General features: G+C 41.5%; 1 protein-coding gene and 1 pseudogene across 1 annotated transcript; one reads left to right on the top strand and one right to left on the bottom strand.

Annotated features, from left to right (window-relative positions):
- Positions 1–6,973: 6,973 nt before the first annotated feature.
- On the bottom strand, positions 6,974–7,493 carry LOC122223776 (annotated as a pseudogene).
- Positions 7,494–27,315: 19,822 nt separating this feature from the next.
- PRTFDC1 (phosphoribosyl transferase domain containing 1) lies at positions 27,316–126,395 on the top strand. Its single transcript, XM_042945132.1, has 9 exons — positions 27,316–27,401; positions 36,827–36,933; positions 43,178–43,361; positions 106,713–106,778; positions 118,326–118,343; positions 119,710–119,792; positions 120,265–120,311; positions 123,509–123,585; positions 124,647–126,395. The coding sequence occupies exons 1-9, from the start codon at positions 27,354–27,356 to the stop codon at positions 124,692–124,694; spliced, it is 678 nt and encodes a 225-aa protein (XP_042801066.1). The 5' UTR covers positions 27,316–27,353; the 3' UTR covers positions 124,695–126,395.
- Positions 126,396–128,260: the final 1,865 nt, after the last annotated feature.

Here is a 128,260-nt window from a genome sequence, read left to right as displayed (position 1 = left end):
TTCTATCCAGAGTTGGGAGACTCATGGACAGGCCAAGCCTAGAAAAGATACACACCATTTCTGTTTGCATTTTCTAAGCCAGTTACACTAATTGCACCAACTACCTCCAAATCTTATTTGCCTGATAAAAATTTCTCATTTACATTATTGTCCTATGTTAATGAGGAGGGTATGTCCTCTGTTTTCATGCAGTCAGTTAGGGACTCAAGTCTCCTTTTGTCTAGTGGCTCTGCTCAGTACAGCCATCCTTCTCCGTGACACTTAAGGATAAGATGTAGAATTTTATTTGTGAGATGATTCCTATACATACTAAATTTTAAATAATTCAAAGTCAGTAGCAATGCAAAAAAACCCGAATTATTTCAGCCTTATCATGGTTATGTTTTGGGGCCATGAATGAGAGTTGCCTTAAGTGATATCCCTGTGGTTCTAATGAATGATTTTTCTCTCGATTTCTGTAAATTTCTACTAAAGAATACAGACTTTTCCCCAGGCCCACAATGTTGTGGTAGATTGACTTTATTGCCTTTCTCACTCACAGGCTTCCTAGGGAAAACTTCCTATCCATTGTTCCTGAGACATTATCCTAAACCACCCTACCATGGGATCCCAAACTTGAAAACCTCCAGTGCAAGCTTCCCATATCCACATCCAAACACACACACACACACACACACACACACACACACACACACACACATCTGGGTCATCCTACCAGGCAAGGGAGGGACAGACACCTGACTCAGGCGTTTGGTCAGTGACTGATCAGATTCTCTTTCTTGAGAACGTGAATTAAGAGACACAAGACCACAGGCATTTGGGAGAAGGCACTGGAGCCTAAAAGGTCAAACTTCATGCCTGCAGCTAGTTTGACTTGGTTTCTATTCCTATTCAAAAGAGCTCTGAATAGAATAAACATCTGATATGGTCTGGCCCCTTGCCTGTGATTTCTTCCAATTGGCTCCTTGAAATGCTACCCCCACCCCACTGTGACAGGCGTTCCTTTAATATTGAAGTATAGAAGCCTCCCAAAATTTTGCACAGTGTTTTTCTCTACCCTTTTGTTTCTCCTCCTGCCTATCTGCCTGGAAGATCTCTGCTCTTCAAGAGTTGGATCACATTACATTTCTGTGACATCCCTTTTTGATGCCTCAGACTCTGTCCTCCTATTCTAGCATTGCTCATATCGTATTGTGCATATGTGGTTATCTGCTGCTTCCCACAAAACGGCAAGCTTCTGGGGGAGAAGGGACTGTATCTCATCATCTGCATTCCTTAGAATCTACATAATAACTGGTAGATAGAAGGTGCTCAGAAAAGTCTTTGTTGAATAAATTAATGATGCCCAAGCATATATATTAATGACCCTTTGGTATTATTAATTATCATGACAAAAATCAGACTTAGAAGATAGGGATTACTAAACAAAGCAGTTAATACAACAGCAGCTTGCTGCATGATCAAGTCAGGGGAAGGCAATTTCATGTAGTGCTTATGAACTTAAGCATTGGAGTTGGGTGGATTCAGGTTCACATCCCAGCTCAACGCTTACTAACTGTGCTAAAATCTTTTTAAGCTATGTTTTCCTGGGGCACCTGGGTGGCTCAGAGAGTTGAGCACCCAACTCTTGATCTCAGCTCAGGTCATGATCTCACAGTTCATGAGATGGGGCCCTGTGCTGGGCTTCGCACTGACAATGTGGAGCCTGCATGGGATTCTCTCTCTCCTCCTCTCTCTTCCCATCTCCCCTTCTCTCTCAAAATAAATAAATAAACTTAAAGAAAAAGATACGTTTTCCTAATCTGTACGATGGGGTCGATAACCCATAGCCATGCTTTGCGGAGTTGTGATGAGAACAGAATGAAACAATACGTGTATAAAAACATAGTCCCTGGGGCGCCTGGGTGGCGCAGTCGGTTAAGCGTCCGACTTCAGCCAGGTCACGATCTCGCGGCCCGTGAGTTCGAGCCCCGCGTCAGGCTCTGGGCTGATGGCTCGGAGCCTGGAGCCTGTTTCCGATTCTGTGTCTCCCTCTCTCTCTGCCCCTCCCCCATTCATGCTCTGTCTCTCTCTGTCCCAAAAATAAATTAAAAAAAAAAACAAAAAAAAAAAAAACATAGTCCCTGGCATGTAGAAGGATAATACATTCATTGCTAAGATTTATTATTAAGAATCCTTCAATTCTGTAGTACTTCTGTCCAATTGGTTCTGGGTCCATTAGTATACTGTCAATAGCACTTCCCAAGCTTATAAAATCCAGTTGCTGGGAAGGACCTAACTGAACATTTTAGAAGTCCTGAAATTAGCCTAGTCTGGCTAATCTCTTTAGTGGCTCATGCAGATGATAACTGTATTTGGAAACTGCTATCTTTAATAACTGGCAAAAATTTGGCAATACTTCCTGAATTACTCAGCACAGATATTCCCCCTCAAAAAGATAAGCTTAAATCATAAGGCTGCCAAGCATCACTAAGGAAAAAGGTTTGCAAGGCTATCTCTAACAAAGCCTCATGGGTTATATTTATTAGTGAATTAATGTGACCCAGGGCCTGACCCCAAGTCTGAGGGCCCACAGGTTCACTGTTCTCAGGACCTCAGAGACTGATACACATGAATGAAAAGGTACATGAGTCTGAGTTGTCCTCTGAAAATCATTTTTTTTACTGTAATCAAACACATAACAAAATTCATCATCTTAACCATTTTGAAGCATACAGTTCAGTTGTATTAAGTACCTTCAATATGTTGTACAACCATCACCATCATCCTTCTCCATTAATATTGTCATCTTATGAAACAAACTCTATAGCCATTAAAGAAGAACTCCCCATTCAGTCCCTTCCCCCCACCCCCTGACAACTGCCATTCTACTTTCTGTGTCTATGACACTTAAAAATAGTCTGAAGAATTAATAGAAGTTGGGAGAGGTGGGGAAGAGAAAGGTTGTGGGAGGAAAAGAATTCCAAGCAGAGAGAATAAAATGTGTAAAGAATCTGGGGCAGGAAACCCTCAACCCTTAGGAGGAAGGCAGCCATTGGAGCTGGAGTGTACAGAGAAGGGAGAAAGATTCAAGCTGAAGATGAAGAGGGAAGTGATGGGCATTAGTGTGTTCTAAGCAGGGAAGTGGCATGATCCAGTCCATTTTTAAATGATCACTTGCTACATGGATTAAAGTAGAATGAATGAATGAATGAATGAATGAGGGAGACTAGGAGATTATCCTAATCCTGCAGGTAAAGAAAATTGTGGTATAAAATCAGTGCTGTGGTAGTGAAGACAAAGCGTAGCTGTTGGCTTCAAAGAAATATATAACAAATAAAAATATAACTTTGTGATGGGTTGAAAGAGGTGGAAGAGGGAGATTTCAAGGACGACCACCAAATTTATGGTTTTAGCAGCCAGTCAGTGGAGGTGCCATTTTCTGAATTGGGGAAATGCAAAGGTGAACCGGATTGGGGAGGATAGGTAAAGAGATCATGAATACAATTTTAGACCTCTTGTATTTATGACAATCTTGTGATTTCTAGTTGGAGATAAATGATGACAATGGTGATGATAGACAGAATTTTACACATGTATTTGTGACAATCCTGTGACATCTAGTTGGAGATAGATGAGATAGATAGATAGATAGATAGATAGATAGATAGATAGATAATTTGAGTCAGAAAAGAGATCTGGGACAGAACTATAAATCTGGGGATTCATCAGCATGAATGAAATCACCCTGGGACAAAGTATTGAGTGAGAAGACAAATACATGTCAATGACTCTACCATGTAGAAGTCAGATGGGAGAGCAGGAAGGAGCAAGTAGAAGACAGAATGAGTGGCCTGTGAGGTTAGAAGAAAACCAGGAAGCCAAGAAAATTCAAAAAAGGAGCACCCTTTTAGTAAGGGAGAGCCTTGACAATGGGAATGAAATTCTCAACATCCCAGCTGAGAGGCTTCCCTCTCCTCTGCTCTGAGCAGGATACTGGTCAACTCCTACATTGGCTCCTCTCTTCCTCTTTAATATTTGCAGTTCAAGCTCTTATGCTGAAGTCCTTTTATCTCTCTAGATATGTTAATGTCATTGGCCAATGTCACAACATTAGCAGGTGACTTACATGTCTATTAATACAGCCCACATTAATAGTTTGACCACCAAAGCAAAGGATACTTTCCAACAGCTCAAGGAAATTTTTCAGTAGGTAAGAAGGCCAATGCTAGTTAATATCATAATCAACTCTCAAGAGGGCAATCTAACTTCTCTCATTTCCACATTCCTAGGAACCCATAGAATATGATTTGTTCATAAACACTGGTGATTCCAAGCAGAAGACAAGCATAGAAGGGACAAAAAAAGGGCAAGATAATTTTTCTGGAAGGTTTGTTTCTTCCTGACTGAGATGTGTTATGGTGAAAAAAAAAATCAAGTTTGGCTCTGACAGTAAGTTATGCAATCTTTGGGAAATCACTTAGTGTCCCTCAACCTTAGTCTTCTCATCTGTAAAGCAATGAAACTGAAGTAGATTTTGTTCAACCCTCCCTCTGGTTCTAATGGTCTGTCATTCTAAAAATACATGACGATTAAAAAAAAAGTAAATGACCGTTTTCAATTTAGCTTAAGCAGAAGTTTGGTCTCTAAATTTGTCAGGACACAAAAAAGCACTAGAAGACCCAGAGCCAATGATTTGCAACAACACTTATCAGCCCAATCTGCCATTTGCCATACTGGAAAGAGTGTTAAGTAAAGCAAAACTCTCACTAGTTTTTTGGTCTTTTTAGATGTAAGCTTTCTTAATAATAGTCATTTGAGGTTTTCAACCACAGGGTGTTCATTCCTCTAAGGATTTTAAATAGATGGTCTCTCTAGGACACTAGTGCAGCAAGAAAGAAGGAAAGGAGGGGAGAACAAAAAGAAGGAGGGAGGGGAACAGGGACAGAAGGAGAAAATTTTTAAAAGAAATGGAGTAGGTCCTATTAACTAGAAAGAGTGGTTCCCATTAGAAAAGAACATTCTCTTTGACTGTATCACCGACTCTGTGCTCTTAGAACAATGTGGCAAAAAAATTTTAAAAAGAGGAATTTTGTCTTCATGATAAAAGATTGATTGATTCATTCATTGGTGAGTGACATCAAAGGTGGCAGCATTTTTTCTTCATAATGTACTTGGTGAGAAATAACTGAAATTAGCAACAGACTAAGTTAATGCTAATTATCCCTAGAAACTGAGCATACTTTTAACAAGATTGGTGTAAAAAAGCCATGAGCATATTAATTTTTTTAAGTTGCATATGCAGATATGGCCTTTAGAATCAGACTTATTATTCCACAGGATGCTGCCTATATAAAGAAATGAGGATGGATGGGTGATATATATATGATACATATATTTCATATATATATATGATATATATCCACACATATGCAAACACACACACACACATAGACTTTTTAAATGCCTTAAATTTAGGCACTCAAATGTAGTCTATGAAGCAAGCATATACACTTACCTAAATGTTGTTATTGATATGGAAATGTTACTATCTATGGAATTCTTTTTTTTAATTTTTCCAATGTTTATTTATTTTTGAAAGACAGAGAAAGAGTGTGAGTGGGTGAGGGGCAGAGAGAGAAAGAGACACAGAATCTGAAGCAGGATCCAGGCTCTGAGGTGTCAGCACAGGGCCCGATGTGGGGTTTGAACTCACGAACCATGAGCTCATGACCTGAGCCAAAGTCGGACACCCAACTGACTGACACACCCAGGCGCCCCTCTATGGAATTCTTTTGGAGTAAAAACTATCTATCCCACCCATGAACCTCTGCCACCAAATTCTCTTTTCCTGAAACAGCCAATGTTATCAATTTTTATGTACCTTTCAGAAATATTTTATAAAGAGAAGTGAATATATGTATGTATATGTATACATAAGACATAACTGTACATACATATAGACATATGTGTATATATGTATAAATATATATATATATTTATATGTATAAATATATATATATATATATTCCTATTTCTTTCATTTTGTTACCTTTCATTTTGTTTTCTTTCATATGTTATACATATGTGTATATATGTATAAATATATATATATATTTATATGTATAAATATATATATATATATATATATATTCCTATTTCTTTCATTTTGTTACCTCAAAGGAGAGGATGAAATACTTACCCTCTTCAGTTAGTAATATTGTAGAGCTCATTTTTTATCAATACATAATGTTTTTCATTTCTTTTTTGTGGATGTGTGGTATTAAATTGTATGGGTCTGTATAATTTGTTTTATCAGGGCTCTATTGACAGACATTTAATATTTCACTTAAGTTGTTTTCAATATTTGCTATTAAAAGCAGCGCTGCAGTGAATGACTTTGAACATATATCATTTCACACATTTGGCTATATTTGTAGGGAATCATTCCCAGGAGAGAAATAAGGAGGTCAAAAGGTATGTGCACTTGTAATTTTATTACGAACTATTTTCTACTTTGCTGTGTGTGTGTGTGTGTGTGTGTGTGTGTGTGTGTGAATAAGTGATGTATATACAAGGACCAATGATTTACCCAAATGGAAGTTGGGGAAAGTAAGTCTCCCACATACCTATTTCTCACAGTCACTGAATCCCCCACTGAATCCCCCAGAAGAAACCATTGTGACCAGTGTCTTGTGTAAGTTTCCAAATAATATTCTATGCAGATATGCATCTATAATATAAAAACAATCATATATGTATCTATAGGAGAATTATGACAATTTGACAGATGTGCACTTTTCTTCTGTTAGTTTGTGGGGATCAGAAGACTCTTGCCAAGAGAGGTTTTTGTTTTTGTTTTTGTTTTTTAAAGTCACAGACAGTTAATCTTTCTACAATGAGATTAGGAGGGAAAAAAAAAATGAAGAACCCACTGGTAGCAGTAGGAAGCAAGAGCCTTCTAGGGTCTGGCATTTGATGAGATAGATATCAGTTATTGTGCATTTCCGTTGATTTTACATGGCAGAACATATGGCAGAGATTTGGGAACATGCATGCCTGAAACCAGGTTACTGTTACACTCCCTAACTATGTTGCTTGCAGGGCTGTTGTTGCCACAGTAGTTGGCTGTGCCCACGAAAAATGGGGTGCTGGTCTGTTCCCACAGATTGTTATCCTACTCCTCATGGTAAGGAGGGCACTGCCATGTGTTCTCAGCCAGAGTCTCTTGTCCAAGGTTTCTGGTTTGGTTGACAACATCCTCCTGTTCAATACAACTTTTATCATCACAGTTTGAGATATGGTGGCCAATTTCAGCCTGAGCAACAAGCATTGAAGGGAGAAGTGGCCAATTTGTTTGCGACATCAGGTTATTTCTTTCTGCACTTGATGAGATGATAAGGAAACCTGCAGGCCCTGATCTGGCGGTTTTTGTCATAGGGACATTGTAATAGCTTTTCAGGGTCCAGGGAATCGATGTAAGTTTCTTCCATGTTGGAAATGAAGGAGCGAAATCCAAGTGCTTTTCCCTAGAACTAGACCGCGATGAAATGGACAAATTACATGAAGCAGTCAAGTTTGGGGGCTGGATGTATCTCCTAAAGCAACCGGTTAAACACTTAACAGAGCTGAGGTATCCATAAAACAATTGTTTTTCTTCCTCCGTGGAGACGCGCTCTCCTTACAGTCGCTTTCTCCGCCCACTGGCGCCCCAGCTACCCTTGCTTCTGGCTTCAGACATTAAGGGGGCGGAGACACCCCACTTCCTGTGACGCTGGTCTTGGCTCTGCGGGAGCTTGGGCCTCCTGGAGCCTCCTTCCCCTTCGAGGGGCACACCACCCTAGGCCCTTCCCACTCTTTAGGTTCCTGTTTGTTTGTTTGTTTAATGTTTATTTATTCATTTTAGAGAAGGGGGGGGCGGGCACAGTGAATCCCAAGCAGGCTCCATGCTATCAGCACAGAGCCCGACCTGGGGCTTGAACTCAGTAAGCATTAAATCACCTGAGCCGAGATCAAGAGTCGATGCTTAATGGACTGAGCCACCCAGGTGCTCCAGGAATAACTTTTTTGTTGTCTTGTCATTCTTTATCAGCCCACACACCAACAACATTGTGGATTCCATCAGGAAAGCTATGGTTCTACTGACCTTTACTATGCCTATATGTACATTCTGGATGGAAGAGGGCCCATGGATAAGGGTTGAATTTTCTAATCTGTATTCGCTGCAAACATCTGAGATCTTTCATCTTCCCAGTGGTAGAGGCTGTGATGGGTCTACTGCTCCCTTTGTTTTGTGTTTTTCTCTTTCTTTACTGGGTTTTTTTTTAAACACTAGAAGGCTACACATTTGGATTTTAAATTGCAAGCTGCATTCGAAGAATCTCTCCTTAACACAACTCTGTTCACTTCCATCTCTCTGTGCAAACTGCATGGCCCTTGCCGGAGCTCTTTTCTCCCATTATATCTTGCTAAAAGCAACAAAGAGCAGTCAACCCACTGTAATATTCTCAGTTTATCCAAACAGTTCCCTTCGAGGGGGTAGATAAGCAGATGATTTCTTCTCTATGACAGATCAAGTGACAATTTTACCAAATACTTTAGCCATGGAATAACAAGGTCAACAGCTTTCCAGTCTGCCCAAGAATCTTGCCTATCATCTGTATATCATAAAGTTCAATCCCTATTAAGAGGAATCAGACCTTTGTAAGGTACAGAAAGCCTGTCAAGTCTTATCTTTCATAGAATTCTGTTCCAATGATGTGGCTGTATCACCTAAGTGCCCATAAGCACCAGAGTTTGCTATCACATGCTCAAGGACCCCTGTTCACCAATAGAGTTAATCAAGACAAAGGTAATTGTCCAAAGCTTCTCATAAGCAAGGAAACCAACAAAACAGAGGCACTTAGCAGCTGTCTCCTTTCTATTCCCTGGCTTTTGTGAGGCCAATACAGAGGACAAACCCTAATCTTGTGCAATTCCCACACATGAACTGTGCTGGTTTGGACTAATGCAGGTTTCTTTTATCTTTCCTGGCTTTGAGGAGACATCAAATTTTCTTCTGGATGAGCTCTGTGGCTCTGCATAGCCAGCAGGCTTAGGCGTCAGGCCCAGAGCACCCTGGAGGCCACATGTGGCTTCATCTGGACAAATACTTTAAAACAAATTCCCTGGCTTTTCTTCAGAGTTATAGAGATGACAGGCAAGTGCCACCCACGTAGTAAGACGGTGTCCAGCACTAACCTGAGGGCCTTCTAGGGTATGGGTAGTATAAACAAGTGAGATGGGTGAGTTAAGCCTGAAATTATAACATTATCTTAGAATTTGGATCACCATCTTACTATAGCATTAAACTGCTGTAGTTCTTTTGTAACGCATCTGAAGTTTTTTGTTTTTTTTTTTTTTTATCACTTTGACACACCCTTTGGAGAATTAAAATACGGTAGTAAAGCCTAAAAGACTCCCTTTCTTCTAAGTATATTTTATAAAATAAAAAGTAAAATAAAGAATGTGCCAAGATTCTAAGTGTTCAAAATTTCTAATTACTTTAGTATGAGCCAGGAAATTGATGGAAACTGACCCTTATGCTTTTAAAACTTTAAATAAAATGGAGAATTCTAAAAAAGTAAAATGTAAGCCAAGGGCTTTAAGCAGAATATGCTCTTTGTAAAAGACGCATTATTCTATCAGCATTTACTCTTATGTTTCTAGTATTATCTCATAAGTTTAAGTGTATTTTAAGTAATAACCTGGCATTGATTCATCATCTGGTATTTGAGGATTATTTTTAGACTTTAAATGTCATGTAAATTCAATTCAGTTATAATGAGTCTTTAGATTGATACTTTATTATTACAATCATTTTAATACACACATTGAGATCAATTTTCTGAAAAATGTTAGATTTTAAAACTTTTAATTTGTTAGATTCTTTCACAGCTCACATCAGAATTCATGTGTGCTAGATAGTTTATTCAAATGTTTAAGAGAAAACTAAATCTAAAATTATTATATTTTCTAACTAGTATTTTTCTGGGGGTTTTACGTTGTATGATCTTTCACTCCACCCCCACCTCACATATTGAACTTCTGCTTTTTTTTAATGTTTATTTATTTATTTATTTATTTAGAGAGAGCCAGACTGCATGGGGAAGGGTTAAAGAGAGAGGGAGAGAGAGAATCCCAGTGCAGAGCCTGATGTGGGGCCCAATCCCACAAACCATGAGATCAGGTTATCATGATCTGAGCTGAACTGAAGAGTCAGATGCCTAACCAACGGCCACCCAGGTGCCCCTGAACTTCTGCTTTTCTACTGCGTATTCTCAAGATCAGATTTTCCTTATTCATCCTTCTCCCATGCCCATATCTCATTAAATCTATCATCATAGATATATCATTTTACATACCATTAAGAAAAAAAACCTTAACATACTGTCACAATGCTTTCTTATCACTCAGAATTTTTGTTTTATAGGAAAAGAACCCTTTTCAACTTACGATGCATATTTCTCCACATAGTCTTATGTGAAATAGAAAGATCAAGGTTAAGGTAACCCTAAAATGTCTTTGCATTCAGAGCTGCACTCCAATCCAGCTCATTTTGGAAGCATCCAGAACTGTAACCCCATTGGACACTTCCCATTGCTCACGGAACCCTATGAAGCTGCTTACGTGGTGCTATTACATTTGCCCTCTTTTTCAGGATAAATTCTTATGAACCATGCTGTAAGAATCCTCTCTGATATTGGTTAGCACAGCTTCCAGCTGAGAGTTGGGGCGATGTCCTTCTGGGAAATTAGAGCAGAATATAAAAGCGATGGGCACTAAGGTGCCTATTTTGATGGTCTGTTTATCAAACCTGGTTTGATCATTGGATGTGCAAAAATTTTTCCTTATATTACAGTTCGTATCCTTTCCCTCTAACGTCAGTCTAGTAAATCCACAATCTGTTGGATTTGACTCCCAACTGATGCTCAATTGATGTAGCTCAGACATTTGTGTGGAAATTTACTACAGTGACTACTCTTCCATCTAATAGGGAAAAAGTTTTGTTCCTATGGTAACTGTTTCAGAGCAACGCATACTTACTATACTTCTAAAATATGCAGCCCATCCTTATGGGAGTACACATCATCCTGAAAGATTTTTTACCCCTTCAATAAACATTGATTTTTTTTTTCCTTTTCACCTGATTTCAGAATAACATAAAGCTTTGTTTGTAAGAACTGCTGAGGAAGAGCTTCGGGAAATAAGAACTATGGATGAGACTGGCCCCTGGCAGCTGTCGTGTGAGAGCAGAAACATAGTCCTCAAGTGATTTCTGGGAACCCATGACCAGTCCCTCCATAGCTGTATTTCTACCAGACTCTTTCTATTTTCCATGCATCATCATGTTTGCTGTGTTTGGGATGTTGCTATGCAAAACGATATAAAAGAGTGGATTTTTTTTCCTGAGGCAATTAAGTTTAGCAAATGCTACTTTAGCATGATGCAAAAGTTCCTTAGAAAAATTTTAGAACTCCTTGGGGAATGATCTAAGAATGTTCATGATAAGAAAGGATAAATTTCAATAATGGCCTAAAATGTCATTCTGCATGATAAAATCCATCAGTTCCAGGGGCTTTGTGACAACTGACATCACTTAAGCCACAGTTTTCGAAAGGGTTCTTATTTGTATTTTGCAAACAAAAGGCCCTTGCCATCTTTTTATTCAAATTCATTGGCCTCTATCAATTTTTCCCTTTAAAAATTATATACTACAATCCTGTTATAGCCAAAAAATAAAAAAAAGAAGGGAAGAAAGAAAGAAAGAAAGAAAGAAAGAAAGAAAACACCAAAACTAGAACTTACAGCATTTGTTAGAAAAGTTTGCATCATGGGGTGCCTGGGTGGCTTCAGTCAAACTGACTCTTGGTTTCGGCTCAGGTCATGATCTCACGGTTTGTGAGTTCGAGCTCCACATCAGGCTTTGTGCTTACAGCACAGAGCTTGCTTGGGATTCTCTTTCTCCCTCTCTCTCCGACTCTCTCTCTCTCTCTCAAAATAAATAAACATTAAAGAAAAACTTTTAAAAAAGTGTGCATCATGGTCTCCTTTTCATTTTATCTTTCTTTTGTGGGTGTGTGTGTGAATCGTTTTCAGAGCTCACTCACAGAAAGAGGGGTGTGGATTCTGTAGTTCTGTGATAGAACATGAAGAAGAGGAATCATAAAGCATGTTCATAGTATCTTAAGCCTGTAACCCCCCATACTCAACAAACATGGTGTATGGACTCTAAAATAGTGAGTCTTCATAACTAAAGGGGCAGCATGAACTTACCCAAGGTTTGGCAGCATCATCTTGCTGCTTATAAAGAAGCCAAAATACAAGGGTTGGGAGAGTAGAGAGTGAGTGCTTCTATATGATCCAACTTTGGGGCCTCCATAGACAGCAGTGCCTATGTGCAGGTCAACCCAGAGTAAGATACAGAATTCCTAGGCAGATTCTATAGGTTTCCAGACATCCTGCCTGCCCTCATCGACATGCTACAGTACTGGAAAAGTCTTATCAGGTCCTCTGGAATTAGATTATCCAAATAGGTAGAAAGGCCCCAATGGAAGGAGTCAGAGGGCACGTAAGGGAGTAGGGGCAGTGCAGGGACCAAAAAAAAAAGCCATGGGCATGCAGTAATATTGTCAAGGCAGGTCTAGGGGGCAGGACCCTGGGGGAGCTTGAACAGCAAAGGATATTGTGAAGGACAGTGGCTGCTTGATGAGTGAGGGCGTGTCAACACCTGTAAGAGGAGATTGCTGAAAGACCTAGAAGCCTTTTCTTCTTGCTAAGTTTGCCTTGCAAGACACTAAATTGGTGTCATCTCATACCTCGTGGGCAGGAGTGCCTCAGCATGACTAGGCTTACATTTTTTTTTTTTTTTTTGCCTTGTTCATCAGCCCTGGAAAGGATTGTTGTTAGGGAGAAAGCAAACAGAATTCTTCCTCTTGGGCATAGGGAAACCTCACTTCCTGTATCGGGATCAGAAGGAAGAAACAATGGTACAGGGCAACATCTTACTTGCTGATAGGCTTTTAAAAAATCTACCAGGTAATGACATTTCCTACCATTATTTTCCAGTCCTTTGGTGTCCCAATGATGATTTTGTTGATAACCAGAAACACCAGAAGCCTAGACTGTGGAAATCTGTTAAAATGTTCTTTAAAAATTATGCATTGCGTTACTACATTTCCTTTTATTTTTAAGATGAGTAACTTCTTAAAAAAATTTTTTTAATGCTTATTTATTTTTAGAGAGAGAGAGGGAGAGGGTAAGTGGGGGAGGGGAAGAGAGAGAGAGAGAGAGAGAGAGAGAAAGATACAGAATCTGCAGCAGGCTCCAGGCTCTGAGCTGTCAGTGCAGAGCCTGATGTGGAGCTCGAACCCACAAACAGTGAGATCATGACCTGAGCTGAAATCGAGAGTTGGACACCTAACTGACTGAGCCACCCAGGCACCCCGAAGATGACCAATTTCTTTCAGTGTTGGGTGTGTTAGGCCAAAACCATTTGGTCAAAATAAATATATATCTATACTTTTTACACACATATATACATATAGGTGTCACCATTGTCCAAGTAAGGGCATAAAGAAAGGTCAGGATCATGGTGAGACTACTGGAAAGTCTCTTGTAGAATTTCTATTCAAGGATATAAATATTGAATTAAGCAAAGAATCATGCAATGAGAAATACTAGGGCTTAACTGAATGAGAAAAAAAAATACAATTTGTCAGCTTTCCTGCCCTACCTCCATCGTGAGTATTCAGCTCATTTGGGGGGACATTCTCATTTGTGAGAGCCAAAGCTTTTCATCATTTCTGGGCATGGCATCCATTAAAAGCAGGCCAGGCGGTGCCAGCTGCGTGTGCTGAAAGAAATCACACGGTTTCATTATGTAGAGTAATGACAGAAGAAAGGACAGTCTGGACCAGCTGGATCCATCTCTGCCACTCTCTCAGTGTGTGTGAGCACACACACATGCTCACACATGCACATACTACAGAAAAAGAAGGCTCTGAAGCTCTGAATTTGTGGAGGCAGAAATTGAACCTGGTACTCATGGAGTCTAAAATCTTGTGATCTTGGGGCGTCTGGGTGGCTTAGTGGGTTATGCCTCCGGCTTCGGGTCAGGTCATGATTTCACAGTTGGTGAGCTCAAGCCCCATGCAGGGCTCGCTGCTATTAGCATGGACCCTGCTTTGGATCCTCTCTCTCTGCCCCTCCCCTGCTCCTGTGATCTCTCTCTCTCAAAGATAAACATTAAAATAATAAAAAATACAATCTTGTGGTCTGTTATGATGAGCAAAGCAGTGGGTCTTGCTCATAGTGGGGACTAAATCTGTTTACTAAATTAAATAAAAAATAACTGAATTGTTATATAACTTTTTGAAGCCACAAATAGCCAATAATATGATAAACAGAGACATTGCCACATTTTCTTCTCCGTGACAGTAATAATATCAAACATCTACAGTAGTTACAGCATCTGTATTGTTCTAAGTGCTTGACTTAAATAAACTCACTTAGCCTTCATAAAAACCTTACGATGTAAGTTTGCTTATCACCCTCTCTTACCAACAGGGAAACTGAGGCATAGATAGATGGTTAGGTAATTGTCCAAGATCCCACCATTAATGGTTGGTTCCGGAAGTGTTGATACGAGAGTGTGGATGTCCATAAATAAAGGTATATATTCGAGCAACTGAAGGAGGCTAACTGAAGGACATCTTACAAAGCTTTCACTTCATCTCGAGCATTCTTCCCGTACCATATTCCATTGACTTCAATGCCTACGGATGCAGAGTGGCACGTTCTAACAGAGCGAGATTGCAGAATGGAAAAGGCATTCGGGAACCGGGCTGGCAGCACGGGCTGCTCGATTGACACTGGAAAGTGACTCAGAGGAAGATGTTTTGGGTGTCTAGAAAAACCCTAGAACACTGGGTGAAAGGATGAAAGGAAACCGGCCAGGGGATTGGGGGGAGGCGGCAGGCATGGGATCAGGAAGGGGTGTTATGGTCCCAGAGAATGTCAGCACTGCTTTCAAATTCAGTGAGAACGTTGCACACACTTCATGTAATGGGGTCTTTCCTTGATTAGCCGCGTTACTGTTAAGGTCTTTTCACATACTTTATTTTTTAAAAAATGTTTTTATTTGAATATAGTTCACACACAACGTTACGTTAGTTTCAGGTGTACAACACAGTGATTCGATGTCTCCATGCATTATGCGATGCTCACTACAACTGCAGCTACTGTGTGTCACCCTTACGGTCTCATTGCAATATCATTGGTTATGTTTGCACATATTTCATTTTTCTTCTCCAATTACAAGGGTGACATACATGCAAATTGCATAAAAGACACGTTCAAGTTTCTTTTGCTATTTTCTAGACATCCCTGGGGGGGGGGGGTGGTTTCATTCATACTCCCTCGGGAGTGTGTTTGAAACTTATTCTGGAGAAAGAACAGTGAATCTGCATGTATTCTGTAAACCGTTTATCTGAAGGTTCCGATCACTAGGAGTTCGGGCACCTTCCAGTTGATACAATTCCCACTAAATGCAAGAAAGGAGACTAGGTTTCAGATGGTCGGGTGGCTGAGGAATTAGTTTCTTTGTTTTGTATCTGATATGTTCACATATAAAGCCATTAAATGCAGCAAACGTATACACCCATGACTTGCCAGTGGGCACGCAGCTCATTAGTGAAGGAGGAAGAAGATGAGGAAGATTCATTAGTGAATGAGGAAGAAGGGTTGTTCCAGAAGAAAACCCAAAATGTACAAGGTAGGGCAGTAGCAATAATTAGAACTTATCTAGACGGGTCTGAGCACCTCTCAGTGGAAGTATCCTGACCACCTGTCAGGAACCTGCCCCATCCTAGATTAATTTCACAGAGAACTTAATTGTTTATATGCGTAGACATCTAAGCACTTGGCAATTTAATGAAACCACTTCAAGTAGTGATAAATTGAAAGACCACTCTTTTAATTTTTTGGAAACATGTGAACTTGGTTTTCTACAAACCTGCAAGGTGGTGGTGATCTTTCCATAGTGCTGGGACTCAGCATTGGGGCTAAGCAAGTATGCGAGGGCTATGGCTCCAAAGAGCCTGGGCGTGTACAAGGAATAGACACAGCAGAGGGAAAGGAAAGGGAGGGAGGAAAATGAGAGTAACATGAATGACAGTGATCACGATGCTAATGTAATCATAACAACAATCCCATCAGTAAATCATGGTAATTCTCATTTTTCACTGGGAGGAACGGAGTCTTGGGCTCATGAGTCCCAAAGTCAACGTAAATTGGCAGAGGCAGGGCAAGGCTTCAGAGCTGTGACTCCTGATTCCAGGTTTGCCTGTGAGAACAGGTGGGCTCACCCATGCAGGGGCTTGTTCAGCATAGCCTGCACAGCTCTATATTAAAGACAGGGGTAAGAAAAGAAGATCACTTCCAGATTCTGCTGTAAGCCTTGCGAATTCAAAGTATTAGTACTTTGGGAGTGTCTGGTGGCTCAGTTGGTTAAGCCTCTGGCTCTTGGTTTTGGCTCAGGTCACGATCTTGCAGTTCATGAGTTTGAGCCCCGCATTGGGCTCTGCACTGACAGCCCAGAGCCTACTTAGGATTCTCTCTCTCCCTCTCTCTCTTCCCCTACTCTGCTTGCTCTCTCTCAAAATAAATACATGAATTTTAAAAAGTTAAAATATTAGTACTTTGGGGGCACCTGGGTGGCTCAGTTAGTTAAGCATCTGACTCCTGATTTCTGCTCAGGTCGTGATCCCGAGGTTCGTGAGATCGAGTCCCGCGTTGGGCTCTGCGCTGGTGGTGTGGAGCCTGCTTGGGATTCTCTCTCTCCCTCTCCTTCTGCCCCTCTCCTGCTTGTGCATGCAGGCTTTCTTGTTCTCTCTTTCTCAAAAATAAATAAATAAGCTTAAAAACATTAATACTTTGGACGGTCTTGAGTGTATGGGTCATCCTCCCCCTGAGACTCATCTTTCTTTATATTAAATGGAAAGAATTTTTTTAAACTCTTTTAATGTTTATTTTTGAGAGACAGAGACAGAGAGAGAGAGACAGAGTTCAAGAAGCACAAACTGCAAGATCATGACCTGAGCCGAAGTTGGATGCTTAACCAACTGAGCCACCCAGGTGCCCCTCAAGTGGAAAGCATCTTAATGAACCTTAGGGCTCTATTAATATTATAAACTCAAATTCCTATTTTGAAGGACTAGGAGAAAATGAAAACTGATCGAGTCAATGAGAAAAATTGTAGAAACCAAGTTTTGGTTTTGCTTTTTGGCCCAAACTTTGATGTGTTTCTCTGTGTTGGAGACATAGTCAGTGTTTTCTTGATGTCTGGTTATGTTTCTCTATTCCAGAAAGCATGAAAGAGAAAAAACTCTCCCTCAAACTTTTCTCACATTATGTCACAGCCAAGAGGGCTATTAACATCCATGGGTCTGTTGGCTATTGGCTACCCATTTTCCTTTACCTCTTCAAAATAGAGTAGGAGACGGCTGAGGCCAGTATAAGAGCAGTTCTTCTAGGACATTGATTCCTCACCGGGAACAACTGGGCTCCCACCCGCTGGAAGGGGTGTTTGTTACTCTCTGGAAATATTTTTAACTACCACAACTGGGACTGCTACATCCTACACGACGAAGACGGATTCCTCCTCAATGTCAATATTGCTAACGTTGAGAAACCCTGGTCTAAGTCCAGATAAAATGCATGAGAATTGACCCACCAGGACACTGCCACTGGTGGTCTTTTAGGCCTTCAAACCTAAGGAATCTCACTGCAGTGGAGTTGCCTAGAGCTTTCTGACAGGTGGAGAAGGAACATCTTTCCTGCATTCGCCATTAGTTTTCAAAGTTCATTAAATGAGTTTAGATAATTACTTCTACCATCTCCTTTCTGGTTTTCTCATTACACGAAAGTAACCTGGCTTTTGAGAAATTTCGCTACTCTGTTGTACATCGCTTTTCGTAGTCTGATTGTCAAGCCAGAGTTTCCCTTTTTTATATATATATAAGAAGGAGAAAATGTGGAAGAAGATTTGGAGAAACTTTTCCAAAAATGTCCCATCTCTCTAAGAATGGGAGAAATCATTGAAAACCTATGTTTTAGGTTTTCTGTATTAATACAAAGAGGGTTTCTAAATAAATGCCCAAATGACAACTTCTGTACAAATTCTCAACATTTATCATTTTTAAGAGTCTACTATTTTTAAAAACAATGCAATCCAGGGGCACCTGGGTGGCTCAGTAGGTTAAGCGTCTGACTCTGGCTGAGGTCATGATCTCACAGTTCCTGAGTTCGAGCCCCTCATCGGACTCTGTGTTGACAGCTCAGAGCCTGGAGCCTGCTTCAATTTCTGTGTCTCCCCGTCTCTCTACCCTCACCCCCTGCCTCAAAGATAAATAAACATTAAAAAAAATGCAATCCCGTTGATTAGAACACTGCACCAGACCCAGGATATGTGCCTAAATCAAGAACTTAGAAACACAGATTACTTTTAAGACTTAAAAAAAAATAGTGAAAAAGAAGGCAAAAAGGTCCCAGATAACAAACAAGTCATAACATACAAGGTAACACGACGTGGCTGTCAAGGTGAAAAGGTAATGAGTACAGAGTTCAGGTGTGACATTTATCACATTGAAGACTGTCTACACCACTTAAGATTTGGCAGAATCCCCAGACGGTCAGAAAAGCCTGACTCACTTATCTCTCCTTCCTGTATTCTCTGTAAAAGGTGACCTGGGTGTATATTTTGTGGCCAAATGTGCAGAATGCACTGAGGAATCTGGGCTTGAAAGGCCAGTGACGTTAATCCTAGGTTGAGAAGGAAATTATTTCTCAGGTAAGCATTTGGCCTTTAGCATACAAACTAGATTCTTCTGATCTCCAATTCCTTGGAATGGCCCTAAGTTAAAGGTGTGTTAAAATGTTTCACCTTTGTGACTTTGAGGACTGGTTGGCATTTCTGTGTTTCGTATGAACCGAAGAGAACCTGAAGGTTATTTCTCCAGCCAGGAACAAAGTCTGATAATGTCCATGTTGGCCTGAGCTTTGAGTTTAAGAGGCTCCTGATCGTTTGGCTGAGCCAAGAAATAGTGGAGAATTTGGGGTAAAGTGAGGACCAAACCAAGAAAGCCACTGGCCGCAGTAACTGAATAGCATCTCAAACGGCCTACAAAAACAGAGTTCTGCTTCACCCAAGTACTAAATGCAAATGCCCACTTCTGCACCAAGGGACAACTTTTCACTATGAGACCTTCCCAGTTGTTCCTTACAGAAACACTGTGAAAAATGGTGAAGATTTTTTTTTTTAAATTAAGTAGGCTCCATGCCCAACATGGGGCTTGAGCTCACAACCCTGAGATCACATGCTCTACTGACTGAGCCAGTCAGGCATCCCTAAATGATTTTTTAATTTGGTCCATTTATACTTATTCTTTAGATATAAACTATAGATATTGAGATTAGTGATGCATTTATGTTTGAGAAAAGCTTATTCGAAGTATATTAATACACTTTGAAGTTCACTTTTACTGTTATCCTTCATATTCCAAAGATTAAAATCATTAAATCAAGCTAATCGTTTTCTTTCTAATGTAAAATTTAAAAATATAAAAAATAGGCTTCTTAATTAAGAATCCATCGTTCTTGGTGCTCATTAAACAGAAGCTTTTCCTGTAGGTTATTTTTGCTTTACACACACACACACACACACACACGCACACACACACAATACATATGTAGAACAAATTGATAACACAGTTTTGAAGGAAAATGTTAGCTCATTTACATGAAGAAACTTTTATAGATTGTAGGTTTATTAATTCAAAACTCTTCAACTGATCCATTTATTAATGTAGAAGTTCCACTGACTAGAAATTCCATTTAAAATTATTCTATTTTGATAATAGATGAAATGTCCTAGGCACTCCTGAGGTACTCAGTATTTTGAATACCTTATTTTATCCAAGCTTCACAATGACGTTAAGAAGTAGGAACTAACATTATCTTCAATGAACAGATGCAGAAACTAAGGCAAAGAAGTTAAGAAACTTGCCCAAGGTCAGCCGGTAGGTGGTGAGGTATGATTTTAAAGCTGACTTTGCCTGACTGGGAGCCAAAAGCCTGAAACAGAGCACCATAAACTTTTCATTAGTCTAGGTATTACTTTATGGACTATGACAATAAAAGCACCTTGTTTTAAAGTAATCTTTAGTTAAAAATTAATCACAAATTCAAACTGACTTTTCTCATTAGTTCTCATCGCTAAGCTTCTAACATATGTTAACTAACACCCTTTTCCTCAAACCTCAAAGCGTTTTTGCAGTAAAATTTTACTCAATTTCAGTTAAAAATTGTATAAAGCTTACTATAATTTTCCATCGAAGAGAGACATTAATATTGGAAGCTAAATTTAGCAATATATGTCAAGAGCCTTAAAATATTTATACCTTCTAACTTAGAAACTCCATTTCTGGAGAATTTATCCTCCAGAAATGGTTAAAGTGCATATAAATGTTTTATTACAAACATATTTATTTGTATATACTTATGAAATCAAAATTTGGAAGTGATAAAAACATATTGGAGAATGGCTAAATAAATGTTGGCATTGCCGTTTCGAGTGATGTTTACACAGCATTTGTTAGACCATGGAAAAATACTTGTGTTATGTGTTTATTTTGCTTCGAGTGTAAAACAGAGAAGTGAAGTGTAGAAATACAGAGCAAGCGTTTAGCCACAACTATGTCAGATACTTTCTAGAGTCACAAATTGGAAGACCCCAGAACACGTTTAAAATGCCTTCATGTTTTACTTCTATTCTTCCAAATGTTCTGATTTAAAATTACTTGCACATACTAAATTTGAAATGGAAAAATGTATTTGAATATTCTTTTTGAAAAGTTACAGGTCAGCAAGATGGCAGACTGGGAGGTCTCTTGCTCATAACCCGCACAACGACAATAATTTGGCAGATATCCTGGGATACAAACGCCTCTGTGGAAGCTCTGGATCCAGGCTGGAGGTTCTGAAGCCCCTGGTGGAGCCCAAGACCATTTGGAGAAAGCAGGCCGACACCCACATGGCAGACTCAACAGCCATGTACCTGGCTACAGACCCAGAAACAGCACTGTGCACTTGCTACAGCCCTGTTTGGGGCTCGTCCTGCCACCTGCGCCATGCCAAGGGACACGGGAAGAGTCACACCCTCTGGGAATCACATTCAGCTTGCCATGAATCCTACAGGTACAGCTGAGGCAGTGAGTATAGTAAAGAGATTCCTAGTGAGAAAACAAAAAGAACTCAGTGCCTTCAAGTACAAACCACAGGACTATTAATGTGAGTGCTGCAGTAGATGTCCATTGTCCTGGATACGATAGAGACCTCCTCGGAAATACCAAGAGCCCAGCATGCCCACACCCAGCGTAACTCGCTATATCCCATGCCAACTTCGCTTACTGGTTCATCTGGATAGTCTCTATGCTGGCAATGTCAAAAACAATTGTCTTTGAAACCCACCACACTATCGTTAAGAGAGACCAAAGGGAATTGATGCGGTGAGACGGCGTTCTCTTTTCGCTACTCAGAAAGTTGATCTTGTTCACAAGCTGGGGGGAAGAAAGAAGGCGTGAATGGGGGTGGGGTAAGTTCCTTGTCTTGTAGGACTATGCAGAGTTTCGTGTCAACTTGAAAGGCAGTACAGAGAGGCGGCCTTGCGAAAGGCCTCAGCCATGTCTATTTAAGTTTTTATTGCATATTTTAAAAAAGAAAAACATAGCAATAAATAGTTTGAAAACAATGCTGTATTGAAATACTTAGTTCTTTCAGTGTATCTTTAAGACCACATAAAACCTCTTACTGAGAGATAATATTAAACGTATCAATTTGGGGCACCTGGGTGACTCAGTCGGTTGTGCTTCCAACTTCAGCTCAGGTCATGATCTCGTGGATTGTGGGTTTGAGCCCCCAGTCAGGCTCTGTGCTGACAGCTCCGAGCCTGGAGCCTGCTTCAGATTCTGTGTCTTCCCGTCTCTCCTCCCCTCCCCTGCTTGCGCTCTGTCTCTCTCTGTCTCTCAAAAATAAATGAATCTTCAAAAAACAATTTTAAAGCATGAATTTAAATATTTCATGGTAGTGTAATTTTAAAAACCTTTTATAAAACACCCCTGTTAAGGTTTCCATGGTCAAAAAAGTTAGGGAAACACTTCATTTTGCTAAAGTCTTCTTGAATATTGACAGTACGTGTTGGCATATTACAAGCTCTGAGAAGTTCCACAAGATAGAAGTGTGTTTAACTTTACTTATCTCATTATTTCTCCAGCCTAATGAATTACAACCTCATCTTTTTCAAATATAAAGACAAGCGACACAAAACACACGTTGGGAGGTATTGCTCTAGGTACACCAGTGTCCAATCTCTTTTTCTTTCTCAGTCTCCTCCCTCCCATGAGAGAACTCCAGGCCTCAAGCCACACCTCCCCAACCTCTTTCCCAAGCTCCCCCTACTTCCTTTCTAAAATACAATCCAGAAACTGGCGATAACTGGAGTAGTTCCTGGGATCTTGCCCGTGAGTCTAAGACATCTATGCTGATCAAAAGAGGGTCTACGTACAGTTAAGAGAATAAACAGCTTGGTTCCAATTCCAGGTGGTCTTCAGCCTTCCCACATGAGCCAAAGTTTAAGGAGATCTCCTTGGTTTGGGGTTTGTTATTTATTTATTTTTATTTTTTTGAAGTGGACTTCTTTTCATTAGAAACTCAGCACTGGCTGAGGCACCAATTAATTTTGCATAAACTGCCACAGCACCATCAGATGCTAATCCGTTCATTCATAACCACAAGGTATTGTGTTAGGGTCATGTACATGACTTGTGCCTCCAGCCCTGTGGATTTATTTAGTGCTTAGCCTCTAGTTCCTGCAGCTGTGTCCTTTCAATGACTGCTTTATGGTGGCCAAGAGAGTTGAGGTCGGCTGCCAGGACTCTGAGATCTGGAAGGACACATGGACACATTATTCTTTTACTCTGAAGCTATCCGATTCCTGTTCCGGTCAGATGGGGAGATAGTGGGAGAATATCTCTGAGGCAGCCCAGCACTTAGTGTTGATGATATTACTCATGCCTGACATTATTGCAAAAAAAGCAGGCTTAAATCTACCCATAGTGGGTTCTTCCATGGAAGGTTAATTACTAATGAAAGTGTAATCATACAAAACATAATTCTGAATGTAGCTCCTGGCTTTCTTTGTAAGAACTACTATGGAGCCATTATTTCCTTTACTCTAAGACTACACATTGGATCCAGTCTGCTTCAAACAAGAGGCCATGAAAGAGGGCTTACTATGCTAATTGAATACTAATGAGGCTCTTGCGTAAGTTGTTTTGTGTTACAATTATTTGCAACTATATTTCTTCTGGATTTATGTAAAGGGGAAAAATACGTCAAAGGTAGCAAGATTCTTAACTTAGCCTGAGTATTTGGGAGAAAGTATCTTGCCACTTTTTCTTCTGTTCTTGCAACATTTATAAAGGGTTTTGTGCAGCACTAAGGAAAAGCAAAATATCATCATCATTATTACTGGCCTTTGTCCACAGTGGATTTCATCCAGATTCTAACCAGTGACTCTGTGACTAACAATCTGAGTCACTAAGTTTCATATGTTTATGTATTTCAACACAATTCCCAGGCTGAGAGTTTTTTTTTAATTTATTTTCATGTTTCAGGGCTCAGAAGAAATAAATGCCATTCTGTATTTTTGAATCCAGGGTTACTGAGCGACAGACTCTAAAGCAACTCAGTGCAAGGATTGAATTGCTCCTTCCGTAACAGATTAGTACTGGCAAAAGTTTAAAAACCACCAAAGTGTCGAAAAATCAGTATGTACTTTTAGGACAAAAGTCTTTTAGCCTAGTGGAGAATTCAGGTGCCTATAAATATTTGTGTGTTTACCATGGTAGCGGTACAAGATAATCTCAGAATTTAAAATGCAGGGAACATACAACTAAAAGGTGATACAGAGAATGACAGGCAAACTCAAGTATGGTCACTGGTTGTTAACTTCACAAAGATGTACCTCTTTAATCTTACTGCTCCTTCAAGGAAATACCAGAAAATGGACAGTCCGAGCTAAAAATACCCTTTTTGTGTGGAAAATTCCATTATTTTAATAATTTTCTCATTCCCTTACCCATTCGCACACCAGCCCCAACTTCTCCGATTGGTCATGTCACACCCCTCTTAAAAAGGCAAGTACCTTGCCATTTCCAGATCAACCGACTTTACAAGCATTTGCTCATACATTTTCACAGCATCTCAGATCAATGACACCTTACAGGCTCATAGGATTTGTCTAAGATTCTCTTCATGTCATCTTAGGTTAATCTCATCATTATATGCAATAGAGCAAATGATGCATCGCCCTCTCCTATAGGTGAGCATATTAAGGCATATTATATTGATGTCATTGGCTCAGCCTCACTGGCTAAGATCATATGGATTGTTAGTAAAAAAATAGAATCTTATTCCAAAGCTCTTCCACTCAACATGCAGCAGAAATTTGAGATTTAAGAAGAATTTTTGCCTCTAAATTCTCATAATGCAAGATTGAGAATTAAGCCTGGACAGATGAGCTGTTATTCTTGGATATCGGTCCTTGCAATTACTATTTATGATATCACATATTGTATCTTATTACATTAAGGCTGTCCAAAGTACCAAAGTATAATTAGATCACACAAAATATTATCAAAATATAACAAGATAATAAATTTACTTTTTGAAATGATTTGTTAAAAAAAAATGGTACATTTAAAAACCAGAAGAAAGAAATCTAACCAGTTTGTGTCAACTTTTATATTGCTTATTATAATTTCTCCCAAGTTCTTCCTGGAAAGTTCATTAATCAATTATATTTGAAATCTCATCCTCTTCTTTTCTACTCCCTTTCACTTTAAGTCAGTGCAATACATCCTGGAATACTCTTGATTTGCAATACCCAAGTCTGGAAACCACTAACCACATGTGGCCATTGAAAACTTTAAATGTGGCTACTTCAAACCGAGATGTGCTGTAAGCATAACATACACACTGGAGTTCAAATATTATGAAAAAATGAATAAACATGTCGCAATAAAGGTTGAAGTGATGTTTTTTCTATTGATTTAAATAAAATGACTTGTTAAAATTAAAAAAACAATGATTTGTTCCTCATGCCTCAAAAAAATAATTTGGTCTTCTTAGAATAGTCCTATACAGGTCTATGCAGCAAGTTCTTGAGCGTACATTCATAAGGTTCCTGTTGTCATTCAAGCAAGTTATATTTTTTTTCACTGTGATCCTCTCTGGTTTTACATCTGAATTAATGGTCTTTGTAAGGAAAGATTTATGGACAGTTTTTCTTCCATCTTCCACAGTGTCTGAGCTGGGCTCAGAGTTGTTCCTTCTTGATTTCTGTCTAGCAGCTACACCTCTCATTTGTTTTGAGGTTCTTGCCCCTAATCTGGCCCGTGCACCCACACTGAGCCTCTTATGGGTGAATTTGATTTTGACTTTGCGGCAGTAAGAGACAAAGTGGGATACTTTAAAGCATGCTTGGAGAACCACCTGCATTACATTCATCTGACAGCCTTAGTAAGCATGGATTCCCACCCACGGCTTCTCCAGATAACCTGCCTGGTGGCGGTGGGGGAGCTGGGGGCGCGGGGGGGGGGGGGGGGCGGAGAAAGCGGGGGAGTGCTGGCGTGAAATTGCCTTAACTTGCTCCCCAAGGGAGTGTTGTGAACCCTGAAGTTTGACCACACCGTAATGATAGTACTTTTCAGTTTCCTGAAAGGTTTAGTGACGTTGGTTGTGTAGATACTTCCCGGGTTTGGTTTTCGACAATGCCAATGCAAGGTAGACTTTCACCTTTGGGCAAAGAGGTGAGAGGCACACTATAAAAAACGGCCCTGAACCAGGAACTCTGACAAGTACTGAGCGGAGAATGTTTACCCATGCGCTAGGAAAAGGTATCACCCAGTTCATAGGGGCCAGTGGGCAAGCCTGGTGCCCAGTCTTGGGGACCCAGGGTGCTGTCTTCCTTCCTCTGCGCTGGCATCTGGGAAAGCCTAACAAACAGTGCTCAGCACGGCCACGTCTGAATGACTAATAGTTTTCCAACCTAGAGCGACATCAACTGATTATTATTTTCCCCTCAAACCCGGCAAAATCAGCATTCCTCTCCCTGCCTTGTGCCAGAACCCGAGCATGAGCAAAATAGTCTTTTGGAGAGAGAGGGCTGAGTCTGAGAACTGTGTCCAGCTCAGGGCTTCAAACCCAAAGAGGGGCTGCAAAGCACGCGACGGGACTGCAGAGACCAGGGGAAAGAATATATATATGCAAGGAAAGCGGAGACTCTGAGGAATGGACAAAGAACCGGCACATTCGGTTGTGGGGAGGCTGGGATTAGGGGTTCAATTAACAAAAGATTCATAAAAGAGGCTGTCGAATCTGAGAGCGATTGCTGTTAACCGCAACCCGAAAGCGTTAGAATCTGATCAGATGGTCTCACAAAAGTGGCAAAGTGGATAATCTGTCAAGAATCTCTCTTTTCCGCATGAATGCGGTGAAGGAAAGACCCTACTTGGAATTCCAGATCCCAAACTTTGGGCTCTGGCCGGGGTGAAAACAATCACAGGGCTCTTGCAAACTCCGGGCTTGGCGGTTCGAGGATTTAAAAACACACATTTGGGTTAGTTTCGTCCACAGCCATGCTTGGAGAACATCCCACATCGCAGACTCTTTGACGGATTCGCTTGGGATGAAGAGCGCGTAAAAAATTAGCAGGAACGATTCAACGACATTGTTCGCCTGAAAGCTGGGACCGCAGCCTCGGGGAGGCGGGGGCCATGAGAACACTTTCTCTTCCTGTAAAATTCCAGCCGCGGGCAGCCGGGTCCGCCCGAGTCCCAGCGGGGAGCAGGCGGCGGGGCTCCGGGGCTCGCAGACGGGCGGCGGCCGCGAGGGACGCGCCCCGGGCCCGCGCTCAGGTGGAGCGCGCGCGGCTCCGCAGCTGCGCCCCGCGCCGCCGCCCTGCGCTCCCGGCCGCCGCCCGCGCCCCGGGACCCTCCGGGAAGGGGCCGGGCGGGGGGACGCGGCGGCCGAGGCGCTGGAGCCGCGCCAGACGCGGGGTCCGCGGCGCGCGGTCCTTCTCCGCCGGCTGGCCCGGGGCGGGGCGGCCTCGTCCCCGTCCCCAGCCGGGTCCCTAGTCCCATCCCCCACCCAGCCCTCGGCTCTCCCAGATCCTTCCCCCGCGCCCTTCTTTCCTTCCCGCTTTCCCCGGGAGAAACATGGCCGGGAGCAGCGAGGAGGCGCCAGACTACGGGCGAGGCGTCGTGGTAAATGCAAACTCCCGATTTCTGGGCTGAGTCGTGCGCTCCCCGCTCTTTCCCCTCCCCTCCCTTCCCCTCCCCTTCCTTCTTGGCTCCCTTCTTTTAGATTAAATGCTTGAAATGCATTCGGGTGAAATGCAAGCGGGCCACGGCTTTGTTCTCCCGTCCCGGCTCGGATCGCTTCCATACTCTCCTCCCAGCCGCCCCTCCCCGCGCCCGACCTGACCCCACACTTAACAGCCCTTCACCCCGCGTTCTCAGTGTCCCCCCTCCGCGTCCCCTCCCCTCCACCCCCCAACTCGGGCCAGGAATCCAATACTCTAGCGCTAAGGCTGTGCGGTGCCGGGTTCCCACTCCTGCTAGCCACCAGGAGTCACCTTTGGGAGCAGGGCGGGTCTGTGAAGACCCCCCGTGCTGCTCTTGTGGGCCCCCTTCCCTTTGTGTTTCCTCCTGACCCTTCCACGGCAGGCTTTAGGTTTTGTTTTCCAAAAGGATACTGAGGATTCTCGAGGGCAGCTAGGAAATAAAGTAGCTCAAATGGACGGAATTTGAACTTTGAAACGTGGGCTGGGACGCTGGGGTCTTTGCAGGAGCTTGACACAGGCTAGTGCCTCTGGAGCGTCATTTGCCTTGTCTACAAACGGGAGACAGGGCATGCTGGACCTTTGAGCGAATTGGAGAGGTTGTATGCAAAATATCTATCTAGTAGTGTGTCCGTATGGGAGGATGTGGGACGATGGGTTCCCAGACTAGAGCTTCTTTATGCCTGGGAATCCCTCAAAAAGTCAACCAGAGGGTACCCATCTCTCAGTGCCCTGGAATCAAATCCGGTCTTACCCTGAGGCCACTGGCCTCCACTCCCACCTCCTGTCCAAAATGGTTTCTATAGAAGGTGGTGGGTTTTACTGTATCAGGTTTAACAATGGTGAGGGTGGAGAGTGGGCCTAACTTGCTACATTAACATTCCCTTTTTCCCAGAAATCTGTGGTAGTCACAGATAAGGCATCTGTGACTATGCATGGATCCTGGAGTAAAGGGGGTTGGGGAAGGAAACCCCACATGCTCACATAGAACTTATCAGGCTGAAATGTGTTGCTCAGTTCTTAATTTAGCAGCAGGACTTTTCCATCTTATTTTTATTTTTTATGTTTTTTAAGTAGGCTCCATGCCCAACATGGGGTTTGAACTCACAGACTCTGAGATCAAGAGTAAGATGCTCTACTGACTGAGCCAGCCAGGTGCTCCAGGACCTTTCCATCTAAGGATGAGGAGTTCATTTATTTAATCACTCTACAGCTGTTGACTGTCCTGCAGGATTCCAGCTGGTGTTCTAGGCTCTAGGGATACAGCAGGGAACCACACAAAGCCCTGTCTTCATGGGGCTCACATTCTAGAGAAGGGACATAAGTAAGCAAATACATATAGAAGATGAGCTCACGTAGTGACTTGTGCGATGAAAAGAAGAGCGGGTAATGAGACACAGAGTGATTGGAGGAGGGCTGGGGAGCACTGCTTTTGCTCAGGTGGTCAGGATGGCCTCTTGGCAGTGATATTTGAGCCATGACCTGAAGGGTGAGTAGGAGGTAACCATGTGAAAACTCAGAAGAAGAGATACAGGGCATACTGGTTGCAAAGAAACCATTGTATCCTGACAAGAAATCATCACACCCAATTCATGCTTAAAAAAAAAAAAAAAAATCACTCTGGTTGCCATGGAGAGAACAGCCAAGCCTGGGGTGTGGGGAAGGAATGAAAACATAAAAAAGAAAATAAGTTCAATTCTGGACGAATTGAGTCTGTAAGGCCTACAGGTCAAGATGCACTGCAGGCAATTTAAAATTCATTTTTACAATTGAAGAGAGTGATTGGATAGACTTGGAAATCATCAGAAAATAGAAAAATATCTGATGCTTGGAGTGGATAGGGAAGCCCCCAGAAAATAGAAAAAACATCTGATACTTGGAGTGGATAGGGATGCCCCTTGAAAATGGGGGGAAAAATTATAAACTGTTGTTATGGGTAGAAATCTGGAAAGCCCCCAATGTAAGAGGCAGAGTGTCCAGGAGAAGTCCGATAAAGAGACCAAGAATGAATAGCAAGGTCCAAGAGAACAGAGAGGGTGGTAGGTGTCTAGGGAACAGAGGTTTTTTTTTGGGGGGGGCAGGTAGGGGGGCCATTAAGAGTGTCAGATACTGCAGAAAGAGCAAATGGGATAAAGACAGAAAGAGGCCATTGTGTTTAACAATGACAAAGCCATTAGCAGTGAGGATCATTTAAACGACCATCCCATCAGTTAAAATGGCTACAATATAGTACTTCTATTTAATAACATATACTCTTAAAAAGGAATTAGGTAAATTTATATGACTAATAACATAGGCAGATTGTTAAAATGTAAAAAGCAAATGATGGAACAGTATAAATAGCCCATTCTCTTAGTATCAGAAGAAGCTCTCTGGGAAGCAAGATAATCTTGTGAAAGATGGAGGGAGGCAGTGAGAGGGTCTCACGAGAGGTTGGAAACGACATGTAATGGGGATAGCCCTGGCATTGATGCCATTTTCTCCAGTAGAACTCGGGATAGTTAGATTAACTCAAGTTGGAAACAGGTAGCGAAGGCAAATTCAGAGTGAGTTCAGTGTGCTGGTGAAGCCCATGATATCTAGGGTAGAGAGGAAAGGCAAAGCTCAGAAGAGTATAGATACAGGAAAAAGAGAGCCCTCAGGATGATTGCAAAAAATAAAAGGGAAGATTTAGTACCAGTGAAAAAAGAGGGGACAGGTATTAGTAGCAAGAATTTATTGAGCACTTACTTTGTAGTTTTCCTGTGTTATTTGTTTGCTCCTTGCCGATCTGTGACATAGGAGTATAATCTCTGTTTACAGAGGAGGAAATGGAGGCACAGAGATTAAGTAAATCAGTCACGTAACTTGCAAATGACGGAAGCAAGATTTGAAGTCAGGTTTTACTCACTGTGCTTCATCAAAAGCTGTGATTTCAGTGAAGTACTTCAGAGGTGGGATTGGTCTGGAAGACTGGATTCTGCTAATCTGGAATAAAGGTGTAGTAATTTGGGTTAAGGCAGGTGAAGGAGCCACAAGACAGAGTGGCTAGTAGGATGATCAAGGCAGGTTTGGGTGGGGGCTGTCTGGAAATGAGGTGGACGAGAAAATTCTCAGTTGGTAGAAACTGTGATAAAGATGACAAGGGGCATAGAGCCAGATGACTTAAGCGTAAAAGAAGTATGGTTTGTGCAAGAGAAGGGAATATTAAGAGATTTAAGATGCCTTTTGCCTACAGATGACTTTCAGGTGAATTGGGGAGATAGGACGTTAGTAGATTATTAACAATAAGTGGTAGTGGGGCACCTGGGTGGCTCAGTCGGTGAAGCGTCCAACTTCGGCTCAGGTCACGACCTCAGGGTTCGTAAATTCAAGTCCCGCATCCAGCTGTCTGCTGTCCGCACAGAGCCCGTTTCAGATCCTCTCTCTCCCTCTTTCTCTGCCCTTCCCCCATTCACTTGCAATGTCTCTCAGAAAATAAACAAACATTAAAAAAAAAAAAAACACCAATAAGTGGTAGCATATGTGAAGCCAAATAAACAATATAGACCCCGAGTTCAGAAACTTTGCTCAGGAGTGACTGGTCACTTGATCTGGACCTAGTAAGGTCACCAGCGCATGGTTGGTACATCGGTGTTACTTCGCAGGGAGAGATAAAGATCTCTACCCATCTGGCCTTTTGAGATCAGGCTCTTAGATAGGTTTTGTTTTTTACCAAAGCATTATCGAGAGAATCATAGTACCTACACAGTGAGTTTGGAAGGAATAAGGAGAAGAGAAAAATCCAAAATGATTGTGGTATTTCTGTCATGGGTGGCTCCCACCTACCCCACCCCACCAAAGAATGGGGGCAGTATTGGAGATAAGTAATCAGATAATCCATCTACAACACAACTTTACTAGGTCGGGGCCAAACCCCCCACAGAAGAGGAAGGCAATGTGTGCGATATAAGGTATGAAGGTATTATTTGGTCTGTCGAGTCCCGTTTATTCTTCTGGCAGCAGAACCTGGAGCCCTTCTTTTAGGAAACTGCTTTTACACATTTTCTCCGTGCATGTGGTCATGCCTCCATCACTGCCCGCCTCCTTCCCTGGACCAGTCAACGTTTGTGTGTGAGATTCTTGGAAGCAGAGCGGAGGGATGAGACTCCTTTCCTCTCTGACAGTCGAGGGGTAGATGTGAGCCTAAAAATTGGCAGCAACCGTGGTCACTGCCTGAAGGAGAGAGTGGGGCCTAGGGTGTAGGGCTCAGAGGCCGAGAGGAGCAGGGATTTGCTTTTTGTATGTGTTTCCAAACTATTTTTCTCCCTGGGGGAGAAACTTGAAAAATGGCGCAAGGCATGTTTTCGGCAAAAAATTATTTTTATCGATTTAGAAGTTTCTCAATATATCTTCAGATGAGAAAAAAGAGAACCCAAGTGAGTTCCGGGTTTAAATTTTGTATAAAATGGCTCAGTTAGTGTGTTTGTCGCTTCCCCAGCTTAGCCATGTTTTCTGCCTTTGAACAGAGAAAGCATTGTTCTGAATAAACTTAGAGCATATTATCTGAGATACTGAAACTATTTAAAGATTTCTTGTTTTGATTTTTTGAAAAGCAGATGAATAACATAATTATCTGCAGTTCGTAGCAGTCTCCATTCCTTCAGATTTAGGACTTCTTTGCAATGCAATTTGCATGCACCATTAAGAATTACAAGGGATAAGCCAGTAGTTTCTCTCTCTCTCTCTCTTTTTAAACAGCATATTACTTTTTTTTTCCCCATCATAAGTGTAGTCTTTAATCCCCATCACCTATTTCACCCATTCTCCCCACCCACCTCCCATCTGTTAACCATCAGTTTGTTCTCTATAATTAAGAATCTGTTTCTTGATTTCTCTCTCTCTTTTCCCTTTGCTTGTTTGTTTCTTAAAGTCCACACATGAATGAGATCATATGGTTATTTGTCTTTCTCTAACTTATTTTGCTTAGTGTTATACTCTCTAGCTCCATCCATGTTGTTGCAAATGGTAAGATTTCATTTTTTTTTTTTACAGCGGAATAATATTCGTTTGTATATGTATATATACCTCATCTTTATCCACTCATCTATTGATACATACTTGGGATGCTTCCATAGTTTGGCTATTGTAGATAATGCTGCTATAAACATCGGGGTGCACGTATCCCTTTGTTTTTGTACTTTTTTGGTAAATACCCTGTAGAATGATTCCTGGATCCTATGGTATTTTTAATACTGTTAATATTTTGAGGAACTTCCATACTGTTTTGCACAATGGCTGCTCCAGTTTGCATTCCCACCAGCGGTGCACGAGGGTTCCCCTTTTTCCACATTCTTGCCAACATCTGTTGTTTGTACACCAGTAATTTCTTTATCTCTAGTTGCCTTTTATCTCAACAAGGAAAACACACTGAGACACAGAATTAAAGCCCCCAAGGTCTCACAGCTATACACCCGTCCTCACACGTATGGGACTTCTAGTCCATATGCTTGACCACTACTCCATGCTGCCTCTGAGCTACGAATTATCATGACAGCTCTTATGAAAAGGTTGGTTTTGTCATTTGCTTACCATTATTTTCTCCTCCTCCTCCTCCTCCCCCTCCTCCTCCTTCTTCTTCTTCTCCTCTTCCTCCTCCTCCTTCTTCTTCTTATTCCTCTCCTCCTCCTTCTCCTCCTCCTCCTCCTCCTCCTCCTCCTCCTCCTCCTCCTCCTCCTCCTCCTTCTTCTTCTTCTTCTTCTTCTTCTTCTTCTTCTTCTTCTTCTTCTTCTTCTTCTTCTTCTCCCTCTCCTCCTCCTTTTTCTTCTTCTCCTTCTTCTTCTTAAGTAGGCTTCAGGCCCAGCACAGAGCTTACTTCAGGGCTTGAACTCACAATCCTGATATCAGGACCTGAGCTGAGATCAAAAGTTGGATGCTGAACTGACTGAGCCACCCAGGCACCCCTTTTTTGATCTTTTTGGTATCATTTATTAAGCACTTATTCACCAGGAAATGTCCTAGGAACTCTAAGATCTGTTCTATCTTTCTCTCTCTCTCTCTCTCTTTTGTTTTTCTTTATTTGTTTTAAACAATAGACATGTATTTCTCATAGTTCTGGAGGCTACAAGTCCAACATCAAGGTGCTGCCTGATTTCATTCCTGGTTAAGACAGTCTTGCTGACTTGTATGTAGCTGCCTTCCTATTCATCTCTTTGTGTCCACACAGGGCAGAGAGAGAGAGGTAGAGGGAGGGTGGGAGGGAGAGAGAGAAAAAAAAAACAGAGAGAAGAAGATCACTAGAGATCTCATTATTTTTCTCTTATAAGAGCACTGATTCCATCACAAAGGCTCCACCCTCATGACCTAATGGCTTCCAAAAGGCCCCACCTCCTAATGTCATCGTAATGCTTCGACATATGACTTTTAGGGGGGCATAATTCAGTCCATCGTATCGTAGAGGCAGCTTCTTTGCAGTCACCTTCCAATGGGGTTGTTCCTACCTGCTTTGGAGACTCTCTGTTCTCTGTTAATCCTCACCCCAGCCCTGTCCAGAGGTTTTATTGTGTCTTATTTAAAGGAAGCGGCAACAGAGTCTCAGACAGGGTGAGTACTTTCTCTAGCATCACAGCCGAGTAAGCGTCAGAGCTGAGGTCTAGAACACAGACAGGAATGTAGGCTCTGAGATGCAGCCAGAGCAGGGGGCAATGAAGGATTTGCATGGTCGGAAGAATGGGCTCAGAAGACCACTAGTGAATGATGCCACCACCTGGAAGGGTTCCAGGGAGTGGAGTGGGTGAGCGTGTGTGGTCTGGAAGGGGAGCCGGAAAATGCCGTGCAGCACTTGAATGATCACCCTGGGGCCTCGTGCTGGTCGGGGTTCTTACCTGGCCTTTACTGTGGCCTGCCAGAGGATCTTCTGGAGGCTCCTCACATACAGCTGGTGTTTAGGCTCTGACAGGGACCTGTGGTGTTAGTGGTTACAGCAGGCCCAGGGAGTTCTCAGGGCTGGAAAACAGAGCTGCTCTGTGCAAATTCAACAGTTGCACGCAGCCAATTGGCTGATAGAAGCAGAGCAAATGTGATACTTTTCAAATATGCAGATGACACACACCATTTGGCTAACAATCTGCCGGTGGTAGATGTGAATTCCCAGAGCCTTGAATAGTGGTGCTCTGTATTACAAGGAGACAAACCAAGACAAATCAGTTTGGGCTGGAGCTCAGGTAGGATTGGGTAGTCTGCGGGTGGAGAATGTGTCATTCGTTAACTCGTTGAACATTTTTGAGCACGTACTATATTCCAGATCCGTGTCCCGAGCACTGGGGTGTCAACAGTGAATCAGACAGAGTCTCTGTCAGAAGGCACTAACGTTCTAGTCGGGGGAGATAAGACAGAACACAGAGAGACATCCATGTGTCACATCCAGTGGGAATATGTGCTGTGAAGGAAAGTAAAGCTGGGTAAAAGGGATACAGCGATGAGTAGGAAGGAAGGGGGTGCTATTTTATGTAGGTGATCAGGTAAGGCCGCTCTGTGAAGGTGACATTTAAATGCAGACTGGCAGGAAGTGAAGTGTAAACCATGTAGAAATCTTGGGGAAGAGTACTGTAGGCAAGAGAAATAGCAGGTGTTGGTGCAGGAGCATGCTTGGCATTTTCAAGGATCAGCAAGAAGAATGTGGCTGAAGCAGAGTGAAGGAGGAAGGGAATCCCTGCAGACGAGTCAGAGAGGTAGCTCCTGTGGGCCACAGTGAAGACTCTGGATTGTGCTCAGAGGGAAATGGGAAGCCCTTGGGAGAAGATTAGCAGAAGACAGCCATGATATGATGTGCATTTTTAAATGAGCGCTCCAGCTGCCATGTTGGAATGGGGTGGAGGTGCCAACGTGGAAGCAGGGAGGCAAGCCTAACAACTATGGCAATGGTCCCGGAGAAATGATGGTGGCATGGACCGGGAGGCAGCAGTCGGGATGCTGAGAGCTGGTCCTGGTTGAATTTTGAAGGAATTGATCATGGGATTTGCTAATGGGTTTTGTGAGGGAACGAAAGAAAGAAGCCAACGACAACTCCAACATTTTGACCTAAGCAAGTGGAAAAATAAGTTGTCCTTTGCTAAGATAGGGAAGGGATAAATTTGGAAGAAAATGCCATGAGTTTGGTTTGGCTGGCATTCCTGAACCCAGAACTGGAGTGGGAGTGGGCGGGGGCTGGACCATAAGTTGCCCTTTCAAAACCTGAGCTAAGGTTTTGAGTCTTGGATGAGGAGGATGGAAAGTAGGGGGACATCCCAGCATTAAATGAAGTAAATGAGTTCTATAACAGGTAAGACCGAGTGAGTCAGAGGCTAGAAGAGGCAGGAGTCTTCTCAAGGAGACTGAATGAGAGCCTTTAAAAAGACAGAGAGCTACAAGGAGCCCATTTACAAAGAGTTTGGGAGAAAAAAATCAGCAGGCACAGTCAGCAAGGCTTCCAGAAGGAAGTGGGGCCTGACCTGAGCTTCTGTGGAGGAGGCTGAGCTTGAGATACAGAGGAAGAGGGGGAAAGAAAGGGGCATGCGGGTGCAAGACAGACACATGCACAGAACCCAGAGAGCTGCGAAGGGTCACAACTTGATAGAAGACCACTCTGAGGATGGGAAGGCGATGGTGTCAGGAATTGGGCTGGGAAATTAGGATGGCTGTGCATTATGAAAGCTTAAAGCTGAAGAGAGGAGTCTGACAGAAACGTGCAGGAGTCATTAAAGAATACGAACCTGCAATACAGCTATGGAAGGAGTTGAGTGCTAACACGTCCCTGTTGCATCCTTTCTCCATGATCTGAAAGTAACAGTAACTCACTCTTCACCTTCATTTTCTCTCCCACATCTTCACTTTTCTAACCATACAACTTGCACAACCAGTGCTCAGCAAGAGTGGGATTTGCTGGCACTCTGTCCACTACATGAATAGGCAGTTTCTGGAGCAGTTTTTCCCGCTAGGACCGGCTGGAGTTCCATATTAATATAATTATGAACATAGTGTCACTTATAGTCATACACGATGTAACGTAGACATAAATTATGTATTTACACATATCCGCTCTTACAAACACTGCTATCAGGTGAGCCGTAAGACAGTAAGTTGATATTTCGTCGTATAACCCGCCAAAAGTTAGGAATGGAATTCTCCATTCATTTCAGGACTAGATTCTTTATCAGTTTTCGTGAAACAAATTTCCCACTGATCTTTTCATAGGTTGACAGAATGTAATTTAATGTCATATTGATCGTCAGACCTTTTCTCTGTTTTCAATATTATTCTTTTTGTTCCAAATGATCCTCTTTTTTGTTTATTTATGCTTTAAAAATAAATTTCCAATGAAAAATATTGTAACCGAAGTAATTTGATTTGCAGATTACGGATGACTGGCCAGGATATGACTTGAATTTATTCACGTATCCACAGCACTATTATGGAGATTTGGAGTATGTCCTCATACCTCATGGCATCGTTGTGGACAGGTGAGTGTTATTTCTTGGCGTCAGTCTTGGTCCTGTGCTGGCTGGCCCTCTCTTGTGTGAATCATACAATACACTTTACACCCCTCCTCCTGAGTCTCTCTCACATAGAGGTAGACAGAGCTTTTATAGGACAGAGCATTTGGAATAAAATGAATCTCTGCTTTGACTGAACTGTTTACCTGGACATTTCAGGGGAAATGGTAAGAATATATATATTATAAGTAGCAGCCTCAAAATAACAGTGTCTTGTGCAAACTGGTAAAAAAAAAAAAAGGATTTGGGAAAGCATTGCTCTTTTTGGGGGAGGGGAAGCATTGCTCTTTACCTGACGACCTCTGTCTTACATTTTGTCACAGACTCTTGAGTTAACCTGGAATAATTAACAGATGAACTTTGCCTTCATAGGACACACCCTTAAAGCCCAGGCTTTTCCTGCAACTAGCATTTAGCTGGGATCAGGCAACGTATCACAGATCGGCCAGTCTGTGCACAATTATGTTTTCCAGGCAGTGGTAATATTTTGGGAATAGGAATATTTTCAGCTTAAAAATATCTGCACAGCACTATTTCTAGAATACTATTTCCAGTTCTTTCTGACCATCCTGTATAGATATTCTTTAGCCCCTTCCTAGCCAGTTGCTTTTCCAAAAGACAACATTTTCTCTCCTGTTCTAAGCCCCTAAGTCACCATTTGTTTCTTGGTTTTCAGAGAGCCTCCTCCACTTGAGTCTGCCATAAGCATCAGGATTTAAAGGTCATATACCCCGTTTCACAGAACCGCTTGATGCCCAAGCTATTACCTTTCCATGTACCTCTCATTTCTTGTGCAAAGATCAAATACATAAGCCTTCACATGTATATGGAAAGCAAGCTTCACAGATTTCACGGTGCACTCCCAGGAACACAGAGGTTCTTCAGACACCCAGAAATGGGGGTGGGAGAGGCACCAGGGAATAGGAGCAAATTGAAACTTTGGACTCCCCACCCCTTATTTTTCCTTAAACCAGAGTACTTTTGCCTCTATTTTAAAAAATCTGTTCTATTCTTCCGAGTTAATATTTAACTTTATGAAATAAGTCCTTAGCCAAAGTAAAGTATGAAAAACACAAGACAGTCACATTCCCAGGATATTATCTTTCCATCAATTCCTGTCTGTAAGCAAAAGGAAATGTCATTCTTTTCTCCAAGATTTTTCCATTGGATAAGACCTGCATATTGCATGTTCTCTCAAACTATAGTATATTATTAAAATAAGGTCTAGTTTGGAGTTTCTTGTGGCCTAACATGGCTGTCCGTGGAATACAAGCCCCAGTCTTCAGAAGGAACAAAATGTTCTGTGATCAAATAAACTTGGGAAATTTTGCATCTCCCGAATGGCCAGATCTCCCTGATGGCAATTCACATTAAAGATGTGGAAATTCCTGCAAAAAAAGAAAAAACAAAAGGGAAGGAAACTTGCTTGACTTTAACAATTACACCAACTTTTGTTGTGCAGTAAAACACTTGTATTCAGTTTCCCTCTTAACAATTCAGAGCCATTTTTCCCTTAACACTGGTTCGAGAACCCTCTGGTTTAAATTTTTTTTTTTTAACATTTTTTTATTTTTGAGACAGAGAGAGACAGAGCATGAACAGGGGAGGGGCAGAGAGAGAGGGAGACACAGAATCCGAAACAGGCTCCAGGCTCTGAGCTCTCAGCACAGAGCCCGACGAGGGGCTCGAACTCACGGACCGTGAGATCATGACCTGAGCCGAAGTCGGACGCTTAACCGACCAAGCCACCCCGGCGCCCCAGAGAACCCTCTGGTTTAAACAAATTCCTGCTTTTCCCACCTTAATTTTGTATCTTTAGTTAATTGCATCCTGATCTGGTACAAGATTGAGTCCTGGTAAGGTTACCCAAAGCCAGTCCCCAGTACAGGAGACTTACCCAATGAAATTGTTAGATGCAATTTCTTGAGGCACCTGGGTGTCTCAGTCGGTTAAGCATCCAAGTCTTGGTTTTAGCGCAAGTCATGATCTCGTGGTTCGTGGGATCAAGCCCCGCATCAGGCTCCCCACGGCGGTGCAGATCCTGCTTGGAATTCTTTCTCTCTCCTTCTCTTTCTGCCTTTCCCCAACTCTCTCTCTCTCTCTCTCTCTCTCTCTCTCTCTCTTTCTCAGAATAAATAAACTGAAAAAAAATCTTTTAAAAAAATGCATATTCTTACGTTTTATGTCTGGAAATTTTGCTTCAATGGTTGGGGGTGGAGCCCAGGAATGAATTCATTAAGATATAATTTACATATTGTAAAGTTTACCCATTGTAGATAAATGACTCAATGATGTTTAGTAATTTTTTATAGTTGGGCAAGCACAACTATCATTTTATAATATTTCTAGCATCCCCAAAAGTTTGTTGGCTGTCAATCCCCATTCCTACCTTCAGCATCAGGTGGTCACTAGTCGGATTTCTTTATCTATAGACTTGTCTTTTCTGAACATTGCATATAAGTTAAATCATACAATACTTAATTATTGATTTACCAGTCGATAGTTATTTGGATTTCTAGTTTGGGGCTTCTATGAACATGTCTCTATGATCATTCACATGTAAGTTTTTGTGTGGATATATCTTTTCATTTCTCTTGGATAGATTCCTTGGAGTGATATTCTGTGTTTGATAGTTAAGCTTGAGAAACTGCCACTTACTTCCAAAGTGACTGTACCATTTTACATTTCTACCAGCAAGGATGAGGGTTCCAGTTTCTCCACATAGTTGCCAACATTTAGTATTGCCTGTCCTTTTGATTATAGCCGTTCTAGTGGATATATAAAAGTATCTCATTGTGATTTTAATTTGCATTTTCCTAAGGATTCATGTACTTGTTTGTTATTTATTTATTTATTTATTTATTTATTTATTTATTTATTATTTTTTTTGGAGAGATGACTATTTAAGTCTTCTGCCATTTTTACACTGTGTGGGTTGTCTTCTGATTGGGTTGTAAGGGTTCTTTATATATTCTGGATACAAGTCCATTACCAGATATATGATTTTTGAATATCCTACCACCTTAGCCCGTGGCTTGTCTTCATTTTCTTATTTATATCTTTTGAGAAGAATGTTAAATTTTTTTTTTTAACGTTTATTTATTTTTGAGACAGAGAGAGACAGAGCATGAACGGGGGAGGGTCAGAGAGAGAGGGAGACACAGAATCCGAAACAGGCTCCAGGCTCTGAGCGGGTCAGCACAGAGCCCGACGCAGGGCTCGAACTCACGGAGCGCGAGATCATGACCCAAGCCGAAGTCAGCCGCCCAACCTACTGAGCCACCCAGGCGCCCCAATTGAGAGAAGAATGTTAGATGCAGTATTCCATAAGTGCTAGTTAGGTCCAGTTGATTTATGGTACTGTGTGGTTTAACTATATCCTTTTCTGACTGCTAGATCTATCAATTACTGAGAGAGGGGTATTGAGGTCTCTGACTGCAAGAGTGGATTCATCTATTTTTCATTGTAGTTCTGTCAGTGTTTGACATTCTGTTGTTGGATGCATGCACATTAAGGATTGCTATGCCTTATTGGAAAATTGACCTCTTTATTGTTATATAATGCCCCTCTTTATTCCTGATAATCTCCTTGCTCTGAAATCTGCTTTATTTGAAATCAGTAAGTTGCTCCTGCTTTCTTTTGATTAATGTTAGTATAGTATGTCTCTCTCCATCTTTTTACTTTTCATTTATGAGTGTCTTTGTATTTATAGACAACATATGTTAGGGTCTTTTTTTTTTAATCCACTCTAACAGTCTCTGCCTTTTAACTGGTGTATTTAGATCACTCACATTTAAAGTGATTATTGATATAGTTGGTTTAATATCCACCATATTTGTAATGATTTTCTGTTCACTGCCCTTGTTCTTTGTTTTTTTTGTTTTCATCTTCTACTCTGTGGAAACTGTCTCCCCCACAGTGTGTGGACTCTGATGACATGCAATTTATTTTTCTTGTTTTTACTTGTAAGTCTCACTTACTAAGGCTTAACCCCTGTGTCTGAATAGCTTAGTCTTCAGTCTAAGATTGGTTAGAGATTGTACTCAAATACCTCAAGCCAGTAAAGCTTCTGCTTTCTGCTGATGAATGTGTGTGGAGGCTGGCAAGTACATTCAAATTGCCAGCATTTTTCAAGTTTTCCCTGGTTCTTATTTTTCACCGTGCTTTCTTCTGCCTCTTCTGCCCATGCTTATAGGCTCCATCTTTCAGGAATGTATGGGTAGCCTGGTCCTATGCTTGTTTCTGCTGTGCTTATGTATAGCTTCTGGTCAACTTGGGATATGTGAAGAGTTTATTGTCTACCCCTCTCCCATGACCCTAACCTTCCAAAACTCCCTATCAAATCCTTGACTAGACTAGTCTGCCAGTTAGTTGCTCAAAAAGGAAACTTTGTGATAATGGGGCCATTGGCTTTCTCTGTTCACATGCTACCAAGATGGCTGCACTAACTGATAATGCTTCCAGCCAGGTGAGCTCTCTCTGGCAGTGCCCCACCCTGGTTGAACAACAGAGCTAACGTGGGGCTCAGGGAGATGGGAACATTATTTCTACCCATTGTTCAACGTTTTCATGAATAAATGATTCTCAGTTTGTTATATGCCTCTAGTTAACTTCCAGAGTGCAGAAATGGTTGTTTTTGACAGTTTCATCCAGCTTTATAGTTACTTTTTTGTAGAGAGGGTGTGTTGACCACCTCACTCCATTATGCTGAAGACAAACGTCCCTTTGAATATCTGGCATGCTGATATACATTTTCTTGATGATCATATTTTGAGAAACATCACCTGAAGCCTGGTTGCCATTTTATATGTATATGTGTGTACATATGTAAGCACAAACACATACATATAAGTTATATAATATATAAAATATATATTAGATATGTAGAACATATGTAATGTAATGCTTTCTGCACACACACATATACATATCATATATTCATATATATATATATATATATATATATATATATATATATATATATTCAGATCATTCAGTTAACTCATTTTATATCTAATTCTGTTTGAAGTGCCAGTAGGAGTATTTTTGTTGTTTTTTCGTTTTTTTTCAAGACAGTGCACATGTGCGTGAGAGTAGGGGAGGGGCAGAGAGAGAGGGAGAGAGAGAGAATCTCAAGCAGGCTCCACGCTCAGCACAGAGCCTGATGCAGGGCTCAATCTCACAACCCTGAGATCATGGCCTGAGCCGAAATCAAGAGTCAGACACTTAACCGACTGAGCCAGCCAGGCACCCCAGGAATTTGTTTTTTTAATATGCACCTTAGATCCTGCCTCCATTCAAGGTTTTAATGTTGTATGCATGTATTGGTAATGGACTTACAGACATGAAACAATTAGAAAAAATACAGTGACGGTACCAAATTAGGCATTGGGCGCCAGCCCAAGCTGCATCACTGCATAGCTCCAGAGAAACCTCATTCACATGGTGCTCCATGGAAATGATGTATACTGGAAATTGCACTCCGGGCACCCTTCACATAGGTAATGTGCCACCTTTGTGAAATAGGAGACAGATGTTATTCTTTTTTTTTTAAATTTTTTTTTAACGCTTATTTATTTTTGAGACAGAGAATGAATGAGGGAGAGTCAGAGTGAGGGAGACACAGAATCCGAAACAGGCTCCAGGCTCTGAGCTGTCAGCACAGAGCCCGATGCGGGGCTCGAGCTCACTGGCCGCGAGATCATGACCTGAGCCGAAGTCGCACACTTAACCGACTGAGCCACCTAGGCGCCCCCAGATGTTATTCTTTTGATAGTTTCTATGGGCTTGACTTTTCTTCCCATGTCCTCTAGTGTTATAAGGTGGGTGAGTCATTCTCCATTTCCTCTCTCTCTGCTATAACATCACCAGATACTTTCACAGCATTGTTGTTAAGGTTATCAACCAGGCTCTGGAGTGATAAAATAATAGCATTCACGATCTTTGACATATATTTTACACCTTACTAATTTTTGTGACAAGAGAAGCAAAAATGTACTATTGACGATGCAGTTATCAGAAATGTGTTTTGAATACTCTCTCTTTGTCCAGCTTTCACAAAGCTTCTTTATCTGTAGCCTTCTGTCTCCCAACGTCTTCCACGTTCTCCTGCATAATCTAATGTGTGTAGTGCATCGTGCATTTTTTTTGAAAGGAACAAAAACACTCAGAAGTACTTATGCTTTAATATATCTTGTAATCCCTCTTTCAGAACTGAGCGGCTGGCTAAGGATATTATGAAAGACATAGGAAACTGTGACATTATGGTCCTGTGTGTGCTTAAAGGAGGTTACAAGTTCTGCGCGGATCTTGTAGAACATCTTAAGAACATCAGTAGAAATTCGGATCAATTTGTCTCTATGAAGGTTGATTTCATCAGACTGAAAAGTTACAAGGTAAGTTATTTATTCCATTTTCATTATACAATGTTTAGAATAGAAAATTTTCTAGAATAAAAGAATTGACAATGTGATGAAAATGAAGAATAATTTCTTTAATTTGCTGTATGCAATCTATAGTTCAAACAATAACGTCTGTGGGGAGAAAAACCCTCTTTCTGTTTTCACATATATGGAAAGTTGCTTGAGGAATGATTCATGGTTTCTTTTATGGTTATAAAGCTGAGTGGCCATTTCCTGGTGACTAGCCTCACAAGCGAGTGTGTTAACAATGAGTGTTAAGAAGGTCTGGTGAGCACTGACGTGTTTCCGCTCTGTATGTCACCGTTGGGCCTGGAGTTCTGTGGGAGGTTGTCCAGCCGCAGAGAGGACAGTATTAGTACTTGGGTGACTGCAGTCATGGCCTGGAAGTGGAGAAGGGAAGTCTGTAGGGACAGTGGGTTACCAAGTGCAAGGAGACAAGCTCAGAGAACCTCCAGCAGAAGGCCCCTCCACCAGTCTATCCTGGGCTCTCGTGGTCAGCACTGGACAGAACCAAGGGAGATTTTTCCCCAAAGGTGTCATCCCTTTTGTGTTCCTCCTTCTATGATGTTACCTTCTGTGATGCTTTTTGATTCAATGGATAGTAAATCATTAAAACCAGCCTACTATTGGGTCACCTGGTGGCTCAGGCAGTTAAGCATCTGACTCTTGATTTCATCTCAGGTCATGATCTCACAGTTCATGGGATTGAGCCCCACATCAGGCTCTGTGCTGACTGTGTTCGAACCTGCTTGGGATTCTCTCTCTTTTCCTCTCTTTCTGCTTCTCTCCCCCCCTCATTCTCTCTCTCTCTCTCTCTCTCTCTCTCTCTCTCAAAAATAAATAAATAAATAAACTTAAAAAATTAGCCTACTATTTGATGATGAACTGTTGGAGTCAAAACCATGAAATTATTCTCATTGATTAAACTGGCTTGACACATTTTAATTCACTCTTCAAATTGGTTTTCTATTGCTGTGTGACAAATTCACTACAAACTTAGTGGCTTAAGCCAATATGCATTTATCATCTCAGTTCCTCTAGGTCAGACACTGGGCATGGGTTCTCTGCTCAAGAGTCTTCCCAAGTTCAAAGTCAAGATGTTAGCCGGGGTGGGATCTCGGCTGAGGTTTGCAGATGAGTGACCTTTCCACAATCGCTGGCTGTTGACAGAATTCAGTCTCCACTTCCCTGCTGACTCGAGGCTGGAGATGCTTTCAGCTCCTGCAGGCTACTTTCGGGTCTTTGCCTCGTAGTTCCCGGCACAGGAGAACCTTTCCATCTTTTGAGGGCCTGGCCCCTCTTTTAAAAGCTGACCTGATTAGGTCTGGTTTACCCACGATATGCTCCCTTTGAGGAACTCAAAGTCAACTAACTAATCCCCTAATCACGGGAATGCCTTCCCATGGTTACTAGTCTCACCCACACTCAGTGGAGGAAATGAGGCAGAGTGTATACACCAGGGGACAGATAGGCATGTGTCTTGGGTTCTGCCCACCACTCTCTGTGATTCAGTTGCTTCAGCTCTTGAGCAGCTGGCAAATTGTTTCTCATTTCTTAAGATGCTCTGTATTCTCCCGATGACCTCTCAGGCCAGAATAAAGCGGTTTTTGAGGCGCCTGGGTGGCTCAGTCGGTTAAGCGTCCAACTCAGGCTCAGGTCATGATCTCGTGGTTCCTGATCATGTTGGGGCTCTGTGCTGACAGCTCAGAACCTGGAGCCTGCTTTGGATTCTGTGTCTCCCTCTCTCTTTTCCCCTCCCCCACTCACACTCTGTCTCTCTCTTTCTCTCTCTCTCTCTCTCTCTCTCTCTCTCTCTCAAATGATAAAAATTAAAAAAAAAATAAAGCTGGTTTTTGCAGACATCTTAACCTTAAATGGTTGGTTTCATCTTCTCCTGGAAACCATTCCTTTAAGTTCCTTTCATCTTAGATGAAGTCACTGTGCTTCTTTGAAAAATTTTTTTTCTCATTTACTTGGTTCTGATACTGTTTTTTCCCGGGAAAACAGGTTTTTAAGCTCTTTTAAAAACTTAAAGTCAATTTGTTGAGGTATAATTTATATGCAGGAGATTTTATCTGTTTGAGTTTACAGGTCTGTAAGTTTTGACAATTACATACAGTCATGTAAGTCGCCACAATCAAGACAAAGGTCAGTTCCTCACTGTTAAAAATGCTGTGTCCCTTTGTGACCAACTCTTTCCCCAGATCCTGGAAACCACGGATATAGGTTTTCTGTCCCTAGAGTTTTGCTCTTTCCGGAGTATCATATAATGTAATCATATATCACATAGCCTTAGTAAATCGTAGTGTATTTCATTTGAGATTCATCCATGTTGTTAGGTATACCAGTAGTTTATTTCTTCTTATTGTCAATTAAGGTTTCGTTATATAGAGACATCCTAGTTTTAAAATCACTTATCAGCTGAAGGATATTTGGTTTGTCTCCTTTTTGGGGTGATTATGAAAAAGCTGCTCTAAGTATTCATGAAGAAGTTTTTGTCTGTACTTACATCTGCATTTCCCTGGAGATTCCTAAGTCATATGGTAGTGTATATAAGAAATCGTAGTGTATATAAGGAATCACCAAACCGTTTTTTAGATGGATTGAATAATTTTGCACCTTCACCTGCAGCAGATGAGAGTTCTGGTTGCTCCATATTTTCAACACCACTTGGTTTTGCAATGATTGTTTGCAATGCTTATATATCATTGTGGTTTTAATTTGCATTTGTTTCTGTGGTGAAGTGTTTGTTCAAGTATATTTTCATAAATTTTTTTTTAACGTTTATTTATTTTTGAGACAGAGAGAGACAGAGCATGAATGGGGGAGGGGCAGAGAGAGAGGGAAACAGAATCGGAAGCAGGCTCCAGGCTCTGAGCCATCAGCCCAGAGCCAGACGCGGGGCTCGAACTCACGGACCGCGAGATCATGACCTGAGCTGAAGTCGGACGCTTAACCGACTGAGCCACCCAGGCGCTCCTCAAGTATATTTTCAAAAAGTTGGGTAGTTTGCTTTCTTGTTATTAAGTTGAGAGTTCTTTATCTATTTTGGCCACAAGTCCATTATTAGGTACATTGTTTCACATATATTTTCCAGCCAGTGGGTTGTTCTTCATTTTCATAACGGTGCTTTTTTTTTCAAAGAGCATAATTTAAACATTTCTACAAACTCCAATTTATCAGTTTTTTTCTTTTATGGATCATGCCTTTTGTGTATCTAAATAGTCTTTGCCTCGGGACGCCTGGATGGCTCAGTCAGTTGAGTGTCCGACTTCGGCTCAAGTCATGATCTTACAGCTCGTGAGTTCGAGCCCCTCGTCGGGCTCTGTGCTGACAGCTCAGAGCCTGGAGCCTGCTTCAGATTCTGTGTCTCCCTCTCTCTCTATCCCTAACCCACTCGCATTCTGTCTCTCTTTCAAAAATAAATAAACATTAAAACAATTTTTAAATTATCTTAGCCTCATTCAAGGTCACAATTTTCTGTTCTCTTTAAAAAGCTTCACAATTTTAGATTTAAATCTAGGTCTATGAGCCATGTGGTGTTATTTATTAATAAGGCACTCTTTTTTGCAAGTGACTATCCAGTTGTTTCAGGATCGTCTGATGAGAAGACTGTCTTCTCCAATTGTGTGAGACCTTTGCTCTTTCACTGAACACTTGACTGAATCAGTGTGGGTCTATTCTGGACACTGTATCTAGTTCTATTCATCTGAAGGCTTATCCTTTCGTCAATACCACACTGTTCCGATGACTGTGGCTAATTAGTCTGGATATCAGGTAGCATGTACTCTTCCAACTTTGTTCTTTTTCATAAGTGTTTTGGCTATTCTACTTCTTTGCCTTTCCATGGAAATTTTATTTTATTTTTTAAATATTTGTTTTTTTTATTTTGAGAGAGAGAGAGAGAGAGAGGGAGAGAGAGAGAGAGCGCACGTGAGTAGGAGAAGGGGCAGAGAGAGAAGAAAGACAATCCCAAGCAGGGCTTGATCGAACCCCACATGGGGCTCAGTCCCATGAACTGTGAGATCATGACCTAAACCAAAATCAAGAGTCGATGCTTAACCAACTGAGCCACCCAGGTGCCCATCCATATAAATTTGAAAATCATATTGTTGATTTCTACAAAGCAACCTGTTAAAATTTTTATTGGGATTGTTTTGAATCTATAGATCCATTTTCGGGAAAATTAACATCTCAACACTTTTTAGTCTTCCCATCCATGAACAGGATATATTTCTTAATTTTTTAGGTCTTATTTTTAATATCCATTTGTCTAGTTTTCAGGAGTCAGATCTTAGACATCATTGGTTAGATTTACACCTAAATGTTTAAAATGTTTCTTGGTCCTATTATATTTGGTAAGTTTTCTTTGAATTTAAATTTCCAATTGTTTACTGTTAGTATATAGAAATACTACCGATTTTGTATATCAAATATTATGACTTTTCAAAACTCTTATTAGTTCCAAAGGCTTTTTTATAGATTCTTTTGGAATTTCTATGTTGACAATAATTTTTTCTGTGAAAAAAGATGGTTTCACTGCCTCCTGTCTAATTTGTAGACTTTTTGTTTCTTTTTATTGCCTTATTGCAGTGGCTAGGACTTCCTGTACAATTCTGAATAGCAATGGTGAAGGAAAACATCTTTGCCTTGTTTTCAATCGGTAGGATATTGACTATTGCATCCCCCAATTTTTGATACATTGTTTTCATTTTCATTCAATTCAAACTATTTTCTAATTTCCTTTGTGACTTCCTCTTTCACTCATGAATTGTTTCTTGTTTAATTTCCAAATACTTGGGGATTTTCCGGAGATAGTTGTGTATGGTTTTCAGCTTAATTCTGTTGCAGCAACTATACTTTGGGTGATTTCAATTCTTTTACATTTGTTGAGGCTTGTTTTATGACCCAGAACGTGGTCAATCTTGCTGAAATTAACAGGGTTGTAATCCATGTGAGATTAAACAATATTGCTATCTCGCATTATCCATTTCTCTGAACATCTTATCCTTATGTGACCAATGTTTTAACCTAGAGGCACATATCTTAACACTTACATGGCCTGTTAACTCATATTTATGTGATACTAGTTCAGAACATTTGCATTTCTAAAACTCCAGTAGCGTTGTGGGCATTCTTGCTACATTTAGAAAGATATTTCCAAATCAATATATTTTTCCTAGTGATAGGGATGTGGCGGTTCCTGCCCAGGGTTCTGATGAAGGAGGAAAGCAATGGTTTTTTTTACATTTTTACATTTTACATCTTCACCATCTTCATCGATTCTCACACACTGTGTATTTTAGCTTGCATCTCACATTTACATCCTGTAGGACCCTAGAACGATTGCCATGTTTCTTTTCTTACTAAATGTTCTTCTTCATATGTATCAACAAGGTGATACAGATCATCTCCTGAGAAATTAACTCACATAAAATGTAAAAGCCTACCTGCTCACTCAGAGCAAGCTTTTCCCCTAATTAGCCTCAGAAATGGATGGAAAAACCATATTCATGGACTGAGGTGTGATATGAATGGTTTTCTGCACGTAAGCTGTCCCCATCCAGTGATGAATTAATTGCTGTGTCATGTTGGGCTTGAGCTGACCATCCCTGTTACATACTTGGGCTCTTTCAACATTCCTGAGGGCAGAGATGTATTTTTAAAGAAACCAAAGACTAATAAACACCACCAAATAAGGGGAACAGGACCAGTTCATTTTCCTCTGAGGGTATTTGGTGTTCTCACATACCTCTAAACCTGTTCGTAGGGAACAGACATCGTGAAAACATCTCAGCAGAAACAGTGACCACGAAAGTGTTCTTTTTATTCCTTTAGAAATTTCTGGAGGGAGAGCAGGACTTCGTAGAGTTCTGAGTGCTGGTCAAAAGCGTTGTGTAGTTTTACTTCCTTCTAGCCTCTTGCTCTGTGATTCTTTTTAGGTTGCTTATTTGGGGCAGAAAAGTTGAAAGTCCAGTTTGCTCAGAGGCAATGTTTCTTCTCCCTGTTACAACCATTGGCGTTCAAAAGTCACTCGAGGGGCTCTCATTGTTTGATGCCCTCCACTCTTTGCTGAGGGACCTTCCTGAGGGGTGGATGTCTCCAAACATCTCAGATTCCAGGCAGTCGGACTTGTGTTTGTTGTTACATGAAACTTTCCACAAGACATGGAATGAATTTGCGTGAATGATAGCAATCTAGCCAAAGATTATTTGGAACTTAGCATTAGGCTAATTCATTGGAGAGCAGGACCAACATAGTCCTGTTCTTCAATGAAATGAGGAGCACTGGCAACCTCCATTCCTTAACAGTTCAAGTTTTTCCTTCCTTCCTCCCTCCCTTCGTTTTCTCCTTCTGTCCTTCCTTCTGTCTTTGCACCCAATGTTCGTTCAGCACCTGCTATATGAATTTATTCTCTCATTGAATTCTGACTGCAGCCCTGCTGGGCATCTCTCATCTCTGCTTTTATTGATGAAGAAAGGGAGGCCCAGAGAGGTTCATTAACTCACTTAATGTTACACAGCCAGTAACTAGTACAGATGGCATCAGAGCCCAGGCCCTTTGGTCTTTCAAGCCTGTGCCCTTTGCAACTTATCAACATTTTCCACAAAATTTTCCGAGGTTTTCCACAAAACTTTGTTGTTTCATGAAATGTGAATATATTTGCTAACGTTTATGAAGGAGTTAGCTATCTTTTTCTCCTAAAATATATGTCAGATCCATGCAAAGTGTATGTATACAATTATAATCATTATGCAATACTGTGCCTTTAAGAAATGGGGGCCTCGCTTGGTACCATCCGGAAGTTGCATGGGAGAGAGAACTAATTACATGTATGACATCCCATATGCACACAGGTGGCTATACTTTGTAGCTTGTCTTGTAAGATCAGCAAAATTTGTGGAAGTATTCAGTGTTTATTTAATCAAGAATCAAATATCAATTATTTCTCACAAGAATTTATTCACCTCGAGGCCTAAGTTTTCAGCAGATCTAATCCAAGGATATACCGCATCTTCACGAGTATCTATTTGTATTATACCACCACATGACACATTTGAAAAACATATTCTTTGTCTCAAAGTAATACGTTCAAGGAGGTTAACAGACCAAACAGAGAGTTTGGGTGTGACAGTTTTACGGACTAGGCAATCTGAAAATCCCCTTGTTACAACCACTTAAGAATGCTAAATGAGGGGGGTGGCTCAGTCGGTTGAGTTTTGGCTCAGATCACGATCTTGAGGTTTGTGAGTTCAAGCCCCGCATTGGGCTCTGTGCTAACAGCTCAGAGCCTGGAGCCTGCTTCAGATTCTCTGTCCCTGCCCCTCTCTGCATATCTCCGGCTTGCACTCTCTCTCTCTCTCTCTCCCTCTCAATAATAAATAAACATTAAAAACATAAATTTAAAAATGCTAGATGAAATATAATAATATATATTTTTTAAAGATTTTCAATGCGGGGCATGTGGTGGCTCAGTCAGTTGCGTGGCCAACATTGGCTCAGGTCATGATTTCCCCCTTTGTGAGTTCGATCCCTGCGTCGGGCCCTGTGCTGACAGCTCAGAGCCTGGAACCTGCTTCACATTCTGTGTCTCCCTCTCTTTCCGTCCCTCCCTTGCCCACACTCTGTCTCTCTCTCTCTCTCTCTCTCTCAAAATAAAGAAACATTAAAAAAAATTTTTTTTAAAACAAAGATTTTCAATGCTTCCTGTAGCTCACAAGAAGGCACAGGGCACCCAAGAGGCAGAAATGAAAAGTCTAAGAATCAAACCAGAGATGAACTGGGAGCTGGGGTGCTGGAAGAGGAGTTATCTCAGCATCCGATTTTCACACCCATGCAAAGACAGATGATAAAGCCTTGGACCAACATAAAGTGGGAAGTTGAATGAAACCCTCCAGTAAAGCCACTGCCCTCAAAGGTGCATACCCTTGGCGAAAAAAATCCATCCCTTTTTTAAATTTTTTATTTTGTTAACATTTGTTTATTTTTGAGAGACAGAGAGACAGAACACCAGCGGGGGAGGGGCAGAGAGAGAGGGAGACACAGAATCGGAAGCAGGCTCCAGGCTCTGAGCTGTCAGCACAGAGCCTGATGGAAGGCTCGAACCCAACGAACCATGAGGCCATGACCTGAGCCAAAGTAGGATGCTTACCTGAGTGAGCCACCCAGGCACCCAGAATCCACCCTTTAGTAATGGGAGATCTGAAGAAACTAGCTTGTCTTTCTTGGCCTGGGCTGGAATGGTAAAGTAAAATGTCCTGTGGGAATTTTTCAGTTCAGATCTGTACCACATGTGAGTTAAAGGTTTTCATTTACTTTACCTGCATTGTCTGGGAAACTCCAGCCAGAGAATTTAATACTAAAATTGGTCCCAGACCGCAATGCCCCCAAGGTGCCTGGTAGATGCAAGCTGAAAACCTCAATGGAGGGAGTGCCTCAGCCTAGGTGGGATTCCTCCAGGTAAGCTGCACCTATCCTGCACAAACCCAAAACACAAAGGATAATAATCCACCACGGGCAAGGTCAGCTGGTTAAAATAAATAGCAGAAATAGGCACACAAACTGTCCGAAAGAGAAATATAAAATAATTATATTTAAGATGACTAAAGACGTAAACGAGGGGTGCCTGGGTAGCTCAGTTGGTTAAGTGTCGGACTTCAGCTCAGGTCTTGATCTCACGGTTCGTGGGTTCGAGCCCCATGTCTGGCTCTATGTTGACAGCTCGGAGCCTAGAGAGCTTGCCTTCGGTTCTGTGTCTTCCTCTCTCTCTGCCCCTCCCCTGCTCATGCTCTGTCTCTAAAAAACAAACAAACAAACAAACAAAAAACAAAAAGACATAAATGAAAGGATTTAAAGAAAAGGTAAGACAGCATGAGAAGGAAAAAAAGAAATGAAGTAACAGAAGTTCTAACAGCGAAAGAGATTGTAACTGAATAAGATAGTAGCTCGGATGACAAGATAATGTTATTATGGATGTGAATTCTGAACTGGAAGGTGGATCTGAAAATAATTAGCCAGAAGGTAGCATGGGCTAGAGATGGAATATAAGGAGAAGTTAAGAGACCTGAAAGAGTCAATGAAAAGACCCAAAATACATCACATAGGAATTCCAGAAGGAAAGACTGTTCCTGAGACAGAATGGAGTAGAGGGAATTTCCGATAAGATAATGCCTAATCTTATTCTAGAGCCATGAAGGAACGTGTCTGCTCAGATGTAGGAAGCACCAGGAGACCACACCTAGCATGCCTAAGTGAAACTGAGAAACAAAGCACGGGAGACAAAGAATAGATTGTAAAAGCAACTGAAGAGCAAAGAGAAACTGTCACCAAAGGAATCACCACTGTCAGATCAACAGACTTCTCAAAGGTAACAGCAGAAATCATAAGGTCTGGAGCAGTGTCATCTGAGAGAAATTAGATGACTGTCAACCTCGAATTTCATTCCCGGTTAATCTGTAAGTCAAGCGCGAGTGCTGGCCTGAGACATCAGCAGCCACATGCTGGAAGTTTCCCAGTAACAGATGCTGGGCTGAAAGCATCTCTTAAAGGGTGTATTCTAGTAAGAAGGAAATTGAACCCAAAAGAATCATTGTCCGGTGAAGAAATTGACAAGGATGTAGGTAGATCAAAAAAGTTACGATTGGTTAAAATAAAAACACTGATGGTGACGCGTTTTGGTGGTAAAACAAACAAGATGGACTTCAAATGCCAGTCTGCATTCAGTCATAAATCACCAGTGAAAGCATTCTAATGTTGTGCCTTGTTTAGGAGAAGCATGGAGGTATTGATAACTGGAAAACTTTTAAGTTAGCCGTGCCTATTTAAAAGTTAAGGAGAACCATTGAAAGAATAAGAATATTACATATTTTATGTGTAACTTATCAGTAAGTGGAAAGTACGGGAAGGAATAAGAACACTCAAAATTAGACAGAAAATGAGAAAACAATTAGGTAACATTATACCCATTTTTCAGAGGAGGAAACTGAGGCCCGAGATGTTAAGTAACATGTCCAAGGTGAGACAGCTTGTTAGTGGAGACTCTAGTATTCAAAGTCAAGTTTAATTCCAAAGCCCAAGATTGTCATCACTGAAACATACTGTTCATCTTGAGATGTGTTGATGTGTTGAGATGTAGAAGGCTAAAAATTTCACCCAAAGGAATCAACTTTATTTTTTTCCCAGGTTTATTTTCATACCTACCTAACTAGGTTAAGTCAGCTCCTGTAATTATTGGAAAACACGTCAATGTCTATAAATAGACAATTAACTGCACAGGTTTTGAAATACGTTATACATGATATTAATGAACCATGAAGAAGTACCCTCCAAGAAAATGAATAATAAATGTTGACTGTTGGTTTTCCTGTAAATTAGAGGAAACGATGCTTTTCTTTTCATCTTTCCCCCTCACACTATGGAGACTTTCCAGAAGATATGAACATTCACTACACCTGCTTGCTCTCTGGGTTCACTTAAAGCTCATGTTCTTAGGAGGGGCGCCTGGGTGGCTCAGTCGGTTGGGCGTCCGACTTCAGCTCAGGTCATGATCTCGCGGTCCGTGAGTTTGAGGCCTGCGTCAGGCTCTGGGCTGATGGCTCAGAGCCTGGAGCCTGCTTCCGATTCTGTGTCTCCCTCTCTCTCTGCCCCTCCCCCGTTCATGCTCTGTCTCTCTCTGTCCCAAAAATAAATAAACGTTAAAAAAATAAAATAAAAAAAAAAAGCTGATGCTCTTAGGAAGCCAAATCCAGCAGAACTGCAAAAAAGCCTTGAGTACCAAGCTTCCTACCAACTCCTGAAGGTGCAAAAACTTGAATCACAGAGAAACAGGCATACTTCAGCTGCCTCTTTTTTTTTTTTTTTTTTTTTTTTTTTGAGAGAGAGAGGTGGGGTGGGGGGGTAGGGGGGAAGGGGCAGAGAGAGAGAGAGAGGGAGACAAAGGATCTGAAGCTGGCTCTGCCCTGACAGCAGAGAGCCCGATGTGGGCTCGAACTCACGAACCATGAGATCATGACCTGAGCCAAAGTCGGACGCTTAACTGACTGAGCCAGCCAGGTGCCGCTCAGCTGCCTCTTAAGCTACCCAATTTAGTGTGTGGGAGAAGCTGTCAGGGTCGGGATGGGAGAACATCTGGAATATCTGTTCTAAGGGGCTTAGAAATAGAGAAACATAGGAGGATTTGAGAAAAGTTGGAGGGGAGTATCGGTGAGTGCCAACAAATGACTTTTCAGCCAGCTTTTTTGTATGTGGATGTATTATTTGCCAAGCGTTTTTCCTTTATTGCCTCCAAAATGTTGCCCTATTTAAAGGCTCATTACTTTATATGCAGCCCAATGCGAGGGTAAAATGTAATATTCTGATTTCTTTGTTTTCCATCAGTTTGGTTAGCTAAACTGGGAGCAGAGTAAAATCTTCATCAAACTTCAAGGGTTTTTTAAACTGACGAGAACTTTATTTTAGGCGGTCTGGAGTTTCCTGAGATCCTTCCCCCATGCTGTTTGAACATGCACTGCTTTGTATTAATTAATAATTCCTGTGTGCTGGCGGCACCAAGAGAAAGCTTTCTGAAGATAAAATACAATCCCGAGATTTGCCATGCAGGGCATGTGGGCCCCTGGGGAAGCTGGTGTCTTTATTAAAGAGGCTCATTCAAGCTACGGGTTGGCCATAACCCTGTTCCCATGAGGGAAGAGAAAAATTAAGTGTCTTCTCTCTCGTTCCTGGACTTCAGAACAAAGAGTTTAAGTCAGTCCTTTATTAGGCATGCTAGTGAGGAATGGAGACTGGATAGATAAACCAGATCCAGCATCCTTAGTGTTAACGAGATGTTTTCACTTTGCCCTACAGCTGGCTTGTCACACTGAACTTTTCCTACAGAGTAAGAAGGCTTTGAGTTGAATGCCCCTTTTCTTTTTGAGACAGGAACACCACCTTGGGCTTGGGGTGAGGAAAAGGACTCCAGTTCAGTTCTTTGGAGATGAACAGGTAGAGAAGAGAGGTCCCTAGTTCTTTTGGGGGGTATTGGATGGGTCCAAGCCAGGTGTATATATGTGTGTAAAGTATGTGAATATATATGATTCGTATATATGTACATTTATATCTACATATATTTTCAAGAGAGGAAAGGAGGAAAACTAAAGGAATAGGAAAGTCGAAGAAAATAAAGGAATAGAGAAGGAAAGGTCAGAGAGACAAAAGAAATTCCAATACTTACCATATTTCATTAAATCTAAGACATTTATAGACCGAAAAGTATGCCACTAATTCATGTACCACTAAGAAAGAAAAATTGCTGTAAATTAAGCCATGACATGGATTGTGTGATGCATCCTGATTTTAGGTATATTAAAATGTGAAAAAAATGTACTACTTGGAATTGATGAATTGGTAGTTCCCCCCCCCCTTTTTTTGCAATACCACTTTCAAGGGTTAGAATAGCTGAAATGTAGCCTTGTCTTTACTCTTTGGTTATTCTTGTCTCTTAGGCCTTGTGATATTATTCCAGTACCATTTTGCAAATGGTGAGATATTCCTCTGAAGCCACAGATTTTTTTCACCTTTAGTATCTAAAATATTTTTAATATCTTCCAAATACGTTTGCAGACTTCAAAGGGAGAATTATTTACCAAAGAATAAACCAGGGAGAGGCCTGAGTGGTTTGAATCAATCCACCAAAATCCTTAAAATTAATCAAAAGCATTTATGAAAACCACAACATAATTTCTATGTGGCCTCTGGATAGAGACACTGGAACATCTGTCATGTTCATGTGCTTGCTGAAACAGAGTGTTGACATTACCTGTTTTGTCGTTGACCTTTGGTTCTTAGGATGTATTTACTACTGGCTTTCAACATGCATGGATGAAGAAACTTGGCATGAAGCAAATATCTGGTCTGACCTTAAAAGAGATAATTTAGCTTGGCTCTAGGCAAGTTTACTTTGAGATTTCTAATTCTGTCAAGTAAAAGATATTAAAAACAACAACAACAACAACAACGAAACCAAAGTCCATTGTGTAATAAGGTTAATGGTAGGCTTATAGCAACATTTATAGTTATCATTCCTTATGGTCTTCATTTTGCAAATAACTCTGCATTTTATTGGTATACATTCTTTGTATTCAAATTTGGTTTTCTGTAGAGATGCTTTTTAGGGTTTGTCTGTCCCTGTGATAAGCAAACACTGTCAGGGCAAATAAGACAATAATGCGGAAGTAATTACTAAATTACAGAGACAACCAAGTTTTCTAAGACTACTGTGGGACCAAGCTGTGCTTCACTCAGTAACTGCCACAGCCTGGGGTTGAATCCAGGCCAAGAAACAAGAACCTGCAGGGGTGCCTGGATGGCTCACTTGGTTGAGCGTCTGACTCTTGGTTTCGGCTCAGGTCATGATCTCACGGTTCAAGGGTTCAAACCCCACATCGGGCTCTGCGCTGCCCTCTCTCTCTGCCTCTCCCCCACTCATGTGCACCTTCTCTGTCTCTCAAAATAAAGAAAGAAACTTAAAAAAAAAGAAAGAAAGAAAGAAAGAAAGAAAGAAAGAAAGAAAGAAAGAAAGAAAGAAAGAAACAGGAGCCTGGGGTAGGGTGTGCCGAGGAATGGACTGTGCTGTCGGTGGAAGTTGAAATCCAGTGCAGCAAGTGTAACAGGTAGTTGAAAAATGGGATGGAGGACCACAGACTTTAGAGCTCCGAACACCAGGCTGCCTGTGTCGGCTGGCTTGTAGTCTACCGTAAGTTCTACCGTTAATAAGACCTGGTATTCACTGAGTACTTATATACTACGGCCAACTGTTCTAAGTACCGTAAGATGTATTAACTATTAAACCCTCACAACATCCCTAGGAAATTGGTGCTACTAATATCCCCTTTCCACAGGTGAGGACACTGAGGCCAGAGAGGTTAGTTGGACCCCCCAGCTCTGTCCAACCCCTCCATTAGGGCTATTGACCACAACACCGTGGCTCCCTTTGGGAGGTGTGGGTGAGGAAAAGGACCCCAATGCCTAGCAGGCAGACAGGCAGGAGAAGGGAGCTCCCCAGTCCTTCAGGAGTGCTGGGCAAGTTTCCAGGAAGGGGCTTGGGCACAGAAAACAGGACAAGGCATAAATACAGAACACACGGTGGGTACTGGATCTTGAGAACAAGGCAGAATGCCAAAGCCAGCAGGAGAGACATAATACTGAGTCATGGGGCATTAAGGCTCTGGTTGCCTGCCCAGTAATTGCAGGGTTCCAGTCCATCTAAGGTTGGGTTTGTTCCTAGAGATTCACTTCAGTAGGTGAAGTGGACGTGGGAGTTGAGTGACTTAGGTAATAGGAGAGAGGGCAGCAGAACCTGGGAACTAGGCAAGGCCTGGCCCAGAAGACAGTGTGTGATCTTGGAGAACTGACTGCATCAGGTGCCTCAGGATTCCTGTAGGATCTTAATGTCCCTGCCTTTGCCCCATTTATCTTTCCTGTGCATTCTGGACCCAAGGAATTTAAGCATGCTGCATATCCACAGTGAGTCTGCTGTTAATCATTTTAACTTATTTGTACCTGACCTTTCCCAACAAAAATGCAATGTGGTGTTTTGTTAATTAGGTCCAGAGAATGTCTAATTTTCAGCACAAAAATAATTGCCGGCTGCAAAAATCCTTGCCCTGATTTTATTAAGTTGGGCTGTTTTTATCCACATTTTGTAACTGATGTACAATATAAAACCTAGCACTGAGACCATAAAAGTGTTTATGAAATTACATATTTCATACATATCTTATAAAACACATGGACTTTATATGCTAGATAAGATATCAAGAAATAATTTGGACTTGGAGAGAAAAAAAAATAGATAAAATAAAATGACCTGGGGAAATGTTCATGAGAAAATAATCTCTTTAAATATCTTTTATAATGGTCTTGTCCTATAATACAGTTCGAATTTAATGTTTTTATTCTCACTTTAGATTGTGGTATGGGTTACTTCATGGCATGAGTTTGCCGTTACTAAGTGCAATGTTATTGTTAACAGTCTAGGTAATTTCAACACGTATAAGAAAACGCTTGAGATCTGCAGCTTTCAAGGCCAGGAATTATTTAACATTTTCTTTATTGACTTGGCATTCATTTGGAGGATAGTTTCGAAAAGATTTCTTTTTTGTGCGTCTAACATTTTTTTTCTCCTCGAGAACAGACGTGGAATCCAAACAGACATTGACAAATTAGGGAATAATCCACAAAAACAGGATGACTCTCAATGAGTAAAAGGGCACGACAATACGTCAAGGGCCCCGAAGCTCACGCCACAGAAATGACGAGGCACAACTGCCTCAGGAAGAGACTCAGCAGTCATGGCAGACCAGTAGTTGGTGATGAGTCAGCAACGCCTGTGCTAAAAATGCTAATCTAATACAGTAGTGGGAAGTATTGGCGGCCATGTGACCTGTAAAATCCCGGAATTACTCCTTCCTCTCTCACGGGCTCTTGCCGAAGCCCTGGCTTGAGCTTTGGTGCCCTACTAACCTCTTGTGTGTTTTGTTGTAGAGCCTCTTCTAATCAGCAAGGGCAGCTGGAAGGGAAGTACTCAGGAGCTACCCCAACTAGAATTCTAGAAAGGGTGCACTTCTGACGCTCCCCTGGGCCTGTGTTTAAGAGATCTAAGAAGTGAAAGTATACAGTGTTATCCTCCCCTGTTAAGAAAATGTCTTCAGATGGCAATCGGGTTTTCCCTTCTTCCCCTGCTTTCTGAGTCCAGGTCATAGGAAGATATCACTTATGCCCATATTGTTCAATTCTCTAAATCACTTTTCACTGTTGTTGAATTACAGGCCGGGAAATGCCTAACTATGAAAGAAGCATATCCTAGTGTTATTTTGTTATTTAAAGCAGAAGCCACTCCCTTTTAATGCAGATCCGTTGGGACCAGTGTAAAAGGCTAACTTCCGATGTTTTCAGGTAGTGTCTTATAAGAATTAGAATTGTTAGTAATTTTAGATGATAAATGAGCATATTTTTTTTTTAAAAACTAAGTTTATTTTTGAGAGAAGAGAGAAACAGAGTGTGCACAGGGGAGGGGCAGAGAGAGAGGGAGACACAGAATCTGAAACAGGCTCCAGGCTCTGAGCTGTCAGCACCGAGCCCGACGCAGGACTCGAACTCACAAACTGCGAGATCGTGATCTGAGCCCAAGTCAGGCGCTTAACTGACTGAGTCACCCAGGCGCCCCAATAAATGAGTATATTTTACCTTGTAAACCATCATGTAGTTTAGTTTGTTTCTTTTACTGGATAAATCTAAACATATTTCAAACGGGTGGGTTTATGCAGACTTTTCCAAGGGTGGTTTTTCTGTCAGCAGTCTTGTTAGGCTTATCTCTACATATAGAACACGTATACTAGATTAATTACCGCCAATATTATGTGTACAAATTCTTAGATTAAGATCTCTTTCTATTCTAATAGTATTCTGCACGGGATTTTTAAAAGTTAAGTTAGATGTATCCAAACTAATAATAGTAATGTTGGTTAATGGACTACTGTGTGAAAGTGTATTTTAAGTGCTTTACACATAAAAACATTAATGCCAACCACAACCTGATGAGTTAGGTAACTATTATTATCACCGTTTTACATATGAAGAAGGTGAGTGACAGATAGTTTAAGAAACTGTCTTAAGATCACAGAGCTGGTTGACAAGGGGGCTGAAATGCAAAACCAGTCAGCCTCAGTTGACAGCATAAAGGCCTGACAATGTCTTCACGCTGTCTTCCAGAAGAACCTCATGACAACAGTTCACTTTAGCAAGGAACCCGGTTCTCGTGGCTTTCCTTTCTTCTTTTGTAAAATGACAAGGTCCGCTTTCAAGATTGGTAGGGTCCTAGCATTTTTGAATTGATATGACCTTTCACATCTTTGATATCTGTACGAAAATGACAAATTGACCCCACACCTTTGATCTGCATTCTCCACTAAAATGACACTAATATATAAATTTATCCACACACACACATACACACACCCCCACACACATATACACCCATAAATGAAACCTCGATTGACAAACCGAACAGGAGGGGCAATAACAGTGCCAGGGATGATGGACCTCATGTCATGGGAGGACAAAGGACCCAAGTGCCTGCACAGAGAGACACCAAAGAACAACAAAGAGCAAGTTTAGCAGGGCCTTGAGAGTGAATCAGGTAGAGCAGATAGTGCTGATGTCCACACAGACCCTTTGCACTTCCTCCCCTTCCCTACCTCGAGTCCCTTGTTTGAAGTCAGGTGACTGCTCTCCTCCCCTCCCACCCCACCCTTAGCTCCCTCCTCCACTGTCGCAGGAAAGCAAAGTTTAATTTTGCAAGAACAATTGAACCAAAAAGGGGTCAAAATTGTGGACACCAAGTAAAACAGAAGCCTTGGGGATTTAAGCTTATATTTCCATGTGAGATTCTGGGAATATCAGCCACCTTTCTTAGCAACCAGGCACACTCCCCACCCCATCAGTGAGGCACTGAGGTTTGAGATGAATGCTCTTTGAAGAAATTGGATGGTCCTAAAGAAAAGACGTCCACCTATTGCTTTTGGGAGTCCCCCCTTCCCCCGAAAGAGGACATCTCTCTCCAAGGTAATCCTCTAGTAAATCCATCTATCATCACTGTCTGCCCCTTGATGCACACATAACTCTTAATCGGTTTGTTTGGTGTCTCTCTTTTAAATATGTAAAGACAGGGGTGCCTGAGTGGCTCAGTTGGTTAAGCGTCTGACTTCGGTTCAGGGCACGATCTCACAGTTTGTGAGTTCGAGCCCCACGTGGGGCTCTGTGCCGACAGCTCCGAGCCTGGAGCCTGCCTCGGATTCTGTGTCTCCCTCTCTCTCTACCCCTCCCCTGCTCACACTGTGTCTCTCTCTCTCCAATAAACGTTAAAAAAATTATTTTTTTAAGCGAGAGGAACTGTCCCTAACATGGATGAGAAAGACCACACAAAAATAAGACAAAATTAAAGAAAACCTATAAAGGGAACTTTGAGAAAATAGAGGTAAAGCAGGGAACAGAAGAAAACTTCAAAATATTATGTTTAACATTCCTTTGGAGACAAAATAAGACATAGTATCTCTAAAGCAAGAACAAGACCCTGTAACGGAGTAAGAGAAGATGAAAAAGAGAGACGTAAAATTTCTTAGAAGTCAAAAATGTGTAGACTGCAACAGACACTCTTGCTTGCTTATCCAACGAGGGTCCTTACTCCTAACGCCACAACTTTTCTGTCTTCCCTGACAGAGGCTGTTCATGCCAGCTGGCCTTCTCAGCCACTCTTTCACTTGCAAAATGGGCATGGGACACAGAAAGGAAAGCCTGCTGCAAGTCTTTCCAGAGGGAATGGCTTGTTTCCCTAATGAGGAAATCTCTCTCTTTTTAGTAAGATTTACTTTGTCATCAAGATTGTGGCAGTCATCTCGGGCCCACAAGAAGACAAGTGTTAGGACTCCACTAATGGCTGAGGATGACAGAGACGACAGAGAGCCTGGGTCTTCCTTGCCACTGCTGAGTCCAGGAACTAACTCTGATCTACAGGGCACTCAGAAGACCTGAATATATGGCAACTGGGCCATAAGGGGAGGCCTAAAGTTTAGGTGGCGAAGACAGTCTTGTCAGGAAGTAAGAGATGACGCGATCGGGGGTTCTGCGAACACAAAATTGCCACGGCGCCGTCATTCAACAAATGGTTATACTATGAGTCAGGCCCTGTGCTAGGTGCTAGGGATACCGGAGAGGACAAAACAAATTCTTGGCCATTCTGGAGCTTCCATTCTAGGTAAAATGGGCGGGAAATAAAAAGTGAGAAAAAAAAAAAACAAGCAAATATGAAATGTGTCAAATAGTGAGAATTACTGTAGAGAAGAATAAAGCTGGGTCAGAGAGAGGGGGTGGGCTGAAGGGGGGTGCGGGAGGAGTGGTCAGCGAAGGTGGTCAGAGAAGGGGGTCATTTGAAACAAAGACTTGGAGGAAACAAGGGAGCAAACAGTGGGGATAGGGGAAGTAGGTTGTGGCAGAGGAAGCAGCAAGTGTAACAGCCTTTGTGTGAGATTATGCTTGTTTGGCACATTTGAAGAAAAGCAAAGTGGGGCAGAGAAGAGTAAGTGAGGGGAGATTAATAAGAGCTGAAGTCAGAAGTGATGAGAGGGAAAATCATACAGAATCTGGCAGGCTGTGGGAGGGACTTCGCCTTTTGCTCTCAGTAAGCGGGAAGTCCTGGTCGGGTTTTGAGCAGAGTGACATGATCTGCCTTATGTTTTCAAGAGTAAGTCTGTCTGTTGTGTTGAGAATAGAATGAAAGGGGTAGGTTGACGCAGGGAGATGTTTGGAAGGCCCCTGCGGTAATCACAGTGAGAAGTAATCACAGGTGGTGGTGGTGGTTACAGAGGAGGTGGTGAGAGGTATTTAGATTCCGTATTTATCTCAGAGTCAAGCCAAGACCGTCAACCAGATTTGCTCATGGATTTGACACTGCTTCTTAAGAATGACTCCAAGGCTTGGGGCCCGAGCAACAGTACGAACTGAGTTGCTCTTTACTAAAATGAGGAAGAATGTGAAAAGAGGAGATTTGGAAGGGGAAACGAGGACTTTGGTTTTGAACCGTGTTGCCCCTTGAACATCCAAGATGAGCAGACCGTTGGCCATCCCAGTCTGGAGTTTAGGGAGGAGGCTGAGGATGAAGACGTTAATCTGAAAGTGGCCAATATGTGTAAAGCCATTATAAAGGATGAGGTCACCCAGGGAGTTGGGATAGATGGGGAAGAGATCTAAGGACTGAACCCCGGGTTCCTTTAGAAATGAGGAGGACAAAAAGAAACTAGTAAAGGAGTCTGAGGAAGAACAGCCAGGGAATCATGTCCTGGAAGCTAAGTAGTGAAGGAAAAGCTGATCAACCATCAAATGCGGTTGATAGATCAAGTGAGAAGAAGACTGAAAACTGACCACCAAATTTTGCAAGATGGAGCTCATTAGTGGCCTTGACAAGAATCTCGTGTCTTTGTGAACAAAGAGAGAAGGACAGGTTCAGCAAATGATGATCTGGCAGCAATAGCCCCTAATCTAGACAACCAGTTATAGGAAGTGGAGTGAGGCATTCAAAATGACTCCTTGCCTAGGATGTGTGTGGAATTCTGACATTGCCTGTAGGGGTATGGAAACCAAATGTGGGGAAAGGTCTTTAAAAAGAAAATAAGAGGCTCTGGTTTTGCCATTTAAGTTATGCTCTTTGCAACTTTTATTTATTTGGAATCATTGTAAAGGAAGCAAATGATCCATTTCCCTGTCCGAATGGCAGAGTCTTTGGAAAGAAATACGGAAGCTATACGCACAAACTTTCAAATAAAGATATAACCGGTACACATTCCAATATCATATACTAATTTGTGATACCAAGTTACTGAGCCTTTCTGCATCTTAGCGTTCTCATCTGTAAAATAAGGCTGATCACGTCTATCTCCTGAGAAGATTTTATGAGCAATAAATTGGGTAACATATGGAAGAGTCCTCGTATAGAATCATGCAAACAGATAATTAATAAATAAAAACTATGACGATGATGATGACGATTTTTATTACATCCTTGTTAGGCCTGAGACAAGAGGCCACTCGCTTTGAATGTGGGAAAGATGAAGCATTTGTTGACATGAACCTAGTTGGAAAACGGGTTGGCTGTGCCTACAGTTTTAACAAAATTCTTTGAAAGGCATTTATTATGGCCTAGACCTTGTCAGAAGCAGAGCAGGGCTCAAGGCCATATTTTCTTGATGGATTCCAAAATAAATTTCACTGACTTTTCTTAAACTCCACTCTTTAAACTAGATCATAGCATGTGTAAGGTTAAGATAATCCCACACCCCTGGGATGTTGAGGGCAGAAAAGAGAACACCTTGCTGTCTAAGAATGTTGCCAGGTCAGGAAGTACATCTTTGTGAAGCACTAAATGGCCCTGAGCTTACCTTCATCCTATATTTTTCTTCTCGTTCTTACATATTTTTACTTCAGAACACTATGTACACATGGGTGTTGGTTTTATTCTCTCACTGGTTCACAAAATGGAAAGCAGATAGCAAATGCCTAAGAAATAATTTTGTGAAAGTACATTATGGCTTTCTTTTTATTGTTGTAGTAACTCGAACCAAATTGAAATATTTCTAGTAGAAATAGGCACATTCCTCACACTTGAATAAAATATTTGGAAATTTAGCAAATGGGCTCTATGTCCTAAAACAATGTTTACTTGTAGCTATTATTAACTTCATTTTCTTATTTAAATATGTAATTTTGAGTCCTGGTCTTCTGATTTATTTTCTCTAGCTGACTTGACTGTGAAACTTTATGGCATTGAAGCACTTCAGCCAAGGGATTCATAGGGCAGCGTTAGTTTTGGATTTTGTTTGTGCATTACAGTCCATGGGCATTCAGTGTATCAACATAAAAAAATTCAAACAAAATGGGCATTCCCAGAAGTCAAGCTCAGACAGTGCCTGACTTCAGATTGTTTTTTGAATTTACGATGAGGCGAAAGCAATATGTATTCAGAAGAAACCGTACTTTGAACTTTGAGTCTGGGTCTCTTCCCAGCACTAGTGACATACAGTCCCATCCACTCTTGTGATGCTGGGTCTGAGCGAGCCACTGCCCACCATCAGCCCCTCGCTCACGAGGGTAAACAGCCGATACGTTTACAACCATTCTGCACTCATACATACAACCACTCTGTTTTTCACTTTCAGTATAGTAGCCAATAAATTACATGAGATATTCGACATTTTCTTATAAAACACTCTCTGTGTTAGATGATTTTGCCCAAGCATAGGCTAATACAATTGATCTGAGCACTTTTAAGTTAGGCGAGGTTAAGCTGTGGTGTTCGGTAGATTAAGGGTATTAAATGCATTTTTGACTTAACGGTATTTTCTGTTTACGATCGGTTTATCAGGGCATGAGCCCATCGTAAGTGAAGGAAGATCTGTAATTTCCCCAGAGGGAAACTAAAACTTCATTGGTTCCCAAATTTAAAAATCCTAACCCTATTTAAAAATAACCATGAAAATCCTATTTCTTCACATGTGACTCAAAGAAAGATTTGCTTGTGCATCTTGAATGTATAGCTGCTTTGTGCATTTCCTGACCTTCACTTATATGAGTTCTAGTCCCTGTGTTAGAGGTAAATGGATTCTAAAAATTGCTTTCAAATCATTGCCTGAGTTGCCCTTGCACTTCTTAGCCTCTGACTATAATCTGAATGAAAATACGTTCTAATAGGGGCGTTGAAAACCACTTAGGCTAACTTGAAAGGGACATTTCTGGCAGAAATGCCAATTCCTAAACACCCAGATTAGGTAAAGTAAGACTAATTTGACTCTGATGTCTCTTTGTTGTGAAGATCGTAGTAGAATTTTATTAACAAATTTCTGGGCATAAAGAATGGTCAGTTCCGGCCTGACATAGGTTAAAGTATCTGGAGTCACGGAACAATCATGTCAATGATAGTAGCCAACGGACAACTTTATTATAATTAAAAACTGCATAATTAATCATCTCATAAATCTAACATATACACATGAAGTTACTTAAAGTGTCAAGCTAAAAGGAACAATAAGATTGCTTGACATTCCCTGACTGCATACTCTTTTAACTAACCTAATTTTGAACCAACGAGAGGAAACCAATGACAGGGTTATCTCTTTTTCAGCTTAAAGTTACTCTACTAGGTGACTCTGCCTTGGAAGCTGGGCAGCCCTAGAAAAGTGAGTGTTTTCTCCAAAAAGTGGTTGAAATTTCAGTGACCAATGGTATTAGAACTAGCTGCCATACTTGAAGTTCTTTATATTTGATTCAGTGAAAAGATTTTATTGTACTGTGTTGTCAAAGCTAGTTTCAAAAAGTGAAATGACGTTTTCTCCGTTTTAATAACCATCTGTAATGTTTGACTTAGTAGAAAGGAGCCTTCGGTAGGTTTTGAATGGAAAGGTAATATGGTGCGATGTATGGTTTAAGAGGATCACTCGGGATGCTGTTTAGAATAGAACGAAGCGGCAAGGGGGACCCGTTAAGAGGTCACTGTTAGGAGGTCCTGGCCGTAATCCAGGTGAGAGGTGATGGAGCCACGCGGCAACAATGGAGGTGGTGAGAAAGGTCAGATTCTGGATACACTTTAAGGTACAGCCAGGGGGATTGGATTGGCAAGCAAGTGGGAATAAGGGATGTCAGGGTACACTCTAAAGTTTCGGACTTGGGCACCATTTAGAAGAAAATATTTGCAAAACATATCTGATAAAGGTCTTGTATCTAGCCATGTAAAGAATTCTTGTAAGTCATTAATAAGAGGGCACATAACCCAATTTTTACAAGTAGGCAAAAGATTTCAATAGGCAGTGCACCAAAGAGATACATGAAAGGCAAATGAGAACAGAAGATACCCAACATCTTGAGCCATCAGGGAAACACAAATCAAAACCACAATGAGATCCTACTTTGCACCTACTAGGATGCCTATAATCAAACAGCCAGATAGTAACAAGTGTTGGAGAAAATGTTGAGAAATTGGACCCTTTATACACTGCTGGTGGGCACGTAAAATGGTACAGCCAGTTTGACAAGTTCTTTGGCAGTTTCTTATAAAGTTAAATATGATTGACCACTGGACAAGGTAGAGCTTAGGGACATTGACCCTCCTCAAAGCCAAAAACCCAGCTGTACCTTTTGAACTGGAGAAGGGATAATCAAACTGGGGTGTATTCACGAGTAAGATTCTGCTCAGCAATAAAAAGGATTGGACTCCGTGAAAGGAATGATAACATGCAACAACATGGACGAATTTCACATGCCTTATGCTAAGTGAAAATCCAGACTCGGAAAGCTAAATGTAAATGAAATTCTAGGAAAAAAAAAAAAAACAAACTATCAGAGCGCAAAGCAGAGCACTGTTTGCCAGAGCCTGCAGATAGAGGCCAGGGAAACAACTTAAAGAGGCCCAGTGGAGCTTTTTGGGATGATAAACATATTCTACATCATGATTGTATTGATGGAGACGTTACTGTCTCATTTGTCAAAACTCATTGAATTATATGCTCAAATTTGGCATATGCAAATTAAACCTCAAAAGAGCTGAATCTTTAAAGTACTGTTAAATATTACTCGTTTTCCTTTTGAGGTTAGCACATGTTAATTGGAACTCGATAAATAAAGGCACAGGTGTGCCGTGGGTAAGCAGTCTTGAAAAATCTACCTACCTCTCTAGCCATCTGTCTCCTCAGCTGTAAATTGGAGGCCATAGTTCCTGATTTAGTGATTTTTTTTTCAATCTGAAAAGTCAGGTATAATAACTATTTTTATAAATTGTATGGAATTTTAATTGCCTCAAGTTTAGTTTTAATTTATTGGAATCCAGTGGTGATTTATTTTGTAAAGTATCCTTTTGTAGTAAAGTAAGTGGGCTTGAATTACTTTTGTAGTCTGGTATTTTTGAATACTAGATTTTATTAAAGCTGGTTGGATCTGTAATTACATATTCCTGAGAGGGGGAAGTGCTTGCTCTCATATGGACAAGCAGACATTCTTGGTTCTTAGCTGATTCACACTCAACTGACATTGATTACTGTATTCAATGCGATCACATGCTGCATTTTCACATACGTTATCTTTTCTTTTTTTTTTTTTTCAACATTTATTTATTTTTGGGACAGAGAGAGACAGAGCATGAATGGGGGAGGGGCAGAGAGAGAGGGAGACACAGAATCGGAAACAGGCTCCAGGCTCTGAGCCATCAGCCCAGAGCCTGACGGGGCTTGAACTCACGGACCGCGAGATCGTGACCTGGCTGAAGTTGGACGCCCAACCGACTGCGCCACCCAGGCGCCCCCACATACGTTATCTTAATCTTCCATAGCCTTTTGAAATAGGTGTAATTATCCTCACTGTGCCCAGAATGAGGTAAAAAATCTATGAGTTGTTAGATGCCTTACTCGTGGGCGCTCAGCTTGTAATTGGTAAAACTGGAATTAAATCTCAAGTTTTCTGGCTTTACGCTCTTCCGTCAACCAAAGCTAACTTCCAGCTCTAGTTCTTAAAATAGATGTGAGTTGTCAGGGTAATCATTGACCTTAACGTACTGAATCCCCAGCCTCCACCATTATTCAGCGTATGGGACAAATGTATGCATCTTCTTAGAATATATCTGCATAGGAACCCAGTCATGTCAGTAAGGTCTGGTGATAGGCCCCCTGTGCTGTTAAGTTAGCCCTTCACCTAATTTCACTGAGGTGCTAAATGCTTGACAGACTTTCAAAAGGAGGCGAGATGAAACACAGTGGCATTTTTCAATGCAGAGGGTCAAATATGGAGCCAGAACATTCGAAATCTAAATGTAATGCCAGGTGCAGCATATTAGTCTTTCACTTTTGGAAGAAAAGGACATTTTTTCCTTATACAAAGCTATAAAAATTAAGAAGAAATACATGCAATATTTTAATATCCAGCCATTCAAGTGATTTGCTGAAAGTCTGCATCAGTGATTCTGTTAGATCCTGCAAATTTGGGAAAGCATTCCATAATCAGACACAATCCCTGTCCTTAAATGGACCCACAGCCTCGTAAGGGAAACAGATGTTCCAACAAATGAATGCTGAACAGTGAGATAATGGGTAATGGATACTTTTATATAATAAAAAGGGAACTTGCATCCTAGCTACTTACTAAAAATCCTGCAGTGTCTTTCTCTAATCTTTGTGATAGACCTTCCTTATCTCTACTTAACATATGAGGTGACTGAGGCTCAAGAAGGTTAGATGCCCTGTTTAAGGCTGATCATCCCAGTATGGGAGTGTATGTTTAAAATGCCTGCTCCCTTTCCTGCATATACTCACCCCAGACAGAGATACTCTGTTTTTTTTTTTTTTTTCCACAGGAGCTAGAACCAAAGGGGCTATTTAGAAGAGGGGTTAACTCCAAATGTTCAACTCCTGCCTCTAAACCCCACCTGAGTTACCAGGGCCAGAGTGGAAATAGGTCTAGGTCCAGTGAGAAGGACAGTAGCACATGGAAAAGTCCAGCATTCAAGCCCTTTCTAGCTCCCTCAAGCCCTGGCTCTGCCTGTGGTCCTCGGATGGGGAGGGGAGAGAATGGGACACTTTGTTACTTGGTGGTATATTTCTTCCTGCATGAGATTGTGAAAAACATCAAAATGCGCAAAGAAACACTGTTTAGGGATTAGAAATACTGCCTTGAAATAGAATATGGTGGTCTTCCAGTTCTTTCTTTGATGAAAGATAGAAGGCGTGCCCAATTAAGTGCAATTCAACAAAAATGTATTGAGGGTCTTCTGTACCACACTGGTTGTGATACAAGCATGTGATGTAGCCGTGGGCCTCTGGGGACTTTGTAGCAGCTCAAGCAAGAGTCAGTGAAACTATTCTAAAAGGCCCTATTCAACGTTCACTTTAAATGTCTTGGACCAAATCCTAGAAAGCAGTGCTGCCCTCAAGTAAAATTTTCCCACATTCAGCGTTCGAAACACTTGGTTGCTAGAAATCTCTATAAAGAAATTTTACTGAAAATCAAACTCTTAGGGCAAAGGTTATGACATTTTGTTGCCTGACTCCAGAATGAAATAGGCTTTTATTCCATGTCCTCTATTTATACTGGGTTAGAATACTTCACTTTGAAATGCATTTGCATGTAGTTTTAAAATGAAAGAGGACAGAAAGAAAAAGAAAGAAAACAATCGTTCCAATTTTTTTTTTATTGTTAGACATTATATTTGAGAAAGTAGAACTTCCTCAGTGGTGTTGGTGAAGACTTCGCAGGAATTTCAGAACCCAAGTGAAATGTAGTAACTACCCAAAATGATTATGTTGCTATTTTCATGGAAATTACTTTTTTTTCCCCCAAAGAATTTGCCTTGAAGTGATTTAAGTCAGATACTTTTATCCTGTGGAAAGTCTAACTCAGACAACTCACTATCTCTCAGTCTCCATTTCCCGGGTAATTTTCCATTTTTATACTTATCTACACTATCTCATTTTTCTGTAATGCGTTCATGTGACTTTTATATTCAGGAAAGTAAGACACAAGCTGCTTTATGTCCTCAACGGATATAATTATAACATAACTGTATGCCTATATTCCAGAAAAATCCACTTAAGAAAAAATAAGCCAGCAGCAAAACCAGAAGGCCTCCCAAGATTTCCTGACATGTCGATTTCCCTATTCCTTTGACCCCACGCCTTTCAGAACCAGAGCCTGTGGTACTCAGATGGGAGCAGGCAGCTAGAAGCCCTCAAGACAGCTGTCAAGAGCAGCTGAGGAAAACCTCTTATGTGAGGGCCTTGGGGCCACAGTTGCTCCCATGAAATGAGGTCTTGTAGCAATCCCACTTTCATTTCCCTGATAAATAAAAATGTTCCAGTTCACTGGCCTCTTAGCAGAAATGCCAAGGATATAAAAAAAAAAAAAATTAAAGACAGCCTTTTGTGTGCCTTCTGTGTGGTCTATATTCTGACCATTTACCAAGGGAGATATTATTCTCTTTGTTCCACATGGGAAGTAAGACACATTCATTCATTCATTCATTCATTCATATGAGTCATTTGTTCCAAGGTTCAGTGTAGTCCGTCTGCCTCCAGCAGTGTGTGTGTGCGCGCACGTGTGTGTTACGTAAGCATTCAAATATGCACATTTTAAAAATTCTTCATATTTCTTCATATTCTGTATCTTCGGACCTCATAAGATGAGTGGCCCAGGCCTCTCTTGGCTTTAGAGAGGACCTAGCAGTCACAATGTAATCAGAACTGTAATGGGGCGTATATACAAAGGATGGGAGCAGACAGAAGGTAGGGGAGGCTCCCTCAGCTGAGTCCTGGATGTGTAGTGAGGCTCTCCCGACAGACCAGAGGAGCTAAGGAGCTAGAAGCTGAGGAAGCAGCATCTGTAAGTGCACAGGGAAAAGAGGAAGCCTGATCTGGAATAGGTGGAGGACCACGTGGGTGGGACATGAGAGGAAGCAGATCAGCAGAGACAAGCCTGGTCCTACGTCTGCAGTTGACCCTGACCCTCTGGTCTAGAAGTTGGGAAATCATGGGAGGATTTTAAACAGGGAAGTGATACACTCAACTATGTCATAGAAAGTCATTCTGAGCATGGTGTGGAGCATTCGAGGCGGAAGAGAGGGAACAGGAAGGCCAGTTAGGAGCCTATAGCAGTAGTCCAAGCAAGACGGGAAGAGGGTCTGAACTAAGGCAAAGACCGAGGAAAAGCAGCAGATAGAACAGGCTTAGTTTACTTTGTGGACGGACTTTGAAGGCCTTTGGGCAAATAATTGAATATTTATGAGCCTCAAGTGTCTAATCTGTGAGGTCAATATAGTAACACTTTGAAGAATTCTATCAGGATAAGATGAGATCACCACCCCCACCATTGAGCCCTTCTTCTTTCTACTTTCTATGCCAGTCATACGGGCCTCCTGGTGTTTCCTGAAATACACTTTGTACCCTCACACTCAGAGCCACCCCCCTCCACTTCTCTCCCTGCTCAGATGCCTCTTAAATGTTACTACACCAGAGGTGTTATTCTGACTTCCCTATCTAAAATAGTGTCCCCCGCTTCCTTTGTTCCCCTATCCTGCTTTATTTTTTTGGTAGAACTTACCACCGCATGATACATTATTTGTGTATTCATGTATGTGCATAATCCCTGTCTCTGTTCACTAAAATGTAAGGTCCATAAGAGTAGATACTTGTTTTGCTCGCTAGTGTCCCCAAAGCCTAGAAGAGTTTCTAGCATATAGTAGTTGTGACATTGTGATTTATAATAAGAAATATACAGGGGTGCCTGGCTGGCTCAGTCGGTTAAGGGGCCGACTTCGGCTCAGGTCATGATCTCACGGTTTGTGGGTTCGAGCCCCGCATCGGGCTCTGTGCTGACAGCTCAGAGCCTGGAGCCTGTTTCAGATTCTGTGTCTCCCTCTCTCTCTGACCCCCCTCTGTTCATGTTCTGTCTCTCTCTGTCTCAAAAATAAATAAACGTTAAAAAAAAATTAAGAAAAAAAAGAAATATACATTTGGTTTTCATCCAGTTCCTGACACAGAGCTCCTAAAACCCTTGGAATTTCCTGTGATGAGAGTGATAAAGATGTCTTTTATTGTTTAATGAGTAACTTGTGGAAAACACCTACGCATGGGGGCTGGTTGCCAGTGGAGCCCACCATGTAATGAGAGGATTGGAACTTTCAGTCGCATTCAATCCCAACCCACACCCTGACTTTCTGGGAGGGGAGGGGGATGGGAGATTGAGTTCAGTCACTGATGGCCAATGATTTAATCAACCATGCCTATGTAATGAAGCCTCCCCCAAAACCCAGAAGGATAGGCTTTGGAGAGCTTCCAGGTTGGTGAACCAGAAATCGTCCACGTGTTGCTGTGTTAAACCCCAGACTCCACGGGGACATAAGTTCCTGTATTCAGGGACTCGCCCTGTGTATCTCATCTGGCTGTTGATTCATATCCTTTGTAACAAACCAGTAATCTAGTGAGTAAACTGGTTTCCTTAGGTCTACAAGCCATTCTGGCAAATGAATCGAACCCAAGGAGGGGGTTGTAGGAACCTCTCCGATTTATAAACAGATGGTCCGAGCACAAGTAACAACCTAAACTTGAAATTGGCATCTGAAATGGAGGGTAGTCTTATAAGACTGAGCTCTCAACCCGTGGAATCTGATGGTATCTCCAGGTAGACAGTGTCAGAATTAAGTTGAATTGGAAGACACCCGGCAGGTGTCAGAAAATTGTTTGGTGTGGAAAAACAACCCACACATCAGAACTGGTGTCAGCATACTACAAATATTTTGAATAAGTAATGAATGTAAAGTGTCAGATACCTGAATTCTGTCGCTTTTTGTATCCATCTATCTTTCTGTCCATCTACCCACCCATCTTGCTGATCAAAGCATCTATAATAGTGGTGATAATACTACAGGAGTAATAATCATAATTCATTGAATATTTGTTACTCAGGCACTAGGAAAGTGATTTACATGGACTTTCTCATTTAATTCTTAAAAAAATATGAAACAGGTAATCAATAGCAACCAATTCCTCTAAGTGATTCAATTAATAGATAAGTGATTGAATATGGTTGATACAATGAAGAGAAGAGAATTTTATGGCTCTTGGCTTCTGGCTTGTGTATCTGTTGGATAATGTATCCTCACTGAGACACAGGAAGAAGAAATCATTCAGCAGGAAAGACAACAGGCACTTCCGTACAGACTGACTTTGAAGGGCCCGTGGAACACCATTGTAGAGATTTCCAGTAGACTATTAGGAATATGAAGTTTGGTGCTATAAAGATACCTTAGCGAGAGGTAAAAATAAAACGGAGTCATTGGCATACCAGTGGAAGTTGAGACTGTGGAAGAGATTGCCTATCAAATGTAAATGTGTGTTGGAAGTGGGTGATAAGATCTTGGATAATATCCATGTAACAAGTGGGGAGAGGAAAAGGAGCCCATGCTAGGAAGGGTCAGTAGTACAGGTAAAGGACCCAGTAAGAGTGGGCTCTGTAAACTAGTGTTTAGTCTTCTGTAGGTGCTTCTGGGATAATTAGGGGTCCCTAGAAGTTCAGATGTATTCCTTGGGTTTCCAGAAGAGATGGCCCTGGAATGTTAAGTCAGGGAGAGAGGATCCAAGAGATGGCATAGAAGATGACCGGCACCATGGGTCTGAGGTGCGCCAAGCCTTCCAGACAGCTGACTGGCATGCCCCCTGACTTGCTCTCACAATTACTGGCATGCCTACCTCACAGCCCTGCAGGAGCCCCTCGGTACCACTCACTCTTGATGTGGAGGCACAGTTCATTGGGCAGATGTTTTTAGGAAGCGATATCTCAATGAAGGTACATAATAGTGTGACTGGTTCCTCAAAAGTGGCTAATTGATACATACTGGTTTTTGTCAACTTTGGAAATGGTAAGAAAAATCTCAGACTTGCACATGTCAAAAAGGAAACATTTCCGACGAAAGAGAATATTAGTGGTTTAAGTTTGCAGCCCACTTGGGGGTACAGAGGCAACCTTCTTTGTTTCTATCAAGTAAACTTCATCGAAAGGAGGTAACTGTATCAAATTTCAGAAATTTCCAGTTTAGTATTTCAGAATAAAGACTCAAAATTTCAGCTTAAAGTTAAGGAAGACTAGAATAAGGCAAAGAAGAAATGAAATGATACATTTTTCTGAGTGACCCTCTTCAAAGATGGCCCTTAAAACAGAAAGTCATACTGGTGAAGAGAGGAAGTACAGTGTGGAGACAATATCAACCAGGAAAACCAGCTCCTACCCCTGCCTCTACCAAAACCAGCCATGTGACCTTCCTAGGCTCCAGTACTTTCCTTTGTAAAATGCAAGAGGAGGACTTCTTTTTTTGTTTTCTATAAATATAGTAGTCCTCAGTTATCTATGGGGAATTGCATTCCAAGATCTCCCGTGAATGCCTAAAATCATGGATAGTACTGAAACCCATAAATGTTATATTTTTCCTATACCTATATACCTATGATAAAGTTTAATTTATAAATTAGGCACTGTAAGAGATTAACAACAATAATAAAATAAAACAATTATAATACTGTGCAGTAATGAAAGTTATGTGAATGTGGTCTCTCTCAAAAAATCTCAGTGTACTATATTCACCCTTCTTTTTTTTTTAATTTTTTTAAACGTTTATTCATTTATTGCGAGGCAGAGGAAGACAGAGTGTGAGCAGAGGAGGGGCAGAGAGAGAAGGAGACACAGAATCCGAACCAGGCGCCAGGCTCCAAACTGACAGCACAGAGCCTGACACGGGGCTCGAACTCGTGGACCATGAGATCATGACCTGAGCTGAAGTCGGACTTTTAACCGACTGAGCCACCCAGGTGCCCCATATATTCACCCTTCTTTTTATAATGATATGAGATGATAAAATGCCTGTACGGTGAAATGAAGTGAGGTGAGTGACATAGGGTGACATAGCCTAACGCTACACTTCTGATAGATCAGAAGTAGGTTCATCTGCTTCCAGACCACAGTTGACTGCAGAAAACAAAACTGCAGGTAAGGGGGGACTATTGCATCACAGGATAACTGTATTGAAATATGTGCTCCTTGGGGTGCCTGGGTGGCTCAGTCTGTTGAGCGTCTGACTTCAGCTCAGGTCATGATCTCAGTTTGTGGGTTTGAGCCCCACATTGGGCGTTGAGCTGACAGTGCAGAGTCTGCTTCAGATTCTGTCTCCCTCTCTCTCTGCCCCTCCCCTACTTGTTTTCTTCCTCTCTCTCTCTCTCTCTCTTAGTCTTTCTCAAAAATAAATAAACATTAAAAAAATTAAAAATTATGAGCTCCTTGAGAACTGGGATTGTGTCTATTAATTCCTTCCTATTGTTTGCATGTTTTGAACATGTCTTATTGAAGTGTAACTACATACAGAAGAGTGTTCAAATTGTAAGCGTTCAGCTTAATGGATTTTTCACCAGGAGACTATGAATGCACTCATGTAATCATTACCAGCTAACAACAAATAGAACGTTACCGCCTGTTTGCTTTATTAGTTTTCTACTTAGCAGGGAATGCTCAGCAAATAACAAGTTAGTCTATGAAGAGCACCCAATCGTCTTTTCTCACAACAGTCTCTATACGATGTTATTCCATTCCATAGTGGGGAATTTGTGCTGAATAGACTATTCAGTCTTTTCTGGTCTTAGGAGAACAGCAGGTATTTATTGAAAGAATAAATGAGTGATTATAGAAGCAAACAATTATGATGAAGCACCTAGACAAGGAAAACGAAAGAAATCTAACTGTAGTCTTGTTAGACTGTATCTTGCTTGCTTTTCTGCCTCTTGTCAACATGTCACTGTGTGGTGACAGAAGAAAGCCCTTTAAGCTCCACTGTCACTCCTTTGATTCAAAATGTGAAGAAAAATGTAAAGGTCAACTTTCCCCGGTGTTTCTAGGAAGAGTCTTCTTTCTTAAGAGACGCAGTTTTCACTAGACCAGAATTTATGAAGATGGGATTCCAGTCCCGGTTCTGATATGTCCTATTAAATCACAAGGTTTTGGATGCAGGTAGACCGGGTCTCTCATCTGCGAAAAGAGAGACCCGGGCAATTGCTAGAATTCATCCCTGCTCTAACATTCCAATGACTGGAGTCTTTACAGTGACTGGCTGTAGCTAAGGGTGTCATCTCTGCCCACAGAGCAGATAAAAATGAACTGGGGCCTCACAATAGTGAGCCACTGGCATAGGTCCACGGCTCTATGAGTTGGCTGATCAGACTAACCAGGTAGAGATGAATGCCTAACTGGAACGTGAATTGTTGTCTTGCAAAAGAGCAATTTAAAGATTCAGGAAAAAAAAAAAAATCCTGGGCAGTCACATTCCTCTACCTTCCAGCTAAAGGGGCAGCTTTGATGAGTAATGCGTCCCCTGCTGCAAGCCTTCAGCTTTCTTCTTTCGCCCACTTTGCGGCAGCAGAGTTTTCGTCACCAAAGCAACCCCAGCTGTGCAGATTCACCTACCTAACACTCACTCTGGGGAGAGGTGGAGCAAGGATTGTAGTGATAGTCATGGAGAAGACACTGGGGCTTTGGCCCTTGTAGACGGATACCCATGACCAGTCACCACACCTTTAGACCATCTCTGCTGCAGGAGTTGGGCATTCACAGATGCTCAGGGAGAGAAATTCACTGCAGGTGCAGAGTGATTCAATACATCAGTAAGACACTCTGGGTGTGCCTGTTATACAGCATGGGGACATTAGAAATGTTCTGTTTCAGCCTTTTGAAACACATGTTTTAGCATGTATGAAAGAGGGTAGGCCATGATAGTCCTTTCTCTTTAAAAGCAAATTTCTGTCTTCTATTTTTTAGCTCACGATTACAACGTGGGCAAACGTTCACCCCCGCCGGTTTCCCTTCCCCTTCTGATTGCTGACGTGATGCCAGCAAAGAAGTTCTCAGTTTCTTTCTCACACGGTTGCAGGTTCCTTTTTTCTTGCTGACTGATGTTACCCTGCTCGGCCATTCAAGAAACAAGAGCCCAACGACTGAGGGATTTTAATTGTGGCCTTGTGATCAACTACACATAAACAAAGGAACTGAGATACAGTTGTCTATTAAATAATGTTATGGTGTCTGAGGCATATGATTCTAAAGCACATTAGAATCCTAGACAGATACTTTGCTGATGCTAAAATGTGACTTCCAGGTTATAATCACTTGGTAAGAGGTTTGACTTTCAGACCAAAGATTTCAGGCTCTAATTTCAAACACCAAGGAGTGACAGGTGGTCATGAAATAATCTCCTTTCCTAAAGACATGCACAGGAAGCAGCATTTCTCTTGCTTAAATACAGTCTTTATGCATAGATTTTATTTATATAAAATGCTTGTCTGGAGCCCTTGTAAATGGCACTTACCCTAGTTGTTTGGTTTTTAATTCTGGAAATAAACATGCACAGAATTTAGCACTAGAACTCAAACTCCCTGGGCTTGCAAGTTATGTTATACAGATATGTTGATTTGATTTGTGGGAGAAACAATTGATTTTTTTTTTAAATCCAATTTCTGGATTTGATGAGAATATTTAAAAGACTAAAGAGCTATGTATCCCAAAGAGCATTTTTGTTTCACCCAATTTCTCTTTCACAAATTGATGAGCACATTCTTCTCTATCTCCACTTAAGATTCTGGAAGGGTCTGAGGTATTGCCTTTCTGTTAATTGGCCAGAATAAGAGGGCAACTTCTCTAGAGAGCTGCAGAAGTTGATGGGAAAAACTCAGTTACAAAAATACCAGGTTACATAAGGTTATATAAAACGTCAGCTACAAAACCAAGGCCTCAGACTTTCTGGCTTTTTGGTTCCTGCTTCTCTTTGAGCCTTGGCATGAAATGGTGTGTGAACTACCAGCGTTTGAAGGGTAGTTGGTCTCTGGACCAACACCCCTGCCGTGTTCTGTTTCTCACATCTCCACAATACTGGTTTAGGTGTTCACAAGAATTTATATTTGGAAAGAAAGTCTAAAGAGGCAAATATTTCCGTTCTCTCAATTTAACAATATGAGAAATTATATAAGTGGTGTTATTTTCAAAAAGGAAAGCTAGGTTACATCGGTCAATTAGGTGAGCTGTGGAGTTCTGCCTCTTGATGGACAAAAAGCAACAACTAAAGTTTCTTTCAACTGATTTTCAAACCTTCACACATTTATTACTTTCTCCATTTAAAGAAATCTGTGAGTTCACTTGCAATCCATATTTTACTTGCTTGCTAAATCCCCCAGTTCTATTAGATGAGAATCCACAGATATCTCTGTCTGTATAATAAAGAAAATCTGTAAAAGCAGCATTGCTGTTTAATTCAGAATACCTCTTGCAGTGTTGTCGGCTATTCTCAAACAGAATTAGAGAATTTCACTGCTATGGCAACATGTTTAAAATAACCATCATTTGTCATAGTCATTTGTCTCTATTATCTTGAAATACTGGTTATTTATTTATTTATTCTTTTTTAATGTTTTACTTAATTTTTAACGTGTTACTTATTTTTTTAGAGAGACAGACAGACAGAGCATGAGCAGGGAAGGGACAGAGGGAGAGAGGGGGACACAGAATCTAAAGGAGGCTCCAGGCTCTGAGCTGTCAGCACAAAGCCCGATGCGGGGCTTGAACTGACTGAACTGTGCCATCATGACCTGAGCCGAAGTTGGAAGCTTAACCAACTGAGCCACTGAGTTGTCCCGAAATATTGGATTTTTAAAGGCTCACGTGTGTTTCCCTTTCTCTTTCTCTCTCAAGTATATGGTTCAAATACAGCATCTCTAATGAGAGCATGATAGAGTTCATTTCTGGTTCGTTACATGTCAGTATGTTTCAGAAATACTGTAGTGGATTTCTGTGTTAACAGATAAATGGCTGTATCCCATGACCAGTTCTTACCCACTAAGTTTTGTGCAGGATGTGATGTCTTTTGTCAGTGGTGGCAGCTCATGTGTCCGATCCCACCCAAACAGTGTGGCTAGGGATAGATATACACAGTTCTGACAGTGCACACCCTACCCAATGCCCTTTATCCCAGGACCCTTCCCAACCACACAGTCAAAAGGAATCCCTTTCCTTGAAATAAAGTAAGACAAATGTACTCTTTAACCTCACAAAAAGACTAGGACCAACTACTGTGGAAAGCACTGACAAATAATATTATAAACTACAGTTGTGGGAGACAAATTAGAATGGCTCCCCAGGTCCCTGCAATTGCCCTAGTGGCCCTGACTGTGCTATTCTGTCCACTCCACTACTCTCATGGAGGGTCCAAATTGCCTCCTTGATCACAGCTATTCCCTAAGGGTAGCTATCTGACATAAGGCAGGCGGATTGCTGCCGCTCGGGTGTACTTGACCATGAGGATTGGTCCAAGAGGCAGTCATGTGATCCAAGCCAGATCAGTTAAATCTACTGTGGAATTTTTCACACTCAAGTTTAGAAGGAAAGATCTTTTTCTCTTGGGTGGTGAGGTTGTTAGGATGGGAAGCTAGAAATGGAGTGGAAGCCGAGACAAGAGAAAGAGTCTGGGAGGCCACCTGAGGTCCTGGTTCTAGATCCTCCCCGTTCCTCAAGCTGCCCTGTACCCTGCCTTCTTAAACTTGGCTGTTCAGCTCTTCCTTTGAATCAATCACCTTTCTGTTTAAATGAGTTCAAATGAGGTACCTGTCCCTTGCACTTGAGAAAATCCAGAGTGGGACACGTATCAAAAAGAGTACTTTACAGTATGACTTTTAATGGCAGGGAAGCACTCCACCACCCGCCTGTATTTACAGATTTTTCAAGTAATCCCTCATTCTTGGACATTTACATACTTAAAGTCTTTCTACATCATAAATAATGATGTGATGAACCTCCTTATTCATAAAATGTTGTGCACATGTCTAATTGTCTCATCAGGCTTGCTCCTAAAACTGTGTGTACTTTGAAAGCTTTTGATATGTTGTCACCAGATCTTCCTAAAAGCTTTGTTTTTTTTTTTTTTTAATTCAAGTATTGTTAGCATATAGTGTCATAGTAGTTTCGAGTGGACAACATAGTGACTCAACAATTCTATGTGTTCCTCAGTGCTCATCGCGATGAATGTGCCCTTAATCCCCTTAGTCGATTTCACCCATCTACCCATCCACCTCCCTTGATAATCACCAGTTTGTTCTCTATAGATTTCCCTGAAAGTTTTTGATATATCAGCACAAGATTTCCCCAACAAACAATTGTATTTCATGTGTATCTCCAACAGCAGTCTATGCAAGTGTCTGGGTTTTTTGTTTTTTTTTTTTCATGTTGTCACCACCTCAGGATACGATCATTCTGTTTCTTTAATATGTTTCTCATTTTGACAAACAGAAAGTGCTAACTCTTTGTTTTTTTAGTTTGCACTTCTTGGGAAAAGCAGGTCATTCTTATAAAGAAGCCCTGGATTTCCATCACATTTTATTCTTTTGTTGTTTTTATTTTATATTTGAGAGAGAGAGAGAGCACACGTGTGAGCACAAGCAGGGGAGGGGCAGAGAGACAGAGACAGAATCTGAAGCAGGCTCCAAGCTCTGAGCTGCCAGCACAGAGGCCAATGCGGGGCTTGAAATCACAATCAGTGGGATCATGACCTGAACTGAAGTCCCAAAGTCGGACACTAAACTGACTGAGCCACCCAGGCACCCTTCCATTACATTAAAAAAATTTTTTTAATGTTAATTTTGTTTATTTATTTTATTTTATTATTTTTTTTTTTTGAGAGAGAGAGAGACCGAGCACGAGCAGGGGAGGGGCAGAGAGAGAGGGAAACACAGAAACCAAAGCAGGGTCAAGGCTCTCAGCTGTCAGCACAGAGCTTAACACAGGGCTCGAACTCACAAACCATGCGATCATGACCTGAGCCTAAGTCCAACGCTTAACTGACTGAGTCGCCCAGGCGCCCCTCCATCACATTTTAGAGCATCGTGCTGGTGGTGCTCTTATCACTCAGTTACTGCCTGACTCACTCTATCAAAATGCTAACAGAGTTTCCTGCCATCAGAGGGTTTTGTCAAAACATCACATTGCCTAATTTTGATCCAAAATACCAACAGCCTTCTTCATGCCAAGAGGAAGAGAAGAGACATATCAAGTAAACATCCTAAAAGGTGATAGCAGGTAGCAGGAGCACTTTTGCTTTGTTTTGTTGAGTTTTGGGACGTTTAGATGTAGTGATTGAGGGGGATGGGAAGGCCCTCTAACTGGCAGAGAAACTGACCTAAGGGACTTTCTTTTGACTCATATTGCTCTCAATTTTTTTTTAATGCACTTACAATAGTTTGTTCTTTTGCTATGGAGCTGGAATGACCTTGGATCTCACAGAGGCACTTTTCAGGACTCTTTCACGCCATCCTTTTCCAAAGCATTTGCAATGTTTGACCACCCAGTGCTCCTCACAACGGACTGAATGACACATTTTCTCTTTCCTTTGCAGCGATTCCAAATAGGGTGCATTTGCACTCCCTTCCATTAGCAGCAGACTAAAACGAGCGTTACATTGTCAGAAGCTGAACTTCGTGAACTCTGGGATTCTCAGGAAGAGGCTCCAAGTGAACACAGGCCATGTTTCACAATTAAAAATGTGGGGAAGCATCCCTTAGAGCTCACGCCATTGACTTCTGTGCTGCTGTTGTCCCGGACTAAAAGTCCCTATGCGCATACATGGCATGAGTATGATGTGGCCAGAGAGTTAGCTGATGCTTGAGATTTTCACTGTGTCAGTGCAGTAAAGGAAAGAAAGAATGGGCGCCTTGGTGGTTCAGTTGGTTCAGCGTCCAACCTTGGCTCAGGTCATGAACTCAGAGTTCGTGAGTTCGAGCCCCGCATCTGGCTCTCTGCTGGCAGTGCAGAGCCTGCTTCGTATCCTCTGTCTCTCTCTCTTTCTGCCCCTTGCGCTCTCTTTCTCTCTCTCTCTCTCTCTGAAAAATAAATAAACATTTAAAAACAAAAAAGAAAGAAAGGAGGAAACTATTTTCATTTTATCTTTCTATATAGGTGTTGACCTAGCTTCCAGTGTTCTGAAAATTATTATATGAAAAAATGTTTAATATAGTTGAATCTGTCCTGGTATATCAAAAGATTTCACTAAGGCATTTGATTTTCATTTTTAATCACTTTGTATTTTTATATATATGAAAAAATATATGCATATATGTATATGTTTATACACATCTATGAAAAGCACAGACTGATTTAAAAGTGAAAATCAATATGCCTTAATGCAATCTTATTTTAACCTATTACTTCAATTATACAGTGGAGGGGCAGCCCCAACTCAACTCTTTACCTCCTTAGTTTTAAGGTTCTCTCTTACTTGTACTGCTCCTATCAGCACCACCCTAGCCCAGAGTTTGAAAACTACTTTACTGGGGCACCTGGGGGGCTCAGTAGGTTAAGCGTGAAACTCTTGGTGGTGGTTCAGGTCATAATCTCGCGGTTTATGGGTTCAAGCCCCGCATTGGGCTCTGCGCTGACAGCGTGGAGCCCGCTTGGGATTCTCTCTCTCCCTCTCTCTCTGTCCCTCTTCTGCTCATATTCTTTCTCTCTCTCAAAATAAATAAACGAACCTTAAAAAAAAAAAAAAACAAAAAACTGCCGTTCCCTGATGCTTATTCTGGGCCAGGATGTATTTGAGGTTCGGCAAGTTGGATTCATTTGCTCCGTGAGGCACACGGTCCAGAAATGATAGAACCCGGACTCAAACCTGCATTGTCAAGCTCCAAAGCCAGGGTCTTTACCACTCTGCCATGTCGTGTCCCAGCAGGCTGGTGGTTTTCAAATGTGTTTTCACCACTGAAACATTTTAAGTGATGTCTTCCATAGAACCTTGAAAGTGGAGCTGCCCTGCGTCACGTAGAGCGGGAACCTGGCTGTCGGCCCCTTTGCCCCATCTGCAAGCCTAGGCTGGCCCCACTGTGCCTCCACAGAACCTGGACTGCGTGAAGTAGAAAAAGAAACCACTACACTCCCATGACTATACGAGGCTGCGATGGAGCCGAGCCCACCTTGCCTCCTCCCCAGAGTCTCTGGGTGAATATCGAGCAGTCAGTGTCCACGGAGGCAGAGGCCCACTCACAGCTTAAGCAGCATGTCCAACGGCCAAAGGGCCAACAGAGCTGCCCTGTTTTAATACTTCCTTTGGGGGCCACAGTAACATCATCAGGGGACAATGAGTGTCTGCACTTCCTCTGTCCTGGCCCCATCACATTTTTTAAAAGTTTTTTATTTAGCTATTTTTGAGAGAGAGAGAGAGAGAGAGAGGGAGAGGGAGAGGGAGAGCACAAGTGGAGTAGGGACACAGAGAGAGGGAGAGAGAGAGAATTCCAAGCAGGCTCCACACTGACACAATGCAGAGCCTGACGTGGGGCTCGAACTCACAAACTGTGAGATCATGACCTGAGCAAGGGTCAAACGCTTAACCCACTGAGCCACCCAGGCACCCTGGCCCCATCACTTTTTTAAGAATTTCTTTTTAATGTTTACTTATTTGAGAGAGAAAGGGGGGGGGGGGTGGGGGACAGAGAGGGAGACACAGAATCTGAAGCAGGCTCCAGGCTCTGAGCTGTTAGCACAGAGCCCAGTCAGCACAGAACCCAATGTGGGGCTTGAGCTCACAGACCGCGAGATCATGATGTGAGCTGAAGTCAGACGCTTAACCGACTGAGCCACCCAGGCGCCCCTCCCCATCACATTTTTAATAGCTAGGATAAGTGGGGACCTTCAGGCCCTCATTTTTGAGTACTGCTGCCCCTAGCATTGCCAGTGTGATTAGTATCAATGTGTATCATTTTTCTGAAGTTCAACATAATGATGAAGTGTGAGGACTGCCATGGGCAGGCCTGGGTTCACATTCTGGCCGTGAAGACTACTGAGTAGGTTTGGACCAGCTATTTAATTAAGACTCCATTTTCTCATCTAGAAAATGACATCAAGTAAGTAAAGTCCAGCACTGTATCTATCACAATGAAGATTAGCTATTAATATTAATATTGTCAGTTAATGAAACAGTTTCTTCTAGTTATAAGAAAATGAGAAGAATCAGTATTTCCAGAAACTTTACTAACATATATGGTAGTCTAGTTATTAAAAGATGGACGCCTCTCTTTAAAAACTTTTTTTTTTTAGTTTGGATACTCTCCTGAATTGTATCTGAAATTTTTTTTGTTTATATGATTGCACAATAATAACCATAACTAATGTAATAATAATAATAATTGCCACAGTAATTAGCACCAGCAGCACATAGTTATAAATTTTTTTTCTTATGATGGGAACTTTGAAGATCTACTCTCTTAGCATGATGCAATGTACAACATAGTGACCGTAGTTAATAATATACTGTATTGTATATTTGAAAGTTGCATTAGGATTTTTTTCAATTTTTTTTTAACATTTATTTATTTTTGAGAGACAGAAACAGAGTGAGAATGGGGGAGGCGCAGAGAAAGAAGGAGACACAGAATCCGAAGCAGGCTCCAGGCTCTGAGCTGTCAGCACAGAGCCCAACACAGGACTCAAACCCATGAACAATGAGATCATGACCTTGAGTGGGAGTTGGACACTTAACTGACTGAGCCACCAGGCTCCCTGCATTTGGATTTTAAATGAGGTTTCTTTCTCAAATACATAACATCATATAATATAGGATGTGTTACTTCCAAGTTCCTGGTGGATAGGTGTGCCATTAAAAGGACAGATGCTATAATAATCAGAGTTTAGGTGGAATTTATTATCTCTTGATAGCTAAATCCCAGAGTTCTAAGAAAATTTTTTAAAACATTTTCAAGTACTTAAACCTGATGCGAAATCTTCCTTGAAAATGGCCAGTCAATAAGCATTGTTACAGGTACATGTGGGCATAGCACCCTTAGCACAGAGGTCTTTCCTGGGCATTCATTCATCCAGTTGCCAGTATGAGTCATTTCCATTTTCTGTGTTTAGCGCTACCCCCCACCCCCACCCTGCCCAGCCCACCTACTTGGCACCGGTTGATGAACATGTGGGTAATTTCCAGGTCTTTCTGTGGACATACACTTTCTTTTCTCTTGGGTAAATAAATACCTGGGGGTGAATGGCTGGACTTTATAGTAGACATGTGTTTCATTTTCTAAAAGACTACTCAACTGTTTTCCAAAGTGGCTATACCATTTTACATGCCCTCCAGGAAAGTAAGAGTTCCAGTTCCCCTACGTCCTCATCAACATTGAGGATGGTTTTTAACTTTAGCCATTGAAAGGAATAGAGGTATCTCATTGTGTTTTAATTTGTATTTCCTTAATGAATACTGATGTTATATGTTTTTTCTGTTTTTTTTTCCTTTAACCTATTTGTTTCTTAATAGAGAGAGCTGGTATCTTGAAGGCAGCATATAGCCAATCTGATACAGTTTGCCTTTTACCTAGGATGTGGAAACTATATATATATATATATATATATATATATATATATATATATATATATATTTTTTTTTTAATTTTTAAAAATTTTGTAATTTATTTTTGAGAGAAAGACAGAGAGTGAGCAGGAGAGGGGCAGAGAGAGATGGAGACACACAATCTGAAGCAGACTCCAGGCTATGAGCTGTCAGCACAGAGCCTTACACAGGGCTCAAACCACGAACTGTGAGATCATGATCTGAGCCAAAGTCAGACACTTAACCGACTGAGCCACCCAGGTGCCCCCCATATATATATTCAATGTGATTATCAATATGGTTCAATTTTTTCATCTTGTTATTTGTTTTCTGTTTGTCCCATAGGTTCTCCCCCATTGGTTCCTAGTTTTTGCCTTCTTTTCAGTTAATTATTTTTTGTGACTCCGTTATATCTATTTTGTTTGCTTACTAGCTATAGCTCTGTTCTTTTCTTTAATTTAATGGTTGTTCTGGCATTTATGAAAACATCTTTAACTTACCACAGTCTACCTCGAAGTTGTAATATACCATTTCACCTATAGTATAAGAACCTTATTATAGTACATTTCCATTTTTACTCTTCTGGACTTTATACTATTGTCATGCATTTTACTAACACATATGTCATAAATGCCACAACACATTATTACTCTTTTTTATTACTTTTGTTTAAAGAGAATTTTCTTTTAAAAGGATATAAATAATAATAAACTAAGTCTTCGTGTGCCCTCATGTAGTTACAGTTACTATTTCTAGTGCAGTTCCCTTATGCACTTCCGTATTTGCACAAATAAGATGGATTCCAAGAATTCTAAGTCATTTATGCAGATACTCTTTTCCCAAGGGGAAGGAGAGCAACTCCCCATCCCTGGAGTGTAGGCTGTGCTTAGTGACCTAGTAGAGTATGGAAAGCAGGGGAAAAAAGAGGCACTGTATAGTGGAGAAAACTGGCAAACTGACCAGGTGGAGACCAGGTGGTGATCAAGGTCAATATCATGAGAGACAAGTCATGTTTATAGCAGGTACCCTTGGTAGGATGTAATGAAAATGGCACTTCACCACTGTGATCATCTTGTCAAGCACCCATAACCCAGTCTAACTATGAGAAAACTATCACACGAACCTAAATCGAGGAACCTTCTATAAAATACCTAACTCGCACTTTTCAAGGCTGTCAAGGTCATCAAAAAAGGAAAGTCTGAGAAATAGTTCCAGACCAGAGTAAGCTAGAGACATGATGACCAAATGTAATGTGGTATTCTCGATGGAATCTTGGGACAGAAATAGAACATTACAGATATCCAAAAAAATCTTCAGAGTTTAGTCAATGTAATGTGTTAATACTGGTTCCTTAGTTGAGGCAGATTGACTCCGCCCCTCTGAGATGTTAACAATAGAAGAAACTTGGTAGAGGGTATACGGGAAATCTTGCTACTAACTTTGCAACTTTACTGTAAATCTGCAATTATTCCAAAATTGACAGTTTATTTTTTAAAAAGATCTCAATACCAAGATTTTAGTACCAAATATAAAACTATCTTTTCTATTTTTTTATGTAGTGACCATTTCTGGTCATGTTCATTCCTTTGTGCAAATCTATATTTCCTTCTCAGATCATCTTTCTCCTGCCTGAAGTTTTCCCATTAACTGTTTTTGTAGTGTAGTTCTGCTGATGATGAATTATTTCAGCTTCTGTATGTCTGTAACTATCTTTATTTCACCCCCATTTCTTTTAAAAAAGTTTTTAATGTTCATTTATTTTTGAGAGAGAGAGTGCAAGTAAGGGAGGGGCAGAAAGAGAGGGAGACACAGAATCCAAAGCAGGCTCCAGGCTCTGAGCTGTCAGCACAGAGGCCAACGCAGGGCTTGAACTCACGAATGGTGAGATCATGACCTGGGCTGAGTCGGACGCTTAACTGACTGAGCCACTCAGACGCCCCTCACCCCCGTTTATGAATAATAATTTTGCTGGGTACAGAAGTCTAGGTTGACAGTTTCTCTTCAGTACTTTAAATGTGTTGTTCCGTTATCTACACACTTGAACTGTTTCTAACCAGAAATACAGTGATGTTATTTTTATGCTTTGGCATCAGTTTCTTCACGTTACCTGTATTTGGGTTTCCTTAAGCTTCTTGGATCTGTGGATGTATACATTTCATCAGACTTGGACATTTTCAGACATTATTTCTTCTAATAATTTTTCCCCACCTCCCCTTGTCAGGAACTCTACTTACATGTTGATTAGGCCATATCGTAAAGTGGCTTCACAGCTCACTGATGATCTTTTTACTTGTCAAAAATTGTTTTTTGCCTGTGCATTTCATTTGTTGTCATCAAACTCATTAATCATTTCTGCTGCAACGTCTCATCTGCCATTTATCTTGTTCGCTTTCATGACTTCTCTATTGCCAAATGACAAATCACCACAGCTAACAGAGGAAAACAACATACGTGCATTATCTCACATTTTCGTGGGTCAGGAAGTCTGGTGCCAGAATGTTGGATCCACTGCTTAGGCTCTCCCAAGATTGTCAGCTGGATGCGTCCTTATAAAGCCGGCTCAGGAATTATACTCTTCCAAGCTTCTCCAGGTTGTTGGGAGAATTTGTTTCCTCCAGGCGGTGAGTGGAAGTCCCCACTTTCTTTCTGGCTGTCAGCTGTGGGAAGTTCTCAGCTCCTGGAGGCTGCCCACCATTCCCTGCCACTCAGCTCTCTGCACAGCATGGCAGTTCACAACACGTGTATCCGCTTCCCTAAAGCCAGCAGGCAGGTGTCTGCTTCTTCTTCTTCTTCTTCTTTTTTTTTTTTTAAGGACTCTCCTGAGCTGTAAGGCCTACCTGGGTCATCTCCATTTTGGTTAGCTAAAATGAACTGATTTGGGACTTTAACTGCATCTGGACAATTCCTTCTGCCATATATGGTAACACAATTGTGGGAGTGATAGCCCATCATATTCATGGTCCCTTTCATACTCAAAGATGTGTACGCCATAGAGGGTGGGGAGTCCTGGGGCCATCTTAGAATTCTGCCCACCACACACATGTATTTTTCATCTCAGATATTTCACCTTTCATCTTTAGAAGCTCCATTTGTGTCTTTTTAAAATTTTATATGATTCCATGTCTCTATTTAACTTTTGAGAACATAGAATACAACTCTAAGAAGTGTTTTAATGTCCTTGTTTTCAAATATTGGTGTTCTTTCTTCATCAGTTTTGGTTGATTTTTATTTTCTTCATTTTCCTGCCTCTTTCTGTGCCTGATAATCTCTAATTAGATATCAAGCATTGTGATTGTATCTTACTCTGTGATGGACTTAATAAGTGAAATTATTTAAATAAATAAAAAACACATGACTTTTGCATGTGTTTGACTTATTTTGCACTTTTATTTTTTTTGTATTTTTATTTCATTTATTTTTTTTAATTTACATCCAAGTAAGTTAGCATATAGTGCAACAATGATTTCAGGAGTAGATTCCTTAATGCTCCTTACCCATTTAGCCCATCCCCCCTCCCACAACCCCTCCACGAACTCTCTGTTTGTTCTCCATATTTAGGAGTCTATTATGTTTTGTCCCCCTCCCTGTTTTTATATTATTTTTGTTTCCCTTCCCCTATGTTCATCTGTTTTGTATCTTAAAGTCCTCATATAAGTGAAGTCATATGATAGTTGTCTTTATCTGACTAATTTTGCTTATCATAATATCCTCTAGTTCCATCCACGTAGTTGCAAATGGCAAGATTTCATTATTTTTTAGTGCTGAATAATACTCCATTGTATATATGTACCACATATTCTTTATCCATTCATCCATTGATGGACATTTGGGCTCTTTCCATACTTTGGCTATTGTCGATAGTGCTGCTATAAACATTGGGGTGCATGTGCCCCTTCGAAACAGCATACCTGTATCTCTTGGATAAATACCTAGTAGTGCATTTGCTGGGTCATAGGGTAGTTCTATTTTTAGTTTTTTGAGGAACATCCATACTGTTTTCCTGAGTGGCTTCACCAGTTTGCACTCCCACCAGCAGTGCAAAAGAGATCCTCTTCTCCTCATCCTCACCAACATATGTTATTGCCTGAGTTGTTAATATTAGCCATTCTGACAGGTGGTGAGGTGGTATCTCACTGTGGTTTTGATTTGTATTTCCCTGATGATGAGTGATGTGGAGCATTTTTTCATGTGTCACTTGGCCATCTGGATGTCTTCTTTGGAGAAGTGTCTATTCGTGTCTTTTGCCCATTTCTTCACTGGATTATTTGTTTTTTGGGTGTTGAGTTTGATAAGTTCTTTGTAGATTTTGGATACCAACCCTTTATCTGATATGTTGTTTGCAAATATCTTCTCCCATTCTGTTGGTTGCCTTTCAGTTTTGCTGATTGTTTCCTTCGCTGTGCAGAAGCTTTTTATCTTGATGAGGTCCCAATAGTTCATTTTTGCTTTTGTTCCCCTTGCCATCTTAATCATTTTTAAGTGCACAGTTCAGTGGGGTTAAGTATTCCATATTGTTGTGAAAGAGATCTTTAGGACTTTTTATCTTGCAGAATTGAAACTCTATGAAACTGAATGACTCCCCATTTCCCCCTCTCCCCAGTCTCTGGCAGCCAGCAGTCTACTTTTTGTTTCTATGAGTGTAACTACTTTAGACGTTTCAAATAAGTGGAATCATACCAGTATCTGTCTTTTTGTGACTGCCTTATTTCACTTAGCATAATGTCCTCAAGTTTCATTCATGTTGTAACCTGTGACAAAATTTCCTTCTTTTTGAGGATCAATAATGTTCCATTATATGCATATACCACATTTTGTATATCTGTCCATCTGTTGAATGTTTGGGTTGTTTCTACCTCTTGGCTGTTGTGAATAATGCTGTAGTGAACCTGGGTGTACAAATATCTCATCAACATTCTGTTTTCAGATCTTTTGGATATATACCCAGTAGTAGAATTGCTGGATCACATGGTAATCCTATTTTAAATATTTTGAGGAACCACCACCCTGTTTTCTATGGAGGGTGCGCCATTTTACATTTGCACTAACAGAGCACAAGGGGTTCTGGTTTCTCTCCATCCACATCAACACTTGTTATTGTCAGGTTTTTTTCATTTTTTTTTTTTTTAATTTTTTGAGAGAGACAGAGTATGAGCTGGGCAGGGGCAGAGAGAGAGGGAGACAGAATCCACAAGCAGACTCCAGGCTGTGAGCTGTCAGCACAGAGCCCAACATGGGGCTGGAACCCGTGAACCATGAGATGATGACTTGAGCTGAAGTCAGACGCCCAACTGACTGAGCCACCCAGGCGCCCCTGTCTGTTTTTTTGACACTAGCCATTCTAATGGGTGTGAGGTGACATCTCATTGTAGTTTTGATTTGCATTTCTCCTAGGATTAGTGATGGTGAGCATCTTTTCATTTGCCTGTGGATGGGTATTTTTTTTTTATTCCTACATGTATTCTTAAACCTTGTTCTGAGGCTCGTTTGTTATTTGGAAGCAGCTTGATCGTTACAGATATTGCTTTTACGATCTGTCGGGTAGGTCCAGAGCAAAACTCATGCTAAGGCTAAGATTCTTCACCAGTGAAGCCAGACCCTCCAGAGTACTGGACGCAACTCCCTGTGGATCATGGGATTTTCCGTTCAGGTGGGAACAGGCACTACAGTTGGCTCTGCTTATGTTGGGTACTGTTCCTTCTATTCCTTTTGGATAGTTCTTTCCTTGGTGTCAGGTATTTTCTTCATCTGCATCTGCAGATCTGCCTCGTGCTCTGCTGATTCTGCTTCTGTGCAACGCTTCTCTCCAGTATCCTGTTCTGAGAACTAGCTGTCGGGTTCTCCCCGGACGCTCAGCTCCATCCCCTGCACTCAGAGTCTCCCAGGCTCCACCTGGGCTCTCCTTCCCTACCCTGTGGCCTGAAAACTCAACCAAGACTTCAGCGGGCAGTCAGAGGGTCCACTTCATTGGTTCCTATCTCTCAGGGATTGTGGGTTGCTCTTTGTTGCCTGGCATCCAGTGTCTTGAAACTATTGCCGCCTATATTGTGCTTTTTTTTTTTTTTTTAAAGGAAAGGAGATAAATCTGGTCTTGGTTATTCCATCTTGGCACGAGGCAGAAGTCACAGGGACTTATCAAAATGTAATGAAATTTTAAAACTACAACAACAACAAAAAGTCATTCCCTTAACAATGTTTTCAAATTAAAAACCAAAGTGGCAGGGTGCCTGGGTGGCTGAATTAGATGAGCATCCGACTCTTGGTTTCAGCTTAGGTCATAATCTCCCAGTTCATGGGTTTGAGCCCGCATCGGGCTCCATGTGGAGTCTGCTGGGGATTCTCTCTCCCCCTCTCTCTGTCTATCCCCTGCTTGCACGCTCTGTCTCCCTCAGAATAAATAAATAAACTTAAAAAATAAATGAAGTGCCATTACAGGAAATCGTTTCATGAACTCTGTTATGTTAAGGACATCATGAAGTTTATAGCAAATGAATTTGATGTAATCGGAGTAGTTGATGTATTCAAAATTTCTGAAACCCAAATGTCATTTGCTATACAGCCCTCACCTTCGGCATTACCCATCGGTGACTACAGAAGTAGATCTGTGTAGGGGCGCTTGGGTGGCTCAGTCGGTTAAGCATCCAACTTCGGCTTGGGTCGTGATCTCGCAGTTCGTGGGTTCGAGCCCCGCATTGGGCTCTGTGTGACAGCTCAGAGCCTGGAGCCTGCTTCAGATTCTGTGTCTCTCCCTCTCTCTATCCCTCCCATGCTCATGCTCTGTCTCTTTCTGTCTCTCAATAATAAACATTAAAAAAAAAAAAAAAGTAGATCCATGTAGGAGCCTGCCAAAATATGCTGATTTGGGCTTCCACTTTTCCCACCCGCCCAATCAAGAATTGATCCTTCACGTATTTCTGAGAGCCCCCCAGTGGGTCCTCACATGTGTCCACAAGTCAGTCTGTCAGCTGCGGTTACCACAAAGTGTCTGTCACCTCCTCCACCAGCCCCTACTCCAGTTCCTGGATTTCATTTTTCTGCTAGAGAAGCCTCTCCTAGGATCCTTTGTGAGGCCATTGCTGACACTCTGTTGTGAGCGTGCCCGTGCCTCTGCCAGGGGAGCTCCGAAGACTGGCAGCCCTGCGGGTACCAGGACACGGCCAGGTTTCTCACAGGGGCAGGGGCCCCGGGCGGTTGTGAACATGGCCCTGCCTCGGACCTTCGACCCGTCCCAGAATCTTAGTCGTTAATGAAAGCAGGCCTCTCACATCAGGGCTCAAGTGCAGTGAAAGGGACCAGACAGGGAACAGTGGTCGTCTCAGCCGCCAGCCTGCTCTCCTCTCTTCCCTGCCCCCTCTGGCTCAAACAACTGCTTCCGCCACCCTTACAACACAAACGCCCTTGTGCTCATCGGCCAACGACAACGAATCCTTGACGGGGCTAAAGAGAGAAGAGCGGGTATTTACGCATTCGCAGTACGTGGATGCACAATCAGACGGCCCAAGGCGCCTGTCCCGTAGCTGCTGGCCCTCTGAGGCCAGCTCGTGTGGACGTTCTGACTTTCAGCGCCCAAAGGGGGTTGGCTCTACAGTTGATTGTGTCATTGAGGGGTTGTTCTTAGATCATGCGGCAGAGACTAAGAGCGAAAGCCACCCTTCCTGGGTGATTTGGCGCTCCTCATTGGCAGTCCAGACGAGGGTGCTCCCCGTACCTAAGTCTGTATTGAACCCCACCTCTCCCATGTCGCAGAAGCCATGGCTGCTCTAAGTCAGACACAGCTGTGGAGCACTTCCTCTCCTGCTCCTCTTCCAAGCTTCCACCAACAAATTGGTACTGCAGCGTCTCATTTCCTTTGCTGTCCCGGACCTTCCTTTCCACTGTGATTATAAAAACATTTATTAGACAATAATTTATTCCTCGGGCACATTAATGGAGTCCAGATTCTGTTTGTATAATATGGACAGACAGATGCACAGTGTGTTGTGGTCCTTTCAGATGAGCAAACGCTGTTTACTCAGAATTTTCCCGAGACCACCCAGCTCAGTTCACATGTAGTCTTTAGCTACTTCCAAGCCCTGGCCTCCAGAGGGAAAGAAAAAATTTAATAACTCAGCGCCCCACCCAGTTTTGAAGACATGACTTAATACTGAAGGAATTTGCAAGCCTGCACTGCCAATCAACATGCCTACATCGTATAAACCATCTTTTCTTATTCTGAAAAATAAAAGGTGGCTCTAGAAGCATTCTGCTCTCCGACCTTCTCACGTAATGCTCAAGTCCCATGAGACACCTGGAGACGTCGGAGCAAAACCGTAAACCTAAAAAACAGTAACAGTAGATGAAACGCCTGACATTTGCCACCCCCCCCCCAAGTATTCCACTTTCTTTGTATTTTATATAAATTGCCTTTTCCCCTCTAGCTTTGTATTATGGCTGAAGATATTATATTAAGACATTTCCGCATATGAAAAGTTTGCTCTATTGTTCAGAGCATTTGCACGTATTGGAAAATCTGTTTGCTCTTTGCGAGAACTCTGAAAAGCAGGTAAGGCAGGTAGTAGTATCCCCATTTTCCAGATGAAGTAAATGAGAAATCGGGGGCTTGCCAAGGAGTCCCAGCGAGTGACTGGTTAAGGCAATCATTGTGCCTGATGATAATCATTCATTTCTTCTTGTGCGGTCATGTTACCTGCAAAGCATTACCTAATTGTAAATTTGGCTGTTTTGAGTTGCATAGGCATACCATTAGGTTAGAGATGTGTATTAAATACATGATGTTACATTACCTTATAGTTTACTGAGATGTAAGGACACATTTATTCCTTTTAATCGTAAGCCCTAATTGACTCTTAATCAGTGATTTGTACAGAAAATGTGAACCAGGAAATACTACTCCAGGTTTTTTTCTGTAAATGCTGATAAATTGTAGTTACGTGAATGACTGATAAATTTAGAGTTACTCACATAAGCAAAACAAAGTGAAGCAGAGCTTGATAGAGTGGGAAAATCACATGAATCAAAGTTAAGCTACCTTGAGGGTAGGCCTGGCTTTGTCCTTAATTCACTCCCACGCCCTCCCCCTTCCCTTTTATGGATAACAGGAAAGGAAAGTCCTGATCAATAAGTATTTATCAGGGGCCTAGTGTGGGCAAAGCATTCTACGTATGATGTTTCATTTAAACCTCACAACAGTCCAAACTAGTAGGTGTTATTGTCCCCACTTAACAGAAAAGGGGATCACATCACATTCCCTTCCGTATGCGAGGCTCTGCTCAGTGTTAGGAACCACAGATACAGGCTCTAAAGTCCCTATCCTCAGGGTGCTCTCAGAATAGCGGGAGTGAACAGATACGTAGACAACGACCAAGAAGTAGCCAGTAAAACAAGGACGAAACGAGGGCTGCAGAATTGGCGCTAAATGCAAAGGAAACACGTTGGCAGGAGAAATCAATTCTGGTTGACGGTGGTGATAGGATGAGGATCAGACGATGATTTATAATGCAAGGAGATTTTAGTCTCCATGTGCAGGGAAGTTATAATTCTGACAAGCAGAGACATGGCAGAAAGAAATTCTGGGTGGAGGGAACATCCATAAGGCACGCAATGATAAAATGCAGGGTGTTGCGCTGGACTTAGCAGGGTGGAACAGACATCCCGACGACTCAGAGTGTGGCCTATGGTCCTGCCCCATCCCCGTCACCTGGGAGCTCACTAGAAATACAGGCTCTCAGGCCCCTGTCCAGACAGGGTAAACAGTCCATACAGAGGATTGGAGAGCATATCACCTACGAAACACTGGCTAAAAGGAAGTGTAGTGCCAAGTCTAGATTCTGATCAGATGTGACAGAAAAGCTGTAGAATGTGTTGATTACATGGAGGCTTTGGAGCAAGACAGAGGGTTACCCTGTTTTCAGCTCCCTCACTTTCCAGCTGTGGGACCTTGGGTGACGTTACTTAGTCAAGTTACTTGAATTGGAGTGATAACAGCACCTGTTACCTCATAGGATTGTTTTTTAATGGACTTTATTTTTTAGAGCAAGCAGTTTTAGGTTCCCACCAAAATTGAGGGGAAAGTACAAGAGAATTCCCATGTACCCCCTGACCCCATACGCCCACAGCCTCCCCCACTATCAACATCGGACACCAGAGTGTGACGTGTTACATCTGATGAACTTACTTACATCGGTGCATCATAACTATGTGTTTGGACAAATGTGTGATGACATGTATCCATCGTTAGGATATCCTAGAGTGTTCTTACTACCCTAAAAATCACCTGTGTTCCACCTATTCGTCCCTCCCCCACCAACCCCTGGTGAAAACTGATTTTTTTTAATGTTTATTTATAGATTTTGAGAGAGAGAGAGAGAGAGAGAGAGAGCACGTACGTGCACACACAAGTGGGGGAGGGCCAGAGAGAGAGAGAAGGGGAGAGAGAGAATCCCAAACAAGCACTGTGATGTCAGTGCAGAGCCCGATGCAGGGCTTGATCCCATGAACCATGAGATCATTACCTGAGCCAAAATCAAGAGTCAGATGCTCAACCGACTGAGCCACCCAAGCGCCCCAAACACTGATCTTTTATTGTCTCCATAGTTTTGCCTTTCCCAGAAGGCACGTGTTAGACATATACTACTACAGTATATACACTCTCATCAGATTGCCATCTTCCCTTAATGAGTAATATGCACTTAACCATCCCTCCATGTCTTTTCGTGGCTTGATAGTTCATTTCTTTTTAGCACTGAATGGTATCCACTGTCTGGGTGTTACCACCATTTATTTATCCTCTCACCTGCTGAAGGACATCTCAGTTGCTTCCAAGTTTTGCTAATTATGAATAAAACTGCTATGAACACTCAGATGCAAGTTTTTGTGTGGACGTAAATGTTCAACTCCTTGGGTAGATACCAAGGGTATGGTTGCTGGCTGGTAGAGATCCCTAATGGGATTTTGTCAGGATCCATATAAATAATGCACTTAGCGTAGTGCCTGGCACTTAGTAAATGTTCAATAAATGCTTCTCGAAGTCAGGCTTGACTCTAATATTTATGGGGCCCAAGGCAAAATTGCAAATGCAGATCCACGCACTATTTCCCTAAATATTTAAGGTTTTGAAACTTTATAGCTTGGTCCATGGTCGGGCTCATGTTTCTACCCAGATCACCTGAGCTGGAGACCGAAGGAGCTGGGCTCATCCCTGCAGCCTGCAAGCCTGAGCAGAGTCGTGTGTCTGCAGGGCAGGGCAGGGCAGGGCATAAGCTGGGCCCAGGCGCAGCTCCTGGGTGGTGACTGAGCCTGCCAAAAACCCGGATGAGACTGACCCACTTAAGCTCTTCTTAAGGGAGTTGGGGCAGCTGGGTTTTTCTCCCTCATGCCTCTTTCTCCTCATTCAGGTGCCTCCAAGACTCTCCCATCTGAGCAGAGAGGCAGGAGGGAACACGGTTATCTGGGAAGTTTGGCCTCTGAGACACCTGCTTTGGGTGATTTTAGGGTGGCCAACTTGAAAAAAATACCAGCCTCTCTTTTTCTGGTTTCCCAAGATAAGGCTGTGTTTTTCTCTACCACCATCCTCCCCTGTACAGACTTGACCCTGCAAGGGGGGAGGGGGCAGGGCCCAGCTCAGCACACGTGTCCCTGTTACATAATTCTCATAGCTCAAACTGTTAGAGAACTGTCAAAAAAACCTTCCTTATAAGACCAAAAAGGAAAAAAAAAACAAATGTCTTTGTGTTTTCGTGTTTGTGAATAGGCAGAGTCCCTCTTGCCTGGCTCTGAGGGTGGCAAAAAAAGAAGAAGAAGACAAAATCAGACTTCATTTTGCAGGCCTGGGAATTTTCAGAAATATTTTGAGCTGAGAAGTGACACAAGATAGCAGAACTTTTTGGACCCAGAGTACAATTGGATGGGAAAAAAGATAGATCCAGCCTAATGCCAAGAAGTGGTGTGTGTTCTGGAGGTTTCTCTGGCATGCTATCTGCTGCCAGTTCTCTCCCTTGGTCCTTCCTGTTCACTGTTCCTTCTCCTGGCAATCTTAAAACCAGTTCATGAGAGCTGGTTTAAGATTTCATTACTGTTGAACAACTATTGTCAATTGGTGTGTGTGTGTGTGTGTGTGTGTGTGTGTGTGTGTGTGTGTGTTAAGATATAATTATAAATCTTCCCCTGGGTTACTTAGGAGAAAAAAATTATACAGAGAAAATGGTCTTCTGAGAAATAACCATCACTGGGGATATGAGTGTCCCCATTTTAAAACAAAGATTTTACTGAAGTCTTTCAGGGTCACTCAGATGTTTCAAGAGCCTCTACTGGTGTGTCCGTCTGACCCAAAATGTAAAAACAAAACTTAAACCAAAACAACAGTCCATACCAGGATTCAAAACAGAAGGATATCCTGCTTCAAGGTTTCAAACAGAGTTCACGTAAAGCAAAGCTACTGAATCCATTTTTAAACTGTTTCCTCCTTTCCTGGGGTCTCTTATAACTAAATTAAAATAAAGGTCCATTTTCTTCTCCCTCCTCCTTTTTTCTTTCTTTCTTCTTCTTCTTCTTCTTTTTTTTTTTTCTGATGACCCCTCATTATTCCTACCAGCCTATAGATTCTTCACATGATTGTGTCCCTTCTTCTAACCCAGCGCCCCTTTATTTCTCATAAAGAAAAGAGCCTTTCTCTGTTGGGTGGAGATTACTCTTAGCTAACCAGTACCCCTCTTAGAGCCTGGGTGGAGTAGAATACCGATCACAATAGAGTAATAAATCATTGTCATTAAACAGAAAGCCATTTTGTCTTCGAATAAAGTCACATCATGTTTGCAAAGTTAGACACACGAAATTCAGGAAGTGCGAAATACATGTGTACTTTCAAATGAGTGAAATTGTACATCCTAACCTATATACTTTTTTCCTGGCTAAAATACTAGTTTGGCTTTCAAATATATCTTTTATTAATTATGAAATGAATTCCTGACACTAAAATATCTTAATAAATCAGATTTTCATATTTTGAGTATTCAGAATTTGCATGGATGTTTGCATTTAGGTTTGTAAAAATATTGAGGAGACTGGGAACTGGGATAATAAGAGCATGAAAATAAAGAAAATATAATTTGGGTGCGAACCGAACATAATGGGGGAAAGGTCTATATTTTTCCAGTCTTTCTGTCTTCTAAGTTACTCACGTCAACTTTATCTAAGTCCTTCTCAGTTGAGCTTTACAGCTATTTTCTCGTGTGTTTGTTTATAGTTTTCATTTTTCTCTGACTCCCATTAAGTAGTAAGTTCCTCTAGGCTTCTGGACAGCCGGAGAAAGAACTTAAAGGCATAGAAATGAAGTGCTTACCTGAGAACACTTTTCTAAGTGGGTAGGAGAAGAAGTATTAAAAATCGGGGCTCCTGGGTGGCTCAGTCGGTTAAGCACCCAGCTTCAGCTCAGGTCATGATCTCGCGGTCCGTGAGTTCGAGCCCCACATCAGGCTCTGGGCTGACAGCTCAGAGCCTGGAGCCTACTTCAAATTCTGTGTCTCCCTCAATCTCTTCTCCTCTCCCACTCATGCTCTATCTCTCTCTATCTCTCAAAGATAAACATTAAAAAAAGCATTATATATATATATATAGCTAACACAGGGTGCCTGGGTGACTAACATAGGGTGCCTGGGTTAAGCACCTGACTCTTGATTTGGGCTCAGGTCATGATCTCGCGGTTTATGGGCTCAAGCCCCACATCGGGCTAACACCTGTACTCAGATGCATCAGTTATGGCTCCACAAACACTAGATGCCACAATGTGCTAGCAACAGAGGGTTCAATTAAGACGAAAATAAGGCTGCAATGCTGAAGGGGTTTTCACTCCATTGGCAATTACTATGTTCACAAAAAAATCCAGCTGGACATGGTCTATTAACATGCAGATCTGTGTAGAGTGTTATTGGGACACATATAAAGTGCAGGGAACTCGAGGAAAACTTCCTGGAAGAGATGATGCCCGAACTGAGTCTTGATGAAAGAGCACGAGTTGCCCACGTGAAGAAAGATGGAAAAGTATGGTGTGAGCAACCACGAGCTAAGATATGGACAATTAAACAGTAGATTGTGTGCCGGAAACTCCTGAGGTCTCAGTGTAGCATAGCACTGTTTATTAGTAGCGATGAGGTGCGTCACAAGTAATTTATCACTAATAATATTTATCAAAATTTGCAAATAGGGACTTTTCCTGTAAATTAGCATGATCTCTTAGTTGAGGTTCTTTTGTTTACAAGTAGTCTATAAATCAATTTTAGATGACTTTAAGCTAAAATGGTGGATTTATAGGAAGGCATTGGGCTATCTCATGACCCCCCCGCCCAAGATAAAAATGCATCCAGGCCTAGAAAGAGATCAGAAATCCAGACATCCATTCTCATGTTCTGCCACAGATCTGCTGCTGCCATCTTGTAAAGCAGTTTCAAGGTTAACAACTCCTTGCTCTACTGACTGTAAATGGCTCCCTCAAGGATCTAATGAGAGCTAAGTGGGTCCAAGCACAATCTCCAAGTGGCTTCTACCTAGCGGGAAGAAGGATGAAAACAGCAAAGTAGAATGATAGAAACTATGCCCACCAAACAGTTCACTGTAAAGCTTCAGACCCTCCAGGGTGGGAGCTGGGAGGTCACCGAGAAATCCCAAAGGAAAGCTCATATGAGGTCGTTTTTAAGCAAAGCTCCAGTCGTGATACAGACTAGCAGTGCAAGGACATGAGTCTTCCTTACACACAGGCCTCATGGGCAGCGGTCAGCCTCATGAACGCTAACCACAGAATGTATGGGGTAGTAATGTGCTGAGTGAACCGAGCAAAGAATACATCACAAAGTCAGTGTTAGGACACCAGGGAGCCTTGCAAGTTTCTTAGGAGAATGCAGGGCTTACTTTATGTACTGCTAATTATTACATTCCAGGCACTTTTCTAAGTGCTTAAAGCACATGATTTCATTTAGTCCTCCAATAATCCTAAGAGGTAGGAACTATTAATATACCCTTTTTATAGATAGGGAAGTTGAGGCACTGAGAGGTTAAGTAACTTCCTCAAGGTCACACAACTAATGGAAGGTGGAGCTTTGACCAGAACCCAGGCAGTCTGGTCCTTAAGGGGACCTGGGGACCCCGGGTGCCTGGTCACTTAATCTCCACATTCAACTTTCCACGGAATACCCCCCGTAGGTTGTAAGAATGAGTTACTAAACAAACGATGTCAGAAGCAGATGCATATTTAAATGAACAGAAAACCAAAATGTAAGCCCATTTCAAAGGAGAAAACCTTAACATGATGGTTTTCAAACTTTTTTGCCGGCACCATCTTTCTTGGAATCCAGTCGATATAAGAGAGACAAGTGGAATTGCTCTGCTTGAACCAAGAGGCCCAGAAGCCACACAGGCTGTCACCCCACTGCCCCCTCCACCCTGACACAGGCAGCTTAAAGGACTGAAGGGCCCAGTGAAGAGCCCTGTCCTACATCAACTGCTGGTTGAAGAGAAAACTGGGGATACTGAAAGAAATTCACCTGCCCTCGTTCTCTGACTTGGCATCAAATGTTAGAGCTTAAAAAAAAACAAACATTAGGGGGCTTCTGGGTGGCTCTGTTGGTTAAGCCAATGGCTCTGGGTTTGGGTTCAGGTCATGATTTCACAGTTGGTGAGTTTGAGATCTGCCTCAGGCTCTGTGTTGACAGCACAGAACCTGCTTGGGATTTCTCTCTCCCTCTCTCTCTGCCCTTCTCTGGCTTGCTATAAATAAATAAATAAATAAATAAATAAACAAACAAATAAATAAGGGCACTTGGGTGGCTCAGTTGGTTGAACATCCCGCTCTTGATTTTGGCTCAGGTCATGATCTCACATCAGGGAGATCAGGGGATCAAAACCCCATGTCTGGCTCTGCGTTGTCAGCGTGGGGCCTGTTTCAGATTCCTACTCTCCCCACCCCCTATCCCTCCCCTGCTCATGTACACGTGCATGCACACACTCTCTTAAAATAAATAAATAAACTTAAAAAAGCTTTTTTTAGTGGTTTACACCATTTTAATAAGAAACTTTCCAGCTTGGTCACTAAAACTCCTATAATGAACTATTTCTGTTTTTTGTTTTGCATCTCAATCCATTTAATATAGGGCACAGAAGAGCTGAGAGGAAAGGTCAGGCTAATACTGGGGGAAAGCAAAGTTAAGGGATTGATGGCAGCTGAGAATATTGAGAAAGCTTTTGCCTGCACAGAATTTGAAACAAGTGTCTCTGACTTTGGAAATGAATGGTTTAGAGAGTGGTTCTTTTGTTTATTTATTTTCCTTACTTTTCCGCTTCCTGTTCCTCAAAAGGGCAGGAATTCAGGATATTTATTCTTCTTCAGTAATGCTTTTTTTCTAAAGGCTATCTAAGCAGCGCCAAGTCTCCATTGGCATTGTGGCACGAAGAATCGCCACACCTGCAGGGCTGTGTGGGTGTGCTCTTGTGCCTGGAGATCAGGCCAAGCTGATTTCCAGAATATTTCTTCCAAGGAACCCTGGACTAAATGTCAGAGATTTCCTTGGCTCTTTAAAGGTATGTAATGGCTGCCAGCATTTTTACCAAGATGTCGGCTTCCCTTGGCCATGGCAGCTTATGTATTTCACTTCATTAGTATAAGCGGGACCCACCCCTTCTCAGGTTCCTCTCAAAGACCAATTATGTGCTTCTCTCTTCTAGGGATACTGGGGGTGTGGGGCAGGGATAGGTTACACCAGAGTAATATGGAGCCAGGCAATCTAGGATTGAACTGGGTCCCTTTACCTATTAGCAGCTCCTCTTGGTCAAGTTACCTAAACACTCAGTACTCAGATTCCCTGTTTGTAAGTTGGGGACTAAATAATACCTACACTGAGCTCTACAGAACCTCAGCAAAACGAATCAATCCATTGGTATACAAACTTTACTAGAGCATAGACAAAAGATAAAGAACCACCCAGTGCATTATATGAGGCTAGTATAAATTTGCCTTAAAACTATAAACCAATCTTGGGGTGCCTGGGTGGCTCAGTTGGTTAAGCTTCAACTTGGGCTCGGGTCATGATCTCACGGTTCGTGGGTTCAAACCCCCGTTAGACTCTTGCGCTGACAGCTCAGAGCCTGGAGACTGGCTTGAATTCTGTGTGTCTCTCTGCCCCTCGCCCGCTTGTGCTCTCTCTCACTCTCAAAAATAAACGGTAAAAAAAGAAAAAAAGGAAAGAAAAAGAAAAAAAACTATAAACCAATCTTACTTATGAAGATAAGATTAATAATCCTAAATAAAATATTATCAAATCAAAACCAATGACATCTTTAAAAAGTACATCAATCCTAGGAATATAAGGATGCTTTTGAACTGCTAGAAAAATATCATGGTTAAACACAGTGGATTAGATGCATACAATTAGCTCTATTCCTCCCTAAAACCCCACCAAAATGCCAGTAAAGAAATGAATGAAGTATTTCCCCACAAGGACAAAGAAAGGGGGAGACAACCTCAGTGGGCAAGAGATGTCAGTGGTTTTTAGGAGGCAAAACTGATTAAGGAAGGGCACTGACTCAGCTGAAGAGTGAAAGTGAAAATCCAAATGCCTATAGAGGGAATTGTCAATGAGAAGTACAGGATTCATGCCACAGAATTCTTGAAAGGCTTACAAGTTAGTAGCTGGGTTCTTAGAAGATGGAGTGAAGAAGGAATGCCCTACAGGCAGCAGGGTGCTGGGGAGCTTATGAATGGAGAGGATGGTCCTCTAGGCTGCCTTCTTCAACCCAGCAAGACACAAAAGCCTTCTTTGCCGGAGTCATTAAACCAGGAGAGCTCCAGACTCCAGTGTACCAGAGAGGACTGAGGAGTGACCATTTCCTGGGAAAGAAGGAGGGGAGGGAGGGAGGGAGGGAGGAAAATGAATCACATCCAGCATTTACTGAGCCAGGCTCTGTTCTAAATGTCCAGTTTATATTAATTCATTTGATCTTCATAACAGCCCAGCAGATAGGCAAATAAATAAAGGTACAGGGGTGTCTGGGTGGCTCAGTCAGTTAGGCATCAACTCGACTCAGGTCATGATCTCACGGTTCGTGGTTTCGAGCCCTGCGTCAGGCTCTGTGCTGACAGCCCAGAGCCTGGAGCCTGCTTTGGATTCTGCGTACCGCTCTCTCTCTGCCCCTTCCCCGCACGCTTTCTCTCTCTCTCAAAAATGAATAAACATTTTTCAAAAATTAAAAAAATAAAAGTACTAAAGTAGCTGAGACAAAAAAAAAAGTGGCCAAGACAATTTTTTTTAAAGGAACGCAAAAATGAAACTTTCTTTACCACGTATCAAAACATAATAAAAAGCTATAATAATTTAACAGTATGGTTTAGATGTTAAAATAGACATTTTAGGCTAATGAAACAGAAGAGCATAGAAACTGACCCTCACATAGGAGAATGAAGGCTATGATAAAAATGACATTCCAACCAGTTGGGGAAAAACAATTCAATAAATGGTATTGGGACAATTGACTATACACATACTTGGAAGACCTAAGTTCCAGATGAGTTAAGGATAGATCTAATAATAAAAACATGTTATAAACGTGGACTCTAATTAAGGCCTTCTGAAATTAAAAAAAAAAGTACATCAATCTGAAATAAGATTTTCTTGGCAACATGCTGAATATGTGACTTATAGCATAGTATTTAGCTTTCTGATATATTGTGGGGGTTTTGTTTTTAATCAATAGAATGAAGATGGTAAGAGTAGAATTATTATGAAGTTTGCTCCAATCTGGCAGAGTGTAAATCTCATTTGTTACATTAAACTTTGTGGTTTAGTAGTTGGGTCCAGTTCTGCATATCTCAGTCCCCTAGGGATACAGAAATTTTTATTTTTCCTGCTGCTATTAACAACATATTTGAGTCTGTTGTGCAGAAATTCCGCCTACGTTTACTCCTATATCTCAGCACCTCTAGAAGTCACAAGAGAATCTTCTCCTTTGACATTCTTTTAATTTTTTTTAATGTTTATTCATTTTTGAGAGAGATGGAGAGAGAGACAGAGCGTGAGTGGGGGAGGGGCAGAGAGAGAGCGGGAGACACAGAATCCAAAGCAGGCTCCAGGCTCTAAGCTGTCAGCACAGAGCCTGATGCAGGGCTCAAACCCATGAACCGCGAGATCATGACCTGAGCTGAAGTCGGGTGCTCAACCGACTGAGCCACCCAGACGCTCCTCCTTTGACATTTTTGACAAGTTCCTAACCTACTGCGTGACTGCTTATGAATACATGATTATATATGCCTGTTCAAAACCAGCAGAAGATCAGTAAATTCTGGATGTTCTTTGACTTTCTCCTTTTGAGATCAGTTCCCATAAGAAGAAAATTATTGGATTTATCTACTTGGTGGGCTTTCTCTTTACTTCTTTGCAGTAGAGAGTGAATGCTTTACCGAGTGGAAGTAAAAACATTCTAAGGTTATTTTCCCCCCTCTTGAGCAGTAAGGTGAAAAGACAAACCTGCTTCATTGGCAAAACTGTTATATTGGTTATTTGGCTGCTTTCTGCCTTCCCAGATGACCGATGTCAATGCCTAGATAGAGACTCTGTTGCAAGTGACAGAATCCAATTCAAACCAACCCAAGAAAATCCCTAAGGGAACAGAATTGGCTTCGGTAGCTGGCATGTAGCACCAGGCATAGCTGGTTTACATAGGAAAGGCCTAGCCCCACCTGAGCCATAAGGAATGAATGATGCCCCCCACCCTCCGTGAAAGAGGCAGAATAAGGGAGGAAAACCCTGAACTGGCAAAAGCCACAACGGTTCACAGCAGCGACCTGAGATGTTTCCTGTTCGGCACGTCATGCACAAGGTACCTGCACCATTGTCTTCTCCCTTAGATTGCTGTTGGAAGGGATTGCAACATTACAGCATTCTTGCTTGGTCATGAAGCCACTGTCTGTAGGGTGTTTTCGCAGTGAGGCTAGAAAACAAGCGGCCTGCTCTATTTCCTGTTTGGCCTCTGTATTATTTTGTTGTGATATGCACTCTGTAACAATCCATATTTAGTCTAGTGTGTGTGTGTGTGTGTGTGTGTGTGTGAGAGAGAGAGAGAGAGAGAGAGAGAGAAAGAGAGGTTTAAGTAGCACAGGACAATGTGTGATATATATATAAACCTCATGAAAGTGAGTACTCATAACCTCTGAAGGAATTGGAGTGAAAGTCTCCTAAACATATTCCTGGGACTGTAGAAATTTCCTGAGGCTTCTTCTTTCATGTGTGAAGGTCTAAATGCAATAGTTCTTGATCTGTGAGCTGTTAGAATTGCCCTCAACGTCAGCAGAGAGGCTGGATCTGTGTGGTAGGAGGAGAGGAGGCCTCAACTGATTGCTCAGCCACTGTCTGATTGCTCCCCGCTGAGGGCTAGGACTGGGACTTGTTGGCACAGCAGACAAATGTGCCGCCCACTTCTGGGGATCCCGTAGCCCCCTCGGCCCAGGGAGGTCCAGGAGCATGACTGCATTCGCCAATTCCATCTGCCTCAGTATAGGCTCAAGCACCTTCCATCATTTTTGTATTCCAAAATTAGGTTTATTTGTTTTCTCTCCACTCCTTTTATCATCCCCTCTCCACACAGTCTGTCCCCTCCCGGAGCCATTGCTTTGTCCCCAGCACAGTAGCAGGAGAGTGGCTCTCGGTAACCACGGGCAACCAGGAATCTGTACCAGCTATTTGTGCTGTATTTGTAAGGCGCAGTCTAGCCGCTAGCTGGGTAGACGGCGGGGGGAAATGTGCTGTAAAGGTTTTTCTTGTACAGTGAAATATTATCTTCCCTTTTTTTAGAACGACCAGTCCATGGGCGAGATGCAGATAATTGGAGGCAATGATCTTTCAACACTGGCTGGAAAGGTTTGTTAATGTAACTCTGCTCCCTAAGCACTGATGTCATGGGGAAATCAGTGACCTTCATTTCAGGTCAGCACTTGCAATGCATTTCAGACACTCTCCCGGGTTTGCTAATTCATGCAAATGGATGTGTGAATCCTTTTGATGATTTCTCCCTTATAAAACACTCTTTTTATAATGCTTCCAGGACCCAATGCCCACCAGATCTCCAACCTTCCTTCCAATCTTATTTCAGACAACCTCCTATTACAAAATAAATCCCTGGGCACTCCCGCCTGCTTCCTTTTCTCCTCTTGCCGGTCCCTCCTGAAAAGGAAGCTTTTTCCTTTATTCGTCTGCTTTTTGTCTCATCTATGCCTCAGCATCTCGGCATTGCAGTAAGACATTTAAACAGGTTTGCCAAAATGTTTAAAATTTAAGGAGGGAATAAAAGAAAGGTTTCTAGAGAGCACATTTTTCAGCCCCATGCCTTTTTCCTCCCATGCAAAAGAATGTAATCCATTAGATCATGGGTCAGACACCGCCACTTTGAACTTGGAGTTCCAAACATGCCAATGCTTAAAAATTAAGTGAAAATCTGTTTGGATTCTGACATAAATACATACATTGGAAGGCAGAGTTGTTTCCTTTGTGGAATGGATGTCCTTTGTGGAAATGCGACCTGAGATCCAAGTTTTGCTCTGAAAAGCAAGCAGCGGCTGCTGCCTGACATATCTTGTATTCATTATCCCTGAACAACTTCAGCCTTCCGAATAAAATGGATCAGTCTCTTACACAAGTTTAATCTCTCATTTTGGTGGTTGTTACTGTTTGTTATGCAATGCCCGGATGGGGAAAAGGAATAGCAGGCACATTTAATAAAAATGTGTTTAATAACATTGGGAACATTAGAGAGCTACAGGGACTCTAACTCCAAACCAGCTTACTTCCCTCTACTCTGAAGATAACATAGTAGCCATCCAAGTGTGACACGACTATCTAGAGGGAGATTATGTTGCACAGAAATTGGAATTAACTTGTTGATGTTAATGCATCACTAGACCACCATTTGATGGCCTTACTACATCAGTACCTAAAATAACATCCTGGAAAGCTAAAATGCTCCAAGCAATTTCCAGAAATTCACAACTTTTCACAACTGCGGAGTGGCCTTTAAATGAGAAGTCATTTTAGTACTTTGTTGTAGGACATCGCCTTACAGGTGTTACGACACAAGAGAAATACCGTGCCTTGTGCGACGTTACACAAGCATCTTGCCTTGGGGAATTACCATGGGGTCTGTCAAAGTAGCAATTCTAAGAATCCCAAATGAATACCAAGAAAATGTTGTGCATAAAACTGTGACTTTTCTCTCCTGCTTTCTAAAATCATCTTCTTTTTCATTTTATTTTTTTTTCAAAAATTTTTTAACATTTATTTATTTTTGAGACAGAGAGAGAGAGAGAGCATGAACAGGGGAGGGTCAGAGAAAGAGGGAGACACAGAATCTGAAACAGGCTCCCGGCTCTGAGCTGTCAGCACAGAGCCCGAAGCGGGGCTTGAACCCACAGACCGCAAGATCATGACCTGAGCCGAAGTCGGACGCTTAACCGACTGAGCGACCCAGGTGCCCCTTCTTTTTCATTTTAAAGTAATCTCCCTCTTAGGTAAGCACCAGATACTCTGTTCCTTTAAAAAATAGAGAGGAGGATGGGCAAAGTTTCTTACTAGGGGTGGAATCAATAGGAGGGGTGATAGTGCTGTGCCTCAGTATCCCCTCCCAGAATTACTACAAAGACCCACCCCTCCCCATGAGAAAGTAGGGATTATGGAAGTTCGGGTAGGAGAGATGGAAAACCAGCCGGCACTAAGGACAAGCAGGAGTCAGCTTGTTTTTTGCTCGTGTGACAAATGATCCTTCCGGCTTACCAGGTGCTATTTCACGGTATCTTTTTACTTGCATTTATGTGTGCATAGATGGATTCTATATATGTTTAAATGTATGCCACGTAGAATCCTTTGAGCTTAGAACGCACTGAGTAAATATTTCTAAGATGAATCAACATTGATTAGCCAAGTTCTCAACTGTCACAACAGCTTACGTTTAAAGATTACGCATCTTTATGAAGTTCAGGGCACCTAGGCTCACATCAGAAGAAGGGAGTGCTTAATGAACCAGTGTAGACCGTGCTCAGTGCTCTCAAATGAATCTTAAATCTGTCCGCGTCTCTCTGTCTTCATGGTAATCACCCGACTCTAGACTCTTGCAGTAGCAAAGTGTGGTCTAGGGCAGGGGTTAGTGAACTTTTTAGGGAAAGGCCAGGCCATACATGTTTTTAGATTTTGTGGGCTATACCCTCTCCGTTGCAACTACTTAACCCTCTATCATAGCATGAATCCAGCAAGCAGCCACAGATAAAATGGAAACAAATGGACATGGATGTTTCAATAAAACTTTATTGACAAATATAGGCAGCAGGCCAGATTTGGCTGATGAGCCGTAGTTTGCTGACCTTTGGTCTGGGAACCAGCAAGGTCAGCACCACCTGCAAACTACAAATGCAATATCTCAGATCCTACCCCAGATCTTCCGAATGAAGTACCCACTTTAAAAACATCCTTAGATGGTTCCTTTGCACACTAAAGTTTGAGAAGCACAGGTCTTCTAGGGCCAGACTGCTACTATCCCTCCTCCAGGAAGCTATGGTAGCTTAACTAGTCTCCCTGAACTTCCACCTTCACTTAATTCTTGCCACCCTCCAAATCATTCTCCAAGAAACAACAGCCAAAGGGATCTTTTTAAGATACAAATTGGGTCACACCCCTTGCCTACTGAAAACCTTTCAGTGGCCTCTCCGGGTTGTCAGACTTAGCAAAAAACAAAATGGAGAACAGAATGCCAAGTTAAATTTGAATTTCAAATAAACAATGAATACACTTTTAGTATAAGCATGTTACATGCAATATTTGGAACATACTTAAGCTCAAAAGTCATTTGTTATTTATCCGAAATTCAAATTTCACTGGGTGTTCTGTATTTTATCTGGGAATCCTACTCCCAAGGTCCGGAGAATACAATCCAACCTCCTTCTCCCAGCCTGTAAGACCTGTGTGATCTGGCCCTGCTTCCCTCCCAACATCATCATATACCACTCAGCCCTCCTTACGGTGTTATAGCCACACTGGTTAAGCTCCTTCCTGCCAAGACTTCGGATAAGCTGTGGCCTCCAACCCGAAATCTATTTTCCTCCTATCCTTCAGGCTTCAGCCTAATGGCTCTTATATAAGTGAGGCCTGCCCTGAGTCTGTCTAAAATGAGCACATACTCTTCCCTTACACAGTCCCCACCTTCCCCATTATATCTCTATATTAATACTCTGTTTCAGGTCAAGCCCTTTCCAACATTTGCTGTGTTTACTTTAAGGCTAATTTTCTGATGTGTGTATTTCCCCCACCAGAATGTCAGCGTAAGGTGGGCAGAGACCCTGCTTATCTTATTCACTATCCTGTCTCTTGCATTGTGCACGGTGCCTAGCCAACAGGTCGGCATAAGTATTTGGTGACTGAGTGAGCGAAGGCTCCTCTTTCTCTTAGAAAGAAATCAGAAATCTTTTCAATGAAGTCTGGGAAAAGGAGGACATGGCAGAAGGACAGGTAAATAGAAGCCCATCCAACCACACCAAAGGACACATCAGCCAGCTAGTTTGATTTAGGTTGGATGAGAAAAGTGTTGAGTGAGGGCACCTTGTTTTTGAGAAACAGAAGGGCTTTGATGTCACAAAAGATTCAAGATGGGGGGACTGGGTTGGTGAATGCTGTCCCCCTGAGTGTGGAGGAGGGAAAACAATATCACTTAACTTTTGGAATTTCCTTTTCCTTAAACAGATGATGGCTGATCTACTCACCCATTCTTCAGCCTTTCAGAGAAAGGCTATGCATGAAGGGTTTGAGAGAACTTTAAAAATAAGTCTCAGAGGCCCTCCAGAATCTTTCCATCATGCAGAATGTATGACAGCTGAGGGCAGAAAACAAACTTAAAAAGAAAAGGCACCCAACAATTAGTGCTTACTTTTCTCATGGTTGTAGAAGGAAGTCAAGCTGTTGTAAACACCTGCATAGGGTAGAGGGCTCTTATAGATCATCATCTGACTTTGCCCTTGTATAGTAATCATGTGATTTCTTCAGTCAATAAATTTATATTTAAGCTGAATTTTCCATTAATATTACTACTCTGCCATGAATTTGAGCACTCCTCTTTTTTTAATGCTTGGCACTCAGAGAAGAGCTGCGGGGATCTTTCCCCACGAGACTCTTTCCTTGAGCTTAAGGAAATCCATAGAAGGAATGATTCCTTGGGACTGTGACTGTCTTCACAAGGGGAGGCTGAGGTTTTACTCTGGACTAGATAGCCTGGGAATAACACAGGAAAGGGAGAAGAGCATCGTGAAATGAAGGATGAAGGAGGGAAATGGGAGAGCCAGAGGACAAGAGCAGACCAATGTGACTGGAGGAAATCAGTCCAAAATAGAGAAACAACTTTAAGACACTGAAAATGCAAATTGGATTTGGTTTGTAGAATATGTTGAATATCTCAACAAAGAATTTAGCTTGCAGAAAGGCAAAGAGGAATTGCAAAGGTTTTTGAGCAGAAGTGACATCAAGAAGTTGTGTTTTGCAGGACACCTGAGTGGCTCAGTCGGTTGAGAATCTGACTCTTGATTTCAGCTTGGGTCATGATCTCACTGTTCATGAGATTAAGTTCCAGGTCGGGCTCTGCATTGACAGTGCAGAGCCTACTCGGGATTCTCTGTCTCCCTCTCTCTCTGGCCCTCCCTGATGTGTGCTTTCTCTCTCTCTCTCTCTCTCTCCTCAAAATAAATAAATAAACTTTAAAAAAAAAGAAGTTGTGTTTTGAGAAAATTACCTTGATAGAGGATAGAATAACTGAGGATGGGAATGAGACTCCAGGCAAAGAAACTAGTCAGGAGGCCATGTGGGTTGAGCAGACATGAGCACTAGAACCATAGGAGCAAAGTAGGAACATTGCAGAAGACACAGCGCTGTCCAAGGGAGCAGCAGCAGAACTAAATGATGAATGAAGAAGGGAGGGTTAGAAGAGATTTTTAAAAAAACAAATTTCTTTGTAAAAGAACTTTTAAAAACGCAGGGACATAGCTCACCTGTATGATTCTCCACACATTATAAGCATCATAACTGTACTACATAACCTCTTAAATTTTCTAAAGATGTGTGAGTTAAAATATTTGGAAAAGAGACACTGTACAGACCCCATGGACATTTCTCTTTCATGGCTTCTTTCTTTCTTTCTTTCTTTCTTTCTTTCTTTCTTTCTTTCTTGCCTTCCTTCCTGCCTTCCTTCTTTCTTTTTTCTTTTCTTTCTTGTCTCCATTCTTTCTTTTCTTTAAAGCAAAGAAAAGGAAGCTCATAAGGGAAGCTGGCTGAGTCATGGTTCTAAATAGGTCATGGCTCTTGAATAAAGGGAACACTCAATGATTAAGTTAAATGGCCTCAACTTACAGTGTTTAAAAGCATTTTCCTCGGTGTGCGCAAGCTGTCTGCACAACGTGCTCTCTAGCTGATTTTTTTTCAAAGTTGATTTAATCCTGGCACTTCATAAAATGTGTGTATCCATTAAAGCAAGAAGATTTTATTCATGTTCAAGAGAAATCTCTGGAAGGGGTGGAATAAAACCAAATGCATGGAAACAGACCCAGATCTGGCAACAGGAAAACACAGATGTGCAGGTTAAGTGCAAGATTTCAGGAGACGTGCCACCTTCCCCCACCAAATAAGTTTCTAATCAAATGCCAGAATGAAGCATCAGAACCTGCCAAATTTCCTCCTTGGCTGCCTTAACTATTTAAATCATTCCTTTTTATTGCATCTGACTAGGCTGAGAACAATAATGGAAATGCCCACCAACTGATGATTCTGGCAATTTTGGGAATTATCACATAGAGTGAAATGCTGAACTACATTCCTTTCTCCCTGGGGTTCATATTCACACTTGTACCCGTGCTCAGCACCCACAATGAGCCCATCATCATTACTGCCATCCCTCCACTCAGCGTGACCATAGCCACAAAACTATGCTGCCGAAGATTAGACTGTGCTGTGCTAATAATTTTGCACTTTAAAAGACTGAAAGTAGGAATAATCTATCTACAAAAACCACTGAAATTTGTATAATGCCTTCCTTCTTTCTTTTCTTCTTTTTCTTCTTCCCTTTCTTTTTCTTCAGGGAACTTGAGGTGATAAGCTTCCCCTGGGATGGCACCATAGCAAAGAAAGGATGCACTCCAGAGACTCCACATAGAATTTTTGCCCACGGTCCCCAGGTTGCAAACTTTACTTACTTTCTGGGAAGAGATGAGCTAGGTGTGATGAGATGGCCTAGACAGCAAGTGGTTCAGTAATCAGAGGTATCAGATTGGAAGTGCTTAGGAGCCACAGTGTGCTCTGAAAAAATGTCCAAGGCAGGGTGCCTGGGTGGCTCAGGTAGTTAAGTGTCCAACTTCGGTTCAGATCATGATCTCCTGGGGTGTGGGTTCAAGCCCAGTGTTGGGCTTTGTACTGACAGCTCAGAGCCTGGAGCCTGCTTTGGATTCTCTGTCTCCCTTTCTTTCTGTCCATCCCCCACGTGCTTTCTCTCTCTCTCTCTCTCTGTCAATAATAAATAAACTTAAAAAAATATTTTAAAAAATTTCCAAGGTTGCCACTCAAAAAAACAGATGGGGAGAAATTTAGAAGATTTCTTGGTGCAAAATTAAAAGCAGTACACGTTAATGATAGGTCAGTTAAGGAGGAATTGTACATCGTTGAGGGGGGGGGGAAATGGAGGAGATGTGTCAAAAGAATAATAAACTAGAGAAAGAAATGACATCAAAATTGTTCATTTGTTCCACAGGCATTCCTTCAGCACCTGTACATACTGGTCTCCATGTTATAAAGATGAATTTGTCTTTGTCCTTTAGCTTGTGGAGCCTATCCTGACATATTAAAGTTTAAAGAGATTACTTCTTGGGGAGCCTAGGTGGCTCAGTCAGTTGAGGGTCCGACTTCAGCTCAGGTCATGATCTCACAGTTTGTGAGGTTGAGCCCCACATTGGGCTCCATGCTCTCGGTTCAGAGCCTGGAGCCTGTTTTGGATTCTGTGTCTCCTTCTCTCTCCACCCCTCCCCCATTCAGGCTATGTCTCTATCTCTCAAAAAATGAACAAATGTTAAAAAAAAAATTTAAAGAGCTTAGTTCTCTTAGACACTAGTGAAAATTCTTCCAAAGTTGGGGTCAGTTTCTCTGTACTCTTGGGCTACTTGTTTTGTATGGCAATCTTCCAAAATGGTACTAAACACATTGCTTTTTTGGAGGTGAGCTTTTCATACAACAGGTAGGCCACTAACAATCCAGACAGTAAATCCACATATTACTAAGGAAAGAATTTGAAAACACAGTGTGGTGTTTTGTAAAAGAAAATAAATATATATGTAATGACTGCTCTATTTAAGTCGCTAAAGAATTCTAAATTTCTACTGAGCTCCCTTTCAATAGGAATTTTTTTATATCAGTATTCCACTGCCCATCACTTGTGAACCCACTAAATAATTTTACTTTTTAAACACTGTACACAACTCAGAAAGTTTTTGTGTTGTTACAGATGTTATCAACCCACTTAGCCTCCTTAATCCTCCAAAATCCTTTGAGAAATATAGTTAAACCATAATTAACCAATGTTTTCCTCATAATAATCATCGAAAGAAAGAAAGAAAGAAAGAAAGAAAGAAAGAAAGAAAGAAGGGAGAGAGGAAGGAAGGAAGGGAAAGAGAAGAGAAGAGAAGGGAAGAGAAGAAAAGGGAAGAGAAGAGAAGAGAGAGAAGAGAAGAGAAGAGAAGAGAAGAGAAGAGAAGGGAAGGGAAGTTAAGGGAAGGGAAGAGGAGAAGAGAAGAGAAGAGAAGAGAAGAGAAGAGAAGAGAAGAGAAGAAAAGAGGAGAGAAGAGAAGGTTATTGTAGTTTAAGACACTGAATGATGACTAGGAAAACCATTGAAAGAAAAGAAACTTTAAAAGGAAACATAGTACTCTACTTGACTCCGCAGTGGGGAGAAAGTGTGAGCAGTACAAAAAGATACAGTCATAACAAAACATCTGCATTGGGAGATGGAAAAAAGAAGTGAGATAGTGTATAAGAACTAAATTCTCAGGGCGCCTGGGTGGCTCAGTTGGTCGGGTGTCCAACTTTGGCTCAGGTCATGATCTCGCAGTTTGTGGGTTCAAGCCCCATGTCAGGCTCTGTGCTGACAGCTCAGAGCCTGGAAGCTGCTCTGGATTCTGTCTCCCTTTCTCTCTGCCCCTCCCACGCTCACACTCTGTCTCTGTCTCTCTCAAAAATAAATAAATGTTAAAAAAAATTTTAAGAACTAAATTCTCATCATTATATAATATAATAAATAGATGATGTCTAAAATTTTTAAATTTAGAAATAGAAGTACAGTAAGAGAGACTATTTTAAATTAAAAGAGAATTAAAGACCCAATGCATGGACTTCAATTAGACAAAGCAGCTACAAAGGCCATTTTAAAGACAACTGGAGAGAGGCACCTGGGTGGCTCAGTTGGTTAAGCATCCGACTCTTGATTTCAGTTAGGTCCTGATCTTACAGTTTGTGAGGTGGAGCCCAGCATCAGGCTCCATGCTGTCAGTGCAGAACCTGCTTGAGATTCTCTCTCTCTCTCTCTCTCTCTCTCTCTCTCTCTCCTTCTCTCTCTGCCTCCCCCCACTTGTGCTTGCTCTCCTTCAAAATAAATAAACTTACAAAAATAAAGATAACTGGAGAAATTTAAATATGTACTAGGTTTTATATAATATTAAGAAATTATTTCCAGGGGCGCCTGAGTGGCTCAATAGGTTAAGTATCCGACTTCGGTTCAGGTCACAATTTCATGGTTCATGCGTTTGAGCCCTGTGTTGGACTCTGTGCTGACAGCTCAGAGCCTGGAGCCTGCTTCAGATTCTCCCTCTCTCTCTCTCTCTCTCTGCCCCTGCCCCCCAAAAATAAATAAACGTTTAAAAAAATTATTGCCCAGTAAAGAAGTTATCACACACGCACATACACACATACACACACACACACACACACACACACACACACACACTGGAATAACAAACTAGGAAATCCTGCCATTTAAAACAACATGGATGAACCTTGAGAGCATTATGCCAAGTGAAGTAAATCAGACTGAGAAAGACAAATACTGTGTGATCTTACTTTCATGTGGGATCTAAAACAAAACAACACAAAACCAAACTCATAGAAAAAGAGATCAGATTTGTGGTTACCTGAGGTAGGGGTGGGGGGCAGGGAGATCAGGGGAAGGTGGTGAAAAGGTAAAATCTTTTAGTTATAAGATAAATAAGTACTAGGGATGAAATGTACAATATCATGACTGTAGCTGACATTGCTCTGTGATATATGGGAAAGTTGTTAAGAGAATAAATCCTGAGAGTTTTCATCATAAGGAAAAAAATGTTTCCCTTTTTTGCTTTCTTCTTTTATTGTATCTATATGAGATGATGCATGCTAACTAAATTTGTTTAGGTAATTATTTAGTAATAGTATATAAGTCAAAGCATTATACTATACACCTTAAAGTTATACAGTGTATGTCACTGGATCAAATGTATAAAACTGTATAAAACTGGGTCAAATGAAAAAACAAAATAGATTATTGTCATTTTTGTTCGCTGTGACAGTATTGTGGCTATGCATTACACAGAATGCCATGATAACTTTAACATAAAGTGCATAAGCATTTTAAATACTTTACAGTTAGATGCACATCAACATTTAGAAAACCTTTGACTTTTCTATTTGATTTGAACACGTATATGCATTACCTTGCTTTTAAAATATGTTTAAGTAATTTTGACAATATATTTCTGGATTAGTACATACATTCAAGTCTCACTTCCCAGCCACCGCTGTATCTTATAGTTATAGCTAAATGTTTTCAAAGATGACTCTTGTTTTGCAAGGTTCTAAGCTTTTAAAAAACAGATTTAATTATGTTCAGGGCACTTTATTTAATTAGGCAAGAATGCAGACTAACAGAGTTTTAAAAGGCCTTTCCTTATTAGATTGAAACAAAAAAAGATTATGAGCTAAGGAATCAAATTAACCAAGTGTTCTCCAAGTATTCAGGTTGGTTAATAGGCATGGTTGGTAAGCGTCAATCAAACTAAAAATGCACATCCTAACTAACTGTTACGGGTTAATTGTTAAGAACACAGCAAATGTGCTCAGAATACCAAGGGGATTTCTCTGTTCCTGTGATCCTTAGGCTAGGGGATATGGACACGATAACTTTACATTTTAATGATAAAACCAAGATTTTGTAATGCATTTAATGACTAAAAATACTATACCTGGGAGAAAATCACTTCTAGAAAGATACTTCCTTCTAAGAAGCATTGGACACATAAAGTAATGTGATTTGGGTTGGTTGATTAACATTTTCATTACTTAAATCTCTTTGGCATTAGACATAAGTAAGATTTCTAAGGTGGAAGGCTTGATAGGATTTTTAAAGTCTTATATGAATCATAGGGATAAATGAAGAGTTATGTAAAGAAAGACATTATGTTGAGGGAATATCCACACCATTTAGTTCATTGCAATGTCATATCAGCACAGTCACATTTTAATTTGGTGAGATAGTATTGACATGTAACTACAAATCCATTTCATTGGTCAGTTTTAATTAATTAACCAGTATAATCGGTTATTATTCCTCCACTCAATAAATTACTGAGCGTCTATATGCAGGTATATATGCTAGGGGCTGCGAATACAATAGTAAGCAAGACAAACATGATTCCTACCCTCATGGAGTATATATCTAGTGGGCAGGCAGGTGTCAAACAGGAATTGAAATGAAACATAATGTTTTTAGGGGAAAAGGAGAGGTATGCCTCGAGAGCACATAACAAGCAACCCAACCATGTTTCTAAAAACATCAGTCAGGCACTTCACAGCACTCTCTCTGGCCCACCCCTTCCTCAAGGTTGAAAATTTGAGAATAAATACCGAATCCTCAATGACTGGTGGCGACGCAGGGTTAGGACTGCCCCCGGCAGAGTCCATGATTCTTCTGCAGAGTACTGTCTTCATTAACAATGTAGTTTATGTGGCTTGTTTTCCTGGTAAACTCTTAGTACACTTTGTATACCAAAGAATTCTGGATGGGGCTGCTTGCCAAAATTATGGACCTGGGATGACCTTGTGGGTAGCTCTTCAGACAGGGCATAGGGTCTGAGATGACCTTGCTGCTCCCTTGAATGTAGACACCAATATTGCAGCATCAGGTAATGACCAAGAGAGTGTTCGAATGAATCTGGAATACCCAGATTACCTCCAAGCATTTGGGTTAGATGGATGGTGGAGGGCCAGCTCAGCAAATTGTGAAATTCCTAACTTTAAGCAAAAATGTGTGTTTCTCTTGTGAGCCAGATTTGCATCATATTCTAAATAACTGTTTTGTTTTGTTTTTAATTTCAGAATGTCCTCATTGTTGAGGTAAGCTGACTTTTCCTTACCCGTATTTGTTAGATGAAAGAATCTAATGGTGAGTTTCGAAGTATAGAACTTATTATCAAATTGGTCAAGGATTTGTTGAATTTCCACCGTGCACATGGCTCTCCAAATTTACTGCCTACGAACCAACTAGAATCAGTGGCTTGAAACAATTTAGAAAAAGAGCTTTGCGGTAATAGTTGTGTAGCACTTTATCCGTTTTTATGTCTGAATTGGTTCTTATACTTACTTGCAAGTCAGGCATTTTTACAGAAGAGGAAACTAGCCCAACACAACCAAATGTGTTTAATAGTAAAACCAGGATTTGAACTCTTTTCACCCTTGATTCATTGTTTGTGCTAATGACCTCCAATGACTTCAAACAATTCTGACTTCAGCAACCAAAGGATAAACACAATCAATTTTAAAATGGCAATCCAAGAGAAGATGAGAATTTAATTTTTCTGCTTAAAAAAAAAAAAAAAAAAAAAAAGGAGAATGGGCCCCATAGCAGCAGCAGTGGACTAATTCAGCAAATGGCCACTTTTCCTTCAAGAGCACGCCTGTCTTATCAGCTGGCAAAAATTCAAGGGAGCTGTTTTCAAGCTTTTGTTACACAATCGCCTGTGCGTGCCATATGCATCTGCAGTCGTCCTGGCTCGGGCATCACCCGTGAAGTAGACCCTCTAGCCAAACGAATTGCCCAACCCTGGCTAAATTCAGACCTGTTGTTTTGATAATCAGCTCCTGACAGCTGATTTCTGTCCCAAGGACAATGCATTTCTGCTGCCCATTCTCCTCTAATTGTGTAGCAGCTCATCAGCAGAGATGAGCTGAGGCTCACTGCAGCCTTGCACCCTCAGAATTCACAGGCTGTCACCAGCTGCCGTCCAGACACATCTCACTTCCCAGCCATAGAATCCCCTATTGACTGGGGAGGGCAAGGGGGAGGTGTTTATCCATTCAGTGTATTCAGATGTACATCCCATGTCCATGAAAATTCATGCGTCCCGTATTGTGTTGCGCATAACCTCAGGGCCAAATTTAGTCCTTGAATGTGCATGCACGAGTCCAAATGTACTCAGTAAGGAGTCCCACATGCTCTCCAAAGGCCGAACTTAGCTTTCAACACAGCTGAAGGATTCCAAGAGGAAATAATTCACCAATATATTCCCCTAAACCCAGCTTCACAGAGAGGCACCTGTCTAAAAAATATAACCAAATAAAAAAGTTCCTACTTTTACTCCATTTGATGGCAGTTCTGATTGTGATGCATTATTAATAAGGACTACAGTCATCTGTCTGGATGAAAAATCTATTATGCTGCCCAAATGCATTCAGGTTGAATTTGTCTGTCCTCTTTGCAAAGGATGTTGTTGGAACGGGGAGGACCATGAAGGCGCTGCTCAGTAGCATAGAGAAATACAAGCCCAACATGATTAAAGTAGCCAGGTGAGTAGGACATTCACATCATTGTTGCTTCTGTCTTTCTAAATCAGCCGCAGAAGGATGCTAACACAGGACGCCGTTTCCAAAGAGAGCAGTCTATTCCAAACCAGTGACCCTTTGCCCTGGCATGTTATGGTTTGACCACACTGAACAAATAGCCCATTTGACCACTAGCCTGAGAGAGAGGAAGGGGAAGAAGGCACGCTTTGCTGGGTGTCTGTGCCTCCATTAGCTGCTTCCAGGAGCAGCTGGCTGAGCCTGGTGCCAGTGTCCCTCTCCCTTTTATCTAGAATCACTGATGTGGTGCCGTGGTGGCAGGAGCATGAATTAGAAGGCTGTGATGGTGCTACACACACTCGGGGGGGGGGGGGGGGGGGACGGGGAATACATATTTTAATGATGTTCAGTTTTGAATTTGGAATTCACAGAAGTTATATCTGGATCACTAAACACCTTCTTTTCTTTTTCATGGTAGTTTGTTGGTGAAGAGAAGACCTAGAAGTGATGGCTTTAGACCTGACTGTAAGTCCTTCTGGGTTTTGTTGGTTGATTGGCTGGCGGGTGGTGGTGTTTCATGTTTAAGAATCTCTGTTTCCTATTCACCAGCATTCCACATAAAGCTGAAGCTATGAAGGTTTGATAGTCCCACGAGTCTCCCGACGTCTCCCCAGCCTTGCCAAGAGGAAAGAACCCTTTACAACAAGGGTTTTTAATTTTCCAGTTTGCGGTTTTCACAGAAACTCTGTGCATTGGATATTTTTAGTTTTAGGTTTTCCATAGCACCTTAAAATCAAAGGACTTAGCTAATTGGTTGCGAGGGATAGAGGGAGACTTGACCCCACGGGACTGGCTGGCATACGGGATCCCAACCTCCGCCACTGCCCCTATCGGTCAGACATGGGGAAGGCACTGTAAAGGCTTAGAAGGATTCCCTTTCTGCCTCCAAGACCTGTCACCAGACAATGCACAATGCCTCCCTTCAGCAAGCCTGAATTTTAGAACACAGAAGGGGAAATCTGAGACACCTCCCATCACCTCCAAAGAAAAGTTCAATAACACAGAGAATTAGCAGAGCAAATAGCTCCAGATATCATCTTCACACGTGACTTCAAACCCGTGTTTTGGAGGACTTTCCTCAGCTAGGACACTTTGCTACCCTCCTCCCCATAATGCGATTAATTCCAATGCCAGGAAGAATAAGCAAGCAGCTTGATTATTTATTATTCTAACATGAGAGGCAATTTTTTTTTCACTTGCATAGGCAGACTTCAGCTTGATTTTTATAACTTACATTTGCTCTAAAGCCCCTGGGATAATCTGGCTACAGTCCTCATCAGCAAGCTGAAAAAACACCAGAGCAAGAGAGGCACACTATGGATGGGTAGTGTGCCAATGACATTTTGCCAGTGACTCTTTTTTCTAAAAACAAATTTCATTCCTATGCTGGATGTATTAAATCTAGACATCGGTTCTGGGCAGGTAGACCCAACGTCAGTTCTTGCCAGATGTTTCTGTCCCATTACTGGCTTAAGGAATATAATCTGGATGCAGTAAGGTTAGGCAAAGTGAGTAAACAGAAATCTTCTAAGGATGTCATGTAAGATACCGTATAGATAAGATTTTTTTTTTAATTTTTTTTTTAACGTTTATTTATTTTTGAGACAGAGAGAGACAAAGCATGAACGGGGGAGGGTCAGAGAGAGGGAGACACAGAATCTGAAACAGGCTCCAGGCTCTGAGCTGTCAGCACAGAGCCCGACGCGGGGTTCGAACTCACGGACCGCGAGATCATGACCTGAGCCGAAGTCGGCCGCTTAACCGACTGAGCCACCCAGGCACCCCCGTATAGATAAGATTTTAACTGAAGTTGAAAGACATTCACTTCAGACATATCCAAATAATTACAGATTTTTTGTGTGTCATTTATGGCAGCCACATTAATAAAATACTAGCAGGTAACACTAGTGAGAGGTTATGGTGTGACCTACACTCTTCTAAGAGCTACGCAGAGATTAACCCCTGTAATCCTCACAGCATTCCTCTAAAGGAGATGCTATTGTTATGCCCATTTTATGGATGAGGCAATCGGACACAACAAGGTTAAACAGCTTTCAAAGGTCACACTGCTGTAAGGGTAGAGTCAGTATTGAGCCCAAGCAGTCTGGTTCCAGTCACTGCCCTTACTCTTACACTACATCTGTAAGTAACGATTGCAAATAGAAGTGTAGGGACTGCACCCATTTACCAGCTAGAGATAGGTCACTCTGATTCCTAACCGGTCCCCTGATCTACTGATCCAATGTCCTTCTTTCACCCCGTGATAGCTCTGAAGGTTTGGCCTTTTGAACTGGCTTTTCCCAGTCCCAGTTGCAACGCCTGCTGTAGAGATTGCATTAGTCACTGTAAAGTCATTATTGTAGTTACAACCAGGGTTCTTTGGGATTTTCTGATATCCTTTTAGCTGGTTCCGAATCTCTGTTTCTTCTTCCTGGATTTCTGAGGCTTGGTACTTTTCCTCCTTTCTCATAATGGACTCTTTCCCATAGGCTCAATGACATCTTTCATATGCTCTGACATCTTTTCTTCCACTCTTGCTTCTCCTCTTTGATTATTTTTCTCAAGCAACCTTGGCAGTTTGCAAGGACCAACTGGGCTTTCTATCAGTGACACGTAATGCAATCTGCTAGAAAGTAAGTCCCTCCCCTCTAGCACTTTCTGCAAGCAGGAACCAGTTGCTCTCTCCATATAAAAGCATCTCTGGTCAATAGGGATAAAAATGTTGCGAGTAGTCGCCAGAAAGATAACTTTCTCCGTGCTGTAAGACCATTGGCTATACCAAAGTACGGCTTCATAAAAGTAAGCAAGTACATCTTTCATCTGCAATGCTGTAATTAAAAAAAAAGATTAAAAAAAAAAACTGGAAAGAGTTTGAAAACTCATTGGACCAGAGGCACATTTATTCTGTTTCAAGACCTCTGAGGAAGGAGAGCTATTCTCTGTTCCTTAAGGATCCTTCTCAATAAAAATCATCTCCCTTTCAATAAATGTTGCCCTTGGTTAGCCTAAGTACCTCATATTGCCTTTAAATCCACTGCCATTCTTCCCTCAATACAGATAGAAAGTTAATTAGTATCATCTGCATCCTGGATTCAAAGACTCGGGTTAGAATAACCCTTAGCGTTCTCTTTCTCAAACGGAACAATCCTACTTCATCTTGTCTCCCACGTTTTGCTTTCCAGCCCTTTGTCACGTTGAGGACATTGGGCACAGTGGGAGGAGCGCTTCCCAGTTGCAACAGTCCATGCACTTAGTCACATATCACAGTTTTGGAATACCTTCTGCTTGAACTGCACTTTATGCTTCCAAAGTGTTTCCTTTGGCATTGTGTCATTGGATACCGCTCACTTGGAAACAGTGGGGCTACATGACTAAGTCATGCATACTTCTTGTTATCCACTGGGCTGGCTGAGCCCTTACTCAGCTCGGTACGGTAGGCGTGCAGCCATCCTTCCTAGTATATTTGCTTGTTTACCTTGTCTCCCTGGCTGGTCACTCTGGTCCAGGTCCCAGTGGGCTCATCCTATGCATTGCTTATCATTTTTCCCACTTGCGTCTGCCTAAGTGAAAGGTCTTCACGGTTTAAGTACCAACAATAGCTTATGGTGGCTTATCTACTTATGTTATCTAAATTTTATTCCTCCCTCCCCCTCTCTACTCAGATGTTGGATTTGAGATTCCAGATCTGTTTGTGGTGGGTTATGCCTTAGATTACAATGAATACTTCAGAGATCTGAATGTAAGTCATGCATGCAAATCCCTACCCTCCTTTGCACAAGAATTTAACAGCATCAATTTAACACATTATTGAAATAGTAGTAATGATGGCTGCCACTTATTGAGTATCTTCTGTGTCAGAAATGTGTCAGGAATATCTTGGGCACTTTGCATTAAGAATCCCAATCACAGTTGCATGCGGTTCGTAACTATCCCCCTTTTGGAGAAATGGCTTCAACACATATACCCAGCGTAGACCCCCAGCTGTGTGACCCCCGACCCACGTTGAATGATCTAGAAGTAGGCATCCTAGTCAAAGTGGACCAATCGTGTCTCTCCCTCCTAAGAATGAGAAATTTAAACCAAAATTCACAGAAACCAAGGGGTTTGGGCCTTCTACCACTGACTAGCAGGGCCCCAGAGAGCATACCCACAAGCACCATGGGCTGGAGTCAGGAGTTACCCTGCTCCCTCCTTCCAGTTGCATCATTGCTTAGCTCTTCCTTTGATTCTGTGGGCTACTTCCTTATCCTACCAATAAATCCCCCCTTTTTTTGCTTAATTAGTCCGATTCCCCCCCTATTCCTTGCAATCAAAATATTCCTGACACATTTCTTGCTACCTAAAAAGGATCAAGTAAGAGTCAATGTTGTGTTTACCATGGCCGTTTCTCCATTCTCCCTGGAGGCTGTAATTTGACCAGGTGGAGACTTCTATCTCCACCAAGGCTAACCATACCACTCCTCCAGCATTTCTGGTTGTTACAGACCTGGGGAGCCACGTTCAGAATAGGGCTCAAAAACCAGAGCAACGAGGAAACTTTTCCAAGCATTCAAATGGGTCTCTTTTACATATGTGCATATATACATATATGTACATATATATGTATGTGTATATATGTGTGTGTATACACACCCATAACGTATATGTGTGTATACGCACACACATACATACACATAAATGCACACATATATTTGAGTGAAAAATAACCAATTACAAGATGACATTCTGTTATCACTGCATTACATTTTCTGCACCTCATATTTTAAGAAACCGATGCATATAAATCCTTTATTGTTTCAGCACATATGTGTGATCAATGAACATGGCAAAGAAAAGTATCGAGTCTAAAGAAGTAAATTCTCACCGTCGAATCTCCGGATAACATCATACTTACGGACTACAGTCAGAAAGCCAGCATGTGAAGTTTGTCTCCCTAGGCACCTTCACTCAGCAGGATATATTAAAAAAAAAAAAAAAAAAAAAAAAGATGTTTTAATGAGAGAGCTTTCTTTTCAGAGGTGTAACATAGAGTACCAAAGGTTCTTAAGAAAAAAAAAGCAATGCTTTTATTTGACTTGTTCCAAATTAAATATTCTGCGTTGTGACTCATGAGTTCTATCTACCTTCACACTCCTGAACTTTCCCTTTTTTTTTTATTTCAATGCAGTCATTATGCTTGATTACTATACCCCCACCTAGTTACTCAAATATTTTTCACCTAATTTTTTTTCAATATTCCATTTTGGTAATGTTTTGCAATCTGAAAACTGAAAACCTTTTAAGTTAAGCTCTGAACCCATATACTGGGAATGCGACTAGATTCCCATACTTTAAAAAGGAGGGAAAGGACAATTTAATATAAATTTGTTTGTGCATTTCTGGCAGGCCATTACTATTTGCTTTGACAAACCCTTTTTGAACTGTAGCGTATAATGAATCTTAATGATGTTATGAAATGAGCCTTTGCTCAGTGCTCTTGATCGGAGCTTCCGGTATGTGATAACGGTATGTCATGTATGCATGGATGTACTCAACTGTGTTTAATACTCTGAATTTTAATTAGAAAAAATACAATGACAGCAAGGGTCTCGTTTCTAAGCTGCATCCTTTTATTCTTGTGGGACATGAGCAAATGGCAGAATTGGGGGGGGGGGGGAGAAGGGGTTGAATTCTCGAAGCTAAGTAAGTATGAGTTTTTCCTCTTATTTGCATCAAAGGACAAGACGCTATTATATATTATCGTCAACATGAACACAGAGGTTGAATTTTTTTTTTTGGAGTGGTCTCATAAGACTTATCAAATGACCCATGGCATTACAGAAAACAAGCACACTTAAAGTTTTTTCTCAGTAACGTTTTTTTTTCCATTCCCATTGTTTTATGAGATGTTTTCTAATTTATGGGGATTCTAATTGAAAATAAACTCGAGTGCCAATAGAACTGTTTTTTCTCATTCCTAAAAGGATAAAATGCAAAATAAATAACGAAGCAGGCTTTGTTTGATTCTGAACAATATGTGGCATATTGTTATCAGGTTCTAGCTTCCTTTGAACTAATAAAGAATAAGAAACCTTGTTACATTTCATAACTGCTATTTTTCTTCTGCCTTCATTTCCTTTATATACTTTCAGCCCTTAGAATGTGTGTGAGCCAGTAGCTTAAATATGTCACTGCGTATGTCTTTCCTGTGGCTTTATTTTTGGGAAACTGGAAAAAATCCAATATATGCACCAGTATAAGCAAATGATTAAGGCAGACTTGATCTACTGTTTTTTTCCCCCTCCTTAAGCTTGTTTGTGAGACAAAGAATTTTAGATGTAAGAGATTTTCCTGAATATCTTTGTTTCAGTCAGAGAAGAAAATAAACCACACCCAGATATCCCAAGTGAGCAACCAGCAAAGGGAATTCCTTTTAGCTTTGTTGCATAGAAGAATCGGTATCCAAGTTAGAGATTAAAAATTCTAATTGGCCAGTTTCTTGAACTATCAAATTTGTGTTCTAAATACAATGTCCACTATACCACATCTATATTGGAAGACCCAGAAAAACCCAGATACATTAGATTGTGAAGGTAAAATTAACCATAATATTTATTAAACTATTTTCTTTGGAATGTTGAATTTTAATAAACATCAGTATAATTCTGGAGGCTTGTATGTTTATTCAAATTAAAAGGAAATTGATCTACTTCACAAGATTTTGAGAAGGACTTAAGCTAGTTAATGCTAAAAAAGAAACAGCCATTAAATACACAAGAAGTTTAATCATTCTTGTAATTTTTTCCTATCAGACAATATTTTGACAGTGATATCCAAGAATGTCATCTTGGGAAAAATAGTATTTCCTTTTCTCTTGCAAAATTCTATTTAATACCACTGAGTTTTTTCAACCTAGACCAAAAATGTGAAAGCTTATAACTTGATTAGCGACCAATGCATTTATTAATTTACTGTTCCAAAGCTGATTAGTAGGGGGAGAAGAAGTATGTGACATGGTTCATGTGGATTCAGTTACAATAATTAGTAATACTTTTACTACAGTAATACGACAACATAATCAGTAATATTTGGGATATTGCAAACAAATCAGAACCCTTCATTATATATTGATTCCTTCTTACTGGACTGGAATATATCACATATTGAACTATGCATTCCCAGTGTGAACTGCAAATAGTCAAATCTTGATGTACCTTATTTAACCTTTGGATGTATTTGGATACAATGTGGTTTGCCATGTTTCAGACCTTCTGAGACTATTAAAATACACACACACACACACACACACACACAACTTTCAGAGCACAAGGACACATTTTTGTCAGCCTCCCAAGGGATGAACTTGTGTCCAATGGAGAGAGAAGGTGACCTATCACACTTCTAGAGAACTGATGTTATGGAAATATTTCCTCACTTTTTTAATAGAGGTAGTATGTTCTAGGAAATCGAAACCCCAACTCACACTCCCCACCCAGATGTCTGGCTAATCTGGGCAAAAATAGCATTTGGGAGTTGCACTTACTTGGCTATCATAAAGTTTCTTTGGGATCCCCAGATGACATTTAAGAGCTGGTGGGCAGGCTGGTTTCAGGAAGGGAAAACGGGGATTGTGGAAGGGAGGTTTGCATGTTGATGCTGAGATGTGTGCAGAGGAAGGACAGAAGGTGTACATGGAGAGAACTGCTTTGTTTCTTGGCCCAGTCATACCCCATGATTGGTTCTGAACCCCGTAGAGAAAAGGAGTCAAAGACCCCAGCTGAAAGAGCTGTTTTCATGGCAACCTTTGGACCACAGCAAGGGTCAGACAGGCCATTCACATTTCAGTGAGGGCCATGCATATCCATCCCCCCCAAAAAAAAGTGGCTTTGCCATTTCTTCTTTTTTTTTTTTCTTTAACGTTTATTCAGTTTTGAGAGAGAGAGAGAGAGAGAGAGAGAGTGTGAGCAGGGGAGGGGTAGAGAGAGGGAGACACAGAATCTGAAGCAGGCTCCAGGCTCCAAGCACCAGCCCAGAGCCCAACGTGGGTCTCGAATCCATTAACCATGAGATCATGACGTGAGCTGAAGGCGGCTGCTCAACCGACTGAGCCACCCAGGCACCCCTCTGGGCCAAGAGGACCCCCTTTTCTGGCTTTTTCTGCCAGGGTGGGCGTTGCTCAGAAATGAATAGGAGACAACATGAAGATAGAGTGGACTACGGAAGTCCTGCATTTTCGAAATGGGAGAAATAGCAGGAACTGATGTTACTGTGACCTCGCTTGCATCCAGAGCCTAATGGGTGGTGAGCAGTGAATAAGCTGTGAACAAGAATGGTAAGTGTAGCTGACTCATTCAAGAAACCTGCCTCTGTGAAGATCAGAGACACCTACTCATAACTAGAGGGCTTTCAAAAGATGGGGAAGACTTGTACACTTT

The sequence above is a fragment of the Panthera leo genome, chromosome B4 (assembly GCF_018350215.1).
Source record: "Panthera leo isolate Ple1 chromosome B4, P.leo_Ple1_pat1.1, whole genome shotgun sequence".
Taxonomy (NCBI): domain Eukaryota; kingdom Metazoa; phylum Chordata; class Mammalia; order Carnivora; family Felidae; genus Panthera; species Panthera leo.
Note: the sequence above shows the minus strand (reverse complement) of the source record. Positions and strands in the feature narration are given on the sequence as shown.

Excerpts from the sequence above, each read along its gene's own strand:
- PRTFDC1 (XM_042945132.1), top strand. The coding sequence starts at position 27,354 with ATGGCCGGGAGCAGCGAGGAGGCGCCAGACTACGGGCGAGGCGTCGTG. Across the intron at positions 43,362-106,712 it reads TCAGACTGAAAAGTTACAAG|AACGACCAGTCCATGGGCGA; the intron begins GTAAGTTATTTA and ends CCCTTTTTTTAG. Across the intron at positions 119,793-120,264 it reads AACATGATTAAAGTAGCCAG|TTTGTTGGTGAAGAGAAGAC; the intron begins GTGAGTAGGACA and ends TTTTCATGGTAG.